The 143,752-nt window shown below is 34.1% G+C and overlaps 15 protein-coding genes and 1 long non-coding RNA gene across 24 annotated transcripts; 6 read left to right on the forward strand and 10 right to left on the reverse strand.

The window, feature by feature from the left end:
• Nucleotides 1-13,975: 13,975 nt before the first annotated feature.
• LOC109190444 (pentatricopeptide repeat-containing protein At3g16010) lies at nt 13,976-22,705 on the reverse strand. 3 transcript variants are annotated; one of them, XM_019340923.1, is made up of 5 exons: nt 18,902-19,016; nt 18,666-18,776; nt 17,165-17,260; nt 14,803-16,983; nt 13,976-14,355 (listed from the first exon to the last, which is right to left on the reverse strand). In XM_019340923.1, exons 3-4 carry the CDS (start codon nt 17,238-17,240, stop codon nt 15,143-15,145), a joined length of 1,917 nt encoding a protein of 638 aa, XP_019196468.1. In that variant the 5' UTR covers nt 17,241-17,260; nt 18,666-18,776; nt 18,902-19,016; the 3' UTR covers nt 13,976-14,355; nt 14,803-15,142. The 3 variants fall into 3 exon arrangements, with proteins under 3 accessions (XP_019196468.1, XP_019196469.1, XP_019196470.1); XM_019340924.1 differs by lacking the exons at nt 18,666-18,776; nt 18,902-19,016 and adding an exon at nt 22,254-22,705; XM_019340925.1 differs by lacking the exons at nt 18,666-18,776; nt 18,902-19,016 and adding an exon at nt 18,505-18,532.
• LOC109190447 (glucan endo-1,3-beta-glucosidase 13-like) lies at nt 20,907-32,265 on the reverse strand. Of its 3 annotated transcripts, none has more exons than XM_019340931.1 (2): nt 30,853-32,264; nt 20,907-21,013 (listed from the first exon to the last, which is right to left on the reverse strand). In XM_019340931.1, the coding sequence occupies exons 1-2, from the start codon at nt 32,237-32,239 to the stop codon at nt 20,979-20,981; spliced, it is 1,422 nt and encodes a 473-aa protein (XP_019196476.1). In that variant the 5' UTR covers nt 32,240-32,264; the 3' UTR covers nt 20,907-20,978. The 3 variants fall into 3 exon arrangements, with proteins under 3 accessions (XP_019196476.1, XP_019196474.1, XP_019196475.1); XM_019340929.1 differs by lacking the exon at nt 20,907-21,013 and adding an exon at nt 21,213-21,248 and having other exon boundaries at nt 30,797-32,265; XM_019340930.1 differs by lacking the exon at nt 20,907-21,013 and adding an exon at nt 30,294-30,525 and having other exon boundaries at nt 30,853-32,263.
• Nucleotides 22,760-26,317, reverse strand: LOC109190443 (pentatricopeptide repeat-containing protein At4g20770-like). Of its 2 annotated transcripts, XM_019340921.1 has the most exons (3): nt 26,232-26,317; nt 25,513-25,608; nt 22,760-25,367 (listed from the first exon to the last, which is right to left on the reverse strand). In XM_019340921.1, exon 3 carries the CDS (start codon nt 25,328-25,330, stop codon nt 22,979-22,981), a length of 2,352 nt encoding a protein of 783 aa, XP_019196466.1. In that variant the 5' UTR covers nt 25,331-25,367; nt 25,513-25,608; nt 26,232-26,317; the 3' UTR covers nt 22,760-22,978. The 2 variants fall into 2 exon arrangements, with proteins under 2 accessions (XP_019196466.1, XP_019196467.1); XM_019340922.1 differs by lacking the exon at nt 25,513-25,608 and having other exon boundaries at nt 26,232-26,316.
• Nucleotides 32,266-38,514: 6,249 nt separating the features above from the next.
• On the forward strand, nt 38,515-52,354 carry LOC109190453. The gene is made up of 3 exons (XR_002055701.1): nt 38,515-38,607; nt 41,511-41,515; nt 52,343-52,354. It is a non-coding gene; the product is annotated as an uncharacterized LOC109190453 (long non-coding RNA).
• Nucleotides 42,502-68,979, reverse strand: LOC109190448 (putative ubiquitin-like-specific protease 1B). 4 transcript variants are annotated; one of them, XM_019340933.1, is made up of 9 exons: nt 68,090-68,978; nt 67,901-67,994; nt 67,675-67,773; nt 67,189-67,275; nt 66,985-67,104; nt 65,824-65,927; nt 64,929-65,001; nt 64,665-64,774; nt 64,400-64,565 (listed from the first exon to the last, which is right to left on the reverse strand). In XM_019340933.1, exons 1-8 carry the CDS (start codon nt 68,896-68,898, stop codon nt 64,712-64,714), a joined length of 1,449 nt encoding a protein of 482 aa, XP_019196478.1. In that variant the 5' UTR covers nt 68,899-68,978; the 3' UTR covers nt 64,400-64,565; nt 64,665-64,711. The 4 variants fall into 4 exon arrangements, with proteins under 4 accessions (XP_019196479.1, XP_019196478.1, XP_019196477.1 ...); XM_019340934.1 differs by lacking the exons at nt 64,400-64,565; nt 64,665-64,774; nt 64,929-65,001 and adding exons at nt 42,502-42,695; nt 42,844-42,916 and having other exon boundaries at nt 68,090-68,979; XM_019340932.1 differs by lacking the exon at nt 64,400-64,565 and having other exon boundaries at nt 64,581-64,774.
• On the reverse strand, nt 55,895-57,782 carry LOC109190450 (glucan endo-1,3-beta-glucosidase 13-like). Its single transcript, XM_019340936.1, has 2 exons — nt 56,373-57,782; nt 55,895-56,183 (listed from the first exon to the last, which is right to left on the reverse strand). The coding sequence occupies exons 1-2, from the start codon at nt 57,751-57,753 to the stop codon at nt 56,149-56,151; spliced, it is 1,416 nt and encodes a 471-aa protein (XP_019196481.1). The 5' UTR covers nt 57,754-57,782; the 3' UTR covers nt 55,895-56,148.
• A 2,093-nt stretch (nt 68,980-71,072) lies between the features above and the next one.
• Nucleotides 71,073-73,035, forward strand: LOC109190378 (small ubiquitin-related modifier 1-like). The gene is made up of 3 exons (XM_019340842.1): nt 71,073-71,292; nt 72,513-72,662; nt 72,753-73,035. The coding sequence occupies exons 1-3, from the start codon at nt 71,197-71,199 to the stop codon at nt 72,816-72,818; spliced, it is 312 nt and encodes a 103-aa protein (XP_019196387.1). The 5' UTR covers nt 71,073-71,196; the 3' UTR covers nt 72,819-73,035.
• Nucleotides 73,036-90,698: 17,663 nt separating this feature from the next.
• Nucleotides 90,699-94,001, forward strand: LOC109190259 (endoglucanase 11-like). Its single transcript, XM_019340734.1, has 5 exons — nt 90,699-90,970; nt 91,059-91,271; nt 91,589-91,789; nt 92,141-92,395; nt 93,135-94,001. The coding sequence occupies exons 1-5, from the start codon at nt 90,755-90,757 to the stop codon at nt 93,795-93,797; spliced, it is 1,548 nt and encodes a 515-aa protein (XP_019196279.1). The 5' UTR covers nt 90,699-90,754; the 3' UTR covers nt 93,798-94,001.
• Nucleotides 94,002-95,181: 1,180 nt separating this feature from the next.
• On the forward strand, nt 95,182-98,588 carry LOC109190219. The gene is made up of 9 exons (XM_019340672.1): nt 95,182-95,318; nt 95,972-96,225; nt 96,481-96,548; nt 96,655-96,828; nt 96,917-97,135; nt 97,210-97,299; nt 97,598-97,684; nt 97,763-98,223; nt 98,364-98,588. Coding segments are annotated over exons 2-9 (1,350 nt in total). The 5' UTR covers nt 95,182-95,318; nt 95,972-95,975; the 3' UTR covers nt 98,365-98,588.
• A 964-nt stretch (nt 98,589-99,552) lies between these two features.
• Nucleotides 99,553-103,577, forward strand: LOC109190706 (adenylyltransferase and sulfurtransferase MOCS3). Its single transcript, XM_019341269.1, has 11 exons — nt 99,553-99,955; nt 100,038-100,130; nt 100,230-100,285; nt 100,501-100,565; nt 100,682-100,756; nt 100,897-100,975; nt 101,160-101,198; nt 101,319-101,427; nt 102,054-102,172; nt 102,304-102,420; nt 102,987-103,577. The coding sequence occupies exons 1-11, from the start codon at nt 99,679-99,681 to the stop codon at nt 103,374-103,376; spliced, it is 1,419 nt and encodes a 472-aa protein (XP_019196814.1). The 5' UTR covers nt 99,553-99,678; the 3' UTR covers nt 103,377-103,577.
• Nucleotides 103,578-104,337: 760 nt separating this feature from the next.
• LOC109190708 (uncharacterized membrane protein YuiD) lies at nt 104,338-107,166 on the forward strand. The gene is made up of 5 exons (XM_019341271.1): nt 104,338-104,815; nt 105,125-105,281; nt 105,778-105,828; nt 106,347-106,439; nt 106,821-107,166. Exons 1-5 carry the CDS (start codon nt 104,670-104,672, stop codon nt 106,878-106,880), a joined length of 507 nt encoding a protein of 168 aa, XP_019196816.1. The 5' UTR covers nt 104,338-104,669; the 3' UTR covers nt 106,881-107,166.
• An 11,767-nt stretch (nt 107,167-118,933) lies between these two features.
• On the reverse strand, nt 118,934-122,337 carry LOC109190314. Its single transcript, XM_019340784.1, has 5 exons — nt 122,271-122,337; nt 121,394-121,767; nt 119,708-120,079; nt 119,457-119,536; nt 118,934-119,248 (listed from the first exon to the last, which is right to left on the reverse strand). The coding sequence occupies exons 1-5, from the start codon at nt 122,335-122,337 to the stop codon at nt 119,209-119,211; spliced, it is 933 nt and encodes a 310-aa protein (XP_019196329.1). The 3' UTR covers nt 118,934-119,208.
• Nucleotides 122,338-123,772: 1,435 nt separating this feature from the next.
• LOC109190707 (cell differentiation protein RCD1 homolog) lies at nt 123,773-126,606 on the reverse strand. The gene is made up of 9 exons (XM_019341270.1): nt 126,383-126,606; nt 125,994-126,071; nt 125,680-125,769; nt 125,239-125,281; nt 125,025-125,131; nt 124,708-124,803; nt 124,242-124,432; nt 124,096-124,165; nt 123,773-124,014 (listed from the first exon to the last, which is right to left on the reverse strand). Exons 1-9 carry the CDS (start codon nt 126,527-126,529, stop codon nt 123,955-123,957), a joined length of 882 nt encoding a protein of 293 aa, XP_019196815.1. The 5' UTR covers nt 126,530-126,606; the 3' UTR covers nt 123,773-123,954.
• Nucleotides 126,607-127,378: 772 nt separating this feature from the next.
• Nucleotides 127,379-130,370, reverse strand: LOC109190243 (proline synthase co-transcribed bacterial homolog protein-like). Its single transcript, XM_019340706.1, has 7 exons — nt 130,093-130,370; nt 129,895-129,961; nt 129,521-129,567; nt 129,117-129,204; nt 128,534-128,667; nt 128,182-128,280; nt 127,379-127,672 (listed from the first exon to the last, which is right to left on the reverse strand). The coding sequence occupies exons 1-7, from the start codon at nt 130,312-130,314 to the stop codon at nt 127,598-127,600; spliced, it is 732 nt and encodes a 243-aa protein (XP_019196251.1). The 5' UTR covers nt 130,315-130,370; the 3' UTR covers nt 127,379-127,597.
• A 3,299-nt stretch (nt 130,371-133,669) lies between these two features.
• LOC109190398 (stigma-specific STIG1-like protein 2) lies at nt 133,670-134,824 on the reverse strand. Its single transcript, XM_019340866.1, has one exon. It carries the CDS (start codon nt 134,172-134,174, stop codon nt 133,728-133,730), a length of 447 nt encoding a protein of 148 aa, XP_019196411.1. The 5' UTR covers nt 134,175-134,824; the 3' UTR covers nt 133,670-133,727.
• A 367-nt stretch (nt 134,825-135,191) lies between these two features.
• Nucleotides 135,192-137,001, reverse strand: LOC109190827 (trihelix transcription factor ASIL2-like). The gene has a single exon (XM_019341454.1). It carries the CDS (start codon nt 136,544-136,546, stop codon nt 135,446-135,448), a length of 1,101 nt encoding a protein of 366 aa, XP_019196999.1. The 5' UTR covers nt 136,547-137,001; the 3' UTR covers nt 135,192-135,445.
• Between the last annotated feature and the right edge of the window lie 6,751 nt (nt 137,002-143,752).

Below are 143,752 nucleotides of genomic sequence, written 5' to 3' on the forward strand. Positions count from 1 at the left end.
TTTTTTGAATGATTCATTTCTAAATCCATCTATAATTGCATTTTCAAATTACGAATTTCATTTGCCTGTGAATACCTTAATCTAAACTAATAAAAAATAAGATAACAAACTTCACGGGTTGGGACGGGTCAAAATTTTAATTAATGATTCAAATCTTTGATTAATGTATCAGATTTTTAATCTCATTAATCAAGGATTTGACCCATCTCACGTATTGAGACCCGTGAGACGATTTCACACAAATTTTTATCAAAAAAATATTTATATTTCACGTGAGATAATATCTGACAACACTTACTCAAACTAAATATATACATAAGAGATTATACAGATTATACCTTATATATATTTTTTTCAGTTGAAAGATTATACCTTTTTTTTTTCAGTTGAAAAAATATACCATTAGTTTTTATTTCATTTCATTTTATTTAACTTGTTAAATATATCCTATTTCATTTTTTTATGATTAACTAGCTTGATGAAAATTTTATTAAGAGAAAATGACACTTTTCTCCCTAAATTATATGCTTATAGCATTTTTCTTTCTTGAGTTATTCATATATATTCACATTTGTCCCCTCAGTTATGTAAAAGTAATAGTTTTTCGACTTTTGTGTTAGATGGGCATTTTTACCATTAAAAATAAGTATTTCTTTTATTTTTTTTCTCCAACAAATTATTCTTCCAAAATGCTAAATTGTTTATCTGTATGGATGATCACGGTTCAATTCGAATCTAACTGAACACGGTACTAACCGAATCGAAACAACATGGGCGGTTCTGGTTACGATTCAAAACTAGGAAAATAAAATAAAATAATTGTTGAATTTAGACTATTTTAATAAGAAATATAATTTACAAAAATAAATAAGTAAATAAATTTTTAACTAGCAATTCAAACCGAAATTGGAAAACTAGAAAATGACTTATGGAAGTCATTTTTTTGGATTTTCCTGTTTTTGAGTATTCAAGGAAAATAAAGTCAACGAAAAATATTCATTCTAGTCAACGGAAAAAATACTCAATTTGGAGAAAAATATCTTCCTAGATTTTTAGTCAAAAAATATTTTCCGAATTCGTTATTTTCCTATGTTTATCTTCTCTCTCATCTCTTTTTTAGTTTCCATATTATTAATTTATTATTATCACCACAGTCACCACCAAACTACCACACCTAGGGGTCGGGTGTGTAAATTTCGGTTAACTGTTCTTTAACTGAAAAACTTCAGTTCAATTAATGGTTAAAGGAATTACAAAATTTTAGTGAATGGTTAATTAAGTTCAAAAGTATCGATTAACCGGCATTATATATATATATATATATATATATATATATATATATATATATATATATATATATTGCTGTTTGGACTTTATAATGTGTGCTTTTATGTCTGTAGTGTTGTTATGGTATTGTGTTTGTATATTTTCTTATGAATTTATTATTATAGGTATTATTTTAATTGAATATATATATATATATATATATATATATATATATATATATATATATATATATATAATTTCAAATATTTGAAACTTTAGCTTTAAAAACTTCGGTTAATCGAGAAAAACCTTCGATTAACCGATTGCATACTCCAACAACCACCATCACTATTACTCTAGTGGTCATCGGGATTATTAGTATATCTTCTAAGTTTACTAACCATAATAGAGCGTTTGGTTAAATGAAATTTAAATTCCCTTCCCACTTAATTCCCACCTAATTTCAAATGTCACAAAATTCCCTTGTTTAGTTGAAAGGAGTTGCAATTCCCCCATTTTCATGAAATTAATTCCTGGGATTTTAGGGAGAAAAAAAGATAGTGATGAGTTAAAATTACCCATTCCTTTTTAAATTTTCACTTTATTACCAGTAATTCATCTCCAATGGAATTGCAATTCATTTCCCACGTAATTCCCCCTCTCCAACCAAACGCCCTGTAAAGGCAATATTTGGCCTTGTACAACTCATTATATACATCAAACTTCCAATAATCCAAGTGTATTCAAACTTTTAAAATTTTGAATTGTATTTATACTAGTGCAAACTCACATGCTTTTTCAATATGTAACAAAAGCTACTTAAAAGTCTTCCCAAACTTTATTTAACCAACTAAATGATACACTTTGAGAATCAGTTATCATTCATCTATTATCCATTTGAACATAAAATATATTAAAATTCACCATCTCAACTATGAGAATCATAATCTATTTTAACCCGATCCAATTAGAAGCGGACCCCACTCAAATTAATAACTCAAAATGTCAATGTTTACTCCTTTTTTTTTTTTTTCAAAATGTTGGTGATTAATGCTAGAATAACACCATTACCTTTACACCAAAATGTTTGAAGGGTTAAGGATGATCATGACAAAGTATGAATACTGACTATTTTTCTTATATCTTGTTGATATGATAAAGTTTTTGTCACATGTATGTAATATGTTGTGCACATTCAATACTTAGAAGTACCTAAACTTGACGCTTATTTAATGTGTTTGAACGACTCCAAGGCAGAACTAACAAAAGTTGCCAAGGATAATCAAACCTAAAACCTTGAAATGCTAGGGTGAATCTTTCAAATTAATTATCAAAAATTATTTGTCAATTTCTACTTAGTTAATTCAAATGTCATTGATGTTTCGAGATATCGACAATATAAAAATTCATCTCTACAATAAAAAGTAAACAAGTATATGAAATTTGATAACACAAAGAGCCCATTCCATATGGAATCCTTTTTCCTTTGAGTAATTTATCCTCTTTAACATCTCAGAGAGCTATGATCTTTTATTACCAAGACCTTGTGGTCTAATGGCATGAAGTGTCTCTCCCAAATGGGAGGTCATGGGTTTGAGCTTCAGTGGGGGCGGTATTGACTCTTTGTACTTCAGTAGGTTGAGGAAAAAAAAAGAGAGAGAGAGGCTCTTTTCCACAAGCATACTTCACCAAGGAAATGGTTATCAATTTGCTAGTACTTGTTAGGAAATTTTGTTGATACCAAATGGTTTGTGACATCTTGGTTCATCAAACATGTACTAATAGGAAAGGTGAATTTAAGCACAAATGGAGCATGAAAAGATTACACATGCAAGTTGCAAATGTAGGGGCTTAAATTGAGGGTGCAAATGAACCTAGATAATGAGGTCCATGGTAAATATTGAAATCATGAATAGTTTTATGTACGACTAAGACACCAAGATAATCAATATCTTTGTAGAGCATGACATTTCGATTTATAGTTGAGTTTTATGCAATAATACAATGAAAATATTGACAACAAATCATTTATTAAAGGAACTTGCACACCCTTTGAAGCCGAAGCTTGGGCCATCCTTAAAGGAATTCAAATCGCCCACTCCATAGGTATCAGAAGGATTCACATAGAAAGCGATTCGGATGAAGCAATGGACTTTCTCTGTGCGTCTAGAGTCTCTACCACTGCCGCACACAACATTCTTATAGCATGTAGACAGGAGCTTCTAGATGAAATTAGAGGAAGCCTGGAAGATGACATGCTTGGCTTGCCCTCGTGGCGCAATGTGAATATGTTTGTATAAAGTGTAAATCCATCTTGGGTATCCCCTTCCTACTATATAAAAAAAAAAACAAATCATTTATTAGTAAGAATTGCAAGAATTTCCTTTGCCAAGAGTGAGGTTTTGTTTATTAAATATGTGTTCCGTAAAGAATATTCAATATGTAGATCATTTAATCGATTTTGCAGTTAATATTACTATTATGAAGATCATCCCAACTTCTCTATGATTTTTGCTTCACCATGATGCTTTTGGTGTACAAATGTATAATTTATTGGATTTTTTCTTTTCTTTTCATTGTACCAGAAAATAGAAAGAAAGTCACCACAAGTTCTAAGTAGACACAATTACACCAATTCGCTTCTTTTTTTTTTTTTTTTTTTTTTAAAGCATAAATTGTTGTTTTTTGTTTTTACTTGTTATTGCTGCTGATGATGCTATAGATGTGTAATTAAATACCATTTTATTTGATTTATGAAATGTTGTGCAGCATGTTATAACATACACTTCTCCCCAAAGGTTGCATCCTCAACCTCAAGAGCCCTCACATTCCGGTCAAACAAAGTATTTAGGTGAATGCAAGTTTGGGTGACTCAATAGACAGAGACAAATATCGGTGCGCATAAGGGAACTGTCCACTTTGGACATAATCCCTACGCTATTGATGCCGAAATTCGAATCTTAGTTTCTTCTCCCAAATACCAACCACTGTGCAGGCATGTTATGACATAACCTCCTTCCCAAGAAAGGTTGAATCCCCAACCCCAAGGCCCCCCACACCGCGTGCAGGCACGTTATAACATATTCTTCTTTCTAATAAAGATTGAATCCCCAAGAACCCTTAGAGCATCCTTATCAGTTGAGGTTATTTCTCAGTTATTTGTGGGTCCCAGCATCCACCTCATCCTCTATCATCTCATTCAATTACAAAAAACCCTTCTCCACATCAATTTTGAGTTATTTCTCAATTTTTTATGCACCCACTATTTAACTCACTATATTTTAATTATTTCTCTTATTTATTGGGACCACAAATATACCATACTTTGCATAAGAAATATTTTTGAAATAACTCCTCCCCACATCAGCTATTAACTTTGAGTGGAGAGAATTCATGTAGAAATAACTCCTAAATAACTACTAGTGTGGATGCTCTTAGTGAGTAAAACTCGTGCAGGCATGTTATAACATATTCTTCTTTCCAAGAAAGATTGAATCCCCAAGGACCCGTAGTGAGTAAAGCCCGTGCAAGCATGTTATAACATATCCTTCTTCCCAAGAAAGTTTGAATCTCCAACTCTAAAGGCCTTCACACCCCGGTCCGACAGAGTATCGACCGAACACAGAGGTTAGACCGGGTTGCTTATTGCGCACAAGGTCCCGTCACTTTGAGAGGTTGTTTCTACATTGTCGCTGATGAAACTTAATTCCTGATTATTTTTTTCAAACTTTACTTATATGATCAACTGAGTTGTCGATGCGGGTTGTTATAAATATCCTTGCATGGGGAGTTGGAAGACAATTAGGTATAGGCAATTTAGTATTTATTTTGTTTTAGACTTGTGGGAACTAACCAACAGAAAAGTCCATAAATTGTGGCCTAAAAAGATGAATGGCCTAGGGAATATGAACCCTCCGACGATTTCAATTTTATTTATTTTTAAGTCTTTGGTCAGACACCTTTATTAATACCATTACATTATATAGATAATGCTGTATTTTTATTCATTTAACATTTTTATATTCTTCTCCAATTTTCCCACCATATCAAGACCTCACCTTTAGGTTCCTTTGTGCTTGCAGCTTGCCTGCCTTCCATCATAGTTGTTAGCACTTAGCAGTATGCTCCAGGAATATTCCACTTACCTGCTCAATTTTCTTATATATTTCCCCTAAATAAAATAAACTTTATTTATAGAGAAAAAAACAAATAATCTCTTTATCGCAAATCAATTGGTTACATGCTTACAGAGTTACAGATGTGGTGTTTATCCGTTGTCATTTTACTACAACTATTAAAAAGATGGTAAAGATATACAATATCTATTATTCATAAAGCTCCATATATTGTATATAAGTATTCCAGTGGTGGGGTATTGATTCTTTGGATTGCAGCAGATTGAGAAAGTATAAAATATATACTACCTTGTAATAAAGTCAATAGTACTAAAAGTATTATAAATTTATATTTCTATTTTTTAAAATAAATGTGAGAATTTAAAAGCCATAAAGCTATTATTATTATTATTATTATTATTATTATTATTATTATTATTATTATTATTATTATTATTATTATTACTAGTAATTCACCTGTGTGATGCACGGAAAAAATTATGTTATTATAAATATAAATAAAAAATAGAAAAATTAAAATATTTTAAATTATTTAATATAATAATATTTTGAGCTTCCATTGGTCAAGTATTTATTATTTTTATAGAATACAAAATTACAATTAAAATTAAAATTATTATTTTTTATGATTAATATAATCTCTAATTATGTGCATATTCAAATAAATTTATAGAGAGAATTTACATAATTACATCGATTTATTCTTAATTGTATTTCATCTATATTATAATTTTCACAATACGAATAATAACTAAGATAATTACCTTTGGAAAGCAAATTTCAAATTTTGTAGGTGTAAATTTAAACTCTAATTGAACACATTTTTTATATAATTATATAATATATTGCTATTTTATTTTTCAAAAGTATATTTTTATATGATTATATAATATATAGCTATTTTATTTTTTAAATGTTATGCTTTTATTTTTTTTATTTTTTTAATAATAAAATATGTTGTTGCATTAATTGTAACATTAAATATTTTCCAAACCATATAGTTTTATTATATAAAGGATTATTATTATTATTATTATTATTATTATTATTATTATTATTATTATTATTATTAGCCTAGTTTATTACTTTCCTGCAATAATGGGTGAAAACATTAAAGAAAATCAGTGCTCGACCTACCGGCACCTACCCATTAAGTAAAATAAAAAATACAAAAGTTTTGGAATTTATTACCAAATTATATCAAAGGAAAAAGGTTAAATATGTCTTTGAAATATTTTTAAAAAAGTATATTAGGTCATTGAACTAAAATTTTTAGATATCTAAGTAGTAAAATATAATGATGTGGCATTTAAATTTATCTTTAATATGAAGTTTAACTGTAAATTATCTATAAAATGTTAAAATAAGCTAATTGTATTTTTCTAAATTCAAGTGTCTAATTGAGAGTTTTATTAGTTCTATGTTAATTACACTTTTTTCTGAATAGTTCAATAATTTATTTGATTATAATCCCAATTCTCAATATTTTTCCGTCAACATTTTTATAAAATTAAAAATTTAAAAACAGTGGAAGGGCATAATAGTGATTACAAGGAGGTGGGATTGCCCCTAAGAGATGCTTTGCGCCATGTTGGCGGGGCCCACTAGGCTGACCAGCCGGCCATCAAATTCGGGCCTGGCCCGCGTCGCAGCTCACGTGCTTAGACCGAATACCGAAACCCGAATTTTAAGACTCGAACCGACCCTTTAACCCTTTTGAAATTATCCAAATTTGTCTCGGAACTCGGAAGTCGGTTCGCGTTGTGGGTTGGGGGCCCACATCACCTTCCTTTCAGACACCTGTCAGCTATGGATAGCCCCACGCTCCAGATCTTCCCGCCTAAATATTGGACCGGAGACCAATGCAGACAGATGAACCGGATTAAACGGTTCGACCTTTTGACTTTGCCAACCGCCTAACCACACTCTTAATAATTAATACTCCATAATTAATAAGTATACTTTTTTTTTTTTGAAGGAATTAATAAGTATACTTAAAGTTACATGTTTTATTTATTTTTTTAAGAATAATTTTTATTTATTATTAAATTAATTAAGCTCGTTAACTCAATAAAGAATAAAATTTAAAGTAAAAAAGAAGAAATTTAGTAACAATCCTGGTGAATATATTACGATCAGAGCCAGACCCGGAGCCCCGACCCACGGGGCCTCAGCTTTATGGGCCTCGATCATTGGGCCTCGGCTCTTGGAGATTTCGGCCGGCAGTCCGTCAACCCGGCTTGGAGAGGTCGTCCACGAGGGGTCAACCACGGAGAGGTCGTTCGCCGACCTAGACCCGGTCAAGGAGGCCCGGTCAACACGGATCCAACCACCCGGGCCTTAGGGGGTGGCAGTTAGGGGTGGAGGTTGTATAAAAATCCCCCACCTTGTCTCATCAAGACACGATATATTCTACTTGCATACTTTGTCCTAAAATACTATTGTAATAGCTAATCCTACGGCATTTAATATAATATACGGTCTCACGGCCTTTACGACATCGTGTTATCTATTTATTTATTATTCATATTCTTATCCGGATTTAGTGATTCGGGTCCACCCCGAGTAATTAAATCCATCAAATCCCTTATAAATTATTTTGATTAAGAATTGTCTAGTGAATATTACTATTAGGCTTATTGTCAACAAACTTTGATAATTAATATTATTTTTTAAATTTTTTTGACAATAACATCTAATTATACTATCTTACCCTAATCGAGTATTCAAATTTTACTACTTTGATGATCAAACATAAGTCAAAGGTAAAAAGATTGTCATTTGATAATTTCAAACTTTATTTTTATTCTTTTATTTGAATAATTAAACAAAACCTTCTCCTTTTTTTTCAAAAAAAAAAAAAAATATTTTATTAGCATAATGTATAAAACAGTTAAAAACTAAACCCTCTAAAAAACATTATACATTTATTAAATCATGTTGGGAAATAATTGTTAAGTAATAGCCAACTATCATGTCAAATAGTTTTTAAGACCATATAGAATAAATGGATATTATCATAACAAGCTACAAAATTTATAATAAATTCTCAAAATTTAAAATTTTAGTTTCCACCTACTTATAATTAATCGAGATGAGATTGAAACCAACACCTTTAAATAATAATTGAGAATTATATATGTGCACAAAATAATTGATAGGATAATTATATGGTCTAATCTAAATAAATTATCACAACTTAATTTAGATGCTTTAGTACAATACAAAGACATTACAATCTAGTCACAACTCTTGAACGAGATACTCTATTACTCTAGATCAGTTCTTAAGTAGTGACCGATAAAACTTGATTTGAGAGAAGGCTTAAGTCCAACTCTAGAAAGACAACTCAGCAAGAAAAATTAAGATACGGTTAACAAAAAAATAAAACGAAAATAAATATAATGGTATTATTATTATTATTTTTTAAAGCATAAGAAAAAAGTATATGAAACCGACTGGTAAAGGAAGTTGGACTACTATAATAATGATGTTGCCTAATCGGATTGGTCAAATTGAAGAGACCACAAACCTAACGTACGAGTATACGACGCAGTCCAGTAAACCATCGCCGAAGACCAAGCTGAGATCATTTTTTATTTCCATCTAAAAAAAATTAAATTTTCATTCTTCATACTAATAGTTATCCTTTTTTTTTTTTTTTACTAAATATTTATATTATCAATTACTTATAAATTAATTAATTTTATAACAGAGTAAAAAGCAATTTACGCTATAAACAAATGAAAAAAAATTCAGTTCAATATATTATTATCATTTTTTTTAATTATTTGTTGGGTACTTGGGTGTTTTGATAATCACGCCACGTTGCCACGCATTGGCGCTGTGGTGAGACGTAACAAATAATAATAATAATAATAATAATAATAATAATAATAACAATAGTAATAATAATAAAAATAAAAAAGAAAGGTGGGGACAAAAGAAAAAGCTGTATGTATAGAGAGAGAGAGGGGGGTGGGCCCACAGACGTCTCGTAATGTGGAAGGGAAGCAGTGGCTTATCATGTCACGCCAACCACCTGTCCCCTCTGCCTCTCATTACATTTTTAGACGGCGTCAATCCACCATCATTCATTATTTCATTTATTTTTAAAAAAAATATATAATCAAATAAAATTAATTGTAACAATTTTTTATGGAAAATTATAACTATATTTTTGAAAATAAAATTCATTAAAATTTTAATTTTATTCTAGACAAAAAAAAATAGATTTGATTCACTATTTGAATTAATTAAATGTGTCAAGTAAAAAAGAAAAACATAAAGCAAAAGTAGGTTTAATATTTTTTTTTTTTTTTAAAAACTTATATATCATTAAAAGCTTATAGGAATGATATTGTCTCATCCGTCATCACGAAACACTGCGTGTAAAATTAAATGAAAAAGTGAGTACACAATACATGAATATAACCGGCATAACATGCGTTAGTTAATGCATAAGTTCCAACCCCAAATGCCACTCACCGCTCTTTGGGAGAACAAGTAAATTGGTAAATAGTCCACAAGAACTTAGCTCAATGATTCAGTAGGTAATATTTGAAAAAAATGTCAAATTTTGAACTTTGACGATGATAGTGTGAAGATTATGTTTGAAGTTGACAGATGTCTTGTGGACACTAACATTTGACATTGTCTCTTGAGCCATTGAAGTACCTGATTTACATCCTCCTACAGGTCAGGGCGTAAGAGCCCTTAGGGTAGAAATTCTAAATTGGTAAATAAGGTAAAATGAAAGATGTATCTAAACTGGTTTATAGGATTCTGAAATGTTTTGTATTCACAATTCATTTATTTATTTATTTTATTGATATGATTTAAAATTTGCAACTGCTAGTAAAATAAATTCTCTTAATTTATTTTGAATTAACTGAGGAATTGAGTTCGAGATAAATAAATGATTACAGTGCATTATTTTGGTTAGTTAATGGATTATTATATAATTGGAGAATTTGGAGGGGAAGTTTACGTTGCTCATGACATACTCTAAAAATTAAATTATATATTAACATTCAGTCATTCACACATATACACTTAAAAAATAAAGGTGTATTTACTAACAGGAAAAAAAAATCATTTTATTTTTGAAGAAGTGAAATAAATATTGCATTTAGGGGTCGTTTGGTTCACGAAATGTCAGATTACCTTAGGGAATGTTAGATTGCTGGGAATGTTAGATTACTAGAAATGTTAGATTCCTGTGTTTGGTTAAAATTGGGGTATGTAATATAATCATGTTTGGTTTAGGGTTATCTTTTATTCACACACTATAATATCCTTAACATATTTTCATATATTTTAATAAATTTAAAAATTAAAATAAATAAATAAGATAACAGTATCATATATAATTACATGATTTTAAAATATTAACTAAAATATTGAACTTGAGAAACAAAATTATTTTATATGCTAACCTAACATAATAAAAATAAAAAATATATAATTACAAAAATAATTATATGTGTGTGTGTGTGTAATAAACTAACATAACCAATGTTATCTTACATAACCTTAGAAATTGAAGGGAATCACATTCCCTTCAAAATCCTATGTGGAAGGAATGTGACATTCCTGGGGAATGTTAGATTCCCTGAGATAATGTGAACCAAACATAGGTATGTGAGCTTTGGAATGTCACATTCCCTTGGTTATGTTATATAACCTGAACCAAACGCTCCCTTAATGTGTGTGTGTGTGTGTGTGTGTGTGTGTGTGTGTGTGTGTATATATATATATATATATATATATATATATATATATATATATATATATCTGTGTGTGTGTGTTGACAGGATCAAATGTGAACAACGTCCTACAAAAATTGAGGACTAATCTTAATTGTATATCATGGTTCATTAATGGTTGTGGTTTTATTAACAAAAATACGAGTCAATTTTATAATTATTAAAAATGTGTAAGAACGGGGTTTATTTTTAAATTATTGCAAACTTGAAAATCTAGTAATTATAAGATCTCAGCCTTTGATTTTGTAAGATGGAGGGTGCAATGTGTTCACACTTTTTACAGGGAGGTGTCCTCACATAGACCCTCGCATATATAATCCAATCTATCCAGATCAGTGATTTATGTTTCTAATAATAAGGAGAAAAAGTGTATGATCAGTTTTATAAATATATTGTAAACTTGAAAATTTGGAAGAATTATAAAATTGATCATGTATTTTTTTTTTTTTAAACACTCAACCATTGATAAATTTTGATGGATGACTATGATCAATAATCACTTTTTCGAGGAAAAACATGTTGGTATTTGAATTCCTATATATGTCCTGCCTCCTATGAAAATTGCCCTTCCCATTAGAATTGTGAACAAATCTAAACTATTCATCTAATATATCTAATAGTTGAAAAATAAATGAAAAAAAAATAGATTATAATTTTATAAATATCATAAACTTCAAAGTTTGTAATATTTATGAAGCTGACTTCGCCACGTCTTTTATAGACTTACTAGATAAACCATCCAAATTTGTTAACACTTTTTCCATATGAACATACACACACCTATCATATCTAGAATTAAATGAGATTATATAATATAAACCATATTCATAATTTCATATTATATAACTTGAACCAAAGGATAGTTATGCTGTGCATCCGTATGCACCATGCATGGTGCATACGGATGCCAAAACGACGTCGTTTTATTAAAAAACGCGCGTCTCCCGTTTAAAAAAAATTCAGGTTCGATTCCCAGCAACAACATTATATTGTTCATTCATTCTGTAATTATAGTTCATTGATTATGGAATTATAGTTCATTGATTATGGAATTGTAGTTCATCGATTATGGAATTGTAGTTCATCGATTTTGAAATTTTAATTTATAGATTATGGAATTTTAGTTCATTCATTCTGGAATTTTTAGTTCATAGATTAGATTATGGAATTATAGTTCATCGATTATGGAATTTTAATTCATATGTTGTTGCTGGGAATCGAACCTGATTTTTTTTTTTTTTAAGGGGAGACGCGCGTTTTATTAAAACAACGTCGTTTTTGCATCCGTATGCACCATGCATGGTGCATACGGATGCACAACATAATTTGCCCAGTCGTTATATTATAGACCGCGGTGCATGTGCACCGCGGTAAAAAACGGCGCCGTTTCTTTAAGTAAAGAAACGGCCCGCCGTTAGAGTTAACGGAGTCCGCTTGTTTGGTGTATTAAACACCAACTGACACTATAGTATATCTAAACCGACACTGCAGTTATATCAAAATGATACTGTAGTTATAGTGAAATGAAACTGCAGTGTATATAAAATGAAACTGAATAACATTTCACATATTTGAGTGTATATTGTACAATGAAGCTGTAATTATATCAAAATGATCATGTAGTTGTGTTTTAATGAAACTATAATGTATATAAAATAAAATTAAATAACATTTTCACATATTTGAGTCTATAAATATCGAATGAAACTATAGTTATATCGAAATGAAACTATAGTTGTGTTGAACTGAAACTGCAGTGTATACAAAATGACACTGAATAACAGAGTTACTTTTTGCAAAAGGGTGCGAAACGGCGAAAACTAACACTATTTATTTTCATTTAAAAAAAAGCTGCGTGGTGCATAATCGATTATGCACCGCGGTGCATAATATAATTTGCCTAATTTGCCTGAACCAAATACATATAAAAACCTTAATTGGGCATCGCTTGGAACTATGGGCGTAGCACAACCCATGGGCTATATGTGATTAGAAGCAATCGCATTTTTAATGGGTTTGGTTATTTGAATAGAAATTTGTACTATGAGACTTATTTAAAAAAAATAATAAAAAATCCAATGTAATCAGTTTATTTCATTGTTTTCTCTTATTTTTTTCAAAAATTAGTTAATCCATTTCTCCATTTCAATCGTTCACTTAAATATCAAATCACAAAATCTTACATTTTTAAAGATTAATATTATAATATAGTTTGAAAATTATGTTTAAACAATTATACGTTGGATATGACCCCTAATATTTGCTGGCATGGTTGCAAAAATCCCACCTAGACGCCGATTAATTGGTGCCTAGGCGCTAGGCGGTCGCTGCGAGGAAGGCCGGAATCGGCCTCCTCCGCGACCGACCGCCTAACCGGTCAGTTCGGCCGTATATTTTAATTTTTATTTATTTTTACGTTTTAAAGTGTTAAAAGTTCAGAAAAACATAACTTTTGACTCGGTTGTCCGTTTTGGACAATTTTTTTTTTCAAATCGCGTATTTTTTCGAGATCTATACACCGCAAATTGCCGAAGGCAGTTTGGCCCTCTAATTTCTCCAAAAAATGCTTCTTTTGCTTTTAATTTTAATTTTTTATGTTTTAAATGGTTTCAACAATATTCAAAACGATTTTACAACCCCTTGTGTAAATAATTTGTAAGAAAAAATTAGGGGAACCTTATGTTTTATTAGTGAATTTCACAATTTTTTTTAAAAAAATAAATAAATAAATAAATCGGCGCCTCGCTTAACGTGTTTTTCAACCTTAGTTGCTAGTACTACAAATCCAGCTTATGCACTTGAAAGTATTCAGCAATAAAGTGATTAAAATTCATTGATTAGACGTGATAGGATTCACATGCATCTGATAAGCACAATCAAGTTCTTATGTAAATATTTGCAATGATTCCTAAGGTTCAGCATAAAGTTTGTAAACCCCCCTTTCAAGTTCATGGTTCTAGAATGAAACTTTTATTAAAGTATGCTAAACCTTAGAACATGAAATGAGAACTAAATTTAAAAAAAAAACAAAAAACAAAAAACCCAAGCGTACACAGAGAGCTTACATGTACCAATGTTGTTTTCTGCTCCTGTGTCAATGTATAGAGTGCAACGAGCAGCAATCCAAAGCACTCTCTAGGAGAGTAAAACCTCAACTTGGTGTTTCTGGTCCATTTCAGAGACATCTGAAATATAATGCTTATAATGTTTGTCATTTCGCAGAAAAATATTAAGAAGCTGTAATAGACAATTAGTAACGAAAAGCTCAACACATGCTCATGTTACTTATAAATAGTGCTACACCATTCAGAGTATATATATATATAGTCACAATTCTAATTAAAAATCTAAGCGATACAAGGTAATGGTAATGAACAAATGATACTAAACTGGAAAACAATTTACTACCACATCCATTGTCTTGTCATAATTATAGTTTTAAAGAAAACAGAAAGAAGGGGAAAAACAAAACTAAACTGGCTATAAAGTATACCGTGGATGGCACTGTATTTATATGTTAATGCACTCTCTTGAGACACAAGATGGTACCAAATAACCTAGCTACTTAAAATATTGATCATGATGGAAGATCTTATCAACACAGAGTAACAAAGAAGACAGTGAAAGCTTACTTTGCTATGCACTTCTGCTTGTAGGAGAGTGCCAGGTTAGCCTGTAATGTCAGAAGATTCATAGATGTATGCGGTGGATAGAGAGGGATGCCATGACTTCAGGATTAATCTGTGGTTCACATAGGTGAATATTTAGACCCTTTTACAAAAGGAAAAATATTTTGCACCTATACACCAGCAGTGTATCAAATATTTTTCCTTTACAAAAAATGGTACAAGTTGCAGCAGTACAAAAGCCACCAGAACAAAACATTTGAGTCATATGAACTTGGACACACATCCTGTGCTTTCTACCTTTGCTATTTAGGCATTTAGTAGCAAGTCCTCAAAAACATAGCTTTCACAAAGCTCTACTTGTATGATCTTCATTAAACTGACCAACAGCTTCAAGTATTGATGTGTATGTAATAAGATCATATTCAAAACCATTTGTATGCATCTCTTTCATCAACCTTGCAGCCTCCTCAAACATACCAGCACGACTGAGACAACCAAGAATGGTGTTGTATGAGATAGCATCTGGTTTAACGTCAGATTGTTTCATTTTCATAAACATGTCAATTGCACGTTGTGGACCACCTTTCTTAGCTAAACCATTTAGGATTATATTGTATGAGTTAATATCAGGAACACAATCACTTTCTACCATATTTTGAAGCCAGGAATGAGCTTCATCTACCAAGCCAGCCCTTACAAGCCCTGACATAAGAGCATTGTATGCATAGACATCAGGACGGCATCCCAACGTTTTCATTTCGTTGAAAAGATCAACAGCCTCAGACAAACGTCCACATTTACCAAAATGTTTTATCATCACTGCATATACCCTAGCACTTGAAGACCCACAATTCTCCTTTAGCTCCTGAAATAACTCATTTGCAGCTTCATAGCGTTTTGCTTTTCCAAGAGTGTTAATCAAGCTGCAATAGGCAGCTGGACAGGGAGGAAAACCCTTCTCATCCATCTCCTCAAGCAGCATCAAAGCCTTTTCAACCCTATTTGTCTTGCAATACCCATCAATAAATATTGAATAAGTGAAAGAGCTTGGCGCAACACCATTTGCCTTCATCCTTTCAAACCATGATGAAGCTTCAGGTACTGGACCTTTGGATTGAAACAAAGACTTTATAACAGTATTATAGGTCACCACATTTGGAGTACAATTTAAGGACTCCATTTCCTCAAACAGTTTATGAGCATCATCTACGCGTCCTGCCCTTGCTAGAATATTCATGACATTATTTAGTAGTACAACATCAGGTTTACAACCATCTTTTAGAATATTAAGGAATATAGAATAAGCTTCTTCAGTTCTACCAGCTCTGCCAAGGCCCTTTATCAATTCAGTGTAAGTATAAACAGTTGGAGGACAACCTTTTTCCTTCATCTCATGGACTAACCCTAGAGCCTTTTCAATGCTATGCTTCTTGAAGTAAACTCCTAACAAAGTAGTGTATATCCTTGCAGTGGGATGTAAACCATTCTCCTTCATTTCATCAAACAACCTCAGAGCAGAATCATCTTGGCCTAGTTTTGTGAATGCTGATATAAGTGCAGTATACGTTACTGTGTCTGGATAACAGTTACCTTCAGTACACATTTCATTGTAAAGCTCATAAACTTTCTCATGCTGACCTTCTTGCATCAGCATTAAAATTACAGAGTTGTAAGTGGTTGCAGTTGGCTTGCACTTGCGACCTTTGATCTGGAAAAATACAATAAGAGCTTTGCTTACCATTTTTGCTCTCCCTAAAACCCTCACAATCTCAGAAAGATCACTAGGGGAAATTAGGCATTTACTCCTCACCATTTCTTGGATTTTTCTCCATAGTTGACCTGTCAACCCTGCTTCTTCAAGACAATGGATCAAAGCCAAGTATGTAGTGGAGTCATGCTCAAAGTTCCTTCTTTTCCCAGCCCACTTGAAAAACTCAATTTTCGTAGTGACCTCTACATCTACTTTCAATACCTCACGAACCAATAGATGATCCACTTTCATCTGTAGGACCTCTAAAGACTTTTCAGCATCAGGACCCCACTTAAATATTTTTAAAATCCTAATGAACCTCTCATCCAATGTCCTTACAGCACTATTTCTTTGCGAAGATGTCCGATTCAAGGCATAATTTACTGTGTTCACTTTAGGATTTGAAAGTTGAAACATTTTAACAATTTCGCTGTCTGTAATATCAAAGAAAACAAAACCAATTAAATGGACATTCCAAAATCCCCCACCCAAAAAAAAAAAAAAAAAAGTCAACAAAGAATTTTAAATGGGACAATTTAATTTGAATGGAGTCAAATAAATTGGCATTTTCATGGAGATGGAGAGAGGGGAAGAAGAAAAGAAAATGAAGCCTACCTGTCTGCTTACTTCTGTCACATAGATAACAAAAAGTAGAGATTCTTCTTCTTGAACCAGATAATGTTGCAATCATCCTTGCTTCAACTCAATCAGCTATAGAAACAATTGATCTCATGTGAGATAAACACACTATATAGCATCACAAACTCACAATTGACTCCATACACACACACACACACATACATACATTATTCACATGAATTTTTCCAGGTAATACAGAAAACACGAAGATTAACCATAAAAGATTAAGCCAGTGCATTTTTTTTTTAAAGTATAAAAAATATATCATTCAAGAAAAAAAAAATCAGAAAGTTGCAAAAATATTTTACAATTTTATCTTATTCAAAACAAAAATTGTGACAGAAATTTCTGAATAGAAAAAATATTTCATCAAAATAATATATAAATATATAAAATACACGAATGGCATTTCTAAGTGCTTGCTTTATATTATTTCATTATATATTTATATATTTGATAAATAAACTTCCAAATGCAAATGTGCAAATAAAAGATTCTAAATTGAGAAAGACTTTGCCAATGCAATTCTAGTAACCAAAGGAAATATTACAAACCAACAGAACCAGTGGAGGAGCTGTCCCAAATAGAAGAAGAATTGGGATTGCTAGAACTTGGATTTAAGCAATTGACACTCTTTTAATTATGAATATGCACAATATGTCAACATTTCGTGGAATACTTTGGCAACATCTTTACGAAGCAAAAGAGAGGTTGTCTTGGCAGTGCATCAAGTGGAATTGCATCTCTATTACTTCCAAGAGGTCAGACATCACACTCTATATTCTCTATTCTGTTAACCATTGCTAAGAATGCTGCGGAACATACCAAGGAAGTCCAAAAGAAAACATTTTGAAAACTAAAAGCCTGGTAATTTGGGATGAAACTCCAATGGTACACAGGGATCATTTAGAAGTTTTAGATAGAACTTTTAAAGATATAATGAGTTTGACAAAACTGGATAATGAACATCTACATTCAGGAGGAAAATTATGGTTCTAGGCAGACTCTAGGAAAATTTTACCAGTAATACACTAACTGTTGCGGAAGAAATAAATAATTAATAATTACATGCTTTCATTGATCCCATGTGAAGAAATGGCATATCTCAGTTCAGGCACAATAACACCGTCAAGAATTCAGAAGCTTAGTACGGAGTAATATTTAAACAATTCGAATTTTATGGTTGGAATAAGATTCAGGTTTCCAGTAATATAACACTCAGTGAAAATCGAAATGAATGCCCAAAAATATAAGAAACCAACAACCAGACAAGCAACTACTCATACATGATACATCAGAGTTCAAAACGAATTAACCTCCTCAAAGGCCAGAGCTAACTACAATTTATCCACACAAATTTACAGTTCAAAATTGACCCACAAGGATAAATTACCTTTTAGACATTTATTCAAACAGATTGCATACACCAAAATGAAACATAAAAAGCATTTAGAAAGAAATTAAAGGAATTACTTACCTGCTGGTTCAAATGCCACTGAGTTGAAAATTTTAATATTCCTTAGATACGATTTTCCCCATGGATTTATAGCTCCAACTTATCAAATGGCAACCGAAATGGGGAGAATTCCTATAGGACATGACGGGTCTAATAAGTAATAACTATGGAGTAGCTATTAATTCGTGATATGTACAAATATGTTTTTTTTTTTTTTTTTTTTTTTTTTTTTAAGAAGCAAAGATTAGCAAACAAACCTGGTACTCTTGCAATCTGGCTGCCGGCAAGTCGGAGACGGAGGGCGTGAGTGCGGCGACTAGCGATGCCTGCGACGTCCGACTAGCACAAATATGTATTTAATAAATTATTTTGGAGTGTTTTGGTAAATAGCTACTTATTTTTAAGTGTTTAGTAACCCAATCACACTCGCAAATAATGGTCAAACAAATCAAAATTGGTTGATAAACTTATTATATTATCAATAACTTTAGTAATTTTGTTTTTGAAGGTAGTAACTTTAGTAAATACCTTGTGGTCAAGCGGCACGGAGTGACTCTTCTAAATAGGAGGTTATGAACCAGCTTGGTTGGCGTGAATGGCCGTGCACTCTTATCCCTTAAGAGCAGTTGTTATATCGTGCATCGGGACGCACTATGTATTGTGCGTTCTAAAAATCTCCTATTTCGTATGTACATAATTACATAGTAAAATACACATAAATCTCTAACATAATACACATAATCTTAACATAAATTCTTAATATAATACACAAACTTTTAACATAGTACACATGAACTCTTGACATAATACACATCAATTCTTAACGTAATACATATAAACTCTCAGGACTCGCAATACATCGTGCACCCTGATGTATGATATAATTTGTCCCTTAAGAGAGGTCGGGAGTTCGAACCACCTCTTATATGGAAAAACTAATATTGTCAGTACTTTGCACTTAATTAGATTGGGCCGGTGCAGATGAAAATTAATCTAAATATGATACGGGCTTAAAGGTGACCTACAATTAAATACGGTCAAAGAACCATCGAGTACGCTACACATATCCCCTCAATAATTATAGCCAAAATTGCAGTTATTTGGTTATACCTTATAAATAGAATTTAAAGTCCATTTGGAAACCTAAAAAATAATTTATGAAAAATATTTTTTGAATTTTCAATATTTGAATATTCAAGAAAAATGAAGTTAAAGAGTTAATTCCATCATATGTCCATTGTCTTTTGTGACAATTTCAAGTTTAGTTGCAAACTATCATTTTTGTCATTTAATACTCCATACTATAATATTTTTTGACACTTTTGGTTCTTCCAGTAAGTCTTTTGTGACAATTCTAAGTTTAGTCCTAGACTATCATTTTTGTCATTTAACACCTCAGACTATAATACTTTGAACACTTTTGATCCTTTTCCAGTAAGTTTTTCGGCAAAAGTCTATTTTAAGCAATGGTATTTTTGTCCCAATACTTTTTTTATTTTATTTTTCTAATTTTCCTTCGTATGTGCGCTGGTTTTCTTCATACGATTGACTCAGCGGGCAAATGACAGTTGCAAAATCGCCGTTTTGGTTCATGGAAAATGTTTTCTAAAGGAAAATATTTTCCTTAAAGTGGAGGAAAATATTGTTTTATGGTGTTTGGTTCATGGAATTTATTTTTCATTGGAAAATGAATTTCTCAAATTTGAGAAAAACAAAATCCTTTATTAGACCAATGATTTTATTTTTCATGAAAGAAGGAAAGAAAAAATGATTCGAATTATCTATTTTACCCTTGTTTTCTTTCTTTCTTTTTTTTTTTTTTTTTTTTTTTGTTTTTTGTTTTTTGTTTTTGAAAACCCCTTATTTTCTTTTTTAATTATATTACTCTATTTTTGGTTTTGCTTGATATGTCTTTATACTTCGGAAAACATTTGCTTCATGTAGGCAATTTTTTGATCGGGTGACTCAACTGAGAGTTGTTATACAGTAAACCATAGTCTACACAATATTATATCAATTATGGTTTAATATAACAATCAAATAAAATTATAATAGAATTAAAATGATATTTTAATGTTGTTTAAATAATAATAGCGTAGGAAAAGCTGCAGAACTTTAAACAAACATACTGGAAAGAGTGTGACAATATAAGCTATTTTAGTTACTTATTACTTGAAGTAAAGTTCCATTTTTATCACATACTGGAAAGAGTGTGACAATATAAGCTATTTTAGTTACTTATTACTTGAAGTAAAGTTCCATTTTTATATAACATTATCAATATATCATCTTCTCCCCAAAAGCTCCCTCCTTTCCTGTTCTCAATTCACCATATCAATACCCTGTTGGGAACTCGCAACTACCAAATTCTGCAAACAAAAACAAATTGTAGTTTTGTTAAATAATACGGAGTAAGAATTAATTAATTCCATATTTGAGCCAAAAATGTGATTTTTTTTTTTTTTGTTTTGTTTTTTTGGTAAGAACACACCCAAATATTAGAATATTAAATCGCGTGGTAATGGATAATAACATACCACCTAACTACCTTTGTTAAACTAAGTATCGCTACGTGAAATGAGACTAATCAAATTTTATTGGTAATGTCACTCGTTAAGTTGGGTTAAAAAATTCCTTTTTTAAAAAAATATTAAAGAAAAATATTAACAGGGCATTTGGTTGGAGGAAAAGAATTACATGAGAAAACAATTGTAATTCCATGAAAAATGAATTACAAGAAATAACATAGCGTTTGGTTGAAGGAAATTTAAATTTAATTTCCACATAATTAGGAGCTGTCCCAAATAGAAGAGGAATTGGGATTGCTAGAACTAGGATTTAAGCAATTGAAACTCTTTCAATTATGAATATGCACAATATGTTAACATTTCCTGGAATACTTTGGCAACATCTTTACGAAGCAAAAGAGAGATTGGCCCTGTTTGGTAAAAAATTTGCCTATAGGTCAATTTTAGCTTATTTGACCACTATTAATTATTTAATTTAATTAAAATATCAATATAAATGTTTGGTTAATTAGCTTTTTGCAACTCCAAACTCCAAAAGGGTAAAATTCAAAAAGCTACTCCAAGCAATTTTTTCAATTAGCTTTTTAAGAAAAAAATTATATCAAACAACTATCAAACAACTATCAGCTAACAGTTAATTTACTAAACACTTTTCTACAATCAGCTAATGTTATCAACTATTTATATACTCTAATTAACACAATCAACTAACAGCTATTAACTAACAGCCATTTTACCAAACAGGGCCATTGTCTTGGCAGCACATCAAGTGGAATTACATCTCTATTACTTCAAAGAGGTCAGACATCACACTCTATATTCTCTATTCTGTTAACCTTTGCTACGAATCCTGCGGAACATACCAAGTTAGTCCAAAAGAAAACATTTTGAGAACTACAAGCTTTGATAATTTGGGATGAAACTCCAATGGTACACAGCCATCGTTTAGAAGTTTTAGATAGAACTTTTAAAGATATAATGAGTTTGACAAAACTGGATAATGAACTACATTCAGGAGGAAAATAATGGTTCTAGGCAGACTTTAGGAATATTTTACCAGTACCAAGAATTAAATAATTACATGCTTTCGTTGATCCCAGGTGAAGAAATGGCATCTCTCAGTTCAGGCACAATAACACCGTCAAGAATTCAGAAGCTTAACACAGTAATATTTAAACAATTCGAATTTTTTTTGTCAGAATAAGATTTAGGTTTCCAGTAATATTACACTCAGTGAAAATCGAAATGAATGCCCAAAAATATAAGAAACCAACAACCAGACAAGCAACTACTCATACATCAGAGTTCAAAACGAATTAACCTCCTCAAAGGCCAGATCTAACTACAATTTATCCATACAAATATACAGTTCAAAGTTGACCCACAAGGAGAAATTGCCTTTTAGACATTTCTTCAAACAGATTGCATACACCAAAAAGAAACATAAAAAAGCATTTAGAAATAAATTAAAGGAATTACTTACCTGTAGGGATGACAACAGGGCGGGGCGGGGGCAAGGAATGGAGTCCCCGTCCCCGCGGGGAATTTTTCAGGGGCGGGGATTCCCGAAAAAAAAAATTCTAAAAGTTGGAAAGAATTGACTTAAAATTTTATAAATTAACTCATGTCTGCAGGCTCAACCAAAACAAGAGAAAAGTCTGCACAACACAAATATTAATTCACTAGCATTTCAACCTAAATACTAATTCAATTTGATAAACTTGAATCTTAAATGACTCACACTAAAATTTTGATTATAACTAAAATTTTGAATGCAACAACTAGTTTTACCATTCTCCTGTTTCATTAATGGGAAGCCACAGTATAAGCCCCCCAATTTTCTTCAATTCCATTCTGATTTTCAACCCAGCTATAACCGGAATCCTTGACTACCTTCCCTTCAACCATCATTTCTCTAATACCCTTTGATTCATCCCATCTTCCTAGAGACGAATACATATTTGCTAGAAGCACGTAAGGGACAGAATTCTCTGGATCCAACCGGAAAAGCTCAGCCGCAGCTCTTCTTGCTAAACTTACATTCATATGAACCCTACATGTACTAAGCAATACCGCCCATATAATTGGGTCATCTTTGTATGGCATCTTATTTAGAAGTACTTCCACTTCATCAAACCGACCTGCACGACCCAAACAATCGATAATACAAGTGTAATGATCAACCAGTGGCTCCACTCCATATTCTAGCTGCATTGAGTGGAAAATTCTTATCCCCCGATCTACCAATCCTGAATGGGTACAAGCAGTTAATACAGCAATAATTGTTACACCATCAGGCTTATTTCCTGTTTCAATCATCTGCTCATATAAGAAAATAGCTTTATCTCCATATCCATTCTGTGCATACCCATGTATCATCTCATTCCAGGTAATAGTGTTTTTACAGGGCATCATGTCAAAGCAAAGACGGGCCCCATCTATATCACCACATTTAGAATACATATTGATCAGAGCACTTCCCACAACAACATCATTCGTATATCCACCTCTAGCTATCATGCCATGAACCTGAGCCCCCAATGCAAGAGAAGATAATCTTGCACAACTACTCAATACAGTTGCATAAGAGAATTCACTAGGCGGCATCCCCATTTGTAGCATTTCCTTAAAGAAGGAAAATGCTTCTTTGTCCAATGAATTAAGGTTCAAACCCGAGATCATAGAATTCCAACATACTATATCTAACTGAGGCAATCTCTTAAATATACATTTTGCCACTTTTACCCAACCACATTTTGAGTACATGCCAATAAGACTGCTAGCTACATATATGTCACCTGAAACATCATTTTTAAATGAGGCAGCATGAAGCTGCTTCCCATATTCCAAAAGTGCTTTTTCTGCACAGGATGTGAGTACGATAGCCAAAGTGGTTCGATCAGGTCGCTCATTTTGAAACTGCATTTTCCTAAAAAGGTTTATGGCTTCACAGTGATCCCCATTCTGTGAGTAGCCTGAAAGCATAGCATTCCATGAGCTCAAGCTTGGGCATGCCATTTTCTCAAATAGCCTACACCCAGCTTCAACATCCCCAGATTTGACACAAGCTGCCAGCATATTAATATAAGTAACCTCATCAGGTTCATAACCACAACTCTGCATCTTTTCCATGTATTCCATTGCTCTTTTCTTTTCATAGTTCTGGCCAAATCCGCCTATCATAATATTCCAAGAAACAGTACTAACTTCAGGCAGGTCCCCAAAAAGTACTTCAGCACTGTCCATATCCTTGTTTTTCACATACATGTCAAGTAACGAGTTACACAAGCGAAGATCACTTTCAAATCCAAGTTTAACAACAAGACTGTGGACTTGTTTCCCAGGCACATTACACATATACCAATCATTAATGTCATCAATAACAAAGTCCCTGCCATCACCTTTAGCACAAACTCTGAGAACACTGGACAATGAAACAGAATCAATCCTAAACCCATTCCGCTGCATCAACCTAAACATGTTAAAAGCCTCTTCGACTTGATCAATCTCAACCAACCCCGACATCATTGCTGTGAAGGAAACCTCGTTACGCTCTGGCAAATCTCTAAACACATTGATTGCATCCCCACCACATCCACATTTTACATACATACTTAACAATGCATTTCCAACGTAGACATTTCTGTCAAGACCATATTTTACAGCCAAACCATGACTCACTCTCCCAAACACCTTACCCCTCAACCCACCACAAGCACTCAAAACGCTCGCCAAGGTGATATGACTTGGCTCAAAACCACCTGAAGTCATCATACAGTAAACCTCCAAGGCTTTGCTTTCATACCCATTTCGAGCTAAAGCGCTAATCATAGTGTTCCACGAGACACTATTCCTCTCAGGCATTTTAACAAACAGTTCGGTAGCATGCTCTAACTGGCCAGCTTTACAGTGGGCAGTCAGCATCGCATGCCAAGAGTATATGTTAGTTTGAGGCATTTGATTGAACACGTGGCGTGCAGTCCGAGTGAGACCACATTTCGAGTAAAACTCAGTAAGGCGGTTGCCGAGAAAAGTATCGGAAGAGAGGCCAAGTCGGACGATATGGCCATGGAGAAGTTTGCCGGCGTTGCGGGCTTTATTATCTATGCAGGTTTGCAAAAGGTCCGCTATATACGAAGCGTTCGCCTTGGCTTGCATTATTCAGAATTTCAGATTTTGAGATGCATAGCCATCTCTGTACACCATTATTCAAAATCCCCCACAAAAAAAAAAAGTCAACAAAGAATTTTAAATGGACCAATTTAATTTGAATGGAGTCAAATTAATTAGCACTTCATGGAGATGGAGAGAGGGGAAGAAGAAAAGAAAATGCAGCCAACCTGTCTGCTTACTTCTGTCACATCGATAACAAAAAGTAGAGATTCTTCTTCTTGAACCAGATAATGTTGCAATCATCCTTGCTTCAACTCAATCAGCTATAGAAACAATTGATCTAATGTGAGATAAACACACTATATAGCATCACAATTGACTCCATACATACACACATACTACATTATTCACATGAATTTTTCCAGGTAATGCAAAACTGGATAATGAACAACTACATTCAGGAGTAAAATTATGGTTCTAGGCAGGCTCTAGGAATATTTTACCAGTAATACACTAACTGTTGCGGAAGAATTAAATAATTACATGCATTTGTTGATCCCAGGTGAAGAAATGGCATATCTTAGTTCAGGCACAATAACACCGTCAAGAATTCAGAAGCTTAATACGGAGTAATATTTAAACAATTCGAATATTTTTGTCGGAATAAGATTTAGGTTTCCAGTAATATTACACTCAGTGAACATCGAAATGAATGCCCAAAAATATAAGAAACCAACAACCAGACAAGCAACTACTCATACATCAGAGTTCAAAACGAATTAACTTCCTCAAAGGCCAGAGCTAACTACAATTTATCCATACAAATTTACAGTTCAAAGTTGACCCACAAGGAGAAATTGCCTTTTAAGACATTTCTTCAAACAGATTGCATACCCCGAAAAGAAACATAAAAAGCATTTAGAAAGAAATTAAAGGAATTACTTACCTGCTGGTTTCAAATGCCACTGAGTTGAAAATTTAATATTCCTTAGATACGATTTTCTCCATTGATTTGTAGCTCCAAATTAGGGGTGTAAACGAGCTCGATCCTGGCTTGGCTTGAGCTCGAGCTCGGCAATTTTCGAGCTCGGCTCGACCACCTCAATTGTTCGATTATTATTACCTGACCGGAGGTGGCGTGCACTTAGAATTAGTTAGAAATTAAGCTAAGCAAAGCAAAGCATAGTAGCATACACTTAGAATTAGTTAGAAATTACCTGACCGGAGGTGGTGTGCTACGAACTTACGAAGGGGAAGGCGTTACTGCAGGTTGGACTAGTGCTCATCGGCAGGGGTCTGGAGTTGGCGATGGCGGTTTGGAGGTGTCGACTCGTGACGGCGGCAGTTCGCGAAGTCTCTCAGAATTCGCGACTCGCGAAGACTACCTGCCGTCTGCGTCTGCCTTTGGCAGATTAGATATGTTTTTTACTGTTTTAAGGATTTAGATTTTGTGTTTAAATTTTATATATTGTAATATTATATAGCAAGGGAGCGACTCTCCTCTTTTACATCTCTACTCAAAATTATCAAATGGCAAACGAAATAGGGAGAATTCCTATAGGACATGACGGTAATTGTTGGTTTTTGGGTTTTCGGGCCCAGGGAGGTCCAACACAATCTTGGTCGGTAGATTCACCTTTCACATGCGGCTTATAGAAAAATAAATAGAACGAATATAACTCAATGCTTTTTGTACGTGGAAACCGAAAGGAAAACCACGGGCCTTTTTGGGCGGTGCCAAGCCTAACTCCACTATGTATTTTGTAGGTGTTTTTGTACATATTGTAGGGCTATTTTGTACATGTAATATGGATATATTGTGTGAGGAGGGAGCTATACTTGGTACATTGAGATAGAGTAGGCTTCTTGACGCGTGGAAGAGTGGTGGAGTCTTCCCATATGGAGTCTTCTTCATGTGGTCTTCTTTCTTGGATGAATGGAGAGTGGTTGTGGAAGAGTGCATCTTCTTTGGGAGAGTGATGAAGCCTTTTTGGTGATGAAAGAATAGTGAGTGGTAGTATTTGGGAGGACTGAGTGGTAGTATTTGGGAGAGTCCTCCCACATGTAGATGAATGAGTGAATGGATCCCCCTTTCTTCTTGTCTTCCCCTCCTTTTTATAGCTAACCCATCCCAAAAGTGTCCGTTGGACATTTAGTAGGGTAGTGATGGGTGTTAATTAGGGGGTTATGGATAATAATAATAATAATAATAATAATAATAATAATAAGATGGGGTAATAAGTGGGAGGTTAGGAATGGTGGGGTAGTAAATAGGACTTTAAGGGTAGATAATTAGGAATTTAATAGGGGCTAACGGCTAGTTTTTGGCCGACCCTCTACCCATGCCGATCCCTCACTCGCGCCCACTCCCGGGTCGAGCCGACTCCTCGGCTTGGCTCGTATCTCTTTTGGGCTTGCTCCATTTTCTTCTTGGGCTTCCCTTCTTTGTCTGGGCTTTATCTCTTTTCTTCTTGGGCCCCGAGCCCACGGGGTTCACACCCCATCAGTAATAAGTAGCTATTAATTCGTGATATGCACAAATATGTGTTTAATAACTTATTTTGGAGTGTTTGGTAAATACATGTTAGCTAGCTGTTAGGTTTGTGAGTTCAACTGATTGATAGTATAAGCTTATCGTATAAAGATGTTTAGTAAATTAGCTATTAGTTAATAACTGATTACATGCAAAATGATTTTTTAAAAAAACTAATCCAAAAAGTTATTTTAAACATCTTTTTGAGTTTTAACATTTTGAAATAATAAATTGTCGTAAAAAGCTAATTAGTCAAATACTCATATTAGCTATTTATCCAAATCAAATTATTAATAATGATCAAACAATTCAAAATTAGCTAATAAACTATGTTACCAATAACTTTAGTGTGTGTATAGTATATAATTGAAGGTAAAACTTTATTAAATTTCGTATATAATTTTAGTAAATTTATAAACTGTCAATAACTTTTTGTATTTAGTATAATTCAAGTAACTTATAGCAAATTTTATTTTTAGTCTTTGATTATTGTGACATTGTCATATTTAATTTTATTTTATTATGGTCTTGTTTGATAAATGGTTGTTAGCTATTAGCTGATTGGGTTAATTAGAATGTATAACTAATTGATAACGTGTAAAAAAGTGTTAGGTAAATTAACTGTTAGTGTCTTGACAAAACGTGGAGGCAAAAGGTTTTAGTCCCCTCTTGGTGGTCTGAGAAAGAGAATGCAATGATTATGATTAAGAGTACATACATCCATTCTTTGTGTAACTCTGCTGTTTAACAACCACCCATTTCAATCATGAATGTAATCTATTGAGTAATCAAGGGGGTAGCACTTGCACTTATAGTGTGATGGTCCTCTTCTTCTTGTCCTATTTTTAGGTTGAACAGTACATCCACTCATTTTAGTGTTGTTATAATGAAATTAGTATATGTGAAAAAATGAAACTAAAAAATAGAACTTAAACAATAACATATATTGTCAAATGAATATGAAGTGTAATTAAAATTATATTTCAATATTACTATAATTAAATCAATGTGTGTCTACATTGTAATAAAATCAGTAACATTCAAAAAAAAATTAATTTGTGTGAAAAATGAAACTAAAAAAAATATAGTTCATACAATAACGTATATTGTCAAATTAAAATGATATTTTAGTATTTAGTATAATGAAACTAGTGTGCATAAAAAATAAAATTAAAAAACAAAACAATATAATCAAATAAAACTAAAAATGTAATTAAAAGGATATGTCGTCATTTGACTTTATAGTCGATGATACTACATGAACCACGATCTACACTAAAATACTTTACACTCCTAAATTTATCATGTAATATCAATTTCAAACTAACGCCAATCTTAATCCCCTTAATTAATAGTATTTATCTCAACAATTTTTTTTAATAATATCAACCCTATTACTATTTTCCAACTATAGATGTCTAACAAATCTTTGCCTCTTAGACAAAGATATTATTTTATATGCTAGGACCACATTGTCCTCCGAGTAGTACAAAAAGCTGCACAACTTTATGCAAACATGCTATAAGGGGCCGTTTGGTTCACGGAATGTCAGATTACCTTAGGGAATGTTGGATTGCTGGGAATGTTAGATTCCTGTGTTTGGTAAAAACTGAGATATATAATATAAACATGTTTGGTTGAAGTATTGTTATTTATGTTATAATGATTATTTTACTTTAATACCCTCAATATATTTTAATGCATTTCAATATTCCAATGCATGTAACCATGCAAAATTTGATATATATATATATATATATATATATATATATATATATATAATTAATTTTCATTCTTTCATCCGAAAAGTTGACTCGTGACTTCATACATACAGATTCTTTAATTTCTACAAATTCAAATGTGGCTTCCACAAAGTTGATTTTTCATGTTAAGCAAAGTGAACTTAGCTTGCTTGCTTTAACCGAAAGGTTAATTTTGATTTTTTTATTTTTTCGGTAAAAAAACAAAGCAATGTGATGGAAAATGAAGGGCAAAGTTAGTAAAATGTCAAGGGAATCTTTTAATACCTAAGAATTCTAAGGGAATCACATTCCCTTCAAAAGAGGGAAAAAGATGATGTGGAGGGTAAATTTTATTCCATGGGAATGTTGCATAACTCCAACCAAACATAGGAATCTTATATAACCAACCAAATATAACCTTGGTTATCTTAGATAACCCGAACCAAACGCCCCCTAATAGTGACAATAATAAATGTCAACTTATCTTTCAAGCTACTTCAAGTGAAAGAGTAGCAGACAAGAAAACTGCGCCTTTCGTTCACACTTCAACTCCCACACAACCTTGCTGTTTGGAACTAATAACTTGGAGTTAAAGTTGCAACTTGCATCTACTACATTTATTTCAAATTTTCCATTTTTATTTCAACGTCAAATTTATTTAAACAGGGTAAAAATCTTATATCAAGATCGTCTTAGGAAAATAATTATGAATCAAGAGACCATTTTCATAACACACAAGTTATAAAAACAAAAACTCGTATTAAGTATAAAATCCAGATACAAAGGCCAAAATAGTCAATAACCACCCTAACCTAATCAACATATGCAATATAGACTAAAAATGTACTAATAAAGAATTCAACCACCCCAATATAACATTATCAATATATCTATCATCTTCTCCCCCAAAAGCTCCCTCCTTTCCTGTACTCAATACCCTGTGGGGAACTCGCAACTACCAAATTCTGCAAATAAAAACAAATTGTATTTTTGTTAAATAATAATGCATTCCGTCATTTTAGTACCAATAGGAATTAATTAATTCCATATTTGAGCCAAAAAATTGTGATGGATTTAGCCATGTCAAATTTTGCGATAAGAACGTAACACACCAAAAATATTATAATATTAATTCGCATGGTAATGGATAATAACACACCACCTAACTACTTTTGTTATGAAATGAGAATAATTAAATTGTATTGGTAAGTTGGGTTTTAAAAAAAAAAAAAAATTTAATAAATTTTTTATATTAAAGAAAATATTAATTGTTGGGAATAAGAGATGCTTACTGGGAGGCTGGGTGACAACGTAGGCAGCGCCACCGAAGTAGCACGAGCCAGAGGCACGTGCGTTCTTCTGGTAGTAGCTGTTGAAGGCGTAGGAAGCGTGTGCCACAAGGGTGTTAGGATTGTAACACGTGGACTCGGGTTGAATCGGACGGCAATCGGCTCCTCCCTGGCCGCAAGCGTAGTCCAGTGCAAGCTGGAGCTTCTCCGTCCCGACGTCGCCGTTGGCCACGCACCACGTCTGCCCCGCCGTGGTGGTCGACACGTCGCCGCCGCCGCCGGACGGCGCCGGAGTCGGGGGGACGACCTGAGCTTTACTCCCGTTATTCATGGGGCCGTTCGCCAGGGCTGCTAGCGTCAGCGGGACGTCATAAACCTTTTGCTCGTTGGGATAGAAAAGGCCGTAGTTTTTCTCGGAGGTGGGCCCGGGCTTCTGGTTCTCATTGAAGAGAGCGAATAAATAGACGTTAAGAGGTTCGTTGGGCCTCAAGGGGGTCCCACCTCCAGTGAGAACTCTCCGGACCAAATTCCCGTTGTACGCCGCTGCATTCACGGCGCTCGCGCCGGCCTCCTTCTCGTCGCCCTTCGACGGCCAGCCGGTCTCGGAAACCACCACCTTAACGTCGCCGGCGCTGACGGCGTTCATGGCGGCGAAGACGGCGTCGAGTTGCGCCTCGAACAGGCTTTTGTAAACGAGGCCATTGTTGGGGTCCACCACGCCTTTGTTATCTCTGAACAGAGTGTAATCGAGGGAAATCGTGTCCGTATTAGCTTCATAGGCGAAGAAGGGGTACGCGTTCACCATTAGAAACGAACCGGTTTGCTTGAGGAAACTCAGCATCGGCTTAATCACCGGTTCGACCAGCTCCGGCTTGAACGAACCGGAGGAAGGAGGGTACGAAGATTGCAGAGCGCTGAGGGCGATGGGGGAGGAGACTTTGACGGAGGAAGCGACGCCGTATTTGGCCAGAGAAGCGTAAACGTTCTTCATCGCCGGCACGAGGTACGCGGTGGTGTTAGCCGGGTCGACGAACACTTCATTGCCGACGGCGACGGCGTCAATGATGGACTTGTACGGTACGACGTTGGACTGGACCCACCCGTCGGTGAAACTCTGGCTAGCCGCGGCGGACGAGAGCTTTTCGTTGGGGAGCGCGACTGTAGTGGCTATACCCGACCCGGAAAGCGCGTCGAGAACCGTGGAATCGGCATCATAGAGCTTCACTCGGGTGATTCCCTGACTCTTGAGCAACTGAACAACCTTCGCCGGAGAAGGGAGATCGTCGGCGATACGGCCGTAGTTGATTCCGATGACGCCGGAATCGGAGACAGAGTGCCGTAACAAAGAGAGAAAGAGAATGCAGAGGACAAAATATCTTGGAAACGCCATGTTTGAAGGAGAGATTGATGAACGTGAAGACTGATGATCGGCTTTAAGGCAATTATATAGAAATTATGGAAGAGAGAGGTGAAAAAAGGTAAGAAATTAAGAAGGGTGGGGTGGGGGGTGAGGGTGGTTGAGGAAATTTGGTGATTAGTGGGGTGGCGTGATGGTAGTGGAGGCCACTTATGCATTAAACATGGGTAATTGCCTAATTGCAATGCAATTTGCAAAGATAAAAAGGAAGATAATTAATACCCACTTATGTAACTTCCATATGTAATTATTTTTAATTATCTATCTCTATTAATTACTAAACATTAGTAGGATATTTATAAGATGATAGTAATTCAATTCGATGTTTTGTTTAGATTATATAAAATAATCATTAATGTTAAAACTTTATATGTATTTGTTTGATTCACAAGTAGTTGAAATTTCTTAAGTTGATGTGAGATTTCCAAAATTAATTACTATTTTATATTTGTATATTCTTTAAATTATTATGTTTTGTGAGATTTTTAAAATTATAATATTACCTAAAAATAATTTGTAAATCAAATTCTAGTCAGACAAAATTTCAATAAACTTCTTATAATTTAAGGGTTATATTGACGAAGAGAATGAAGAATAAGAACTAAAATACTTGGGGAGTGAGGGTAAAAGTGAAATTAAATATTGTTTTGTTTTTATTGTGATTTATAGATATACTTATTGTCAGTAATTCTATAATTATTATTCAAAAATACGTTTTGAGTGAAGCGTGTCTTATAATTCTATAGATAGAGCTGTCTGATGGATACCGAGTATGGGAACCGGATCAAACCACCTAAATGTCAAATCATCTAATTATTACCCCATTATCACACATTTATTTCCCTATTAATTACCCAACAAACACCCTTAAAATACATTTATTTCCCTATTAATTACCCAACAAACACCCTTAAAATCCCTTCATTATTTTGATTTACCATAACCCCTTATCTCTCTTACGTTCTCTCAAACAAAACACCAACCCCATCTCAAATAATTAACACTAATCACCTTATTAAATTAAACCACCCTTTATTACCCATAATTCCCCACTAATTACCCACCAACGAAAGGTTGAATCCCCAACCCTAATGCCTCCCACACTCCGACCTGGGTTCAGCAGACAGGGCACAAAGAAGCCCACTTTAGACATAATTCCCACACTGCAGCTGTCAAAATTTGAACATTGGTCTCATCTCACAAATACTGCCCACTAAACCATTGAACTAAGCTCGCACGAGTTACTATAATCTTGAACCACCACTCACTTGGCTATTATAAAAGGAGATTCAAGAGCACAAATGGGGGGATGACATATTCACCATTCTTCATATTAGAGAACTCTTCCCCACACTACTCTTCATCTTCATGCAAGAGGAAGATCACTCTTCTTACATCACTAGAAGGTTTCATTTATCCATTTTTCTTTCCATAAGAAGGCTTCATCCCTGTATACAAAATAGCTACACAACAACAAACACAAATATGTATACAATATCCTACAAAATAGTAAATTTACGCTTGGCACCGCCCAAAAAAGCCCGTGATTTTCCTTTCGATTTCAACATAAAAATCACCGTGTCATATTCTTTTCCTATCTATTTTCTATATCCTATTTTCCGGCAAACCAGACTCTCTATTACTTTATATTTTTCGATGATTCAACAACTAAACCCGGTTGTGTTGGACCCCCGGTGAACTTTTCAAAAGTTCTAAAACCAACACCGTCAAAATGGGATTTTCCCGCTGAGTCTAACCGCCCTGTCCCACCGTAGGTAGGGGCGGGTCCATTGAATGTTGAACCCACCAAGAGGCGGGTTTTTTTTAGCAAGCTACGCATGGATCATGGGCCTAGGCATGGTGGGTCAAGCGGGCAACAGGTTTAGCCTGCGGCTCGCTACTATTAACAAATTTAAAAAACTTAACTCATTAATTTGAGCGCGTCAAACTTCGGGCTAAGTTTTATTAGTGGACACTCTCTTAGATTTTTCCATAGCCACTTAAATTACCCCGACTAGACTTCATATGAGGGAGATATGATCAAAACACTATCAACATGTTATTGGACAAATTCCTCATGACGTGTCCGAATGTTCTGATTTTTCTGTATCAATGCATTCTAAATCTGTAAAAGCATTGAACATAAAAGTTGTAGAGGACTTCATTATCTTTCCTTTGACACTTAAATCATTTCATTTCGACTTCGTATGAGTGAGATGTGACTACAATCCTCCAGCATGTCGCAAAAAAAAAAAAAAAAAAAAAAAAAAAAAAAAAACAAGAAAAAAACAAAACAAAAACAAACAAACAAAGAAAAAAACTGGCGGGCCAACCCGCCTCACCTGCGAGTTTTGGCCTGGCGGGACAGGCTGACCAACTTCCAAGCCCGCCCTACCGAGGAGACGGGCTTTGGCTCATCCTGTCTCGGGAAACTGTTTTAACAGTTCTAAAAATATAGAGCTTCCTCAGAATTCGAATTTGGAATGATTACCCTTTTATGTTTTTACTAGGACAATTTAACTTTAATGGTTCTAAAAATCAATGCTCAATGAAAGCCCCTAGATTACAGTTCTGCACAGAATTTCATTTCTTCCTTTCGTTTTACATTTCTGCTACCTCATAGTGCGCTACTTTGACTGCAATAAATAAAACTTACGAGCATTTGTTTGCAAGAAGAAAATTAGAGGAAAAAAACTTAATTAGAGATTTTATGAGCGAGGAAAAGTGTGGAATAATTAGAAATTTAAATTTGATTGTTTGATTTGTATGAATAGAATTAGTGAGAATAGTATTTGGTATCTTTGGGAAGTGAAAATGAATAATAATAATAATAATAATAATAATAATAATAATAAAATTTATTATTATTGATCTTAAACGACAAGTAAATTTGTGTAAAAATTATAATAGAATGCAGTTGTTATTTGTATTTTGAAATATGTCCACATTTTAAGATTGATTGTTCACTTTAGATATAAATTTGTATTAATTACTAGAGCTTATTTAATAGCTCCCAAATTCTATTAACAATGCAATTTGAGATTATACTGAGGGAGACATGGGATTCTAATTTTGTGAAAATAAAACATAATTTAGATTATAAAATAGAATGGTAATTTTGTATCAAGGGTATTTATTTTTATTCTCATGACCATGGAATTTAAAATATCATGGGGAAACATGAGATTCCACTTCAATTAAGATGATGAAATTGCAATTCCCTCTAATCAAATAAAGAAATTTACTTGCTTTTTAAATTAAATACGAGTAGAATTATAATTCCCTCCCACCAAACGGGTTGTTATTGTTTACACTTTTTCCCATTTTCAGAAGTCGATTAACAAAATGGAAATAATCAAAAGTTAATAATATAAAGTTTGATTATTTCTATTGAAACTATGAGGTGCAAATATTTTTTAGGATCTTTTTTTTTTTTTTTTTTAGGGAAGGAGATACTCACATATACAAACTATTACATCAAATGTGACAGGATCTCTTATATTTTAAGAAAATAAAATAGATGTGCATTTTTTTTTAATGTGGTATTTTTTGTCAACCTGAGATAAATAAATGCTAGGGGAATAACCGTCTTAGATCATGCTATGATGATTTTATTGGGGACCCGATTTACCATAAGACGGTATGGATGTACAAAATATGGGTAAAAAATAGTAATTTTATTGTTTGAGGCGTTCGGTCCAAAAAAAAAATATACACAATGGCCGAGACAACATCTTATAGATTAAATAAATAATAAATACTATGTTCAAGTAGAGGACTATGAATAATATTGTACTGATGAATTAAACCCTAGTATTGCCGTAGGAATTAATAATCACAAGTCACTGGACCAAGAGGGATGTAAGGATGAGGTGTGAGAGGGCCTTTAGGGTTAGGGATTCAATCTTTTGGGTGAAGAAGATATATGAAATGTTAAGACCATAATGTCTTAATAAGAGGCAAGACATCCTATTTATAGTGTAGGAGCCTCTTTCATACATTGAAGTGTGTGGACTAAGTTGCCTTCCATAAGTTGCCTTCCATGAGTAATTGAGAAATATTCAATTCCTTAATAATAATAATAATATATTATACGTTTTGGTTTTCAAAATATCATTACTGGAAATTATAGAATTTCCGACTACGTGAAAGTGATTTTAAATCAAGTCAAAAGTCTTGTTTCGATCACTTTTGGTATTCGGAAAAAGCTTTGTTGCTATTTCCAACCACTTTTTGCTTTCGACTTGATTTAAAATCACTTTCAAGTGGTCGGAAATTTCATAATTTCCAATAATGTATGTACCAAAAATCAATGAATTTCTTTCGTTATAATTAATTATACATAGAGTGTTGGGTTTATTTTGTTATAAATGGTTTTCCATTTTCTGCTACTCCACAATATAATACGTAGTATATGTTTTTTAGTTTGTGTCGACATGGGAAACATATTAGATGTTGGTGACCCACCTTTAAGGATTTCCTTAGATAACCAAGACTCAGACACGTACTAGTGCTGTTGTTGTTAAAAGTATACACATGAATTATACTTGTTATGAAAAGATCACAGTTAATTTCATTTTTTATTTTAGATTTACAGGTGATTGTTCATTTGTAGTCTTCTTTTTTTCTTTTTCAAAACATTCTTATTTGATTCTAGTATTATTGTGGCATGATCATTTTTTATCCTCTGTCAAGAAAATCACTAAAATGCCATTAAATACAATAACATTTTGATTTTTTTTTATATAAAGTAGGTTGACCCACTACATTTTTTATGTTTATTTTTTTTTTGAAAAAAAAAATCAAAATTGAAAACTGAAATGCTTTTGTATTTGATGGAATTTAAACTGTTTTGTTGATGGAAGACTAAAAATAATCGTGCCACAATAATAATTGGAACAAAATTGAATGTTAAAAAAAAAGGACTAAGGGGGTGTTTGGTGAATGACTGTTGATTAGTTGATAGATATTAGCTGATTACATACAATTGACTTTCTCAAAAAGCTAATAAAAAAGAGCTTTTTGAGTTTTAGCATTTTGAAGTAAAAAATTGTTACAAAATGCTAATTAATCAAACACTCATATTGATTGTTTAACCGAATTGAATAGCTAATAGTGATAAAATAAGTTAAAATTGACCGATAAACTAACTATTTTACCAAACAGGACTTAAAAGTGGATTGTCACTTATAAATCTAAGACTAAGATAAAAAATGGAATTAACTAAAATTTAGGTCCTAAGACGAGATTTACCAAATATATATATTCGAAACTGTAGGTTCCGTTATCACCTAAAAACATGTCTCTTGTATGTGATATACTTTACAACCAACATAGTTTATGTTGGCTTATTGGATACGGGATATGTATAAACACTAGCAAATAAAATATAACAAAAACAATATTTTTTTGAATGCTAGTGATTTTATTACAATGTAGTATTGGTTCATAATTACTTTCTCAACCTACTGAAATACAAAGAGCCAATAATGTCTCTATTGATGCTCGAACTCACAACCTCTCATATGGGAGTCCAACCCGAGTTTCATCTATGTACAAGGTGCTTAGCACAAAAATAATACTTTAGTTTAAAAAACTTTTCGCTTTTACTCTCACTTGTATTTAAATTTTACTTAAAAAGAAAAGAATGAATAAAAATCATGACATCTTTATATTAATAAGCAATTAAAACATGTCATATTATAGGAAATAGAAAATAATGGTTTAGAATAGGAATATATATAGAATTACTCAAAATATAATGAGTGTTCAATCCGTATTATTTTTTAGGACAAAATATAATGATTGATTAATAATTAAGTTGCAAGATATAATGGGGGAAAAAAATCCGATTACAAAATGTTAATTATTAGAATAGTTGTAACATTATCGTTTAATTGGCGGGTAGTGCTTGACATTTGGTACCTAAATGTCTCATATCCGAGGGATTGGTACGGGATGAGAAAAGTCGTCGAAAAAATGGAAAACGTAATCATGAAATAATTGAAGGATGAAGAGTGGATATGTTAATAAGGGCGGTTTTATAATTTAGACGTTATTTTCAGCAATATGAACGTTAGACTTAGCAGCTGCAGTTGTTGTTTCAAACAGTGATCACATGCGCTGTGGACGTCGGCTGTCATATCCTCGTACAGACATACCACTGTTTCACGCAACGGCTCGTAAACATATATATATATGCATCACTCCGCCAGCATGTGCAGCTCAGTTGATCATAAAAGTGAAATTTGAAAAGAATAATCAGAGATCGAGTCTCACTAGCGACAGTGTGGAAGCAACTTCTCAAAGTGAGTGGAATTTCTTGTGCACAGTAAGCAAAAGTCTAGCCTATGTGGTTCAGCTGAGCTACCATAATATTACATCCTCTCATATTTGGTCGGACGGAGGTGTGGGGACCCTACTCCATTGTTTCACACACCCCAATGGCCATTCTCATTTTTAGATAATCATTAACCAATATGTCAATATAGATGATGTGTAGAAGTGAAAAGGAATATAACCCACAAAATGAGAAGGATTAAAGAAAACATATGATAAGAGATTATAATGTGAAGCGGAAGAGTTAAACTCATAAAATGAGAATATAAGGAGAGAGCCCTTGTGAATTTCCTTAGAAATAATTAGGAGTAAATGGGGACATTAATGGGTCGTATAGGCTGAATAAATGCCCTTCTCGGGCCATCATGTAAGGAGTTCAAATATTTTTTCAGCATTAAATGCTTCCTTGTTCTTGATTCCTCTATTTCTTAAAGTTTTTTTTTTTTTTTTTTTGAAAAAATAAAAAATAAAATTCTACGATTGTGTTGACTAGCTGGTTGATTACTTATTAGTCACGAAATTAGCATTGTCTATTAATATTCTTAGTTTGTGTCAGCAAAGATCACAATACTACTTTTACTAAAAACACACATTCGAGTAACAATAACAATCTTTCCAATAAATCAAAAATAAAAACTTGTGTGCGACCGTCTCACGGATCTTTGTTCGTGAGACGGGTCGGGTGGTAGACAATTGGGTGAGATGCTCAATGAATATATACTTTGTAAGTATCACAATTTCAATTATAAGTATCACAATATTATATTTATCATTAGTAACAATCAATTTTATCCTAAATAGTATCACAATTTCACATATAAATATTACAATATCTATTATAGGTAACAATTTATTTATTTCAAAATTCATAAGTAACAAACAATTATTATAGATTCGACCCGTCTCACAAATTAAGATATGTGAGACAGTTTCACACAAAAGACTCTAAAGTCAAAATGGAAATTTTGAATAATTATGGAAAGAAGAATGGGTTGGGATGGTACTAGTTATGGAGGTGGAACTAACACTAGTAAGGTAGATGTGAATTCTTTCATTTTCTGTATCTGTTGAACTAACACATTATGTACTGTTTGCTTGAGTGATTGGATCAAACTCCAACAAATTCATATAGATTAAACTAATTAAAACTTCAAAACAATCCTTGTTTATGGCATCTAAAATTAGTTGACACTAGGATCAAATTAAACCTATGATTTCCCATTTGGAAGAGTAATTTTATGCCACTAGACCGCAAGGCTATTGACAAAAATAAAAAATTATTCACTATTTAGAAAATAAATTTAAATTCAATTTATGCTAATAACCATTTTTATTGAATCTATAAAAATCTGCAATAGTTCTTCATTTAAACATTTTAGATTATACAAAATATTAATAAATAAATAAATAATGTTAATTGTATGTAATGAGAGTGTTTAGATACTTATAGATGAAGTTAGGAAATGTGACAAAATAGTCAAATACCATACGCGGAGGTGCAATTGGTACGTTAAGTTTGGACGCATGTAATTGTAATTGTCCATTTGTCCTGGGAATTCAACCATATACCAACTAATCCTTTTCTATTAATTAATTTGGTGGTTTTTGTTATCAGTTAATCTAGCTAAGCTATTTCTCAGGTTCATTTGTCTCTAGAGAGAAAGAGTATCATAGTAGGTGGAGTGTGTGTATTGTCAAATTTAAACTCGACTTTTCAACCATATGTTTAAGATAGTTAAGTCAACAAATCCTATTCAAATCCTCTCTTTGGAATTCAACCTCGTAAGATACTTCTAAGGTGATGCATCGATCCCACAAGGTTTCAGATGATCATCTAAGTTAATATATAAGATTTAAATCAAATTTACACTTATGAGCTAACTTTTATGGTGTAATTAAGGTCTGGGTTCATAACTATCAGGTCAGTTAGTAGGGTGGTGCCGTACTGCGGTGGTGTATTGGTTTTATTTTTAGATTGTTACTACTTACTAACCATTTTCTTTCCTTTCCTTTTTTTTTTTTTTTTTAATTTTATTTTTTTTATAACTATATTTTTTAAAAAATTGCAAAGAATGATTCAAAGTGAATGTTTAGGTTGGGAGATTTGATTGATTACACTACTTACTGCATTATATTGGCTTTAATTAGCTGCAGATTACATTAATATTGTTTCACACTCATTGGTTCTGCATTCAAAAATAAAATCATTTTTTTTCTTGAGACCTCTCATTTGAGGGATCACAACTATGCCGTTTGACCACAAAGTCTTTAGCGTCAATAAAATCATTGAAGTATTTGTGATTGTTAAAGATTTTGACTCATTTTTTTTCTTGAGACCTCTCATTTGAGGGATCACAACTATGCCGCTTGACCACAAAGTCTTTAGCGTCAATAAAATCATTGAAGTATTTGTGATTGTTAAAGATTTTGACTAAGTTGTTGTTGTTGTTCTCAAAAGGTTGAATCGCCAACCCCAAGGGGCCTCTCATGATCTGACCTGACAGAGCATCTAGGAAGAGCCCCCCCTCACTTTGAAAGATTGTTCCCTCATTGCCGCTGGTAAGACTTCATCTCGGATCATTGTTCTCAAACTTCACTCATGTGACCAATTGAGCTGCCCCGATTTTGACTAAGTTATTTTGTATTTCATTGACGTAACAGAGAAATAGAACCAAGATTCCAGGAGCATAATGCCAACATGCATGCTATTACTATAACATGAAAGGTCATCAATTGGAACATATTGTTACAAGTTAAGGTGTCATAAAAGAAGAAGAAGAAGAAGAGCAACTATATATTGTCACCAAAATGTTGGAAACCTACAATAAAGAATGTCTAGATAGATAAGGAAAGAAGATCTTGATGAGTCATGTTAGTGATAGAAGAAAGAGATATGGTCGGGGAGGAGTTGTTAATACCCTATTCATTTCAAGTGATCTACTATAAAGTTTTTTATTTGTTTTTTAATCACTGTATTTAGTTATAAGTTTAATTTTTTTTTTTATATATATAAGTTTAATCCAAGGTTGTGTGCGTAACTATATAGGGATGTGCCATGGATCATGGTCACCTTATAAAGTGGACCAGTGACATAAGGTACATTTTTATTATATTAAAAGTATATTTTTAATATATTAAATGTTCATTTTTTGAATACTAAAAATATTTAAACTATCAAATAATGTACAAATGTTGCGTAAATAAATAATGTACATTCGTGACAAAAAGGAGAGGTAAACTACATTAGGAATCTATGCAAAAAGCTCAACCAAGAGGATGTCGATAAGAATTGAATTTATAACTTTTAAGTACAAGAGTCATGCTCCACCACACAACCACTCCTTTCGAGACAAACATGATTTAGTTATTTGTAAAATTGACAATTTATTTGGCATAACTATTTTTGTGTACTTTGTATTTATTCTATTTCATGGATGATATATTTTGAGAGAACAAAAATAGAGAATTGTTATTGGAATAAAGTCAAACCCCTACAAACATGGGTTGTTCTTCTATTCTATGTGGAATAAGCTACTTCTCATACAAGGATGTAGCAATGACATTACTATTCAAAGGATTATATTGGACATGGAGTTCAATGAAAGAGGTTGTAGAATTATGCTATAATCGAGGGCAATTTCCAACTAAATTGGTCTAGCAATTGACTACACAATAAAATCCCTAACTAGACAATTAGTATGTACTCAACTTAGTCCTCAGTTAAAGCATCATTAAACTTTGATTTTCATCCGAAAAATAAAATCTGATAACTTCTTGAACACCATGCTGTTTAATTCCCAAAATTTACTACGTGGGTTATCTAAGTCATAACCGTTCCAACTAATAGTACTCATTAGGATTGGCGGGTCTGGATCCCAGAGCCTGCGAAAAACAAGTTTTTTGAACACCTATATGGAGTGCAATTAAAATTGTATTCTTGGCTAAATCAATATGGACAAGATTCAGTGGAAGCATCAAACCAAGAATTATGTATGAAGGGCAAAAACCAAGAAAGCCCAATCCATCATCACTCGGCCTTCAACCTCAATATCTCCTTTGCTGTCCTTAACCTAAAATATGGCATGTGCTCCTACAACCAAAATGAAGTAGTAAAGGAAGAATACCAGTATTAGTACATTATTATTATTATACCAAAATCCCACAATCCAAAATGTTTCTTGACTTCCCTTTCATATGCTCTATATATGTTCTCAATCTCATAAAAAGCTTCTTCTCACCTGGCTAAAACAAAGTCCCTTGTCTCTGCTGTAGAAATCAACATACTTGATCATAAACATGCCACAATCAAACCTGGGTACAATACAAATGCCAATTCACATTATCAGATGAAATTAAAGAAAAGACCAAATGTAAGACATAGAGTCTAATCAGAAGGTTGCTATTACAGAAATGGAATACCAAACAGTCAACTTTAAGGGAATTGCAGAAATAAAATAGCTAAGGGGGATTAAGAGGGAAATTTGCAAATCTAGCACCAGCTAAGCAGATGTTACTGCCTTTATCTATCATAAAGCCCAACAAAGTAATCAACTTTTGCAAGAAAACAGGCTATCTATCATTAAAGCAAAGGGTAAAGCCAGCAGGTAGGTAACAGCCAAATAAATATATTCTTTCTATAACAGGATATAAAAAAGAGAGAAAAAAAAAAAAAAAAGGCCAATTAATGTGGCATGCCGAACGGGGCCGGCCCAAACCTGCCCGTTTCGCATGCTGTGCAACCGAATGCACCTTGCAAGGTGCATATGGTTGCAAAACGGCGCCGTTTTGGTTAAAAAAACGCGCGTCTCACTTAAAGAAGAAATCAGGTTCGATTCCCGGCAATAGCATTTTTATATATCCAGAAATTCATAACTATATAACCACAATTTCATAACTATATATCCACAATTTCATAACTATATATCCACAGTGAATGAATGAAGTAAAAATCCACAATGAATGAAGTAAAAATCCACAATGAATGAACTAAATATCCACAATATATGATTGAACTAAATATCCACAATGAATAAACTAAATATCCATAAATTCATAACTATATAACCACAATTTCATAACTATATATCCACAATTTCATAACTATATATCCACAGTGAATGAATGAATGAATGAAGTAAAAATCCACAATGAATGAACTAAATATCTACAATATATGATTGAACTAAATATCCACAACGAATGAACTAAATATCCATAAATTCATAACTATATAACCACAATTTCATAACTATATATCCACAATTTCATAACTATATATCCACAATAATGCTATTGCTGAGAGTCGAACCTGATTTTTTTTTTTTTTTAAAGTGGGACGCGCGTTTTTAATCAAAACGACGTCGTTTTGAACCGTATGCACCATGCGCATGGTACATTCGGTTGCACAGCATAACTATTGTGCCCGTTTGGCACCTCCAGTGAAAGTGAAGAAAATAAAAAGGCAAGAACATGCAATCTTTCTTAAATAAAATTCATTCACATATCTGCAAAACTTACTAGTATTGGCATAACACAAGGGTCTCTTCCCCTCAATGAATCAAGATACTGGAACTTTCCATCCTTCTTGTTGATGACAGCTAAACACCAATGCACTTCTTTGTGGATAGGAACAAAATTAAAATCTGAGCAGTTAATACAATACTCAAAATTTCTGGTTATGTAACAACAAGAAGACTTAACAATTATGTGTCTACTTGAATGTGACAAAGTAAAATTTCTACGTTTTGAGCTCGTATTAATATGGGTTAGGTCGCCATGTGTGCACAGAGTATATGTGTTTGTGATCCCTACTTGCTATCCACTACACCAATTCGCAGGTATTCTGCTAATTATTATAGCAATAATAGGAATATTTGGATTAATATCTTTTAAAGTTGTTATAGTAATGCTCAAATTAAAACAAGACTAAGTGGATAGTTTTATTCCTCGTTTAAACTGAACGTGTGCACGGAGCTGGTGAACCATGAGCACAGTTATTGTAATAAAACTCACATTTTGTAAAACTAGTAACAGTATTGACGCAGACCAACTCTATGGTGCCTAGAAATTATTATATGAATTATGGCAGTAAACACAATACCAATTTTATTAATAAAACTACTAATAGTAATACTAAAAATAATTATGAGTGCATAGTTTCATTCTTATTTTAAACTATATATGTGCACGCCGCTGGTGAACCATGAGCACGCATAGCCATACTAAGGAGTCTGGGGGAGTATTACTCAGAGAATTATATTCTTTTTTGTCAGGACAATTCCTGCTATCGTGCTCTGGTCGGTCACATGTAGCGCACTTCCTCACATTTTTCTTTGCTTTCTCGGATGCTTTTTCTTTGTTGCTCTTCAATCTTTTCACACTACCTTTGTTCCTGACAATACTATTGATTCAATCAATGATTAGGGTTGGGCACTGGGGTTGGGTTGGTGGTTTCCCCTTTGTAACTTCCCTTTTAGCTCTTGCATTGTTTCCAACATTAGCTCCATTTGGTCTGGCCATCCATTAGCTAATCCCATGCAGTTATAGAATTCATTCCATAGTTTGTTGGCAATTGTTCGCCCTTCATTTCCGCCATGCGTATTAGTGCTTACTTTCCACATGATATCATACATTGGTCTTGTGCACGCATTTTTTGTCCACCGGGGAACCATATACCTGCTTGGTATTTCTTCTATGCCTTCGTCTTTGAAAACCGCAAACACATGCTTACACGGGATGCATACTCTGTTGAATTTGTTGTAGTTGCATTCTGTTATTTGAGTAGCCTCTACATGTGTTACATGAAACAGTTTCGCGTCAGTTTCGTGCACAACGTACTTCCGGCTCTCCCATATCTCTTTTTTGGAACACTAGCAAATAAAAATAACAAAAATATTACTTTAGTTTCAAAAACTTAGAACTTTTACTTCCACTTGTTTCTAAATTTTATTGGAAAAAAAAAATGAATAGATAAAAATCATGACATCCTTATATTAAACAATTAAAACATATCACATTATAGGAAATAGAAAATGATAGTATAAAATACGAGTATATGTAAAATCACTCAAAATATAATATAATGAGTGTTCAATTCGTATTCATTTTTTAGGACAAAACATAATGGTTGATTAACAATTAAGTTGCAAGATATATTGGGGGAAAAATCCGATTACAAAATTTTAATTATTAGAATAGTTGTAATATTATCGTTTAGTCTCATATCCGATCGATGTGGTACGGGATGAGAAAAGTGGTCGAAATAATGGAAAACGTAATCATGGAGTAATTGAAGAATGAAGAGTGGATATATCTTAATAAGGGCGGTTTTATAATTAGAGGTTACTAGTATTTGCGCCCGTGCGATACACGGAATGAATTTGTTGTAATATATTAAGAATATATGAATTGATATATAATTATTTAAATTAGAACATCAAATATTATATAATGCAATTAAAGATATCATTTGGATCGTTTATATATTTTGATGTTATTATTGCTTGATTTTGTGCAAATAATTGCTCAAATTAATAGCTAATGTGTAGTCAATTATTCTTTTTTATTTTCAGTCAATTATTAGTCAATTAAAATATAGATACAGTGATATTTTTACATAATTTCCGTTCCATTTTAATTTGATGATGTAGAATATTATTATTGAAATATTTTCGTTTCATTTTTAATTTACCTTTACTATTTTTTAAAATATGCATTTACTATTTGATGATGTAAAATATTATTATTGAAACATTCCCTTTACTTCTCAAAAAAAAAAAAAAAAACACTTTGGACTTCTTTGTAAGAGGAGCATTGCTCCTCAGAGGAGCTGAGCTTACATTTCCAAACATTTTCAATGTGAGATCAAAATGATTCCACATCATTTACAAAGGGAGCCCGTGGCTCCATTTTGACTTCTTCTTCCTATTATTATTTTTTAATTTTATTTTATATATCGTTTTGTTTGGATTATTATTATTATTATTATTATTATTATTATTATTATTATTATTATTATTATTATTATTATTATTATTATTGACAAATTCGTCATTTTAATAATTTATCTTTAATCAAAACACCAAAAATATTATTTAATAACTCAGTAAGTTGTTCCAAACTGCAAAGAAAAAACTAAAACAACGCATACATTTTGGATTAATCTTTCCCAACCCCCACTAATAATAAATAATAAATAAATAAATAACTAAAATAAGAAGACAAAACTAATGTTTCTTAAATAAGAACCTTTTGACTTCATAATACTTGCTATATTGATGGGCAAAAAATTATTTATGTACCTCTTATATAGAGGAGCTCAAAAGCGCATCTTTTCAAACATTTCCAATGTGGGATCAAAATGATCCCAAATCATTTACAAAGGGAGCCCGTGACTCCCCTTTGTCTTTTTTTTTTTTTTTTTTTTTTGTTAATTTTAATTTTATTTTGTATATAGTTTTGTTTGGATTAATATTAATATTAATATTATTATTATTATTATTATTATTATTATTATTATTATTATTATTATTATTATTATTATTATTATTATTATTATTATTATTATTACTACTACTACTACTGTTGTTGTTGTTGTAATTTGATTATTTGGCAAATTTGTCAAAATTTTAAGAAATTCAGCTGTTTAACCTTTTATATTTAATCAAAACACTAAAAATAGTATTTAATAACTTAGCAATTTGCTCCAAACTGCTAAAAACTAAAACAACTCATATGCATTTTGGGTTAATCTTTCTCAAACCCCCTAATAAATTAATTTTTTTTTTTTAAAAAAAAATAAAATAAAATAAGAAGCCATTAAAATAAGGTTTCTTAAATAAGAGCCTTTTGACACGTTGGGCTTCAATAGGTTGAGAAAGTTTACATGTAATAGGGTCAATCGAATAGTCAATAGTTATGCTGTGCAACTGAATGTACCATGCGCATGGTGCATACGATGCAAAACGACGTCGTTTTGACTAAAAATGCGCGTCCCACTTTAATAAAAAAAAAAAATCAGGTTCGATTCTCGGCAATAGCATTATTGTGGATATATAGTTATGAATTTCTGGATATATAGTTATAAATTTGTGGATATATAGTTATGAATTTATGGATATTTAGTTCATTCATTGTGGATATATAGTTATGAATTTATGGATATATAGTTATGAATTTCTGGATATATAAAAATGCTATTGCCAGGAATCGAACCTGATTTCTTCTTTAAGTGGGACACGCGTTTTTTTTAACCAAAACGGCGACGTTTTGCAACCGTATGCACCTTGCAAGGTGCATTCGGTTGCACAGCATAATTTGCATCGAATAGTTATGCGGTGTAACTGTGTCCACCTTGCATGTTCATAATTACTGAACTATATGTTCATTATTATAAAGCTATAAATTCATAATTTTTGAACTTCTTATTTATAATTATTGAAGTCTATATTCATAATTGCAGAACTATATGCTCATAGTTACTAAATTATATGTTCATAATTATAAAGATATATATTCATAATAATTTTTTAACTTCATATTCGCAATTATTTAATCTCTATATTCATAATTACATAACTATACGTTTATAATTATGTTGACAACACTAAGTTCTTAATTATAGAACTATATGTTCATAATTTTTGAACTATATATTCATAATTATGAACTATTTTTGAACCGTGTCTACCTTGCAAGCTGGACACAGTTCCACAACATAATTTGTCGGGTCAATAGGACTAAAAAAAAAAAAAAAGTCTTTGGACTTTTCAATATTTGTCCATATTGATGGGCAAGAAATTATATGTTTGTAAGAGGAGGAACTATATGCATTGCTCCTCTTATATTGAGAAGCTCAAGAGGTCCTCTTTCCAAACATTTTTAATGTGGGATCAATATTATCCCACATCATTTACAAAGGGGAGCCACCTTTGTCTTCTTATTTTTTCTTAATTTTAATTTTATTTTGTATATAGTTTTATTATTATTATTATTATTATTATTATTATTATTATTATTATTATTATTATTATTATTATTGTTATTGTTGTTGTTGTTGTTGTTGTTGTTATTATTATTGTTATTGTTATTATTTTAATTTTTGTCTTCTTCTTATTTTTTTAATTTTATTTTATATATAGTTTTATTTGGATTATTATTATTGTTATTATTATTATTATTGTTGTTGTTGTTGTTGTTATTGTTATTGTTATTATTTTAATTTTACTTTTATTTTATTATTATTAGATTATTACATAGAATTTTTATTATATTTGAACAACGATATTATCAATTAATAGATTTTATTTAATTTCCATTTGACATTTACTTACCAAATAAGCTTTACCACAAATAATAATATTCTTCTTCCTATATATATATATATATATATATATATATATATATATATATATATATATATATATATATATATATATATATATATATAGAGAGAGAGAGAGAGAGAGAGAGAGAGAGAGAGAAAGAGAGAGAGAGAGAGAGAAATTAGTAATTTTGTGTAGGATTTATTTTTCTGTTAATTAGTGAATTCTGTATCCTTTTTCTAATCAGTGAATGAGGAATTTTTTTTTTTTTTTTGGTACTGCTAACTTTTTTACTGATTATTATTAGCATTAATCATATTATTATTATTATTATTATTGTTATTATTATTAATTATTAATTTATTATTATTATTATTATTATTATTAAATTAATTTCTTATCCTTATTATTATTAATTAGTTATTTTTGGTAGGATTTTTCTTTTCATTAATCATTGAATTCTGTTTCTTTTTCCATTAATCAGTGAATTAGGCATACTTTTTTACTGATTATTATTAGTATTAATTAGTGTAATCCGTTTTCTTTTATATTTTGAGTTAATTATGAATCCTTTTTTATTTTTATTTTTTACACATTGGTATTTAGTATTGATCAATTTTCTTTTTCAATGTGAATTAGGGATTTTTTTCCATTTTTACTGCTAACTTTTTTACTGATTATTATTAGTATTAATTAGTGAATTTTGTTTTCTTTTCCATTTTCAGTGAATTAGATATTTTATTTTTTTTTATTTTTCTATTTTTACTGCTAACTTTTATACTGATTATTATATAAAATATTATTAATTATATATAATATCTATATATAAATAATGGATGATATTACAGAAATGTCCCTATATTTTTGGGGAGAAATTTGGCTAGGGGGATTTTACTTTTAATTATATATATATATAATATAGATATAGATTAGTAATTTTTTGTAGGATTTATTTTTCCGTTTTTCTAATCAGTGAATTAGGAATTCTTTTTTTTTTTTTTTTTTAGTACTGCTAAATTTTTTACTAATTATTATTAGCATTAATCATAATAATAATAATTATTATTGTTATTAATTCTTAATTTTATTATTATTATTATTATTATTATTATTAGTTAATTTCATATCCTTATTATTATTAATTAGTTATTTTTTGTAGGATTTTTCTTTTCATTAATCATTGAATTCTGTTTCCTTTTTCATTAATCAGTGAATTAGGCATACTTTTTTACTGATTATTATTAGTATTAATTAGTGTAATCTGTTTCCTTTTACATTTTGAGTTAATTATGGATCTTTTTTTATTTTCATTTTTTACACATTATTATTTAGTATTGATCAATTTTCTTTTTCAATGTGAATTAGGGATTTTTTTTTTCATTTTTACTGGTTATTATTAGTATTAATTAGTGAATTTTGTTTCCTTATCCATTTTCAGTGAATTAGAGATCTTTTTTATTTTTATATAACAAATTTTCTATCTCTAATATTGCCAAATAGGTAATAAGTTATTAGTACTCAAATTACATTTGATATACTATTTTTATCATGCATTTTGAATAAGTTATTTTTTTCTTTGTTTTAGTTGTGATTTGATCTTGTAATTTACTGTGTACTTTTCTGTGTGGATTAAGCTTCGATATCATTTGGACTTTTGGTTAATCAATAAGTTCACGTACCACAAAATGGTATGTAAGTCAAACTCATACTTAGAGTAAATTGCATTCATATTTTATTTGATTTCCAGATTGCAATTACTCCAATCTGGTACAATCTACATGTTAAACACTTCCATTGTAATTTGAACTATGGACTTAGAGGACTCAGTTTGTCCAGACTGAGGTACATCTTGTGGTCTTCATTGTTGTGGTCTTGGAAAAAAATAGTTTGTCCAACGTGAGATGCATCTTGTGGCCAACCAAGTTGTGGTCCTGTAGAAGGAACTTAATAACTTTTTGCAGGTTTCATTCCTTATAGTCTGCTTTCCTTTATTTCACTTGGATAACCTTCAACCTTCTTTCATTGTTCAGAAACTGCATGCACATAGCTTGATTCCTGCAAAGAAAATATAATAAAACTAAGATATAATTAAATTACTATATGACATACTTTCAAAAAAAAAATTACTATATGACATACTTTATACTAAATTATAAATACATCCCAAGTTTATGCATTCACATGTTCTGCAAAACAAAATCATATGGAATGTAATACAGTTCATATGTGAGAAACCTGATGTTAAGTCAACTCACAGGACAATGAAAAACCTTTTTTTCCCTAGAAAAATGGAGGAGGGGATTCAACTCCTTTTCCCCTTTACCTAACACTGGAGTTGAGTATGGATTTGTACTTGCACAATCTTTTGACCACATTTCATTTTAGCTCCATTTCCCCTATGTTTTTTCTTTCCTTTCCTTTCCCTGCGTTTTCCCCTCTCATTGGGGGTACTGAAATTTTAAATGTTTTAACCTTGTAATGAAACTTCAAAATAGAAAATGGCACCACATCACACAAAATTACATTCTCAGAAAAATATAACATACCTTTGATATTGCCTCTATCTTAGTTTCTCAAGTTCAAGTTGAACATCTTTTAGGGCTATTGATGATTTAACCATTGGAACTCCTTTAGCAAACTTCAGATTTGTACTGAGAATCTCCATTAGTGAACAATAAGGAGAAATAGCAGAGAAGAATAGAAAATAATGGATGGTAGAATTGTTTAGGATTATAAGAGTATTTATAGTGCAGATTATGTGGCTGGTTATGGAGCATTATTATTTGCAGAAATAAAGATTATTTTGCAGATTATGTGGATGGTTATAGAGAAATCTCGATGTACAATTGCAATTGTAGATTATGACTGATTATGAATTTATTTATGGAGCAATTATAACGTAAAATAAGGTAAATTTATTAATAACTGATTCTATTGATTGATTATTGAGTATATATAAATCTGGACATAATACTTACAGTACTATAAATTAATTAGGTAAGATTGTGTAGTAATTCATTTGGTAAGTTATGATTCACATGTAAATTAATTTCTATAATTAATCGGATATGAATAATATATAATTACTATACTTATTAATTATTAATTAAATAAATTTAGATATTACATAAATGACCCTAAGTTTTGGGGGGGAAATTTGGGAAGGAGGATTTTAGTTATATATATATATAGATTTTCAGCAATATGAACTTTAAACTTTTTTTTTTTTTTCTAAAAGATAATAATTAACCAATATGCCAATATCTTTAAATAATGCTATTACAGTATGGCTTGCAAAATTGGGTTGATCGAGTATATGACATGGGATTCCCAAATTTATATTACTAGAGCTTATTTAATAGCTCTCAAATTTTACTTAACAATGCAATTTGAGATTATACTAAGGGAGATATAGAATTCTAATTTTGTGAAAATAAAATATCAATTTAGATTATAAAATAGAATGATAATTTTGAATTAAGGGTATTTATTTTTATTCTCATGGACCCTAGAATTTAAAATATCATGGGGAAACATAAAATTTCACACATTAGGCCAAAAAAAAAAATATACACAATGGCTGGAATTAATAACCACAAGCCACTGGACAAGAGGGATGTAAGGTTGAGGTGTGGGGAACCTTTGGGGTTAGGGATTCAATTTTTTGGGTGAAGAAAATGGATGAAATGTTAAGACCATGATATCTTAATGAGAAGCAAGGCATCCTATTTATAGTGTAGGAGCCTCGTTCATACATTGAAGTGTGTGGACTAAGTTGCCTTCCATCTACACTATTCACCCCACTACTTTGAGTGAAGTGCAGTTCACATAAATAAGTAGAGTTTTGTGTCTTTTAGTATACAAAGACTGAGTAGCTTGGTGAGTTGATATTTGTATTGTTGTGCTCCAGATTGTGAGTTTAGTCACACAAATGTAACAAGATTAAATTAAATATTCAATTACTTAATAATAATATACTATACTTTTTGGTTTTCAAAATAGGTAACAAACATCAATGAAATTCTTTCGTTCTAATTAAACATAGAGTGTTGGGTTTATTTTGTTATAAATGGTTTTCCATTTTCTTCTACTCCACAACAATTGTTATATCGTGCACCAGGGTGCACAATGCATTGTGCATCCTAAAAATCCTCTGTTTCGCATGTACATAACTGTATAGTAGAATACACCCTAACATAATACACATAATCTTAACATAATATATAATACACATAAACTCTTAACATAATTCACATAAACTTTTAACATCATACACATAAACTCTTAATATAGTACATATAAACTCTTAACGTAATACACATAAACTTTTAACATAATACACGTACAGTTTTAAAGCGCACAATGCAATGTGCATTTTGATGCACAGTATAATTTGCCACTCCACAATATAATACGTAGTATATGTTATTTAGTTTGTGTCGACATGGGAAATATCTGGAAAATATCTTAGATATGATCTGTCACCAGTCGGTCGCCTGCCCCACGGTAAACGGCAGGTGTACCCAGCAACCGTCGAGCATGAAGAAAATCGACCTCGCGAAGCGAGGACGGCGACCTACCGTCCAGTCGAGGGTGTCCAGAAACCCCGACTCCCAGTCCTCGCCGTCGCCGGAACCACGGCTGGAGGGCTCGCAGCCCGACCCTGGTGGTCATCCGCGGCAGGGGAAGCGGAAGAAGAGGAGACCGAAGACGAAGACGAAGATGAAGATGAGGATGACAAAAAAAGAACGAGGGGAGAGGGAAGAAGGACACGATAATAAGTGATATATCGGAGGAGAAACTGACCTGAGAAGGGAGCGACGACCGGAGATGAGCAGAGTTGTCTAGAGGAAGGAAGAGTGCCGGAAGTGCGGAAGTTCGAAAATTGTAAAGGGGGAAAAGAGAAGGAAGGTCGAGGTATTTATAGGTTGGGATGACCGGCGAGATCGTGACACGTGTCCTCGATCTAACGGAGGGGAAGAGTGACGTAACGATTGACAAGACAGTTATGAGAAGACGTGTCTCAGAACCCTAACCGGCGGAACTCGATGAATCATCATAATGGCACTAGCGACCGTACCGCTTCACAGAACCAGTCGGTAAGGCGCGGGATCAGTCAGAATGGCGATGAGATATCGACCGGGTTCCCGGTTAACCGGGCTAGTGTTGGGAAACAAGGCGGCTGGGATGCTTGTGTTTCTTTGTATTTTCTTTTTACTTTTTCAGGCCATCGCTCGGCTAAACCTAAAAAAGTCAGGCGTTCAGGTGTGAACATGGTACAACACTTAGTAAAAGGGCAACACCGGTAATATCCGAAAGAGTACTGGGAGATCGTGGCCAGCCGGCTCTCAACAATCGACCACCAGGAAGTACGACTGCCTGCCTAGATGAAGGTCAGTTGGCTCGAGCAAACGGGCATATGCGACAGCTGGTGTGTCCCCGACCGAACGTCTTACAAGATTCAGGCGGGCGACCCAGATCCGTAGGCAGCGCGACTTAGGCGGGGAACCATTCAGGAAGTTTATCGAGCCATCAAGCTTCGCAGTCGAGACATCTTCGCCCAGGCATGACGACCCCTCGAGAGTTTTACAAAATTTTTTTTTACAAATTTCAGTAGGGTCAATTTAGTACATTAAATTATTTTTTATATTTAGAAAGTTTCTCGAGAGTTTATTAAATTAATTTTTAAAAATGTCCAGAGGGGTCAATTTAGTACATAAAATTATTTTCTATATTTAGAAAGGTTCTCAAGAGTTTATAAAATTATTTTTTAACAAATTTCAGTAGGGTCAATTTAGTAGGGTCAATTTGATTTGATTTAAGATCACTTTCAGGTGGTCGGAAATTCCATAATTTCTAGTAGTGACACTTTTTGATCAACTACATACGAAGATAGACGACCGAGATCGAAATTTGATCAACGGGCAAATAACTTTTATCAGGTATAAATACCCAAAAAGACTTAAAGACCAAGGCAAGAAGTTTGGCGAACAAATACGATTACACAAGAGAAAAACATACAATACGTTAATCAGCCACAAAGGGGGAAAGTGTGTTTCATAGAAATATATTCAAGTCTGCGAGAAAAATATTTTATTTCTTTGTAAACATCTCTACTGAGTGTAGAAAGAGGGCGGAGTAACAACATGAGTGTGAAAAACCCTGGTTGATCGAGTGTATCTTTGTGCGTAGCACTCGTTGTAAATGGCAGAGTAACAAGAGGAGCTTGTACGTGAAAACCCTATAGAGCGGTACTTTGTGCGTAGTTCTCGTGGTGTAGGAATACAGCTTGGTGCAAAGTACTCGGGGGGGGGGGGGGGGGGGGAGGGAGGGGAGTAACAAGAGGAGCTTGTGAAAAACCTTGGTGGAGTGTGGCTTTGTGCGAAGCACTCGTGAAGTGTCAATGGACACTAATTCACTATTGTATATGAGTGAACAAAGATAGTGAATCTCTCCTTTGGAGTTAAAGGAGAAAGTGGAGTAGGAGAATTACACCATCTCCGAACCACTCTAAATATCTATCTCTACTTTACTTACTGCTCATTTATTTGTGCATGCTTATTATAACTGCCAACTAACGCGATTACTATTCATCGCATATCGTTAAGTGTTTGGGATTGATTGTTCCCACATTTGCATGCGAGCCAAACTTTGCATACATCTCATTTGAGTTATATCAGGTGTTTTGAACATATTGCATGTTTAGAATCCATCCTTGAGCACTGCATAATCAAGCATAACACTTTACCATTTATCTTTTTCGATGTGCACTCTAATGATTAGTTGTTTATACTTGTTACTTGGAGTTGAAATTACCAAAGTGATATTTGTCTTATAAAAGTTTAAAAAGTTAGAAACGTCTATTCACCCTCCTCTAGACTTTTCACCACTCATTCGGGACCAACAATATATATATATATATATAATTGAGAATATTGTAGTAAATTGATCCATATACCCTAAAATATAATAGTTAACCAAACAAGATAATATTATATTACACAATTCAAACCAAACACATAAAGGTAATTTTACATTCTCAAAATCTCATATTACCTTTCGGGAGATAATCATATTACCTAGGTAATTTAAGATTCCGTGAACCAAACACCCCCTTAGAGTAGGGGGCAACAAAACTGCGACTTGGAGTTAAAGTTGCATCTCCTACATTTATTTCATATTTTCCATTTTTATTTCAACATCAAATTTATACTTACTTTATCAATACCCTGTTGGGAACTCGCAACTACCAAATCCTGCAAACAAAAACATATTGTATTTTAGTTAAATAATAGTGCATTCCATCATTTTAGTACCAACAAGAATTAATTAATTCCATATTTGAGCCAAACTTTGGGATAAGATTATAAGAACACGCCTAAATAAAAATAAAATTTTTATATTAAAGAAAATATTAATTGTTGGGAGTAATAAGAGATGCTTACTGGGAGGCTGGGTGACAACGTAGCCAGCACCACCGAAGTAGCACGTGCCAGGGCCACGTGCGTTCTTCTGGTAGTAGCTGTTGAAGGCGTAGGAAGCGTGGGCCACAAGGGTGTTAGGATTGTAACACGTGGACCCGGGCTGAATCGGACCGCAATCCGCTGCTCCCTGGCCGCAAGCGTAGTCCAGCGCCACCTGGAGCCTCTCCGGCCCGACGTCGCCGTTGGCCACGCACCACGTCGGAGGGACCTGAGCTTTACTCCCTCTATTCCCGAGGGCCGCTAGCGTCAGCGGGACGTCATAAACCTTTTGCTCGTTGGGATAGAAAAGCCCGTAGTTTCTCTCGGAGATGGGACCGGACTTCTGGTTCTCATTGAACAGAGAGAACAAGTAGACGCTAAGAGGCTCGTCGGGCCTCAAGGGGGTCCCACCCCCCGTGAGCACTCTTCGGACCAAATTCCCGTTGTACGCCGCTGCGTTCACGGCGCTCGCGGGGCCCGTCTCCCCGTCGTACGCCGCTGCGTTCACGGCGGCCTTCTTCCCGTTGTACGCCGCTGCATTCCTGTTGCCCTTCGACGGCCATCCGCTCTCGGAAATCACCACCCTAAAATGGCCGGGTTTGACGGCGTTAATGGCGGCGTAGACGGCGTCGACTTGCGCGTCGAACAGGCTTTTGTAAACAAGGCCATTGTTAGGATCCACCACGCCTTGGTTATCTCCGAACACCGCGTAGTCGAGGGAAATCTTGTCGGTATTAGCTTCATAGGCGTAGAAGGGGTAGGCGTTCAACATTAGAAACGAACCGGTTTGCTCGAGGAAACTCAGCATGGGCTTAATCACCGGAATCAGCTCCGGCTTGAACGAACCGGAGGAAGGAGGGTACGAAGTTTGCATGGCGCTGAAGCCGATGGGCGAGGAGACTTTGACGGAGGGAGCGACGCCGTATTTGGCCAGAGAAGCGTAAACGTTTTTCATAGCCGGCACGAGGTACGGGGTGGTGTTCGCCGGGTCGACGAACACTTCGTTGCCGACGGCGACGGTTTCGATGATGGACTTGTACGGTACGATGTTGGACTGGACCCACCGGTCGGTGAACGACTGGCTAGCCGCGGCGGCGGAGAGCTGTTCGTTGGGAAGCGCGACTGTAGTGGATATTCCCGATCCGGAAAGCGCGTCGAGAACCGTGGAGTCGGTGTCGTAGAGCTTGACTTTGGTGATTCCCTGACTCTTGAGCAACTGAACAACCTTCGCCGGAGAAGGAAGGTCGTCGGCGATTCGGCCGTAGTTGATTCCGATTGAGCCGGAGCCGGAGACCGAATGCCGTAACAAAGAGAGAAAAAGAGAAGCGAAAATGCAGAGGCTATACAATCTTGGAAACGCCATGCTAGAAGGAGAGAGAGATGAACGTGAAGACGATATTCCATGCAATTATATAGAAATTAAGGAAGAGAGGGTGCCAAGAGCTTGTGCTCAGGCACCAAGTTGATTCTCATAGGTTAGTTCGGTATTAATTATTTATATTTTAGTAGGTTAAGAAAATAGTTATGAAAAGATATTACATTGTAACAGAGTTGGTAGCACGGGAAAATTTAGCTCAGTGGGGTGGCTAAGGTGATGGCAGTGGAGGCCACTTATGCATTAAACATGGGTATTTTAATTGCCTAATTGCAATGCAAAGAAAATAAATACCCACTTATGAAACTTCCATATCTAATTATTTTTAATTATTTATCTCTATTAATTACTAAACATTGGTAGTATTTATATAGGGGGTTTAGTAAATGGTTGTTAGTTGATTGAGTTAGTGAGTTTGATTAGTTGATCGATAAGATTAGTTGATTGTATAAAAGTGATGTATGGGAAAGAGGTGGTGAGTAAACGGGTGTAAATTTGTCGTTCCGCTAAGGATTGGGACTATAGCACGTACTTGAGTGATAACTAAGGTCCTAGGCACCAAAGTATTGGAACTCACAAGAATCCAAGCAAGTTCAAATTCATGGTTGAGTACGTCAAACAATTAAATGCTAAAAATCTAGTTAAGACAATGCAAATTAAACACAAGTAAACACAATAATAAAAGATGGTCTCAAATTAGGGGATGTTGCCTTCTAGATGCTTTAACAACTTAGGGATTAGGGGAAAACATCAACCAAAGAATCATAAAGGCAATGCACATAAAAATCCTAGCTTAAAGTCATTTTTCATAAGCTAAAGAACAATGATTAGAGAAAGGATCGCCCCACTTTCGTGGTGTATCAATTTCTAGCTCTTAAAGCACAAAAGCATTTAGGCCCTCAATTCTTCCCTATTTTCATAGAAAGAAAATGGGTTTGAGAAAGGAGAGGCTTGAGTTCTTCACCCAACTTTCATTGTGGAGAATAACTATCCAAAAGCAAGCTAATAAGAGTTACGTACCAAATATTAACAAGATTCAACATAAATCCATTTCAAACAAATGAACCCTAGCTAGGTTAGATATCTTCCCCCTTATGCAATAATCACCTATTTAGCATCTAGGTTGGCAATATCACCCTAATCCAATCCCAAAAACGAACTACTCACACTTCATAAGCATAAATAACAACAAAGCACAAGAAAGTATCACAAACATTGCACAAAAGCTTAAACAGAAGAGTGAGAAAGCTTCTCTATTGAAGATGAAAAATTTGTGGTTGATTGAATCCCACTCCAATCCATTCTTCCAAAAGGCTGAACCCCAACCTTAAGGGCCCCCCACACCCCGGATCCCACTCCAATCCATGATTACAAGCTTTGTAGATGAGTTAGAGATGAAATACTAGACTAATCTAAGCTAAGGAAATGAAAGGAAGTGAAAGATGGGTTTTTGGGGTCAAAAATCCACTTTTAAATGAGCAAAAACGAGCTAATATGAGTTGCAGAGGGCTGGCCACGGGCGTGGCTTCACCCGTGGCAAGAAATGCAGTGTGTACTGCCCAGTGGCCACGGGCGTGGCCACAAGGCAGTATGCACTGCCTGTGCACTGAGTCTGTCTTCTAGGTCATTTTTTACCCTCGAAACGTTTGAATTAGCTTTTGGTGCTTGAATCAAAATTGCAGCCCTTGAAGATAGATTTCCAATGACACAAGAATCACTTCAATCGGACATTTGTAGCCCGAGATATGATCCAAAGACTATGACATCGACGTGCAGGTCGGGAATTGCAATGCATTGATCTTTTGCTTCTCTTTTGTTTTGGTTTGTTCAAATGACTAAGACCATTGAAAGCACCATCCTAGACTCCTTTGGAAGTGTTGCATCCATCTCCATAGCTTCATATTTAGCTCTCATTGACTCCAAATTCATCCAAAATGCCTCAAAAGCACACAATTGCCTGCAACTCTACAATTTATGCATCAAAAGATATAAACAAAGGAATTAAGGCACTTCTTTGCATAAAATCAAAGTGTTTGTCACTCAAAATATGTCTATACAAGGGGTAAAAATATGGACATAAATGCACTTATCAAAAAGTATTTGGTAAATTAGTTGTTAGCTGATTACATATAAAATGACTTTCTCAAGAAGTTGATCGAAAAAAGCTACTTTGAGCAGCTTTTTGAATTTTAGCATTGTGAAGCAATAAGTTGTTACAAAAAGTTAATTAATCAAACACTCATATTGATTATTTAACTAAGTCAAACAGCTAATAGTGGTCAAATAAGCCAAATTTTGGTGATAGGCTAACTATTTATTTACCAAACAAGGCCATAATCAAGGAAGCTCTTATATCTTCTCAAATATTCTATCGGGTTGGAGTGTGGGGTCCTTAAGGGTTGGAATTCAATCTTTAGGGGCCGTTTGGTTCACGGAATATATGTTAGATTACCTTTTGGAATGTTAGATTGCTAGGAATGTTAGATTCATATGTTTGGTTAAAATTGAGGTATATAATATATACATGTTTGGTTTAGGGGATATCTTTTATGTTATAATTATTATTTTTACTTTGAGTTAATGTTGGACTTCAAAATGACGTCGTTTTTGTAACCATGGCGCACACGGTTGCACAGCATAACGCTCTGTACATAGACATGGCGTCTTTGTGAGAAAAAGTGGAGTACTTACAGTCCCGCATAGGCTTAGCTCAATGATTTAGTGAGTAGTAGAAAAATTGGAGTCTCCACTCTTCTTGTTCTTCACCCTTATTTTATAGCAGGAGAGTGAGTGGTGTAGGCTCTCTACCATAATGGGGTTTAAATGGGTAGTTAGTGGGGGGTTATGGATAACTAATGGGCAATTTAAGTGAGTAGTGGGTTTTAATGGGTGATAATGGGAATAATGGCTATGATGGGTAATTAAGGGGTATTTATTTGGGGTTTATGGAGGGGTTTTGGGTAATTTAGTTTAGGGAGCCGAAAATCGATCGGTTGGTTACGTCCCGATTTGTTGCTAGGTGGTCCAATCGGATTCCCATGTTGGGTATCCATCACATACATTTAAGATAGTTATGTCAATAAATCCTATTTAAATCCTCCATTTAAGTTGTCTCTTCGGGATTCGACCACGTAAGATATTTCTAAGGTGATGTATCGATCTCACAAGGTTACATATGATAGTCTACGTTAATATATAAGATTTAGATCAAATCTACACTTACATATGAACTAACTTTTGTGGTGTAATTAAGATCTGGGTACATAACTGTCGGGTCAGTTAGCGGGGTGGTGCCATGTTGTATTGGTTTTATTTTTAGATTGTTACTACTTACTAAACATTTTCTTTACTTTTTTTTTTAACTATATTATTTTAAAAAATTGCAAAGAATGATTCAAAGTGGATGTTTAGGTTGTGAGATTTGATTGATTACATTACTTACTGCATTATATTGGCTTTAATTAGCTGCTGATCACATTAATATTGATTATTGTTTCACACTCATTGGTTCTGCATTCGTCAATAAAATCATTTAAGTATTTGTGAATGTTAAAGATTTTTAAGTTGTTGTTCCCAAACTCCAGTTCTAGTTTTTGCTATAAGTTATAAGTTTAATCTTCAGTTCTAGTTTTTGCTAATAAGTATATGAAAAGTATAGGTTTAAGTAGAAGAAATTTATTGAAAAAATAAAAATCAATATGAACAAGCAATAATGAAGTAAAAATAATATTATTTCAAATTTTTAGAGGAAGATTGTAAAGTTTAGGAGAGAGAAAAAAATTGGTAGAGTTTTAGGTATGAGGAAAATATGGGATAATGAAGAAAAAATTAATTTTATTAAATTTAGATAGGTTTATAAAGTTTAAATAGGGAGAAAATAGAGTTTAAATAGAGAGGGAAAACATTCAAAGTTCTTAGAAAGAAAATTTTGAAATCTTGAGGTTGATGGTTGGATTTCAACTATTTATATTTGAGAAGGAAAAGTCTACAAAAGTCTTAAAATTAAAAAGTCTACAAAAGTTCGTAACTTTTTGAATACCACATGACTTTTAAAGACTCTCTAAAAGTCTTAATCGAATACCACACGACTTTTAAAGACTCTTTAAAAATCATGATTGAATACCGCCTGACTTTTAAAGACTCTCTAAAAGTTTGAATTGAATACCTCCAAACTTTTAAAGTTCATAAAAGTCTTTAAAACTCTATGAAAGTCATGATTGAATACACCCCCCTTAGTAGATTGATAATGTGAGGGGAGTGTTATTATGAAATTATTTTTGTATTAAAAATATATACAGTTATGCAAGATATTTAATTAGTTATTCAAATCAAACTCAAAACAAAATTAATATATATATATATATATATATATATATATATATATATATATATTAATTGAGATGAATTATAACACTCAATTCCGAAGGAAGCTAAGCACAAAAATGTGGACTGATATGAAGTGTAACTGTGTAAGATGCACTCAACTGAAAAATATAACGAAAATATATGAATTGAGATGGAGGGTAAAACACATTATACTTTTAATATGCTACTGAGATGGCATATAAAATACACTGAATATGCAATCATCAACTCATCAAGGTTGTGTGCATAATGTTATTCTCACCCAAGAAGTGATCCATTCTATGAATAAGAAGGGGGGAAAAACAGGTATCTTAGTAGCCAAACTTGATCTCCGGAAGACCTACGACAGCCTGAATTGGAATTTTTTGGGTAACACGTTGAAAGAATTTGGATTCTCAGAAATGTTCGTTCAATTACTCCTCTTTACAGTGTCGCACACCAACATATCTATTATTTGGAATGGGGAGAAGCTGCCTTACATTCAGCCCAAAAGGGGTCTGCGTCAAGGCGATCCCCTCGCGCCCTACCTCTTTATCCTTGCCATGGAAAGACTCTCTTGGGATATTCAAGAGAGGGTAACAAACAGGACCTGAAAACCAATCAAGCTCACGGGAGGACGGCTGAGCGTCTCATCTTTTTTTCGCGGATGATCTTATGTTATTCGGCACGGCGACCGAAAAACAGATGGAAATCATGATGGATTGCATGAAAGACTTCTCATATCGGTCATGTTTGAATATTAATCTTTCCAAATCTTCGGTTTACTGCTCCGCTAATACTTCTAACAGAACTAAAAGAATAATTGGGGAGACTTCGAATCGGACTCCTCCAGATTTTCAACCAATGTACATGGCTCCTTCCACGTTTGGGTTCGAAGGAATTGCGATAAACAAGGCTGGCTTCACGATCACGCCTCCAGGGGATCCCACTTCTGCCACATGTTATGGGAGATGTGGAAGGCACCTTCAGCAACGCCTGGAGTGAACCGAACGATGTGGTGAGGCGAACGTCAGTTTTCATAAAAGAATACACGCTCCACCGTAATGTCGACAATGGTTTCAAAAAACCTTGCGGTAAATGGGTGGGGTGGGCTCCTCCTATGACTAGTTGGGTAAAACTTAACAAAGATGGTGCAAGGAAAGGTAACACAGGCCATGCAAGTGCGGGATGGTGCAAGGAAAGGTAACACAGGCCATGCAAGTGCGGGCGGGCTGGTACCTGGCTTGCCGGTTTTAATTTCTAACCAATATCGGCATCACATCCAGTTCTATGGCCGAGTTGTGGGGCCTTCGCGAAGGCCTAAAGATGGTAAAACAAATAGGCTGGGTAGGGTTATCGTAGAAATGGACAACGACGCGTTCGTTAAAATCTTGAATAGAGACACCCCACCTGAGCAAGCAGACACTCCTATGGTGACGGAATGCCTTCACTTAATGGCCAACTTGAGGTTGTTTAGTGTCTTACACATCTTCAGGGAAGGAAACAGATGCGCGGATAAACTTGCCAACCGGGCAAGACGCAACTCGAGGAACGTCCATTCTAGAAGAACCTCTAGACAGCATCATTGGTCTTCTTCAGGCAGATGCAGGAGGTGCTCACACCCGTAGAATAAGCTAATGGGGGCATAGCCCCCTCCAATGTACCCAAAAAAATCAAGGTTGTGTGCTTATAACAATCATTATACCATGGACTATGTTCACCTTATAAGGTGGACCAGTGACATAAAGTACATTTTTATTATATTAACATTTTTAATATATTAAATATTCATTTTTTGAGTACTGAAAATGCATTATTTAGTATATTAAAAATGTACATTTATTCATAATAAAAAGGAAAAAAGTAAACAACACTAGGAACTTGTGCAAAGGGCTCAACCAGGAGGATGTTAGCAAAAATTAAACTATTGACAAGCTCAATGGTGAAATAATGTGTCAGAATTTGGTTGACAACCAAAGTCAACAAACTTATTAAACACCTCATAAGCTGCCTTGCCCTTACCAAACCTTGAAAAGAAAGATTATTGCATATAATGAACAAAACATGATTGGAAAATCACTAAAAACTTTCATAGTCATGCTTAGACATTTGAGTTAATACCTCAATTTTACACGATAAAATCCCTAACTTTACAATTTTTACTCAACTTAATCCTCAGTTAGTTGGTTGCCAAAAGTGGCAATAAAATCAAAATTTCCGATTTTGATTTTTGAAGTAATTCGACCATCGATGGTAGCGTAGCTAAGCATTTTCCCGACAACAAGGAGAATTAATTGGAAGCATCATTAAACTTCGGTTCCATCCAAAAGATAAAATTGGGTAACTTCTTAGACACCATTTCTGTTAATTCCCAAACTATACTACATGGTCTACCTAAGTCACAACCGTTCCAACTAATAGTACTCATTGAGATTGGCGGGCCTGGATCCCAGAGCCTGCGAAAAAACAAATTTTTTGAACACCTATATGGAGTGCAATTAAAATTGTATTCTTGGCTAAATCAATATGGACAAGATTCAGTGGAAGCATCAAACCACGAATTACGTATGAAGGGCAAAAACCAAGAAAGCCCAATCCATCATCACTCGGCCTTCAACCTCAATATCTCCTTTGCTGTCCTTAACCTAAAATATGGCATGTGCTCCTACAACCAAAATGAAGTAGCATAGGAAGAATACCAGTATTAGTACATTATTATTATTATTATTATACCAAAATCCCACAATCCAAAATGTTTCTTGACTTCCCTTTCATATGCTCTATATATGTTTTCAATCTCATAAAAAGCTTCTTCTCACCTGGCTAAAACAAAGTCCCTTGTCTCTGCTGTAAAAATCAACATACTTGATCATAAACATGCCACAGTCAAACCTGGGTACAATACAAATGCCAATTCACATTATCAGATGAAAGAAACTCAAACATAAGGCAACAAAATCAGTAACGTTGGACTTAACTTCACTATTCTGGAATGCCCAACATAATTTGGAGTTCAAAACATCAAAATGCCTCTCAACTCTTTAATCACTCAACAACATCAAACAAAAATTGAAATAGTCATAATGCAGATTGGATATTTTGGTATCACACCGCTCAAAATGGAGGAGCAATTACAAAACATATTTGCAATGGACCAAACACCCCGGGGGGAGGGAGCAGGAGGAGGATGTCACAATGAGGTGAGGGAAGGGAAATACATGGGGGGATCATCTAAGGCACCAAGGCTGTAGGCAGCTAGCCAAGTATAATTCTTCACATTATTAACCTGTACAAGTCTATACTTCCCTCAAATGTCTCTAGTGTTCAATACCAATTGCCTCATTTTCAAGGAAGACCAAATGTAAGACATAGAGTCTAATCAGAAGGTTGCTATTACAGAAATGGAATACCAAACAGTAAACTTTTAGGGAATAGCAGAAATAAAATAGCGCGTGGTCACAAATCTAACTATCCAAGGGGGATTAAGAGGGAAATTTGCAATTCTTGCACCAGCTAAGCAGATGCTACTACCTTTATCTATCATAAAACCCAACAAAGTAATCAACTTTTGCAAGAAAAACAGGCTATCTATCATTAAAGCAAAGGGTAAAGCCAGCAGGTAACAGCCAAATAAATATTTTCTTTCTATAACAGGATATAGAAAAGAAAGAGAGAGAAAAAATCTTTAAGCTGTTTGACCACTTGGCCACCCACCCATTTTGTTGCTCAGGAAGGTCTTCAACAAATTCTTGCTCCCATGAACTAACATCAATCAGCTTCCCACTCTTGTCCTTCACTTCATCTACAAAGTATTTAGCCTGTAGATGAATACATAGGTAATATAATATGTATTTTGTAATAATTAAAGGGGGAAAAAAATAAAAATAAAAATAAAAAAGAAATCCAAAGCCCTAAATATACAAGAGAAATAGTCCTTTTCTCATTCCCTTTATTGGTCATGGTTAACGAAGTATGATCAAAGATCAGTAGATCACCTCTCAGGAGAGGGAGGACAGAGAGACGAGGAATGGTGACAAGTGAAAGTAAGAGGCGTCAAATGGACAGGTTAGCCCGAAGTCCAATCCAGACCCTCACTTGGGCTGGGCCGAGTGATCCATTTATTACAATGAGCAGACTAGGGCTAGCCCACTTTATATTACAGACAAGGCTGAACTTTAACTTTTGGCCCATGGACCGGGCCGGGCCGGTCTAGCATGTTGACCCATACATTTTTTTAAAAGATATAAATAATATAAAATACATATACATATACTTTAAAGGACTAATGGCCCATGGGATTATCACATTATAAACTGTGAAATTGATTTTATGTCTATTAAATTGCTATGTATTAACTATTTAGCTAGCTAATTGCCTAACTAAGCATACTAATTAGTAATTACTACTACCTTAAAATATTTTAAAGTTGTAAAATCTTATTTGTTTCAAATTGAAAAAAATATTCTTACTACTACTTAGTAGTTAGTAGTTGCAATTTGTAAACTTAATCTTATTAATGTTACTACATTATTGATTCCTTCATTTTTCTTGTAATAATTCTTAAGTTAAATAGTTGAAAATAAATATGTAAACTTGTGAAGCTAATTTAGTAGAAAGAAAACACAACTTAAATGAGTTATATACTTATATATAATTTTTAATTTTTAGGGTTAAAAACCGGGCGGGACTTAAATTTTTATGTTTCCAACCAGGCCAACCCAGTCCAAAAAAAAAAAAAAAAGGGCCAATGACATGCCGAATGGGGCCAGCGCAAACCTGCCCGTTTGGCACCTCTAGTGAAAGTGAAGAAAATAAAAAGGTAAGAACATGCAATCTTTCTTAAATAAAATTCATTCACATATCTGCAAAACTTACTAGTATTGGCATAACACAAGGATCTCTTCCCCTCAATGAATCAAGATACTGGAACTTTCCATCCTTCTTGTTGATGACAGCTAAACACCAATGCACTTCTTTGTGGATAGGAACAAAAATCTGAGCAGTTAATACAATACCAATTCACACTCAAAATTTCTGGTTATGTAACAACAAGAAGGCTTAACAATTATGAAATTTTACTTTGTCACATTCAAGTAGACAGTACCCCAATTTCCGTTGAGAAGTCCATCTTCGCACAGATTGGTAATTGTAGCCACCTCTTGTTAACTAAGCACAATAAATTACCAAAATATGTTGGTGGGCACAATCAGATAAAATTTTATTTATATAAATGCATAGACACAAAAGTCATGTATGAATTATAATCACATGAATGATACCACATAAGCAAAAAAGTTAAACTCACACTACATAGGATCTCATCCAGGGAGCAAAGCAAAATGAAATTAACAACCACAGGGTATTTTGGAGTTGTTAGTATTGAACACAATCAACTACAGAAGAATGTGTATTTTTAGAAAATTCTTAGAAATTACTCAAATTAGTCACCAGTTACCATTATAAACAGAAACAGACAGAATGTTCAGGCATATTATGTTTTTCTCTGTTTTTTTCTTAATAATGTTTCTGAATGAAAAATAAAGCCCTTGAAAATGGATAACATACACGCTTGTAAAAGAATGTGTTGAAGAAATGGCATCTCAGGAACTTTTGGGGCTCCTGTTTTTCTCTCTCTTTTAACAGCTCAAGATAGACATTAATAACCTGCAAATGAAGAAATAATATACTTAATGGGGCAATGGTTTTAGGTACCTTATTCAATTTTTATTTTTGTTTTAGAAATTACTAATCCAACCACCATCCATAAAGCAAACAAAATCAGACACATCACCTCATCATTCAACCATGCCCCTGGTTTCAAACACTGCAATAACTTCCCAGTAATATCAATGTTGGAATTCTCATGAGTTACCAACACATTGTGCCTGCAGAAAGTAAAACCAATAAATACAACATGCTCATATTTCAGGAAATAATAGTAATAAAATGACAGTCCATTCTAGAAAACCTGCAACCCCACCTATTGGAATTAGATAAAGCACAAGCAACTTCAGCATCTTCTTCCTCAGTGAGAGAGACAAAAGGTTCCTGAATTAGACACAGTACCTCCTTCACCTCCCCTGCTTTCTTCTGAGTCTGCAAATGCAATCGGCGTTTCTCAAGCAATTCGATATCAAACTTGAGCCTTTTGAACATATCATCTTTCTTATTCACGGCATCAAGCAACTTCTTGTACGATGGGAGGTCCAGATTATCCAATTCGGTAACGCCCGAAGAACTAGAGGGTTTAAGTGTCCTCTCCTTCTCCTCATCCTCGTTTCGTACGGAAGCACCCAAGATTTCCACTTCCTCATCACCATCCTTTGGAGGATATTCTACTCTCACCTTCTCTACAACCTCAACTTCTTCATTATCGACCTCAATCACATCCTCCTCTTTCCTTACATACCTCAAACAGCGAAATGCACTCTCTTTCGCCCTCTCGTACCGCTTACTCAAAAGACTCCCACTTCTACTACCCGGATTCTCCTCTCCAAAATCAACCTTGCCAGAAAAATTCCTCGAATTCGCAGAGAATCGGAACCTGGTTTGTCTACAAGGAGCGTGGACTTGTCTCTTTAGCTGGGCGGTAACTTCCGGGTACCGGAAAAACCTCGAGATTGTGGACTTTGCAGAAATGTGTGGTGCCGCGGAATCGGGAGGCTGGTGAGCCGGGGAAGGTGAAAGCTTGGGCTTTTTGGAGACGTGATCAAAGTTGGGAGAGAGAGTGTCGAAATTTGAAGTGAAGAAATCCTCGACCCGTATCCGATTCGGAGCTAACGCCTCCATTGCAGAAGCTCGAAAAACCGGCACAATCTTCTGGAGAAGCGCGGATGCATCCAGATCCAGGTCATAACATAAATTTTGAATGAAGAAGGATTTTGTCACACTTTATGAGCGTTGTGAGAGTTTCATTAATTAAAAGAAAAATAACACTTTTTTTTTTCCCAAGTTATATGCTTATAATATTTTTTTTAATTATTTATGTATTTATATTTGTTTTCTCAATTATATTAAAAGTGACAATATCTCCACTTGTATGTTAGATAGATATTTTTATCCTTAAAATTAAGTATTTCATTTATTTTTCGTTTCAAACAAATTATTGTGTATATATACAGATGACCATACTCAAAAAAATGTATTAATAATCACGGTTCAGTTTGAACATAACCGGACTCGGTAGCAACCGAATCGAAATAGTCAAAACGATTCTGGTTACGATTCATAACTAAAAAAAAAAGTAAAATAAAATAAAATAAAATAATTATTGAACCAACTTGGTTTGAACCGTCAATTCAAAATTTATTTTTTTATTTATTTTGTAAATTTTATTTCTTATTTTTAAAATAATATGAATTGAACAATCAACGTTGAAACATAGTTATGGCATATTAGCCACTGTAGCTCCGCCCCTGCATGCTAGCCATCTGAAGTGACACGTTTTTCCAACCACAGCTAACGTTGGAACATAGTTATTGCATAACTTTGTAGTATAATAATAATAATTATTATTATTATTATTATTATAATAATAATTATTATTATTATATATATATATATATATATATATATATTATAATTATTATTATAATAATAATAATAATAATAATAATAATAATAATTATACTACAAAGTTATGCAATAACTATGTTCCAACGTTAGCTGTGGTCGGAAAAACGTGTCACTACTTTTATATATATATATATATATATATATATATATATATATATATATATATAAATAAAAGTAGTCAAATATTTTTTTGAGTTAATTACCAAAATGGTCCCTCGACTATAGCGAAAGTACCGACTTGATTTTCGACTTATTTTCTTAACCGATTCAGTCATCAACTATTCAATTTTTGATCTATATAGTCCTCCGTCTGTTTGGGGGTTAAGTCGTCGTCTACAGTGAGGGCAAAATGGGACTTTCATTCCTGACATTTTCTTCTCCACTTTCTTTCTCCAGACATTTTTTTTTTTTCTTTTTTCACATTCTTGTTTCGGATTCATATGTCTGTGCCAGCCACACCGTCGACAATTCTTGCATTTCGTTGGCGTTGACTCCCTTAGTGTAGAACACGGTGGTCTACATTTACAGAGCCTTTCTGTCGAGCTGGAAGAATATTACGAATAGGGTTTCTTAATGACAACCCGGCAACCGCCGCCACCTTCAACCTGAACAAAAATGCTCGCTTATTTCGGAAGAAAAAGGACATTAAATTGTTCAATTTCGAAAATTCCAAGGTTGAAGGCTTCTGGGATTTGTCTGCCGCCCACAATTTCGTCACCCCGAGCCAATCCATATTAGCTAAATCCGCAACAATTCATCACACCCACCCACGATCCCCAAAATCCGCAACAAGAGCAGTGTCGGTGTTGCTCTATGACTCCCGACGGTGGCCTGATGTGTTCGGAGGTTTTGATTCCATGGTGAGAGTGTCACGAATAGGGGAAGCTCGGACTCCGATACCAAGGTGACTGAAATCAAAGGGAAGACAATTCTGTATAGTCGGCATTCAGCAGCCATAACTTCTGTGTCGTCGAATGAGGTGTCTTATGGAGATTTACAATTGTGATCGATGAGCGAGGAGTAGCAGTTTGTAGGTGGAGTTGAAAATGTCAGGAATGAAAGTCCTATTATGCCCTCACAGTGAACGGAGAGTTAACCTCCAAACAGACAGAGGACTATATGAGTCAAAATTTAAATAGTTGATGACTGAATCGATCAAGAAAATAAGTCAAGGACCAAGTCGGTACTTTCACTATAGTCGAGAGACTATTTTGGTACTTTACTCTTCTTTTTTTTTTTTTTCCTTTTCATATAGGCAATAAATAAATTTACAAAATTAGATAGATTTTGTTAATTAAAAAATTAAGAGTTCCATAATAAAAATATACGGAGTAATAATTTAGAAATAGGTACCCCTGATGTAGTATGTACAATGTACCCTACCGAGCGGGACTTTTAAAAAGGGGCGTAGACTCGTACAGAGAGTCATACAAAAAATCCCTCAATTTTGCTGCGACGGCGAAAACCATCCAACATTAGAACAAGAAGAAGAAGAAGAAGAAGAAAGGAAAGATGTCGTCTGGAATCACCCAGCAGCAGCAGCAGGAGGACAAGAAACCCCCCACCGATCAGCCCGGCGTTCATATCAACCTCAAAGTCAAGGGCCAGGTCTACCCTCTTTTCCACTCTCTGCGCTCGCTTATTCATACTCTAAATTTCGAATTCTTTGTTTTGATTTCTTGTTTTTGGTTTTCGGAGCCTTTTTTCTGATTTGCGTTGGGTGATCATCTAGAATTCCTTGTCTAGTTGTCTTCAACTGCGTTTTCCTATTCCAATATTCATTAATCTATGTTCTAGTTGGAGGTAAATGCCCATTCTCTCAAGTAGCAAGGTATTGATTATTCATTATCGTTCATGGATGTAAAAAATTGTTCTGTACCCACAAAGTGCCAAGTACTGGAACTGCTGTTTGTGTTTATTAGTGTTTATTATTCATTATTAGTGTTTTGTGGGCAAGATGTTATTATTAATGATGGTTATCTTTTCAATTGTTTTCTTGATTCTTGTCATGCAGCTAAACTTTTGTGTCTTGCCATCTTATATTGGCTAATATGTTCTAGCCTTTTCTTTGTATTTCCATGGAATACATTTAACTTCTCTTGTAAACCAATGAAGTAGGAAAATTGGTAACTTTTTGGAGGGCATCAGACTTTGAATTGGACAGAGCAGGACTCTTTAGTATGATTATTTTGGTGCTCATTTTGTATTCTATTACTCTGGTTTCTGGTGGCATTGTTGTCCTCATTCAATGTTTATTTTCACTTTTTCAGTTCCTTTTGGTTCACAGGAAACAATGTTGAATACTAAAAATAGTAAGAGACATGGTACATTTTGTAATTTGACAAAATTTTGAGCCATCTCAAGTACAAAATCTGATATATTCCCTTGTACTTGAAGCTGCTAGGAAGCTCTATTTACCTTTTATTATACTTTTATCTTTCTTTAGGTGTCTTTGTGCAAAGACCATGATTTGTATTTATCTTCCTTAATTTGTCTTTGTGCAAATACCATGATTATTTTTTGGGGTGACAAGAGAAACCTATAATCACTATCCGAGAGTGTGCACCTGGTAAACTCTGCATTGTGACCCTAGTCGGCAAAGGACCACAAGAAGGTAAACCAGCCTAGGTTGTCCATAGCTAGCCAGTTCAAACTAAGATGACTAATAGGCCGCTTTCTTGTGAGTCGAACATGTAATCTCGTTGACCAACTTGATTAGGGTTGTCCCTACGTAGACCATGATTTGTGCATAGATGTGCAGTGGCAACTGAAGTTCCATTCTTATGAATTCTTTGCTGCTAAAGTGTGAAATGTTTCGACTTTTGCAGGATGGAAACGAAGTGTTTTTCAGGATTAAGCGAAGCACTCCACTAAGGAAGCTCATGAATGCATACTGCGACAGGCAATCTGTGGATTCCAACTCTATTGCATTCTTGTTTGATGGTCGCCGCCTAAGAGGCGAGCAGACTCCTGATGAGGTCTTCTTTCTTCTCCCTGTTTTTTCAATCATTTTTCTTTAAACTTCCCCACAGACCATAATGTGTAGCCATTTGAATTCTGTTTTGCAGTTGGAGATGGAGGATGGGGATGAAATAGATGCTATGCTTCACCAAACTGGAGGTGCTACCATTTAGCTTGTCTTGAATAGAAATTCAGAATTTTATCCTACAATGTTTCTTCTGACATTAGTTAACAAGGATTTATATGATTTGTTCTTTATGATACTACTAGTAGGAAGGAATGCTTATTGGCTTGTGTAAGTAATGCTAGTTGGTTGCCCTATATTTCTATATTTTAGATATTGATATTGAATTACCAAATTTTAAAAATTTACCATTATTATTACTATTATGGGAATGTTATGCTGTGCAACCGTGTACACCATGCAAGGTGCACACGGTTCCAATTCATAATTTCTATATTATAGATTTATAATTTTTATATTGTAGATTCATAATTTCTAAACCGTAGATTCATAATTTAGATACAGTAGATTCATAATTTCTATATTGCAGATACATAATATTTGTATTGTAGATTCATAATTTCTGTATTGTAAATTCATAATTTCTAAACTGTATAGTTATCAAATTATGAACATATAGTTCCGCGATTTGTGAATACAGAGTTCAACAATTAGGAATATGAACATCGAAAATTATGAACATAGAGTTCTGTAATTATGAATGTAGAGTTCAATAATTATGAATATAAAGTTCTAAAATTATGAATATATACCTTTATAATTATCAACATATAATTCAGTAATTATGAACAAAAACGGTGTGCACCATGCACTATGCATGGTGCACACAGTTGCACAACATAATTTGTCACTATTTTTACCTCAAATGTTTGAACTTTTCCACAACTCACAAGCCTAAGGACAGGTTAAAAAAACCTTCACCATCTGGGATTAATGATTAAAAAGAGTTTTATTACCACAGTGAAAATCTTTTAGCTATGTAGCTTTATCCAGTTTCTTATTACAGTAGATCATAGTTCTATATAAGGGTGCATTTACTAATTTGGATAAATTAGGGAATTGAAATAAATAAATAAATAAATAAATATATATATATATATAAATAAATATATATATATATATATATATATATATATATATATATATATATATATAGGATTATATTCAAATACAAACAGGTCTTAAAATACAAACGTTTCATTAGGATCGTTGGATTTTGGGATTGAATGCCCAGGATTTATTTAATTATTTATGGTGGGTTTTAATAAAACAGTGTCTTATTTTACGTTAAGGGGGGTATTTTGGAGTTTTAGATTTTTTTTTAATCGCTTCAAATCCTAGAGATATTCAATCACCATCCATTTACACTTCTTTCACGGACTCTCTTTCTCTCTCCGTCGTGACCTTGCGTCTGCCTAGGATTTTCTCGCCGTCGATTCGTTTCTTCATCAGCAGCCCGGACGATGGTCGCAGTGGGGGAGACCGCGGGGGAGCCAAGCGTGGGGAGCCACCATCTCGGATTGTAGGACCAGGTATGTTTTGCCCCTTTACTCCTTTGCGAATTTGGTCTCGTTTTGTGGCTTCAGATTTTGTGGGTTGTTTGTCAACGTTGGTTGATAGATGGTCATTATGCATGTGTGTTTCCATCATCACTTGAGTTGTGTGTGAGGGGGGGGGGGGTGGCGTACGGTGCTTCACGGCGGTTTAGGACGACAAAATTACAGTAGGATTTTATTATTATTATTATTATTATTATTATTATTATTATTATTATTATTATTATTATTATTTTGCTTGTACTGATGGGATCAATTTTTTTTTTCTAAATATAAGTTTTCATAATTTTATTCCTATTTTTTCTATTTTCATTCCGTAAATCAGATGTAATGTTAATGTTTTACAGTAGCTTTGTGTATGCGTGTGAATATATGGATGCATTTGTTCGAATTTTTGTGTGCACGGTTTTATTAAGTGTCATTTGTTATTTGAAGTAGAATTGGTCAGTTGCAAGGTTGTCTTATAAAGTAATGAGTTTGCTGTGGGCATGCTTGTGAGTAAATTGATGCATTTGCTTGGATTTATGTGTGCACAGATTTATTAAGTGGGATTTGTAATTTGAATTAAAGAATTGGATAGTTGCAAGGTTGTGTTATAAAGTAATGAGTTTGATGTGGGCATGCTGGGGAATAAATGGATGCATTTGCTAGGATTTATGTGTGGGCAATTTTATTGAGTGGCATTTGTTAGTTCAATTATAGAAAAGGTTAGTTGCCATTTTGTGTTATAAAGGAATAGATTTGATTTGTGCATTTTATTCCTATTTTTATTGTTGTGAATAAATGGATACATTTGCTGGGATTTATGTGTGCACAGTTTTATTAAGTGGCATTTGAAGTTTGAATCCAAGAATTTGTTAGTTGCAAGGTTGTGGTATAAAGTAATGAGTTTTCTGTGTGCATGCTTGTGAATAAATGGGTGCATGTGCTGGGATTTATGTGTGCACAATTTTATTGAGTGGCAATTGTATGATCAATTTTAGAATTGGTTAGTTGCAAGGTTGTGTTACTGTTTCGAGTTTGGTTGGTTTATAACTCATTATTGTTTTCACTCTTTTCCTGTTTGCTAGGGTGGTCCCACTCAAGAGCATGGTGATGATGGCATGGGTGGTGTTTTAGTTGGTCCGGATACTGATGGGGTTGTTCCTAATGGGGGTCGAGCTTGTGCTGGTTCGGAGGGTGGTGGCCCGCGGGTTGTGGAGGAACATACGCATGTTGATGGTGTTTCCATGGTGTCTGATCTTGTGTTTGAGGGTGCTTGCCCGAGGGGTTTTATTCCTAGTTTTTTTATTTTTATTCTGTAGATGTATTTTTAATTTTTTATAGTAGCTTTGGGCATGCTTTTGAATAAATGGATGCATTTGCTGGGATTTATGTGTGCACAGTTTTATTAAGTGACATTTGTATTTTGAATCCAATAATTGGTTAGTTTCAAGGTTGTGGTATAAAGTAATGAGTTTTCTGTGTGCATGCTTGTGAATAAATGGGTGCATGTGCTGGGATTTATGTGTGCACAGTTTTATTAAGTGGCAATTGCATGTTCAATTTAGAATTGATTAGTTGCAAAGTTGTGTTATAAAGTAATGAATTTGATGTGCGCGTGATTGTGAATAAATGGATGCACTTGCTGAAATTTATGTGTGCACAATTTTAGTAAGTGACATTTGTAATTTGAATTCAAGAATTGGTTATTGATGCTCACAGAGTTACGCCAATGTGCACACGAATCCACCAACAAACATTAGAAACTACTGTTACCTAAACAAAGGGAATTAGTTTAGAAGTGTAGGGCTGTGCACCTTGAATTATAACACTATGCATTCCGACAAACACAAACGCAACCCAAACCAAAGTAAACACCAAAATTACACTAAACGAGAAGCAATTAATACCATAAATTTGTCAGTAATAAACACGCAACCAAATGTGAAGAAACAAATGTCAAAGGGACCACATGAGGGTACACGGGTGCAGCCCATACTTAGCCATAAGAATGAGAACTCAGCAAACTAAATAGTGGCTTAATCACCCATAAACAGTAACAATGGTAGCTGAATAAAAAACCCAAAAGGTAGCCATACGACGGCAAAAACTGCGAATTAATATCCATTAAACCAAGGACATGAAACCCACTCCGGACCTTCGGGATCGATGACACGAATTGATACACCCGAGAGGTATCCCTAGACTTAAGTAAATTGAATTCTGATGTTGCAATTTCCTTCATGTAGCGTAACCTCAACTTCTTGAGCTGAGCAATGTTACATTTGGTAAGGCCTCCATCTAGCCACTCCCTGCCCCATATAAGACTACATATGACGCGTGACATAAACCCCGCAGTCAACCTTATTCTTGCCATCACGCCCCAGTAGAATGCTAGTTCGTCTTCTAGTGTTGCAAATTGTTACCCGTCAATGGGGTGCATTCGCTTTTGCGAGTGGGTAACCACTGTTTCATTCCATCTGGTAATATGACCATTTCTTAATTTGTTACTCCTTCTCCGATATGCTCTTTGACTATAAATCAAAAGTGTTTTGCGTAAATATTAGTAGCATTGTTCGGCACTGGCAACACTGTTAGAATTGCATATAATATAAACGAGCGAATCTGTGAATGCGCATGTTCAACCCACGGTCCAGGGTGTGCAAACGAGAGTAATAATGTGTGCACTCTGTGACCAAATCAATACAACCTCTACCCCCACCGTGTAGTCAGTCCATAATTTCTAGTTTTGCAGATTTGTATTCACGGAATTCCATCACATCTACGACGAGTACGTACTGAGTAGGAGATTCACTACTTGTGACCCCAAAAAAATTATACCAATAATAGCGGTCAACTATATGGTGTAATTATCTGAATTGGCATCGTCCATAGAGTCTAAGTTGGCATCGTAATTTCTTAGGTCTGCGTCATCCATTGGGTCTGCTCTCGCGTCCATGGAGTATGTTTCTCAAGTCAATGGGTGGACGTCGGAGCAGTTTTCCTATGGCATGAAAGGGGTGTCGTTGCCAATTGTTTATTCAATCCTATCAGTAATTTACTTCCTTAATTATAGGATATTATACAAATTAGAATTCATTCCTTATTTTACGTGTGAGTGCTTTGTCAATATTGCCCTTATTTATACTAATTAACAATCCGCGTCTCCCAACAAAGACTACATCTAATCCATTCATCTTATCACATTCTATGACTAGATTTTGTCCACACGTTTGTATTTTAAGGGTGTTTGCATTAGAATGCAACCATATATATATATTATAAACACTTCAAACAGCAATAGGGCCTTCTTGTTCATTGAATTTGGGTCATTGAAATGCCCAACAGTAAGAATAGTAAAAATACCCATTTGTTTGTTTGGGCAAATTATACCGTGCACCAGGGCGCACAGTGCATTGTGTGCACTGACCTAAAACGACGTCGTTTTGACCCTTTTTCGCGTGATTGATGTTAAAAAAAAATTATGTTTTGAATGTACAGAATTGTATAATAGAAAACATAGAATTTTATACCTGAAAACACATAATTTTATACCTAAACACACATAATTTTTATAACTGAAAATCTCCATGTTTTAAATGTGCAAAATTATATAATAGAAAACACATAATTTTATACCTGAAAACATATAATCTTTTTAAAAAGGACAAAAATTCCTTGTTTCGAATGTACAGAATTTTATACCTGAAAACACATAATTTTATAACATAATACAAAACGACGTTGTTTTGGGAGGCGAGGGGCGCACATTGTTATGTGCGCCCTGGTACACAGTATAACGATTGTTTGTTTGGCACATTAGCATGTCAGAAGTTATACCATGGACCATTTTATAACATAATACAAAACGACGTTGTTTTGGGATGCGAGGGGCGCACATTGTTATGTGCGCCCTGGTACACGGTATAACGATTGTTTGTTTGGCACATTAGCATGTCAGAAGTTATACCATGGACCATTTTATAACATAATACAAAAAGACGTTGTTTTGGGAGGCAAGGGGCGCACATTGCTATGTGCGCCCTGGTACACGGTATAACGATTGTTTGTTTGGCACATTAGCATGTCAGAAGTTATACCATGGACCCAGATCTAAAATACACAATTTTCAGAAGTTATACCATGGACCCAGATCTAAAATACACAATTTTCAGAAGTTATACCATGGACCCAGATCTAAAATACACAATTTATATACTGAATATTCACAATTTTTGCCTAAGCACGTTAATGGCTATATGCTCACACGCACGTGAACCGGTGGCGTTGAGATTCGAACACTTGACCTTTGGTTTGGCTCACACGCACGTGGACCGGTGGCGTTGAGATTCGAACACATAACCTTTGGTTTGGCTCTGATACCAAATTGAAGCATGTGCTCCATCTCAACTAAAAACCTAAGCTGATAGTTGGATTGCACGTTAATGGTTATATGCTCACAACATTTATAAACAAAAATTTAGAAATAAAAATTTATAAATTCTGTATGAGTTAATATATCCCCTTATTTTTGAATGTTACTGGCCCTATTACATTGTAGTATCTGTTCATATACTTTCTCAACCTACTGAAACACAAAGAACCAATAACGCCTCCACTGAGGCTCGAACTCGTAACATTCAAAAAAAAAAAATATCCCCTTATTATGCATGTGTTTGTATTTAGGCAGGCTTGTAAACGAAATTTTCTTAATTAAGTAGTGTATTCAATCATGACTTTTGTAGGGTTTTAAAGACTTTTAAAATGATAGATTTGAATAAACTTTAATTGACTTCAAAAACTTTTTAGAACTTTATAAGACTCAATAAAAGTCTATATAAAAATCATTCATAGACTTTTATCAACTTTTTATTTTAAAAAGTCTACAAAAGTTATTTAAATTCTAAATTGAATATATCCTTACAAACTTACAATGATTTTAATTCTTATCATTTATAATTTTCTTACATAACATTTATATTATATCATAAAATTTTTCTTATTATATAGTTCTTCACCCACATCAACATTCTCAACTTATTATTTTTATCCATAGTATGCTGAGACTTATATGCTAATTACTTTTATATATATATATATATATATATATATATATATATATATATATATATATATATATATATAAATAAAAATCAACCTTGGCTACCTTGCACTACTGACCCATTTATACACACACCTGCTACTATTGACCATCCAGCTATGAAGGTGAGTGATCTGATTGATCCAAACTTAAATGACTGGAATCCGGACCTTCTGTCTACAATATTTGAGCCAAGGGATGTTGATTTTATCATAAAAATACCAGTTGCAATTACCTTTGAAGATCAATGGTGCTGGCGTGGGGACATACGAGGTATGTACTCAGTGAAACAAGGCTATCGTTTACTGATGGAGGAGAACGTTACGCGGACAACGTCGACAGCATGGAAGGTAATATGGGAACTGAAAATCCCGCCTAATGTGAAGAATTTTTTATGGAGGTGTTTGCATGGAGTTCTACCCACTTTGACTGTGTTGGCGAGTCGTCATGTTGAGGTGGACACCATTTGCCCGCTTTGTCACCTTTATGATGAATCTTTGAGGCATCTAATGTGTGATTGTACCCAGGTTGCTGCTCTTTGGCAATCACTTCCAAATTGTTTGATGCCTATAGGTGATGAGAATTTTGGAGATTGGCTAGCAGGAAGATTAATGGGAGATGAAACTGTTATGATCCAATGTGCTGCTAGGCTTTGGTGTGAACGAAACTGTGTGGTTTGGTCTCAAAAGAATTGGAATGCAGCAGCTGCTAGTATGGAAGCTCTTAGAATACTGGAAAGTTGGCAGCCCCTTGCTGGGAACCACCTATCTGCTTCAGCTCTAAATTCGACCGCACGAACTCATGCAGTAGTCCTAGATGATGCTTTCACTTTGTTGGTTGACGCGGCTGTATTCCCGAACGACGGCCTAGCAAGCTATGGAGTTGTCCTAAAGGACAGTGATGGCAATTATGTTGCGGCGAAGAATGGTCCAATACGGTGTGTACAGGATGCCCACCTGGCAGAGGCTATCGCGATTAAGGAGGCTCTTTCGTGGGCTTATGAACGACGGCTTTCGAATGTGGTGGTTCTATCTGATTGCCAAACCGTCTGCAAGTTCTTTAATGGTTCTCTTTTGGATTTTTCCAGTGCGGGTTGCGTTATCCAGCAATGCCGCGACATTAAACGACACTTTACATTTGTGTCTATTCAGTTTGTTCATAGATCAGAGAATCAGTTAGCTCATGCTATGGCTAGAGCTGCTCATTCTGCTACTGGTCCTTCTATATGGTCTCATTCTGTTCCTGCTTGTATTGAACCTTTGCTTTAATTAAAATTTTACTTATTCCTTTCAAAAAATAAAAAATAAAAAAATAAAAATCAGCAAAAAAAATTATTTCATTAGAAATTTATAACAATATTGAACAATAAAATTTATAATAAAAGTATTAATCAAATAAAATATTTTAAAAAATAATTACAAGTTGCATAAAATAAAACAATAAAAATCTAATATTAATAATATATATTAAAAAATTATATTTAATATATTGTTAGGCATCACGCGAAGAACTATTATTTGCAATAGCAATTTGAGATTGTGAACAACAACAATGTGCTACTGTTTGCTACCCCAAATTGTTGCGAACAGTAGTTTGCTATTCGTAGTAACCTGTTGTTAAAAAAAAAAAAAAAGAGAAAAAATATATATTAGGAATATAAACATAAAAAGAATAAAAATCAAAATTATATAAGTATTTATATGAATATTATGAAACATATACTAAAATTTGACGATGAAAAATTTGCTTTGTTCATGAATTTAGGGAGAATTAGAGAAAGTTATGGATAAAAAATTCATAGAAAAAATAAAAATCAATATAAAAAAGCAATAATGAAGTAAAAATAATATTATTTTGAAATTTTAAATATAGATGGTAAGGTTTAGGAGAGAGAGAAATATTGGTAGAGTTTAGATATGAGGCAAATATAGGATAATGAAGAAAACAATAATTTTATTAAGGGAAAATGACACTTTTTCCCCCTGAGTTATATACTTATAGCACTTTTTCCTCCTCAATTATTTAGGTAAGCACATTAGCCCCCTCAATTATTCTAAAAGTGGTGCTTTTTCCCCTGATATATTAAATTGACATTTCTATCCTTAAAGTAAACATTTTATTTATTTTACTTCTCCAACAAATTATTGCGTATACGTAGGGATGACCACGGTTCGGTTTGAACTGAACCCGGCACTAAAGCAATCGAATTAAAAGTTTCCGGTTATGATTCAGATCTAAAACCCAATATTTAGATGTCAATTTATTAAAATTATGTATAAATATTTTGAATCTTGAACCGTAAACCGGCGGTTCCGGATCCGGTTCGCGATTTTGAACTGTCTTTATTTTAAAATTTTAGTTTTTATTTTAAAATAGTCTAAATTCAACAATAAATGTATTTTTTTCAGTTCGGAACATGAACCGTCCGTTCCGGTTCACGATTTTAATAAACTCTAAATATCGGGTTTCGATTCTAAATTGTAATTGGAATATTTCGGTTTGGTTGCTTTAGTGTTTGTTTGGTTTGAACCAAATTATGATCATAATTTGTTGGAGAAAAAAAATAAATGAAATATTTATTTTAAGGGTAAATATGTCCATTTAACATTTCAGGGGAGAAAATAGCCACTTCAATAATTCAGGGGGAAAAAAATGCTATAGGTATATAACTCAGGGGGAAAAAGTGTCATTTTCCCTTTTATTAAATTTAGATAGGTTTATAAAGTTTAAATAGGGAGAAAAATAAAGTTTAAATAGAGAGAGAAAACTTTCAAAGTTGTTAGAATGAAAATTTTGAAATCTTGGGGTTGGATTTCAAGTATTTATATTTGAGAAGGAAAAGTCAAAAGTCCTAAAATTAAAAAGTCTACAAAATTTCATAACTTTTTGAATACCACATGACTTTTAAAGACTCAAACTCTTAATCGAATACCACACGACTTTTAAAGACTCTTTAAAAATCTTGATGAGTTAATTACTGATTTGGTCCCTCGACTATAAGGATTTCACCAATTTGGTCCTCGACTACAAAAATTCCTCAATTTGGTCCCCAACTATGGCATTTTTACCCGATTTGGTCCTAAAGTCAAACCAGCTTGTTTAAGGCAATAAACTTGAGGACATTTTTGTAATTGCACATTGTTTCCTTTATCGGCTGTCTAAGTTAATTCCACACTATGCCTTATTTCAGAAAAATAAAACCTTATAATTGTTGAATTCCCAAATACGAAACCTTAATTGCACAACTCCAGTCAAAAATTTGAGCAATGAGTTGAGAAATCATTTGTCTTTCAAGCAACAACTATAACCCTACATCAGTGGGCGAGCAGAGCACCGCGCGTGCGGATCTGCGATGACTTCTGGTTTCAGCTAGATCCTTTCCAGCGACCTCTCACCCTCGTTCCTCACTCGTCGGCGACACAGACTGTAGATCGGCGAAGTGTTGACCAGTGGTAGCAGAAAGGCACAGCGGTGGACCTTAGTTTATCTATCCCTCGCATATCCCTCTCATCTCAAAAGCAACTCTGGCGATGTCCTTTTTCGACGAAGCAGAGCAAGTCAGTGGCAAGCAACGTTCTCCCTTTCTCTCTTTCTGTCGCGGCGGCAGTCTTGGAGGAGCTCTGGCAGTAGCAGCTCCCACCTTCTACCTTCATTCCCCTCTCTCGGTTAACCTAGCAGTAGCAGCTGGAGGTAGCGTTGATTGGCGTGCAGCGATGGCGGAACGTTCCGGCAGCATCCGCGAAGTTGTGGATGGTGGTGATGTCCGGCGATGTAGTTGAGAGCTGATCGGCTATGGTGTTGAGTTGATGTTGAGAATGAAGGGTGAAGTCTAGTGAAGAAATAGCATGTTGGTGTTGATGATGATGATGTTGGCTGGAAATTGGAGATGATAATAATAATTTTTTTTAATAATCCCCGAATTGCCGTTTAGGTTTGACTGGCAAATAACACTTAGGAGCAAATCGGGTAAAAATGTCATAGTCGGGGATCAAATTGACAAATTTTGGTAGTCAAGTACCAAATTTGTGAAATTCTCATAGTCGAGGGACCAAATCGGTAATTAACTCAAATCTTGATTGAATACCGCCTGACTTTTAAAGACTCTCTAAAAGTTTGAATTGAATACCTCCAAACTTTTAAAGTTCATAAAGTCTATAAAAGTTATGATTGAATACACCCCCATTCCTAATTATATTTATATATATTATAATTCAAGCAATGTGAATTATAATTAAAGGAATTACATATAGAAATTAAACAACAAACATAAATTTTAAATTTATATGTGTTAATATAGTCCATAATTATGTCTACGTATTTTGATAGATTTCTGAATATGTATGAATAAATATAGTTTCCTTAATTATAATTCATACTACTAGAATTATAATTTCTTTTTGAAAACACTAGAATTATAATTTTTTTGAAAGGACTAGAATTATAATTAATAGAACAAGATTTAGAAATAAAGAATGTAAATTTTAAAATTTGTATGGGTAAAATGTAAATATATTCCCTAATTATGTATGCATACTAATTTTTTACGCGCATTGCGCGATTGGGATAATGCTTCAATGTTTTTTTTTTTTTTTTTTAAATAAGTACTTTAAAGTATATTAAGGCAAGATTATATTGGAATTGTTCATGCATAGATAATTGAATGTTGAATTTGCGTATTTAAATACGTAATTATAAGTTAGGAAATCTCAAGGAAAATCTGAATCATTCATTTGATTTAATAATTTGACGTTCATTTTTTCGACCCAATATTTATAATTAAATAAATATTTGAAAGTATATCAATGCAATATTATATATGAGAAGTTCATACATAAGTAATTTAATGTCGAATTTGTTTATTTAAATATGTAACTCATAGTATATGAATTCAATGTAATATAGGAGATTCATTATAATTGTTACTAAAAAATTTTTAAATAGTAATCAAGTATTTTGTTGCAAAGGGTTCTAATATATTTAATGAATGCATATATATATATAAGATCAATGAATGAATCAATGGTACCAGTCCTTTAGGTGTTTTGCTCAATAGTTCAACCACTATTGTTGAATAAATTATTATGGATAAAGAAATTCATAATTTAAGGAATTTAGTTGTTTGTAAAAACTTAAAAATTTTAATTATAATGTAACCCAAAGATATTGGACGACTGGTAAATATGATGTAACCCAAAGATCAAAATGCTAAAGAAAGTGTTTGGTTAGTTTGAAGCAACAATTTGTTCCAAATCATTAAAAAGACAAACATTACGATTTACAATATTTTCACTTAGATTTTTTTAGAATTATATCCCCAAAACACCTCTATATTTAAAATAAAATAAAATAAAAAATTTACTGTAGAGTCATTTCGACTCCTTGAATAACAAGAGCCAGTTTCGCAGGCTCACTGCTTTCCCACCAACGGATGAGTGGGCTTAATTTTTAAATTGGAACCTTAAGGCTCCATGCCACTTTCTCCACTAATGTGGGAAAACTGGCAAAACTATATTCGGCTCCCCATATATTTTATTTGTTTTATTTTATTATTTTATTTCTTTTATTATTATTATTATTATTATTTTAAAACAATTATTATTATTATTATTATTATTATTATTATTATTATTATTATTATTATTATTATTATTATTATGTATACCATTAGGTCATTTTACATGTTAATCTAAACAGTTAAATTTTTTAAATATCTTTTTATCAACCGTTGATATAATTCGCTGGTCAAATCCGCTAATGCTAACCGCTAACTGCTGATTGTCAAACAATGACATTGCGAGGTAGCTTCTTACTTCAATTTGTTGTGCGATTTGAATACTTTCTTTGTCAACAAATTTATCAAGTAGTTAATATGATTGACATTATTAATTATACATTTTAAAAAAAAAATTCATGGTATTAATAAAATACTTGGTAAATAAATATATATCATTATTTTGTATTATAACTTTGATATTTAATTTAAAAATAGAGCACAAAAAAGATAATAGACAATGTAGTGAATATAATCAATTGATGAATTTTAATGTAAAGAATTTTTACGTTGGAGAAAAATAAAAACAATATAACTAATGAAATTATTTCTCTTAATTAATTTATTGATAATGAATAATTATTTTTTTAATAAAGACATTGTAGGGACAATGTAGCGAATATAATCAATTGATGAATTTGAATGTAAAGAATTTTTATATTGGAGAAAAATAAAAGAATATAACTAATGAAATTATTTATCTTATTTTTTTTGAATGTTACTGGCCCTATTACATTGTAGTATCTACTCATATACTTTCTCAACCTACTAAAACACAAAGAACCAATAATGCCTCCACTAAGGCTCGAACTCGTAACCTTCCAAATGGAAGTCCAACCCGGGTACCATTAGACCACATAGTCTTGGTAAATTATTTCTCTTATTTAATTTATTGATAATGAATAATATTTTTTTTTGAATAAAGGCAATAGACACATAATTCTAAATTAAAGAAATGCATATGTATTATTTTTTTTGTTGTAGCTACTAAATTATTATTTAATTTAATAAGAGTAAAATAGAGTACTAATTATGCCAACTTTGATTGGGCTGGGGTTCGAACCTAAGACCTTTCTTATTGAAAGCAATGAGTAAGTTAACGGTGAACTAACAGAAATTAACGAAAAAGATAATATTTAACAGAAAAGTTAACGGATAATCATATTCATTAGGAATGAATTAGGAAATCTCAAGGAAAAAATTAAAATCTGATAAATCTGATTCATTCATTTGATTAAAAAAATTTGACCGTTATTTTTTCTACTCATTATAGGCCTAACTCTCTTTAGCTCTTATTAGTATAGTAGATTTAGACAAATTTTTTAAAAAACTTTATTTATTGTATCAAAATAACTAATTAAAAAAAAAAAGAGTTTTATTGTTACATTAGATATTGAAATATTTTGGTGAGCTTTTTTCAACCATGTAGCTTTTATTTTTTTTAAAAAAATTCCATGTAGCTTTATTCTCATCTTTATCTTTATATCTTTATCTTTATCTTTATATTATTATATTAGATATTGAAAGATTTATTGGTAAAATTTTATATTTAATATAATTTGTGTATATATTCATTTAAATCTCAATTATAATTAATTTGACTCGACATATATAAAGAGGAGAAATTAGATATAAAATAAATATAATTCTTACCTAAATAATCTTTTTCAAATGAATAAGTTTTTAGTGGAGATTTTTGACAAATATCGCCTGCTATTTTATTTACAAGTTTTATTTAAATACGTTAGTTATATAAATAAAGTAGTTATTTCAAATTCAAATTCTTTTCAAAAAAAATTCAAATTCAAATAATAATACAAGTAACAATAAATTTTAAAATCAACATAATAGTATAATTAAATTTTTAAAAATATTAAATATTACATTGTATAGTTATACTTACATTTTTAATCAAACTATTCTGAACTCAAGAATTCAAGTACGTTTTTTTGTTTCCACAATCATTACTTTCTTTGCTAATTCAGAAGATGTCAAAAATTTAATTGATAAATTTATTAAATTAATAATAATTTGTGCATCGCACGGGACAATTACTAGTTTAACTAAATAGATTAATCTGTAATTGTATTTCATATAATATTATTTGAGGAGAATGATTGATTAAAGGAAATTTTTTATTTTTGGGGCGAGGGAATATGGAAAGATGCATGTGGTACCCAAATAAAACTTTGTATTTATTTGAGTAAAATTAATATTTTACTTGCCCACAATTTTATATTTTACTAACTGCACAATAACATGCACTGTATATCATGAACCACAAACCCCAGCTTTCCTCACATGCATTGCGTGATTTTTTTTTTCTTTTTTTACTCGAAATGATAAAATTCAGATTATTTGAAGAAATTTTATATTTTACGTACCATATATTTATGTACCTAAAGATATAAACAATGGAACTAAGACACATTTTGCATGAAATAATCAACACATTTATCAATTAAAATGCGTCTAAATAAGAGGTGAAACATAGACAATTATACACTTATCAAGTATAAAAGATAAAATTGAAATATTTGAAAGTAATAGCACAACAATATATCTAGGAAAAGGAAGGTGATTTTATTACTTACATCCACTTACCTCGTTTTCTTACGAAACAATAATGTTACATCACCAAATGTTATATAAAACAAAAATACATTCATATTGCCTTAATAATGTAATATATCTTGAACAAAAGTTTCATCAACAAAACATCCCTTACGACACTGCTGGAAATTATGGAATTTCCGACCACCTGAAAGTGATCTTTAATCAAGTTGAAAGCAAAAAGTGGTCGGAAATAGCAACAAAGATTTTTCCAGATACCAAAAGTGGTCGGAACAAGGCTTTCGACTTGATTTAAGATCACTTTCAGGTGGTTAGAAATTCCATAATTTCCAGCAGTGCGATTAAAAGAACCACTCCGGTATTATATATAAAGTAAAATGAATATGTAAATTATGCGTGACTGACTCTCCATGATCTGTGAGACAGGTCGGGTCTATACTAAAATGCAATACTTATAAGGGAAATCATAATACTAATAAGGATAAATTGATTGTTACTTATAAGGGGAAATATTATACTTTTGAAGAAAAAAGTAATATTTTAAAATCAAAATATAATATTTAAGGGTTAATGAGTTATGAGGAAAAATGAAATACTAATAAGAGATAAATTGATTGAAGGCTACATATGCATAATAATGTGATATTTTTGTTGATAAATGTAATACTTTTTTTATTAAAATTTAATATTAAGGATTGAAGAGTTACTAATTAGAAAAAAAAAAAAAGTGTAATACTTATAAGGAACCCGCCCTCATCCTTAAAACGGTCTCATAGGATATTCTGCTGTTAATTATACACTAACCACTCTCTATATCCATTAATAAGTAGATCATACCTCATTTCATCATATCCTTACTCTATTTTAACAATTAACATTTTTTTTTTGGGGGGGGGGGGGGGGGGGGGGGTGTCATATTATTTTTGCCACGGGAGAGTTCTTTTGACACTCCATTCCATTCTCATGTACTTTTAGCTTACCAAATACACCACTACATTCATTCTTTAATATTGATTTTTTATGAATAATTAATTTTTTTAATGAATAATTAATTTTGTTTTGGTACATGGAGGAGGTGGGTGGGAATTTAAACTTAATACTTTATTAGGAAGAGTCAAAGGGATACAACTTATAATTAAATTACACCTATGATCTTTTTATTTCTTTGATGAAAGTGAGTATATTCAATAAATAGTTTAGAAATATGTTGCTTTGTTCTTTTTCTTTTTTTTAGATATGAGAAAGTAATTTTAGTATGAATCATTGAGTTACCGTGATTTACGTCATCTCATATAATTATGTCGGGTCCCAGGTGTGGGATTTTTTGGGGTTGAAAAGTTAATTTTTGGGAAGAAAGTAATTTTAGTATTGTACAAATTTATATATAGATATAATTAATTTAATTTATGGGATGGAAATAAATAGAGAAATTGTTGGTGAGGAATGTAATGGTAGTTGTAACATCAAAACGGGTTAGCTAAACGTCCGCAGTCGACGCGTTTCTTAAGTATTTTTCCCTTTTACTTATTCCATTTGTTTTATTTAACACAATTCTGAAAACATTATTTTATAATATAATTTTCAGTATGGAGCAGTGGATCGGAATTTGATGGTATGTCGCTATGCCCATATACACCCTTGCGTCTTTCCACTGCTACACCACATATGAACGTCCACATACAACGTCGATTATTTTTATTCTTTATTATTATTATTATTATTATTAACGTTAAATACATCGAATTCATGATTAGGTTATGTTCCAATCATATGTTGCAAATGGACATTTGGGTGATTTTTGTGTGAGTTAAATCTTAAATAAATAAGAAATACTCCGCAATTGGTTAATTGATTCAATTTAATATAAGTTACTAGTTACCACACGTGCATTGCGCGAATAGTCTGATGTACAATGTGTATTTTTAAATTAGTAGTGTTTTAGGATTATCAAAGTATCGATCATTCGGTATCATGGTGTATATAAATGCAAGATTATCAATTTTTTTTCATAAAAGTAAATATTTTAAGAATGCATAACTATGACATGGGGCATAAATAATGTTGGATTAACTAGTGCAATAGCAATTTTAGAAAGAAACACTCTCACCGTAGAGTACCCTAAGCATAATTTTTGCAACACAAAACCCTATTAATTGGTGTGATTGATCCGTGCTTCCTTTGGTTGTCATTCCGCTATAAATGAATTATTGATTTGATATAGTCCCCGGTATGCTTCACTACAGTTTTAGTATCTTGGCGTAATACACCTTTAAAAACATAATCAATTCCTCCTTCTCCGAAAAGACAATGATAATATACATAGATTCTTATCTGTGTTGAATATATACTGTAAATTAGGTGTACCATTTAATCAGTACGCAATGTGTGATTCTAATTAATTTACCAAAGCTTATGTTTAATTTTATATTGTAATTTTTAATACACTCTAACATATTCATAGTATATGTTTAACAATTATGTAGTAAGTTAAGAATAATAAATACTTAGCAGAATATTCAGTTACTAATAAAGTTTACATTGACGGACTACACGAGCATTTAGGAAAAGTAAATGTTATAATAAATGGGAAAATAGCAAAAAATAATTAAAAGAATACTAAAATAAAACAATATGAATCATTCATTTCAATAAACAATTACACCAACATTTTTTTAATTTTTGTTTGGTGCATAACTTTATTGGCTCTTATTAAGTTTGTAGATGTAGATATTGAAAAACTAACAATATAATTGGGTTAAAATATGCATTTTTTTGGATCTGCATTGTAATTTTAATAGTTTATTTTAAAAAATTATAAAAAACTAAGATCCACATATTTCTAAAATAAGTATAGTGAACTAGTGATGTATAATATTTAAAATAAAAAATGTTGAATGAATTAAAATTTAATATATCCAAATTGCATCATAATATGTGAAGTGAATAATTTGGACTTTGGACAAGTCTAGTAATGATTAGCGGATAAATGCATTGACAAATGAATTGTTTAGATTACCACCTACAATGTCTTCAATAGTTGGTTTTCAATAGTGGCGGAATATGTGAAGTATAAATCTCGTATTAAAAGGTAAAATTTTGATTCTTACTAATGCTTTTCAAATTTTACCAACACTATCTATATTAAATTCGTCGCATATGATATTTCTAATGCGATTTATCTGGCCGAAATATGGTAAACAAGTACAGGAGACAAGCATATAAGTGATTGTGCAAATTTAAGAGCCCATAGGCACGTGATGGGCATGCCTATATAAGAAGTGAGAGAGAGAGAGAGAGAGAGGAATAGGAAACTAACAGGCATGGAGGGGAGAACAAAATGCACCATTTTCACTCTCCAATGGCTTTCCGCAGTTTCTATTTTTGCCCTTCTACCCTTTTCCCACTCTCTAGACTACAAAGACGCTCTCTCCAAAAGCTTCCTCTACTTCGAGGCGCAGCGCTCCGGCCGGTTGCCGTACAACCAGAGAGCCACCTGGCGCCACCATTCCGGCCTCACCGACGGCCTTGAACAAGGGGTTAGTTTCTCATATTCATATTCAAAATATCTTTTTCCGTTTTCCGTTTTCGGTTCGGTTTAGTTTGATGATGAGGATTTAATGATAGGTGGACTTGGTCGGAGGTTACTACGACGCCGGCGACAACGTGAAGTTTGGGCTTCCAATGGCGTTTACTATTACCTTGTTGTCGTGGGCCATGCTCGAATACGGCGAAGAAATTGCCAGCGCCGGCGAGTACCGCCACGCTCTGGAGGCGATCAAGTGGGGGACTGATTTCTTCATCAAAGCTCATACTCATCCTCATGTCCTCTGGATTCAGGTAATTTTTTACATTAAATCTTACATAAAATTTGTTAAATTAAAGAATAGTTTCACTCTCGTAAACGTAGACAAAACATGTCAGTAAGAAGCTGATTTGATGTTTTGAATGAATTACGGTTAGCCGCCTTAGCCACCCTACCGCGTCAATTACGCAAAACACAAGTTTCACGCACCTCTTTGATCTTTCGTTGGATTGTCAATTTTCGTCTCGATCGGTTAACGTTTTACTAGGTCAAAAGCTCAAACAAACTGACAAGACTTGTTGGAACTAATATTGGCAAGTCAACTGATGATTAATGTTGATGGTCAATTTAGGTAGGTGACGGCGACACGGATCACTACTGTTGGCAGCGGCCGGAAGACATGGCGACGTCGCGGCGAGCCTACAAAATCGACGAGAGCCACCCCGGCTCCGACGTGGCGGCCGAGACCGCCGCGGCAATGGCGGCAGCGTCGATCGTGTTCCGAGAAACAAACCCGCATTACGCGCACCTTCTCCTCGACCATGCACAGCAGGTTTGGTACTACATGTGTATGTTTATAGTTAATGAAGCTGTCGCGTTTTGGTTGTTTGAATAGGAACATCATATGCCTAATTTCCTACCCAAAAATACAATAACTCAATATCCCTTTCAATAGCTGATTTGAGCTGATTAACTATGAACATACATCATTGTGGTCATTTGTCAGCTACAATTATAAGACCGGATTTATCTGGTGCACACTTTATGTATAGTAATTGCGAGAATCCATTGTTACTAAAAAAACAATAATAATTGAGCAAAAGCTAGGGATTATATGATTTTTGATTATTGTTTTGATGATTGAATTTTGGATGTTAAATTTGTGGGGTTGGTTGGTTTGCAGTTGTTCGAGTTTGGGGACAAGTTTAGAGGGAAATATGATGAGAGCGTAGGAGCGGCGAAAGGGTACTACCCTTCGTTGAGTGGTTACAAAGATGAGTTGTTGTGGGGAGCTTTGTGGCTATACAAAGCCACCGACAATGAATATTATTTGAATTATGCCATGGAAAATGCACAATCTTTTGGAGGGATCACTTGGGCCATGACCGAGTTCAGCTGGGACGTTAAGCACGCTGGCCTTCAATTACTCGCCGCCACCGTAATTCACCCTAACATTTACCCTCATTTTCATTTTTAGTATCATCACTGTTTGATCATTTTCACATTTAATTTTTGTACAAATTAATGACTGTTTTGGTCCCTCGTCTATGCTGTAATTACTAAATTAGTTCTTAATAATCAATTTTGACCAAATAAGTCCTCAACTATTGATTTCATAATCAATTTGGTCCTTCATAATTACCAAATTGGTCTTCGACCAGTTTGACGGAGGACCAAATCGGTTACAAAATCATATATAGTTGAGGATTTAATTGGTCAAAATTAATAATTGATGATCAATTTAGTAATTATGACATAATTGATGAACCAAAACAGTCATTAATTCTTTTTTTTTTTTTTTTTTTTTTAACATTTAGTTCATGACCCTTAAATTCTTGCCACGCTTAATCCTTCTAACATAATTTTCAGTAACAAGAAATCAAATTTTAGGCAAGTAACATATGTTAAAGGGTAAAATTGTCATTTTCATTACTTTTTTTTTCTTAAACTTATTAGAGAATGTAGCTATAAATGACAATTTTACCCTTTAATATAAGTCAATTGCTTGAAAATTCTGATGATCGGAATTTAGGTTGGAGGGACCAAACGTTACAAGAATTTAAAAGTTGTGAGATTAAATGTGAAAATGATCTCATAGTTGTTCGACCAGGAGTGGGAAAAACTCTATCACCTTATATTTCTAGACCTAAACTATATGATTTTGTTTGTTTTAACAGTTGCCTATAAAGGGGAAGATGTATGAAAAACACAGTGAAATCCTAAAGGAATACCGGGCCAAAGCGGAGCACTACCTATGCGCCAATCTGAACCAGAACAACGCCACCAACGTCCGCCGCACGCCGGGCGGGCTGCTCTTCATCCGCCGCTGGAACAACCTCCAGTACGTGTCCTCCGCCGCCTTCCTTATGACCATCTACTCCGACCACCTCAGGTCCGCCGGCGACGTGCTCCGCTGCGAGCGGAGGCCGGTGGGGCCCGACGAGCTCTTCGCCTTCGCCAAATCCCAGGTCGATTACATTCTCGGGCTGAACCCGACTGGCCGGAGCTACCTGGTCGGGTTCGGGCCCAAGTACCCGCTCCGGGTGCACCATAGGGCCGCATCCATTGTATCGTACAGACGCGAAAAGAGCTTCATCGGGTGCATGCAAGGATACTATACGTATTTCGGGCGTAGAGACCCGGACCCGAATGTGATTATCGGGGCGGTGGTGGGCGGCCCGGATGCGAACGACCAGTTCGAGGATAGAAGGGGAAATTACATGCAGTCGGAGGCATGTACTTATAATACAGCGAGTCTTGTCGGAGTTTTTGCCAGGTTGTATTATATACAAGAAAATGGTATTTCTAGAAGGGATTTTTCGTTAGTTTCTTCTGGCTAGAGAAATAGTTTTAAAAAAAAAAAAAAATTATTTTGGAGTATTTTTTCCACGGTTATTGTCACACTCACACGTAAAGGGGTATTCACCCATTATTTGTAACTCCATCCATGATATAAGGGAGGAAGAAACTAATACACAAGTAAATTGTGAAGGGAAATTTTAATATCCAAATTTTGTATGTGATTGACGTAATAATTATATATAGTTCATCTCTCTTCTTTTCTCAGTTGATGTTTATTCACTTTTTGTTTGCGTCTTGTTTAATTTTTTATTTTTTTTATTTATATATGAGTTTAAGAAATGGGTTTTGAGTTTGGATCATCTAGATAAATTAGATTTGACATAAATAAATAAACAAGCTAAGCATGAACTGAATATGAATTAAGAAGGAAGGATAAAGAAAGAATATCAATGAATGCTAGACATTTTCTCCTTGACTAAATTAAACAATAAGCTTAGCTTTTTGTACATAAAATGACTGAAAATTGAATAACCTTCTCGATCTCCACTGTTTTAGTGTTTTATGCTCTTGCTAAGAGGAGATCAATGAACAAGAAGCTAAACAAAGGAAAGGAAAAGAAACAAGCAAACCTCTTGGCGCCAAGCAGACAATCACTATTCGCTCTGTATCTTCCACTCCTCCATTTGGAGAAGTCCAAATAGAAGTTCTCCAAAAATATATACATAAAGTTGGAAAATGGAGAAAAGTTAGGTAATCGGAGATCAGAGATAATTTTAGTAAACAAGTTTCTATTTTCCATTCTACTTCTCCAATTTTATGTTTTTCTAAAAAATTATCCATTTTGGTAAACAACCCCTTTATTTCTAATTAACAAAATATATCTAATTTCTTAAACATATTTAGTACTTCAACATATTAGAAATTAGATAATAATTAAGTAATAAATATGTTTAAGAAATTAGATTTATTTTGTTAATTAGAATTTATAAATAAAGAGTTTCTTAATAAAATACAAGTTTTAAATATTTTGCAAAAAAAAATCTAGTCAATATTAATTTTTTTAATGTTGTGTGGCATTTTCTCCATAGCATCTATACATACGCATCAAATATTAGTCCATTTTTAATTTGGTGGTTAAGTTACACAACAAATGATTCATGAACAATACTATATAGTCCTACCAAAGTTATTCAACTTTAGTCACTCGACAATGTTTAATAAATTGAGATCTCAAGTAAAAATAAAATAAAATAAAATAACAAAATTTGTGTGATTTTTGCAGGGTGCAAAGTATTTTTCTCATGAATTATATGACAACTTTTCCCTTAAAAAATGATAAACAAATAAACATGCACAGCTAGGAATTGACACTTGTATCCCTCCTAAATTACCCCCTCAGTGCCCCTCGGAGAAACGACGTCGCTCCTCATTCTATTGCTACTCCACCTTCACTCCTTCAGTCCTCCACAATACCTAGTTCGAATTCCTCCATCTTCTCCTAGTCCAAACCCGTCTTCTTGAGCATTACTGAAATTCGATAAAAGTCCTGCGAACTTGAGGTGCGCTATTATCGATTATCATTTTTTTTTTCTTAAATTTCCCAAGAATTAGAGACTATTTTCATGGAATTCACTTGATATATTGAAAATCGCATTCTCGAGAATGAAAGGTTATTGTAAAATATTAAATTGTCACTGGAATTACCCTAGAATTGAAAGATCCATGTAAAACAGTAAATTATTAGTCGTGAAATTATCTTCGGAATGAAAAGATTATAGCTTTCTTCACTCCTAAACTAGACTTATGGAATGCAGAGCATATAAGTATCAAAACGTTGATTACTGGCTTTGAGCAAAGCTCAGGCTTCATACTCAAAGAAAGGATAAGAAAAGGACAACCTTAAACTGGTCAAACTACAAGTTTGACTCCCAACGAAAGCGGGCCTATGACCTTCTTGATTTGAGCTGGTCTATGGGCAATTTAGGTTGGGTTATCTCTTTGTGATTCTTTACCAATTAGAGTCACAAGGTGGAGTTTATCTCGTGCACAACCTCGGGTAGCGGCTACAGTTTGCTCGTCACTCACCCTCGGGTAGTGGCTGTAGTTTCCTCGTCACTCGAATAGAGAAGAGAAATGAAGAAGGCAGCTGTATGGAGGCTGCTTGATAACCATGTAAATGGGTTGAAAGTATGTGTTATTTTTTGTTTTCCAGATCAATGGCTAGAGGGAGACCTAGAGGGAGACCAAGAGGGAGACCAAGAGGAAAGGGACAACCTTCTGGGAGGAGGGAACTACAGATTGATGCATTAGATTCTTGCACTATGGAAGAAGTTGAGTACACTTCATCATCTGATTCCATATCTTTTCAAAACGGACCACAGCACAGAAGGCATGGTGAACCTAGGGATGTGCTGCAGGATGAGATTGGAAGCGGTTCTAATCCCCTAACTCCAAGGAGTGATGCCCGTGAGTATTTAAAGAATCATTGCACTTCTAAGTTTATCTTTTGATCTTTGATTGAAAATTAATGCCAGAGTTGCCTTGAAATCATTCTTTCTGTCTCTGGCTTGTTTTGTTTACATGGCAAAGTGTAATTTACTCCATGTTCTTCATTTGACATTTGGAAACATGAAACTTGATTTGTTCAATTTTGATGGTTTGTTGCTGGTAATTATGTGAATGTGAATGAAATACTAATATTATAATAATGGTGTTTCTAAGCTTCTGGTGAACGAAAACGGGGTCGTGGTCCATCCAGATGTATGACATTGGAGAATAAAGTGAAACAGGTTATTAATTATTTACACTTTTGCAATCAAGCTTCTTTTTTATTTTTTTTCTTCTGCGTAAATTTTGTAAAATATTGTTTCCTTAATTTTAAAGCATGTTTTGTAGTGGGGGAAGATAAGGATTGTATTTTCCCCTGGTGAAAAAATTCCAATGGAAAACGATGGTGACTTTAGTAGAGGAGTTGGTTTTCTGGTGAAGACAGGAGCTCGTCTTACTGGTGTACGCAAATGGAAAGACATTCCTGATGTAGAGAAAGAACTCCTCTTTTCTAGACTAGATGTGAGTAGAAAAGCTATCTTACAAAAGCGATTTCCTTTGACAAGAAAATACTCACGTTGCCTTTCTTTATTCTTGTTGTTTCTTTAAGGAATATTTCTTTATTGAGGATCAAGGTGACCCACATGTCAAAGCTTGTATTAATGACACTTTCCAGACACAATATAGGCGTTGGAGAAGCAGACTGCACACCATCTACAAAGACATGGTGGCGTCTGGTCAAAATCCGAGGGAGAGAAGTCCTCGGATAGAAGTTCCTTTAAATGAGTGGCTTGGGGTGTGCGATTTAATTGAAGACGAGGAGTTTCAGGTAAAGCTTCTTTTCAATAGGAGATATAGAATTTACTTTAATTTCTTTTACTTATCCCCTCAAGATGAATGCAGAAACTCTCCAAGATAAACTCTGCAAATCGGTCATGTGTACCTTTCAGCAGCAATGCAGGATCAAGACCCCTTTCTCGTCAAAGGAAGACGGTAATGGCCTAGTAAATCAAAAGTTAGAGTCAATTAGGGAAGAATGACCTATTGTAGTGACCGGAGCTAAGCAATGCAGCAAAATTTTCTCCCATGCTTGTTCACCCTTTTCAAACTTCAATGTTTCACTTAATGCTAGCAGTTGTAATAGAAAGAACTAAAAATTATTTTGTTTTTGATAAACTTCAAAGTTCAGATCTACGGTTCTCTCTTTTCCTGTACAAAATCTCTGCATGTTGACTGCAGTTGTCTTGGAAATAAATATCTATAAACTAACATGCATTTTTTATGGTATTAGCCAATTCCGAAGAAGATTGAGATGCAGGCAGGTAAACATAAGGATAAGGGAGGAGAATTTGTGAATGAAGAAGCTCAATTAACACATGTATTTATCTACACCTTTTTTCGGTCATTCTCTCTCAATATTGGTATACATATTGTACTAATATTGTTTTACTGGTAGGATCGAATGGTCCAAATGGAGGAACAATACGAGGAAGGATGCATAAACCCCAACTCCCAAGATAAAATTATAGAAAATGTACTTGGGCAGATCGGTGGTTATGCGACTGAAATGGGACATGGAGTAATGCCACCCCAAGAAGATGCCACTTCAGAGTCAAACTCGCAACTCAGGAGCATGAAGGACCTGTTGGCCAAAACTGAGTTTGAGCTTCGATCTACCAAGAATGAGCTCCGAAGTGTCAAGGAAGAGATCCAAACTACCAAGGATGAACTCCAAACAACCAAGGGAGAGCTCCAAACGACCAAGGATGAACTCCAAAGAACAAAAGATGAGGTTGTGAGCGTAAAAGATGAGTTGCATTTTAGTAAGGAACAAATCGGTAACCTTACCGTGAATGTTCAAGAAATTCGACACTGGTTCATGAATATGCAATCTATTTGGCCTCGACTACGTCATTGGTAAGGCTGCATAGAGTATAAAGATATCTTTTTTATTTATTTTCATTTTTGTTATACGATGCAATGTTGGAATTTGAAGGCTTCCTTAATGTTCTCTTTTGCACCCACTCTTCCCATTTTATTTCTGTTTTTCCTCGCAGATTGTGAGGGGTTTGAGCTTGAATGTTGAGTGCAGAATCAAAGATTCTAAGAGAGCTGGATAATGAAGGGATGATGGATTCGTTTCTATTTCATGTAACATGATTTTTCATCTCATTTCTTTCTTTTATTATTTTGAACAATGAGCTCATTACCCGTTTAGTTTGGAGGAAAAAAGATATTTTCTTGACAATTCTTTGAATGGTTATACTCTCCCATTGAATGTTGTTGTGTGAGTATATGTTTATGGTTATAGGAATTTCAATTCATTTGTACACCAGTCCAATTTGAGCAAAATATGTGCACTATTCGAGGGTATACCACTCAGGTGTAATAGTCACAAATTTTATAAGTAGAGGTAAATCGATCCAAAGAGCATGTGTAATAGATTAATAGGTCAATATTAAAGTTTAAATGAGATTATATTTGGAATAAATAAGAGTATATATAGTAAAACTCTCACCGCTGGCTAATTAGTTGAAAATAAAGTTGACTAGTTGAAAATAATACTGTAAAATATTAGTTGAAAATAGTGAAAAGACATTTTCTACCAAATTAAACATTATCAGAATGCATATTTTTATTTAACACTATTTTCTTTAAATACCCAATTACAAGAAAATCTGAAAAATGATTTTTATTTTCCAGATTTTCAGACAAACCCTTAATTTTCTACCCTTAAGTCAAAGCTTGCAACTCATGTGGGAATAATTTTCCCACCTATACTTTCCCATTGAATGGCGTTGTGTGAGTATATGTTGAGTAGAATGTGCACTATCCGTGCAATTTCCCTATAATAGTCTGTAAATTAAATAGGAAAAATAAATGGACTCTAAGAACATGTATAATAACTCGTAAGTCATATAGAAGAGATAAATCAACATTAACTGACCTTACACAACAAACTAGATCGAAAGAGTATTAACAAGAATCAAACTCTTAATTTTCATGTATGAGAATCATGTTTTAACCATTTGGCTACCATTTTAGAAAAGATCAAAAAATAACTTTCTCTATGTATTTTTTAAATGATGAAGAAAACCCGCTGCTGGTACTTGAGAGTGCACATTTACACTATGTTTTGAATTGATGAAAAGTGTAAATATGTTTGAATTATGATGCCTTTGCAAGTTTGCAGTTGTCATTAGTTTAACAATTTTTTTGAGCTAATTGAAATTTTAAGAAAAACAGAGGCCATTGTGAAATATCTGAAAAGATCATAAACCAAAAGGGTTCATCTGAGTTTCCTCTGTAGCTCTTTCCTAATTCCTATCAGCCAAAATCTACGAGCATTGAATCTTTACTCCGCCGTTAGCCATGGAGTCGAACGGAATTGAAGCCTCGCAAATTCACCAAGAAATTGAGTCACTAAAGGCGGACAAGCTTAGAATCGAGCAACGAATTTCAGCACTTGAAGCTCAACTTCGTCGACTCGACACAAGTGATGAAACTAACCAAAGCGATGTTGTTCGCGATGCGCCGATATTCTCTCCGCCTATATCTAACGGAAAGTTAAGCTCCGGTCATGGCCTATCTCCTGACAATATTTACAGATACAGTCGCCACTTGTTGCTTCCTTCATTCGGCGTCCGAGGTTTGCTCTTCATTCCATTTTGACACAAATGTCATGGATTGAATGGTATCTGTAATACAAATGCTGTTACTTTCCATTTTAGGTCAGGCAAATCTGTTGAAATCTTCAATTTTGGTTATTGGAGCTGGAGGCTTAGGATCACCTGCTCTTCTCTATCTTGCTGCTTGTGGTGTTGGTAAGATGTAGTGGCATATATGTCATTCTGTATGTGTGTATGTATTTATTTCTTGGTCAGTGTTTTTGAAGATTTTCATTGCATTTCATAATGTTACAGGCCGGATAGGCATTGTTGATCATGATGTTGTTGAGCTTAATAATTTACAAAGACAGGTACTTTCTTCAACTGTTCTTTTGAGTAAGAATAACTAGTACTGTGTTTGTTGGTCGTAGTTCTTAACTAATACGAAATACTCTGTAACAAGTTCAACTTCTAGTGTACTTGGTGTGAGCTCCTAATGAATTGGATTTTTATGGTAAAATGCTATTATTTTTATTCATGCTTTTTGTTAAAATATCTCCGAAATGGTGCTCATGTTGTGTCATAGATAATCCATACTGAAGCAAATGTTGGCCGCTCAAAGGTGGAGTCAGCTGCTGCTGCTTGTCGTGCGTAAGTTCCTTGCTCTTTGGAAATTTTATCATTGCTGCTAAACAAGCTTACACTCAATGTTTTAAGAACAACAACCGCATTAGTCACCATCTCAATATTTATGTTTGATTTTGTAGGGTTAACTCATCCATTCAGATTGCTGAGCACAAAGAAGCGTTCCGCACATCCAATGCTTTGAAGATTACAAGCCAGTATCCTTTTTTGAATATATTGTGCTTAATGGCTTCCATGCTGTGGTTGTCAGTAGTGTCCTATATGCTATAATATTATTGTTTTATATTTGTCTGTTGAGCTGAAAGTTATCTGTTTCCATGACTCAAATCCATCCTAGATATGATATTGTCATAGATGCAACGGACAATGTTCCCAGTCGCTATATGATCAATGATTGCTGTGTTGTGTTGGGAAAGGTTAAATGTTTTTCTGTGGCCTTGTTTTGGAGTTAAATATTTCATGTTGATATGTCTTGGTTTGAATTTTATGCAGAATAGATGCAAAAGGTTCTGTTATAAACTTATACTCTGCTTTGTTTATTAAAAAAATGGATAGCTGGTGTAGTTTTGTACTGATCATTTGCTTTTCTTATTGCTCTAGCCTCTTATATCTGGAGCTGCAGTCGGACTAGAAGGGCAGGTACCATTTACAGTAGTTTAGCTCTGTTTTTACCCTTTTATCAACTTTCTGGTAGTATGACATGTGAGCTCTTTTCCATCTTTCACATATTCTCTAATTATATCCTTCCCATGTTTGTAGTTGACAGTCTACAATTACAAAGGAGGTCCATGTTATAGGTGCCTGTTTCCAACCCCACCCCCCTCAACTGCATGCCAGAGATGTGCAGACAGTGGTGTATTAGGTGTAGGTATGTTGCTGTGGAATTTCTCTGATTTATTGGATTACATGATTATTCAAGAGGATAACCTTCCTGAAATTCATCATAACTTATTTATTTATTTAGCCTTGTCCAACATTTTGCTACAAACCAAATATGTAGCATCTAAATGTATTGTGGGTATACTATAGTTACAGGTGAAGCAATGAAAGTTTTTTCAAATGATTTTGGCTCATCTTGTTTTCTTATTTTTATATAAGGCCAGTATGTGGAATTAGGCAAGTTATATTGTGGACCATGGCCCACATTGGAAGGTGGACCATTGATAAATGTTCATTTTTTGTATACCAAATATTCCTTCTTTAATATATTGAATATTCATTTTTAGGTAATATACAAAAAATGAACCTTTAAAAAAATAAACTTTCAATATATTAAAAAATGAATCTATATGTCAAGGTCCACCTTGCAGTATGGACCATGCTTTACGGTATAATGATTGGTGGAATTAGCATGGTGTTGGCAAAGTAAAAATGTATTTTTAAGACTATGAACTCTTGTTGATAAAAAATTGTATAGTTTATGAAGTTGAAAATTCAATTCACTTTTTAAATTAGGCTCTCATTTCTCAGTTCACTTTCACATTTAATTCACAGTTCCTGGAGTCATTGGATGCCTTCAAGCCCTAGAGGCTATAAAAGTTGCAAGTGACATTGGCGAACCACTCTCTGAACGCATGCTTCTCTTTGATGCCTTGTCAGGACGGATTCGTATGGTATGTTTGTGATTTGCAGTTCATCACATTATTGAGTTATATATTGGAAGAAATATGTACGGCCGTACGGGGTATTATCAAGCTGGGGCCTTTCTACATTGTCTAATTCTTATGCTCTCCTTGTTACTTAGGTCAAGATTCGAGGAAGGTCATTGCAATGTAAAGTTTGTGGTGAAAGTGACGCACTGACAAAACAACAATTTGAAGATTTTGACTATGAAAATTTTACTCAATCGGCACTTTCTACGGTGTGTTACATTTCCACTCTTCCATTTTATTTTCCAATTGAACCACATACTTCTTGAAAAATAACTTTTTAAAGAATATACCTGTGGAACAAATTTTAAATTGGATAACATAGATGTTCAAAAGTTCATGCAGAAAGGGGATATGACTGTTGTACTCTTAAAATTCCAGTTATTTGTCTGCAAATAAGGTTGTCTAGATAACCAGCTTGGTTGGCGTGAGTGGCTGTGCACTCTTGTCCCTTAAGAGAGGTCGGGAGTTCGAACCCCCTCTCGTATGAAAAACCAATATGGCCAGCACTTTGCCCCTTAATTGGGCCGGCCCGGTGCGAACGGGGATTAGTCTGAGTATGATACGGGCTTAAAGGTGTCTTCTACTGTTAGGGGCCTGTTTAGGACACCTCGTGGTCTGACAAAAAAAAAAGGTTGTCTAGATATTTATCCGGAGGGTCAGGTCTCACATTCTAGTTTAGTTTGTGGGTATGTTAGCGCCTTGTTTGATTGTCCCCACATTTCATCTACGCATTAACCGGATATTGCCTTTATTTCTGGGCTGAATTATCACACAGGGTCCGTTGAAGTTAAATCTGCTTCCACCGGATGCTAGGATCAGCAGCAAGGAGTACAAGGAGAGAGTTTTGAAAGGTGAAGCTCATGTATTAGTAGATGTACGGCCAGCTCATCATTACAAGATTGTTGCACTTCCAAACTCCATAAACATCCCACTCCCGACTTTGGAGGACCGATTGGCTGACCTATCTGAAACCTTACGAAATGATGATAAGGGAGAGAGCAGTAGAAGCTCAGGCGCTTCTCTGTATGTCATTTGCAGAAGGGGCAATGACTCACAAAGGGCTGTTGATTACCTCCGTAAAGCAGGTTTCTCTTCGGCTAAGGATATAATAGGGGGCCTCCAGTCATGGGCCAGTGAGGTGGATCCCGAGTTCCCTACATACTGATACAATCAAACATATACTCATTGTATTGCTGTCGATTTAGTTTCAGTTATAGTGTATTACAATCTACATTTTACTGAATTCAGATATGTGGAAAAGGTGCTGATTGGCAGCTGAGTTTGTTTTGTACAATGAATGTGTGAACATCAAGATTGTTGTTGTAATCTTGATTCATATCTATATTCATTCCAGTTGATGTGACAAGAATATACATTTTTGAGTACAAGTGTGTAACTACTATGATCCAATTTCTATTGATGAAAATCATTAGTGAAATTATCTGTTTCATAGTTGTAATAACAAACTCATAGGATTTACCCTGGAACAAACTCATTGGATCACTTCACTTACCACAAAATAAAAAATTATAATACAATAATTAAATTAAATTTATCAAAGATAAAAAAAGTTAAATATATTCCAGAACTTTATTTAAAAAGTTAATTAGTTTATTAAAATTTTAAATGTTAGAATTAAACCCTTAAACATGTTATTCTTGAACATTGACCATTGTCGGTCTTCAAAAATTTGTAAGACCTATAATCACAGATTACTCAACTAATATATTTAAACGTTTAATTACAATTTTTAAAAGTTAATGATCTAATTAACTTTTTGAATAGAATTCAAGACATATTTCACCTTTTTTCATTTATCAAATACTCAAATACGGAGTATCAAATAGCTATTTCAATTTCATAACTAGCTTTATCAAATTATAAAATCAATTAATTCAGTTTGAAACCAATTGAATTAATCAAAATCAACATCCCAATTCTTAAATAAAAATGTGGTTACTGTTTTCGGTAATGAAATGAATACTGTGAAGTGATATATACTTTCCTGTGTATCAAAAAATCTTACTTAAAAAATGTTTATTATCTAATCCAAATGGGGGTTAAAAGTTAAAACCATCAATATATTCCTCAGATTTTTAAGTTTTAATTGCAATTCGTAGTTCTATAGGAAAGAAATCAAGGAACAGAGAAATCCTGTGTCATTATTCTATCTGGTTGAGCAAATAGTTGTCTTCCGAACAACCACTCCGGGTGGGGCCCGCAGCCGACGCCTCCAAAATCTCACCTAATAAGCCAGCAATCCATCTTCCCCGTAAACCCTCCGGTGGACGACAGCGGCGGCGAGGCGGCCGTTTCCGATTCTCAAAGTTCGCCCCCAAAACAACCCCCAATTGAAGCAAAGAACATAACTTTAACATTTTCATTTTCTTCCTAATTCAAGGAATTCGTAGTTATAATCCCTCCTACCCTAATTCTGTCCTCTTTTAATCGACAAGCGATGGACGAGGTGATGACGGTGGGGGATGCATCGGCCAGCGCTCGATCCTACTCCTTGGAGCCATCCGTCGTGCCTTCCAACCTCCCTCTTCTCACCGCTTTCCTCGCCTGCGCTATCGCTCAATTTCTCAAGCTTTTCACCACTTGGTAAACCCTTGGACCTCTTTTTGTTCTTCGGAAAATTTCGTTCTTTGCTTTGTTGTATTCAATTTTACATCCCGCTGGGTTATGTTTTCTGTTAATAGCCAGCCGATTCAATTTTGAGTCTTCTGCTGTGAGTTACTGTGCATTATCTCGCATTGTCAATTACTGCTTAGTAGTTACAAATAAGCCCGATCCTTAAACGAGGGAACTTGCTTAATGTTGCTGATCAAAATTGGAATGCTTGAGGTTGAAAATGGGATTTTATTTTAATTTTTTGCCTGATCTTTGAATATGCCCTGTTTGATTTTGCAGGTTTAAGGAGAAGAGATGGGATTCAAGAAGGATGCTAAGCTCCGGTGGAATGCCGTCCTCGCATGCCGCCACAGTTACTGCCCTTGCCATGGCAATTGGACTGCAAGATGGAGCTGGGGGATCATCTTTTGCTATTGCACTGGTTTTGGCTTGTGTTGTATGTACTTTCTAAACCAGGTTTTCTCTGTTCTTTCCATAGTTCTGTCTGTCTTGCCATTTTTGTCTGGAGACTTTGAACAAGAAATGTACAACCCTGGATCACTTGATATGTGGTATGGAGCAGGGTGAAATCTCTGAGATGTCCTTTTCATCTCTTATAGTTTTTATATCGTTAGCTTTTACGTCCCAAGTGGCCAAGCCTGCTTTCAGCTTTAGCTCCAGTTAATTTCATGTGCAGAATGTTTTAAAGAAGGGCATGATGTAGGTAATATAATGTCCATTAAAACCAAGCATGTTGGTTTCTCGGATGTAAAGTTGCTAAACACTCACCAGTTAATATTTTATGCATTGTTTTCTGCTTTATTATAGTGTTTAACGCTGGTCTGTATCAGTTGTGGTTATGATCTGTATCGCTTTTCACTGTTACTTCATGTATGCTGCATACGACAAATTTTGACTCAAGACATTTGGCTAATAATTTTCTCTTGTTATAGGTAATGTATGATGCTACTGGGGTTAGGCAACATGCTGGTCGACAAGCTGAAGTAATTTCTCAAGCTTTTTTTCTTTTTTTTTTTTTTTGGATGACGAGCAAAACCCCACAACCCTTTCGGGTGTAGGTAAACCCTGCCTTATGACCCTAGCCGGCAAAGGACCACAAGGAGTAAACCAACCTAGGTTATCCATAACTGACCGGCTCAAACCAAGGGGGCAAGGATTCGAACTCGTGACCTTGTGGTTACAAGTGTGGATGTCTTGCCATCTTGGTTGGGGTTACCCCCGCTTTTTTCTCTTTTGATTTGTACATTACTTGATAGTTGATACTATTTTGTTCTTTTGATGATTAGTATTTATTGTGTTTATTCATACTACTATTATATTATTTAGTAATTAACTATGTAGACGAGATTTGTTAATGTTGTTTTTACTTAGATGGTCTTGCAATCATAGCACCTCTCTGTTGAGCAGATTCTTTTGAAATCTCTACTCTGCAAAATCTTTTATTTTCCTTCTTTTTTTGGGTCTAAATTCTGAGCAGAATGAGCTTTGATATTTTATGCAGTTGTTAAATCAAATTGTTTGTGAATTGCCTCCTGAACATCCGGTTGCTAGTGTTAGACCTTTACGGGATTCTCTTGGCCACACGCCTCTTCAGGTACAATATAATGCTCTTTATACGATATATACATATCCTTGTATCCTGAAATGAATATAAATTTAATACTATTGGTTAGTGTCTTCCTTCCTCGGTGGAATAAGAAGTGCGTCAAATTTATTTATGCTTGGCGTCAGTATCATCCTACAAGTTTCTGCCTGTCTTCAATTCTTTCAACTTTAAACGTTTAATATGAAAACCCTCTCAATAGTCTCCTTATCGCTTACGTCCCCCCTCTAAAATGATTGAACTAACATTTTCTTAATTGATTCATCTCATCTCGTATTTCTTACAATTGATCCCCTTAAGACACGAGATGAAATGCTATTCAAATTTCATTCGTGCAAACTTGATTATCATCTCCCGTTGACGTTTGTTCAGGTTCTTGCTGGTGCATTTCTTGGATGTCTAGTTGCATACGTAATGAGAAGATCGAGTTAGGGGCAAGCCATCCGGGATGCTCTCCAGCGCGGTATCACATCCTTAGATGTAAGTAGGCCCCCAAGCAATTTAGCCTTCGGACAGAATTTGGGGTGCGGGGGGGGGGGGGGGGGTGTGACTCCTAATATACCAAAATGAATTTAAACTTGAAAATTATATAATTACTAGATGCTTCCTTGTTATGTACTTTATGCAGCAGTGTAATGAACTACCAAGTAATGTTACTTTGCATTTATTCAGAGTTTTGTCACAAAAATTTGATGCAGTATAGCTACGAATACTAGTAACTCACATGGTTGTAGTTGCACTCCAATTATTATAAACTCCATAGTTTTTCAAACAAAGTGGAGGCGGCAAATTATACTGCGGACCATAGATAAATATTCATTTTTAATATATTCAAGATTCATTTTTGTGTATTGAAGTTCATTATTTGGTAGTATATCACTAGGGAAGGAAATAAAAGTGCATTAGAGGATAGTTGAAAGTGTATAATATAATAGTTAAAAATGCACTAGATAATAGTTTAAATTACATTATAGATTAAGTAAAAGTGTATTACGTCAAGCACATTGTGCTCAGATGGCACCCGGGGAGGTCAAGAGTTTGAGTCTTAATGGAGGCGTTATTGGCTCTTTGTAATAGAGTCAGTTTTAGCATTAAAAAAAAAGAGAGATAAAAGTACACTATAGGAATATTAAAAGTGCAATATCCTAAGAATGATAGAAAGTGTATATTCCGAGTGATATAAATGATTGACTAAAATGTGGTTTCGCAATAAACTATAAGAGTAATAATAATTTTTAAATCCAATTTAAATCAGACACTAATATTTTTTTTTATTGAGTATATTTTAAAGATAATACCAACATATTAATTATTATTTTTTTAAAAAATTATTTCCATTAAATATATTAAAACAAAACGCATTCTCAAAGTAGAGCAAATTAATTAGTATTGATTTTTTCACAATTTTTAAAGAGTGATGATAGAAATAGGGAGGTAAAAAAGAAAAAAATGAGAAATAGTGTTGTCATAATTTTTTTTTTAAAAAAACGAAAATGCTATGGTTAACGCACCCAGCAGAGGTAAAACGAAAATGTTGGCGGTTAGTAACAGTGTTAATATGGTAATTTCCGTTCTCTTTATTTTTTTATTTTTAATTTATTTTCCCTTCTTTCTAACAAGCACTAGAAATCTAAAACCATAGAAAACCCATTGACAAATTGGAAGCAAAGGCACTAGAAGCTTGTTAAGCATGGCGGCAACGACGGATTCGAGACGAAGAAACAATTCCCGAATATTGGAGTGTTATTCGGCTCAATGTGGATGGCTTCGCAAGGGACGACACTATTTATGTGTGAGGAACTTCTCGCGTACAAAGATTCAAGCTCTGACATATGAAGTAGTGAATATGTATGATGAACTTCTCGCATACAAAGATTCAAGCTCCGACATATGAAGTAGTGAATATGTGTGAGGAACTTCTCGTGTACAAAGATTCAAGCTACTGTGGTTCTTGAGGTCCTTAAGAACTTTAGTTGATCCTGAGGTCTCCACTTTTACCGTCTATACATTATAAGAAAAATGTACATAGACAACACTAGAAAAACAATAATTTTTAATAAAGTGTTATCTTTTGTATAAAAACAATAGTTTAGTACAAAATCGTTGTCTTTGACGCAACACTTTTGTCAAAAACAATGGTTTTTACTTAACCGTTGTTATAAGTGTATTGTCTTTGTGCATTTTGAAAATAGACAACACCACAACGACAACGAATTTTTTTTATGTACATTTTTTAAAGACAAACGGTTTTATTTAACCGTTATCTTTAATATGTTGTTTTTAAGTGTACTTGAATAAACAATACTACAAAGTTAAAACCGTTGTCTTTGCGCATTATTATTTTTTTTTAAAAAGATAACGATTTTATTTAATCGTTGTCAGGAGTAAGCTTAGTTGCAAAGATAATGCAAGTTGCTAGGGCAAAGGATAAAAATCCTGTTGAGTCAGATATGGTATTTTATGGAGTTATTGATGAAATATGGGAGAGCTTGATTACCATACCTGAGTTCTTGTGTTCAAATGCAATTGGGTTGAGAATAACAATAGTATTAAAGTAGATGATCTTGGTTTCGCATTAGTAAACCTCAATAGGATTGGATTCAAATATGATTCTTTTATCTTGGGGAGTCAAGCCAGGCAAGTATTTTATATTCAGAACCCTCAAGATCTTATATGGTCTGTCGTACTTGCAACTCCTAATCGAGATTACTTTGAATATCAAGATAGGAATGAGATGGATGAAACAATAATCCATCATCAATGCTTTACGAAAGGGATGCTATCTATGAATGTTGACGATAAAGATGAGAGTGAATCGACATGCATTCAAAAAGATTGTGATGGGACTTGGGTTGAGAATAAGAATTTCTAGCTAGTTAGTGTGTAATTACTTTTCAAACTTTATATTTTAAATTTGACTATGTATGTGTTCTATACTTTGTTACTTTTCTATGACTTGTAATAATTTTGTTTTTAATTCTCATAATATTTTTTCTTTGTAGTTGACCTTCATTGTTCCGCCACAATTCAAGAAATCTTGCTTGAGCTCAGCAAATGACAAATGACGGCAATATAAAACACATCTCACAAATAACTTTATTTGGAAGAGACTAAATGATGAAGAAAACTTGCATAAATCACCCGTGAGATTTGGTATTATGGGGATGAATCGAGTCAATTTGTGATTAACCCACATGTCCGAAGACTTCAAAGGTAAACACAAAACTAGAAGTGTTTATGTATTAAATTTGTATTTTATTTATGAAGCCTAATGCTAATTATTATCATTGCCTCAATAATTTCAGATTATAACATTATTTATTAGTCTGGTTATGGTTATGTTAGATACTTAGATTTGTGCTTACTGTTCTATTGAGTTCATCCATATTTTACTTTTTGTTCACTCAGGCATAACTCAACTAGCCTTTTATGTTTTATTTAGTGTAGTCCTGAACTATAACTTGACTAATTTACCATTTTAGTGTAGTCCTGAAGTGTTTTATTTACTTTCTGTTCACTCCGTCGCTTTGCTTTGTTCCAAATAGTCTTTCATTAAATTTTGATCATGCTTGTCTTAGAAACTAAGCGAGCAACAAAACGAAGAAAGCAAAACCTCTATCCACATAGGATTGCTCGTAAAGGATGTGTGCGTCTTGCTAGTGAATTTGTAAGTAATTATTATGACATCAACTCACTTTTACTATTATTATATAAATTCATTTTCACCATAAGTTTGAGATAAAATTGATAAATCTTCTTGCATGTAATCAATAGAATTGTGTGATGATGAAGAAGTAAATAGAGCTATACTTTCGAAGAAGGGATGAACTAGTAAGCAAGGAGAAGTACAAGGAGATTTGTTGAAGACAACATTTTCAAAGATTGTAAGTAAAACTTTTATTTGTTTATCTTCTTTATGTATTTGGAAAGATTGTGGTTATCATGGTCATTTGTGATGCATTACAGAATGAATATATTAAGCACAAGAAAGAGGGTTTGTTGAAACTTAAAAGACCAAAAGAGGACATCCTTACAGAGGCTCTTGAATCTAAGGAGCATGGAGGTCGGGTGAGGGCTATAGGAGGGCATGTCAATCCCTCAACATATTTTAGAATTGGTAGATGGATGATGCCTACTGATGAGAAAAATGTACTTTTAAGGCGACAATCAAAAGTTGAAGATAGAATAGCAAATGAGTTAATACCCAAAATTATCATCGACTATAGTGATTTTTCTCAAATTTGTCCTAAATAGCTTTAGTGTCATAAAATAGTCTCAAACTTTTGTGTTATTGCTCAATATTGTCATCCGTTAGGTAATATGTCAAAGGGGTGTTAAATACAGGGATAAATATATAATTCACATTTTTAACGGATACACTAAAAAATCACCGTTATCTGTCTCTCTGTTCACTGCTTGTATCTCCTTAACAGCTTCACCGCTTGTATCTCAAAAACAACTCTGCTGAGTTTCATATCCTTCACCGATCTAAAGAGTTCTCAAAGTTTTAGTTCATTGAACTGTTTGATTCTCTGTACTATTCTATATAGTTATATATACTGTGTTTATATGCAAAGGATGAAGGATAAAGGTGGAAGGCGGCGTCTGTGTTTTCTCAAGTACTACTTCATTTGCTGTATTAGTTCCCGTTGCCTTATGATCATTGATGAGTTGAAGTTGAATGTATTGTTAATTTACGTTGCCGTTAACTTGAGTTGGCAAATTTTGCAAATATTGTGACGGCGGTTGGGGTCCGGAGCAGTCGCCATGGAGGAAAGTTTTCAAGGAGGGCAGCAAGGTCACATTCAAACAGCTAACTAAGTTACGGGATGAAGATTATGAACTATATATAACTATATAGAAACCATGCATCTATTAGTGTATCCGTTAAAAATGTAAAATTACATATTTATTCCTGAACTTAACACCCGATTACTTAACGGACAATAATATTGGACAATAACACAAAAGTCTGGGACTATTTTATGACACTAAAGTTGTTTAAGACAAAATTAAGAAAAACCACTATAGTCGAGGACAATTTTAGGTATTAACTCAATAGTAAAGTTAGAGAATTTGGTACTTCAAAATGTTGGCGATATAATTGAGATTGAAGAAAAAGGTAGTTGTACGGCAACGGATGCAAGCAAAGCGTGCCAACAAGAACGAAGAAGAAATTGAATAGCTTAAACAAAAATTGGATTTCAATGATGATGATGATGAGCTGAAGTTTACTGAGAAAGAAGATGTCTTGAAGGTAAATATTACAATTATTGTTGACATATAGTATATAGTATTATAAACTTAGTATATTTTCTTATATGAATGTATTTTTTTAGGGGAAAACGGTTACACTGACTATAGAAGAGGAGACTGAGGATATTGTTACATATGGTACCATCATATCAATCAATGTTACCACGTTGCCCATTGATTGTATGTGTGTTGCCATCGGTCAAGCAGTTGAAAAGGATGCCCCTTTGCCATATCCATTGTCAAGTACATGTCAAATGTTGGTGATGCCGTGGGATCTCATTTGAAGTGGCCTACAAAATTTATAAGAGTGTAACTAGAGGTAATTACATATATAATATATAATAAACATACTTTTCTTATCTTATGTATATTTATTTATTTAGCTAATGTGTATATTTTGCAATTATATATTACAAACATAAGAAGAAATCTAGCAAGGAAGACGGAAAGCTTGAGTTGAACTCATCAACTATGTCTAAGTCATTATGACTTCTATATTCTTTTTATAAGCGTGCCCTTGGTAATGGAGAGAGTATAAAAATAATTTTAGATCATAATGTCCTTGGGGAAGCATGTACTCTCTATGTTCACGAAGAAGATGTTACTCCTTTCTGTCAATTAATGCCAATATCATATACATGTATTGGTGTGTACATATAGTCTGATTTAATATATATTTCGTATTTATAGTCAATTATATATATGTATATATATATATATATATATATATATATATATATATATATATCACTTCTATGCTTTGTTATTTTAATTCAGTTTTCATTTCAATGTTAGGTATTTGTATAAAAAGATGATGGAAGAGAACAAGTTTGACAAATTTAAATTTGTGCAATCATATCGTGTAGGGCATGTACCAACGACAAGAACAGATAAAAAGTTTCTAGAAAAAATAGTTGAAAAGCAAGGCACTAGCCTTAGCACACAGACTTTTTGACACACTAAGTAATACAATACTTTTGGTGCCATGTAATGTAGGGTAAGAATGGTTACAATGATACTTTCAATTGCATATTATATTGTCTTGATGAATTATATAATATAATTATGTGTTTGTGCGTAGTTTCCATTGGATTCTGACAGTTATCAGCGTTACTAAGAACATTGTTTATTTGTGGGACCCTTTTAGTCATCGCATTTGCGATGAAGATTGGAAACATGTAGAAATGTAATGATTTTTTTTTAAATTTCTTTCATTTTTATCCGTATGATTATACATTATCTGAATAATCAACAATTATGAATATATGAAGGGCTATTAAAATGATTCATGCGGCCTCTGGGAATGGAAAGAAATAACGAAGTAAAACTGTTTGGAAAATTGTCAAGGTAATTTAATATTTTAAACTAAGTATATATAAGTATTTGTATATGTATTTATATCTAGATAAATTGTTAATGCACATGCAAATATTATTTAACATTTGTAGGCTTCTCGTCAATCAGATAATAACCAATGTCGTTTCTATGCCATGACTTATATGAAAACTTTAATTGAGAATATGCCAGACATTGATGATAAAGATTCTGTTCAAGCACTGATAAGATAATTTTTATCATTATGTCTCCATCAAAATAAATTTTATTCTTTCATTATTTATAGTTAGTTTTTACTTGTCAAGTGATTAACGAGAAAAGTTACTGTTATATAATGTTATGTACATGTGTATCTCACTATCTAGCTATCTCATGTTCACCCATGAACATATTATGTGCACTGTGAACTTTTTTTTTTTTTTTAAATATTATTTCAAATAATTTTATAAAATTCATCATATTGTGGTTATGTTGAGTACATACTAATATATTTACTAACTTTTTACATGTAGTTCCAACAAGTTGATTACAACAAAAAGTTATTGATCTGGTGGGTTCTGAATTGGCAGATATTGTATCAAGTTATATAGAGTAGATATGATTTTGATGATTAGAACTTTGTGAACATTTAGAGTTCTTGGAATTGTTTTTTGAAGTATTATGACTTGGATGGTGATTGGATTTGAAATTTTGAATTGGTCATTGAAGTATTTTGAATTTTGAACTTGGGCTTGTGCAAAATTGTGAAACTACAAATGGTGATTGGATAGATTGTTTTTTTTTTTTTTTAAATATGATTATGCTTAAAAATCTAAGCAAGTTAAAAACAGCGATTTAAAACTGTTGTATTTCATATATTATTGAGAATACAGCAGATTTCGAACCTGGGCTTGTGCAAAATTGTGGAACTACAAATGGTGATTGGATAAATTGTTTTTTTTTTTTTTTTTTAATATGATTATGTTTAAAAATCTAAGCAAGTTAAAAACAACGGTTTAAAACTGTTGTCTTTCATATATTATTGAGAATACAGCAGATTTCGACAACACATAATAGACAACGGTTAAAATTTATTTTTTCTACAAAAGACAATAATTTAAAACTGTTGTCTATGTGCGTAACTTTTAACAACACCGGTTTCAACAACACTCAATAGACAACGGTTTTAAAAAAGACAACGGTTAAAAATAGTTGTTTATGTGCGTGACTTTTAACAACACCGGTTTCAACAGCACTCAATAGACAACGGTTCAAAAACCGTTATCTTTTTAGAAAAGACAACGGTTAAAAACCATTATCTTTGTGCGTGACTTTTAACAACACCGATTTCAACAACACTCAATAGACAACGGTTCAAAAATCATTGTATATGTGCGTGACTTTTAACAACACTAGTTTTAACAATACTTAATAGACAACGGTTCAAAAACTGTTGTCTATGCACGGGACTTACAACAACACTGGCTTTAACAACAAAAATTTTACCTCTACAACCACAGTAGAAAATTGTTGTCTATGTACATTTTTTTTTTTTTTTTTGTAGTGATAACACTGAGAGGAAGAGATGCACTTTTAATATTTCATTTATTAGGTGATTTTTATTCTCGAAATCACCAAAAGCTGTCATAAATTAATTCTGGTACAGTATATAAAAAATTTCTACATATGTGACCAATATAGCTAGGGATCGGTTGTATATTAGCATATTTGTATATGTCATTGTATTGGAAGAGCATTAGTTTGCGTTTTACGATGTTTTTAATTACTGGTGATGATTTTTTAGTTTGGGTTTGCATTGGAAGAGCATTGGAACTGCACGAAAATTATATAATTACTAGATGCTTCCTAGATATGTACTTCGATCATATGTAGCAGTAATGTTACTTTGCATTTGTTCAGAGTTTTGTCACAAAAAATTCATGCAGTATAGCTACGAATACTAGTAATTCACATGGTTGTAGTTGCACTCCTATTATTATAACCTCCCTAGTTTTATACAATGTGTTCCGGTTATGGAAGATTTCTTGGTTTCGTTTGAATTCAAATGTGGTCATCTTTATCATATTTGTGTTTACACACATTGGTCGTATCTGGTAAAATATATAGTCTATTTGTCAATTTTGACTTGTTTGATCATTATTAGCTGTTTAGCTTGGTTAAACAACCAATATAAGCGTTGATTAATTAGCTTTTGGTAATAGCTTATTGTTTCAAAATACTAAAATTTTAAAAGCTGCATAAACATCTTTCTACAATCAGTTAATAATGTTTTTTTTTTGTTTTTCTTTTTTTGAGTATACTAGGACTTTTACCATCGGATACAGTGACTAATTCCTTCGATGGATTGTAGGCACCTCTTTTGGGTAGGACAACTGGCCTGGAGATTTAAGACTGTTCCATTCCCAAAGCCAATGATTGAACATTTGACCTTTGGTACAATCACCTAATGCTATTAACTAATCAAACTCACTAACTCAATCAGCTAATAATTATTTACCAAACACTATTAACTAATCAACCCCAATAACTTAATCAGTTAACAATTATTTACTAAACACCCTCAGTGTATCTTTCGCTAGAGGTATTAGGGAATTCATAATTGTATAAAACTTGTACGCCAAAGACAGTGGTATCTTACTGAAGCACAAAGAGTCAATATTGTCTTTGAGACTCAAACCCATAATTTCCCAAATGGAAGAACAACTTAGTACCATTCGACCACAAGGTCATTGGCAAGGGCAGTGGCAATGTGGTATATAAATTAGGGATGACAATGTGTCCTGTCCCCGTCGGGGATCCTCGCCCCCACAGGGGATGGGGACGAAAAATTTTTAAAATTCCCCAGCGGGGATGGAGACGGGGATACCCCTCCCCGCCCCCAAATAATTATTATAATTAAAATAAATAAATAAGTTATATATATATATATATATATATATATATATATATGTTACTTAGACCAATCTAAATCAATCACATTTAGACACACTTAATCTCAACCATTAAAATTAATTAGATTGATGCACTGATCTCATAATCTTAACTAAACAGAGGATCTCATATGATGATCCTCTATATATATATATATATATATATATATATATATATATATATATATATATATATATAATCGCACTCAGGTGCGAACGCTTCGCCCAGGCGCGAAATAGGAATGAATTCTGTTCGTCCACGTGTCCAGATCTAATGGATGAGAAACACTGATTTTTTTTTAAAAACACGGTGGCATTTTCGTAAATAATTGAACATCGAAGTGCAAGTAAAATGTATTACAAGTGCATGTAAAATGTATTACAGGTGCAAGTAAAAATTTACACTGAGCATCAATACTTAGTTGCACTTATAGTTCTAAGTAGTTGCACACATAGTTATAAGTAGTTGCACCTAGGTGTATGAATGTTTGCGAGTGGTTTTCAGGGGTATTACTACCCGTTGAACTCAGACCAATGAATGTTAACTAGGCAAAATTACATGCACTTATAGGTGAAAGTAGGTGCACCTATAGTTATAAGTAGTTGCACCTATAGTTATAAATAGTTGCACATATAGTTATAAGCACACCCAGGTGCATGAATGTTTGCGGAAAATGAATGCTGACAAGACAAAATTACATGCACTTATATGTGAAAGTAGATGCACTTGTAAATGATTTTACTTGCACCTAGATGTTCAATTATTTACGGAAATGCCACCGCGTTTTTTTTAAAATTTATTAGATCTGGACACGTGTCGCGCACTGATTCGTTCGCATTTCCTTCCTGGGCACTTATTCGCACCTGAGTGCGTCCCTATATATATATATATATATATATATATATATATATATATATATATATATATATATATATATATATACTTGAAATTGGCCCCAACACATACACTTCCACTGCAGTCTACACATTTTGAACCACCTTAAACATGGACAGCATTCACAACTCTCAGATTCTAAAGCTTTTCCTCATATCTACTCTTCTCATCATCACCCCATTCTTATCTTCATCTCTCAGAACTACTTATCTCTACTTTGTTGTCAATCTTCTCATCATTGCTTTGGGTGCAGAAGCTGGTCTCCTCTCCTTCTTCTATAACAAAAGTGAAGCCCAGAAACCACCCACTCTCACTACTGCTACTACTACCTCATCATCAGAGCCTAGTTTTTCAGATCAAAGAAGAGATCAAGAAACAACAGCAAACCCTAAGATCAACAGCAGGAAAGTAGAGAAATGTGGTAATTCTGATGAGAAGATTAAGTTTGCTGTTGTTGGGGATTCTAGTGTAAAGAAATGCCCTTCAACACCAAGCTTGTTTTTCATTGGAGAGGATAGTAGTAGTGATCAGATGGCTGAAGAAGATGAAGATGAGGTGAGTGGGCAAGAGTTATTCAACAAAGCTGAGACATTCATTGGGGACTTTTACAAGCAGCTAAAGATGCAGAGAGAGGAGTCTTGGAACAGCCTTCAAGATATCTACCATAAACCCTTTTCTCCCAACAATTATTGAAGTTAGAACGAATATCATAAATCAATTATGTAATCTCCTCGATCTTTATATTTGTAAAGATCAGATTATTAGACATAATGATGAGTTAGTTGTAGCTTATATTATATTTTCAATATAAATTCAGACCATATAATTCAAGTAAGTATATATGATTCTGTAAAATTGAATCATAAATCTATTTTGTAAGACAACACTTCTCCTGCAAAAAGTGTGAACACATCCACACTCATCTTGATAAATCAAATGTTAGAATTTTATCATTACTAAACGTGTACAATAATTATAAAATGAACCTCACTTTTATACAAAGTAGGTTAATTCGCTATATTTTTTATGTTTATTTTTTTAAAAAAAAATCCATATTTAAAGATCAAAATGTCATTATAATGATATTTAAATTGTTTTGCTGATAAACAAAATTGATCATGTCACAATAATAATAATAATATAAAAATGGACGGATACCTATAAATTTAAGAAAAAATTAAAATTAACTCAAATAAATTGACCCTTTTTTTTTTTACTAAAATCCTCAACTAAAATTAATTTTGTTAAAACTTTTAATCATTAATAATCAAATATCAGTTATTACATTTTACACAGATTCGCCCGCAGCAGTTCAACTGGTTATAGAGGTGAAGTTTGAGAAGAATTTTACATCGACCCATTAAAAGTTAAGGGACGAATCTACCCCTATACTATATAAAGAAACGAAAGGTTAGATCTTTGAGACTAGAGCAATTAATGCAACGCCACGGTGAGGGCACGCTGCAGCGTACGTAGGCTCGGATTCGGCCACAAATGTATCTATCATATTGCCCACCTGCTTTTCAGATCCACCATTATTATTCAATTATATATTATGCAGAAACACAACCAAGCTGAATTTTAGTTTCAACAGATTCATCACTCACCACCGCTCCATATTTATTTACACACAGTACAGTCAGCTTGTTGAGAATATAATATACAAACATAAATATGTAGTTTATTTATTAATGGGAAAAGTGCATTTTTCGTCCCTAAGTTATAGGGTAATTGTAGGATTCGTCCCTAAGTGTTGTAAATACCCACTTTTCATCCCTAAGTTATAAGCTATGATGCAATTTTCGTCCTTTTTCTAACAGAGGTGTTAAGTGACTGTTTAATGTAAGGGTAATTCTGTCCAAACACATTTAGGCTCATTATTAATTTAATATTTCCCTAATTATACTCTTTCCCTAATTATACTCTTGTACTCTTGCGTAGACTGGGTCATTTCTTTTATCATTTTTTCATATTTTAAACATGCAAAATTTATGATGTTAAAAATTGTTTTTGAGATGCTCCGGCTTGTAAGTACACAAAAATTTTAAAACAACACTCAAGACTTTCAATAAATATAATATTGATTTCTTTCAATATATTGAAATGTTGGTAGTTTTCAACACAAAAGACTTTCAAAATTAAAGTGATTCACAAAAATCATTCCAGAACTTACCTATTAACTACTTAGCTTGTATTAAATATTGGTTGCATTACAAAAAATAAAAATAAAAAATTCAAGATCTAAGCAGCATTCAAAAAGCCTTCTAAACCTACATACTAATTGATGCTATAAAGCATCATCTTCATTTATGTTGTTTGGTCTTTCTTGGTGCACAACCTTGACTCAATTTTCTTTTTCTTGGTGACTTTCCAACTGTCTGTGATGGAGTTGTTTCTCTATGTATCTGTGTGCATTGGGGACCAAGGAGTTATGTTCTGCAAACAAGGAATTAGATAATTGTAGTGCATTGAAAATCAAAGTTTTTGCAAATTTACATATTATCTTTAAAGAAAAAGAAAAATTTAAGAGTATTGACCAACCAATTCATCCTGCAAAGCATTAGAGATTATCATTTCAATGACATTATCATTTGGAACAAACCATGCAACAGCACCAGGGGGCTGGACTTAAACATTAGCAACTTCAACAGCAAGTGGTTCAACTTCAGCAGCTATATTAGCCACAGGGTGTTCAACTTCAACTTCAGTAGCAACAGGGTGTTCAACTTCAACTTCGGCAGGGGGTTCAACATCATTTTGCCTCTATTGAGAAAGTGTAATAAATGATAATGAAATTGTCAATATAGAAAACATAATGTAAAGACAAATACAAGTGTAATTACCTGGTTTTTGCAGCTACGCTTGTTATGGCCATATTGTCCACAAATTGAACACTTCTTTTTCTCACCCTTTCTTGATAACTTGCTAATTAGCTTATCACCCACAACAGATTCATTCTCAATAGGATCTCTCTTCCTTAGTTTTTTTGGTCTGCCTGGTTGCACTTTATACTTGGGTGGTAGTGGTGGTTTTTGGCCAGTTTTTGTCCATAAATCTGAGGGATGAATTGGCATTATTGCTGGTTTATAACTCCTCATATATGCTTCCACAGTATAGCAATGATGGACATAATCTTCAGGTACTTCCCTTTTTGTTCTAATTGCTGCAATGGCATGACTACAAGGGATTCCATTAAGATCCCACCTCCTACAACTGCAACATCTTTGATTCAAATTTACCTTGTAAGTCTTAAAAAAGCCAGAAATGTCTTCAACTTGGTAGTTGTCATCATTTGCTTTGTATGCTATCAAATCACCAGTGTGTGCCTTGTTTTGTTCAAGAATTTTTATGATTTTAGGGCATATTTTCATTACACTTCCCTTCATTTTGTCTCTGTTCTTCTGCATCCTAGACATTAGGTAAATTCTCAAGCTCTCACACATTGTTAGTATGTACTTATCCCTTGCATGACGAATGGAGCTGTTAAATGACTCACACAAATTATTCAGCAGCATGTCAGACTTTAGATAATCAGAAAAATATGCCCTACAAAAGTGTCTTGGTTCCCTATCTAATATCCATTGGGCAGCTTTTGGATTTAATAATCTCAAACCTTCCAAGTGCTTTTGAAATTCACTTTCTGTAGTTGATCTACAAGCAGCCCAAAAATTCTGCTTCATGACTTGACCACCATATCCATCCTTGCTGAAATTAGCATGGAGATGCCTCACACAATGCCTATGTTCTATATATGGAAATAACTCTTCAAAAGCAGGTACTAATCCCTTTTGTTTATCAGAAATAAAGGTCCATCCAATGGGGTTTTGAGAAATATGAAGATCACCATCTAATAACTCAAGAAACCACTTCCAAGTTTCGTTTAACTCACCTTCAACCACATCAAATGCAATTGGGTACATGTTGTTATTAGCATCTACTCCAACTGCACTTAATAATTGTCCTCCCTTTTGATTTCCCTTCAAATGGCATCCATCTACACCAATTAAGGGCCTACATCCATTTAAAAACCCTTCTTTACATGCACCATAACATATATACAGCCTCTTGAATCTACTCCTACCCTCCATTGAATAAGTGTTGTCCAAAATTAACTTCACAGTAGTGCCAGGGTTAGTTTTCTTAAGTTCTTCACAATAATCCGACAACAAATTATACTGATGATTTTGAGAACCAGTTACTAGCAACTTTGCCTTTTGCTTGGCCCTAAATGACTGAAATTTTGAAATATTGCATCTAAACTTTTTCTTCACATGCCTTTGGAATTGAACTCTGCCCCATTCCTCATTTAATTTGAATTCATCCTTATAATATTTGGCAAGAAATCCAGATTTAATCAGTTGATTGTCATGTTGTTCACCACAACTATGATTGAGCCTATATGTTTTAATGGTAAAAGGACAATTTTCATTGCTCCTAGAACCAAATATAACCCAGTCACAATTTACATCCCTACACTTTGCTCTAACTCTCCTAGGCTCATTCTTCACAAAGTAGACATCCTTTTTTCTCAATGCTTCATACCTTTCAACTGCCCACTTAAACTCCTTGTTATCTTTAAAAATCATTCCTTCTTGAAATTGAAAATCCTCCAAGTTGAATTTTGATTCACTAAAAACTAAACTAGAATTACTCCCTTCCTCCACATCAGAATTTGAACTAATACTCCTTAATTCATCTTCAGAATCAACACAATCTACTTCATTTATTTGGGCAATTGAACTACCAAATTCCTCTACAACATTTGTAGCTGCACTATCAGCAACATTACCATGTTCATCTTCACTTGAAAACTGAGAATCATCAAATTCACCATCTAATGATGTTGATTTTTCATTCTCAGAATTACAGTTACCCCCTTCACCACTATGTCCTTCATGTGAATCTAACAAACCAAAAGTCTCGGTTAAAAAAAAAAACAAACAAACAAACCAAAATATATTTTACAATTAAACAAGTACAACACTAATCAACATTAAATAATGAAGACAAACAAAGAATAACAAATATACTATTCTGGTTTTATTCATACGTGGATCCAATATTTTTTTGATTACATAAACTAATTCATAAAAATTTCAAAACCCTAAACATGAAACTATTAAACAAATAACAAGAACTAATATTTTACCCAACAATCAATTAAACAAATACACAAATTTTTCAATTATATAAACTAATTTGTAAAATATTTAGAATCTAAATGCAAAACAATTAAACAAATATGGAGTAACATGAACTAACATTTAACCCAACAAGCAAACAAACAAAAACTAAGCCCTAAACATTAAAACAAAATAACGAAATTAAAGAAAAATATGCCTTGCAAAATTAACGAGAAATTGAATTGCTTAAACCTTCGAAAATTAACAAAGGGGAAGAACTTACACGGTAGAGTTCCCTTCCAGCCAAGTAATCGCCGATTAATCATCGAGAAATTTTTAGAATGCTTCATCTCTTGACCATCAATTTTGTGTGTTTGAAATATGAAAAAATAGTAGCGTGAACTGTGAAGTGGAAGAGTCAGTGTTGAAAACCTACGCAAGAGTATAATTAGGGAAATATTAAATTAATAATGAGCCTAAATGTGTTTGGACAGAATTACCCTTACATTAAACAGTCACTTAACACCTTTGTTAGAAAAAGGACGAAAATTGCATCATAGCTTATAACTTAGGGATGAAAAGTGGGTATTTACAACACTTAGGGACGAATCCTACAATTACCCTATAACTTAGGGACGAAAAATGCACTTTTCCCTTTATTAATTTATTTTTTTAATATGTCATGATTCGTTCACCTGCAAATACATTAAATTTTTGGCAAATATTACTCTATATCGTAACATATTAAATAGTTCGTGTCAAAACTTAACAAATTTGTACTATATTGACCTGCATCAAACACTTACAGTAGTGTAACAATAAATACAGCTTAGGATAACATTATCCCTACAAATCTCTCTCACTCTTTAAAATAGGTTCCACTTCCACATTGCTCAATTTGTAAATCATTTACTATTCACACTACATCCCTTCAATATTCTCTCACTTTTCTAAAGTGATACCACTTTCATATTATATTATAAATATAATAATAATATAATATTATAAATAACTAATAAATTAAAACAATTTTTTTTTTTAAAAAAAAAAAAGGTACACAAAGGCTGCGCTCAGTATTAGAAAGCTTGCTGGAGTTGCAAGCTTTCTATCCAACATAGAAAAAAAAAATTAAAATAAAATAGCTTTTAAAAAGCCACATCATTTAGAAAGTGGGTGTTTGCTGGGATGGGATTAGCCTTAGTGTTTACTTACTGTTTTGTTTATTACTCTTGGCGTACTCCAAATAAACTAAACTAGAAAATTAATGTATGTCTATCTATTTATACAAAAAATAAATTTTTTTAAAGATCATGACCGATAAAGTAATCTTGAACTTTTTTTAATAGTGCATGCCAACTATGCTCTATTGTTGAGGGTGGGATGGGAGTATATCATTCCATATCATGTAATTGAGGAGAGATAACTTCCCTAGTTAAATTATAAGTTAAATCGTGTATTTCAGAATCCTAGAATCTAGATTCATCTTTTTTAAATGACAAAGTCCAAAACCTTTTTATCCCATTTAAACGGAGACTAGCTTTAATTTCAATTCACTTTAGCCTTTTGATTTGATACTTGAGAATAAAATCCATTTGCATGTTGTGTGGCCTAGCCTGTGAGGCTGTGACAATGGTCCCTGATTAGATACCATCCATCCCCTTATCTCACTTTTCAACATTAATTTCCTATATACAAATCAACAAAACCAATAACTCTTCTTATTTTCATGGCAATGAATCATTCGATTATCATACAACTTTATTCAGTTCCAAATACAGCTGTACATGATGTTCATCATATCATCATCAATGAGAGCAACAAAATTTTTTTAGCATTGGTATTGAGTTTACAGCTTTTCCGATACACTTTTATGAATTTGCATTTGGAGCAAGGATCTATCCGTAACTGCAAACAAATTAGAGAGTGAAGTAGCACATCCAATGAGATTATCATCCTCGTTGAGCAAATCAAGCATTGTTTACTATGCAAAGCAAACACTGTAGCGACATCTTAGTATCTGGATCCTCCTGACAGAATAGAATCAATGTTATAATTTTAATTTTAATCCAATAAAAAGGGGATAAAAAGCTATGGATGACAATGCTTACTTCAAAGCAATTAGAGAAGGTGGCATCTTTTAGCCTATCTGGGAGATAGTACCTGATTTTATCACGAGCCCTGCAGTAAAGGAAGTTTGAGGCAGAATTTTGGTGAGAAAAGCGGAAAGGAACTTAAAGAGAGGCAGCAAAGAAACCTGGAATCATCACACAACCGAATGTAGCACTGAATTATGTGTTTCAGCAATTCAGATGAAGGCTTCTCGGAAAGGAAAACCACCATATTTTTCAACGTCTGGACTACTGCTAAAAAACGTGCAACTGTGGTGCAAATGTATTCCAGACCCATATCATGTGAAAGCATTTTTTGCAGGATGAATGTTGCAGCCTATCACCAAAAAGCTCTTTATTTAGATGCATCGTACAAGTGTAGGTCATTATCGCAGAAACATTGTCCAAAAAGTGTAAAAAACATGAAATTAGGATGTCTTAGAAGGGCTAAATGCTACATCACTCATTAAAGGTGCTGAAATAAAGAAACCAAGACTCAGATGTAAGTCCAAATGTGGATGGCTTTTGTAGGTTCTGCTTCTTTTCTTTTTTTTTGTGCACACCTGTTCATGTCACACAACACACAAATACAGAAGGCCTGGATCACTCAACTTGTTTTGACAGTGTATCACCAATATCCATTGAGCTCAAACACAGGGGCATTACTTCTGTAACTAGAAGAAACTTGATAGCTTTAGTTTCACCCTCCTGGAAAGATTCAACCAAAAGAAACGAAGGAGGATTTATATCTATTGATTTGTTAAGAAGTTGTGAAATAAAAAAACCAGAGGTCTTACAATGTGCATTTCAATAGCATCAGTCTCAATCCAGTAATTGAAATAAATTAATCAATATCTATTTAATAACAAGCGGGAATAGCTAGCAGTACAAGAAAGAAGACAACATGCATTGGATGCATAGCTAATTACCTTCACAATGCCACAAATGATGCCTAAGCTTGAAATCCTGAGCTTTTCCAAAGGTGTTGAGTGGCTTGTTAGCTTAAGAAAAGGATAGACATAATAAGGAATACAAGCTGCAATTCAGAAGAGACCAGTCAGAAGCACTTTTTTTATAAGCTCTTCCATGTCCTACCGCATGGAACATTTCTTATTAACTAATTACATACTGAAAGAAACTTACCATCAAGAAATGGTATTCGGGTTTCTGGGTTAACAGCTAAAGACTGCAAAATATAGTGCAAAGCTGAATAACTTTGGAAATACGAGGGCCAAAATGGTTATCTTTAGAAAATGAAGACATACAGACTGCATCAATTCTTAAAATTGCTATCCCCCCACCCCCAACAAGATGTTCCTTTACTCTCTTCTCCTTCTTTTGCTCTTTAATCTTTATACAGAACCAAACCCTAGCAATGACTACTAAAGTGGAGTTATATTGCAACAACCAGCACAACATTCTTTCCTGGTTTATGAAATTCATTTTTGATGGAAATGCCTTCAGATAATTATTACAATCCAATTGTTCACTACTAGTATATTATCATTGATAAAGATAAAATAATAAGTTATTGGCAGATAGCATAAGATTTTGGCATCCAGAGAAACAGAGAAGGCCATGTACCTGGAGAACAATGAGCGCATTGCAAACTGTATTTGATCGTTCAAGAGTCAACTCTGGTGATGGCAATAAACGGTAGATGGAAACAATTTCCTACAATCAAGTTTTCACAGAAGCTTAAAGCACAAGAACTTACATCCACAAGCAGCCACCAATTTCAAATATTTTTTATCCTTAAAGGCAAGATACTACTGTGAGATCAATTGACTGACTCCTGATCCTTCATTCATTTGTATAAGAAAATCATTATTGAAAGAAGTAAAATAAAATAAGCTGACAAAGAGATTCTGAATTATGGGGAAATAGTGGGAGAATACCATAATGAGTGCAGCAACAGTACCAAATGATTTCCAGATTGAAGGGGCCAAAACTTGAAATAATTCTTCCCGATGTTTCTGTATATCAGTAAACCAAAAAAATATATATAACAATATCATTGTTCATGACTAACTATATCTACCTTTTGATAAATTAAAATTGACTGACAAAGTTCTTTAAGCTTAAATATACTACATATAAGTAGTTTGTTGTCTCCTATTTCAGGAGAATGTTAAGCCCATATGCTTTCCATATTACAATTTCATCACTTAAACAATGTAAATTTAAATCACATTCAGAATTTTAGAAAATCAACTCTTAGATTCACTAAACATTGTTCAACACAGGGAAGAAGAACAGTTATTTGACAGAGCTTGAGTGTACGGACCGTGCAGAGTTCGCGAAGAGCGTTTTCTCGAAGTTGAGGGTTACAGATGTCGATTAAGAGCTCCTCGGCCGATTGCACTTTCCCGCCATTGTAAGGCTGAACTCCGGCGGCGCAACTCATGGAGGCATCCTGAAGGAGATTAGCCATCCTATGTCAGCTCGCGATACCGATTCACGTTTTTCTTCTTCTACCTTTTCGTTTCAGTTTTCTTGAGATTTCTCGTCTTAAAAGGAAACGACGGAGACTGTATAGTTTCCACTGTGTCAATGAGCGAAGCGGGAAAGAAATGAAAACGGAAAAGGAAAAAACGGTTGGGAAGATGACGCAATAGTAGGATTAAGTAGTCGGAGTGCTACTCGCACGGGCTTAACTTATTTCAATACACCGGCTTTGAAAGAAAAAGGTTTGACTCAACATTAATAGTGTAGGAATTAGGTCCAAAGTGAACAGATATTTGTATGCACCAACATTTACTCTGACTTAACTTATCGAACTCACTAGTTCAATACACCGTCTTTGAAAGAAAAGGTTCGAAACTCAACAGTAATAGTGTAGGGATTAGGTCTAAAGTGGGCATCATATGCACCCGCATCTGGTCTTGTTTATCGTAATTTACAAAGACATGAGATATCAGCGGAGTAGGCAAAATATGATTCTTATCATATATGACCGTTTTACATAAGACCAGTGTTGCAAAAATCCCGCCTAAGCACCGATTAATTGATATCTAACCGATTACCTAGCGTATCACCATAATCGGTGGTCTAGGCAACTGGCCGGCTAAGCGGTCGACTAAACCACCTAAGCATCACCTAGGCCTCCTAGACATCGACTAGGTCGCCGAGGCACCGACAATGCTAAAACTTGAAGAATTTTGAACGATGTTGAAAGCCGCATCTACCTTGCAAAAGGGATTAATAGTATGGGTTACAAATTGTTGTCTATCAATATTTGAATATTGAAATATGAATTTTCGTGTGCAGTACAAAATGCTAGTTAATAGGAAAAGGGAAAATGGTGTCCTCAGAATGTATACAAGTACACCCCCAACATATACAAAATATTATTATTTATTTTATACTTTAATATCATGGGACCATGCTGTATGATTTTGAATAACCTAAAAGCCAAAGGTTCAACAATAATTGACAAAAGAACTACATACACTACAAAACAACAATATAATACTTCAGAAGACACAAAACCAGCAATACTTCACTGTCTCTTTGGATACTCCCTTGGTCCAAATATGGTTGATCCAATTCTGACATTGGTGCTGCCCATTTCTATCTGCAGGCATGAAACAAGCAATCATTGAGCTACCCAGAGAAAACCTGCTCCAATTTCCATATATTTCAAGCATGCTTGAAAGGAATAGAATAACAAAAAGGCATCTCACCAGATCTATAAGAATCTTTCACTCTCCCCTCTTGACAGATTAAAGTGGGGTGCCACAAGAAAAACGAGGATAGATTCCAGAAGTATACCATTTGAAACAATTTCCATCCCAGTTTTAAAAACAGTTGGGGGAAATGAAACTATGCAAGATGGCAAAGATTTTGGTTTAGCAAACAAGTGAGGTCTTGGAAATTGTCAATATCTAAGGGAAGGGTGCTCTTGACCAACAAGTATAGCCAATTCAATTGATATCATTCCAGGATTTAGACGTTGTATGCCCATTAATTGCATAGGAGCAAAATGTTAGCACTTCGGCTTTTGCATTGCAACACAAAATTACTGCATGTACGGAGTTATGTTGAATAAGGTTTTCCAGAAATGTAGAGAAAATTTCTTCTCACCGCTTGCTCAAAGTCCCCAGACATGCCCATTGACAGCTCACATTGGGCCTCTGTCATCCCAAGCACTTTGCAAACCTCAGTTCTACAATTCCATAGCATCTATCGCAAAGCACGCAAGACCATTAGAATTATTTAATAATTTATTTCAAGAAACAAAGCAATGTTGCAGAACAGATGATTGATTACAAAAAGGGTTTATATATTTTATTCCAAGTTATTCCCAGCAAATAAATCAGAGTACAAAATAAATGGTTTGTGAATTGAATAAGTAGAAACCAGCTGAAACTTTTAACTATAATTTCTCCCAAAATTATGGATAAGAACATTTTTTTCCCCAAAACTATAGCCCCACCTTGAAGTTTTCTGGAGTTGATGTATAGTCTGGTCTTCCAATTGTCATTAAGCCAGAGAACTCAAGATTTGGGCAATTCAGCTTGACATGCTTAGCAAGTTCTATAGAATATGATGGATCTACCCCAGATTTTGCTGCAAGAAGTCAATTGAACACATTAATTAGTACCTTCAAAGGGTAGCAAGCCAAATTTTCTTTACACGGATCATCACCCAGGAATAAAACCACTATCAAAATAAAACAGGTGTTTTAACTAGCTGTCCACGCATACTAGAAGTTTTACAGTTCCAGTTTTAGGAAAGGTTATGCTCCAAATGTCAATTTGTATGATATCATATCTAAAGAGAAAATGTTGTAAATCAAAACCAGAAGAAATAAGTTAGAAACATTACAATCTAACTATCTAAGTCATGATACGGGAGAGTAGTTCTTTTTCTTTTTATTTACTTATTTTTTCTTTGATAGTTGATTCACTGCTTGAGATTAAAATGATGGGACTTAAACATTGCTAACTTCCTTGTCAAGGTCCAATTAACTAATCAAGGGGCTTGGAGTTATAATACGGGTAAGTGTATATACTCACACTCTTCTCCACTGGTATTCACTTGGACCAAAACCTTTAAGGGCTGTCGGCCAATGCTTGAAATTGCACGATCAAGATGATTTGCAACCTTGCATTAGAAAAGATGTAGTGTGGTTCATTAATTTAAGGTCAATACCAGGATAACTTATCTTCAAATTGTGCATGAAATATGAATCCATAAGAAGAAAAATATTAGTCTTCCCAAATAATGTTACGAGTATTAAAACTTTCCATAGTGAGACTGTGATGAAAGTTCTGCACTCATTTCTAATCTCCTTGATCCACTCAGTTTTCAAAAGTTTTAGTAGAAAAGCAGTGTGGCTACTTGAAAAACAACAATAATATATAAATGGATACTAGAACAGCTTACGAAACAGAAAGAATGATAAAGGTATAGTAGTTACCTTTTCATTATCTACACCCTGTACCATGGCTAAATTGGGAACAGCAGCTGCAAATAATAAAGTAAAACATAATATCGTGATTAGTAAAACATATAATTAGATGTATGATCATCTTAACTCTTGGTGGAGCTTTCTTAAATAGATTATTGGGGCTATGCCATTAACTAATTTTCTTTTTTACATCTTTGACAAATATGATATATTATATGATTATGAATTGCACAATACTTTTTGGCTTAACTAAGTCAATAATTCAGAAGCAATTCAAAGCAGATTATATATTATTCACAATCCATAATCATATCATTAACCAAATGATTTAGTGAAAGGAGTTTATGAATTGTAACTATGTGAAGTAGATCATAGTATCATACTTAGCAGTGATTTTACTTTATTGCTCTGCAAATGCCCAATAAAATGCCACTCGATATCCCCAGGAAGCTGTAAATCCAAAATAAACACTGAGATTATACCTTTTAACCCTGGAAGCCAAGCATTCTTAGCTTTTTAGTTTTTCTTCATGTGATTTCTTTATAAATGAAGATTATTACGAAGGGGAAGGGGACGAGCACCTCAGGAGCCTTTTGGATAATCTCTTGAACATAGTTCTCACCGAAACAGGTATGCCCAGCATCGTATACCTGGCGGATGAGAGAGGCGGGCTTCGTCTTGCCCACCGCCACTACTCTCACGTCATCGGCACGGCGGCCTGACCTCTCCGCGGCAAGGCGGACACGATGGAGCACCGCCCGTAGCGCGGTGGCAGCTGCATTCTCCACAGCCGGAGCAGCCATTAACTACCGTTCTCTGTGTTGTCTGTGCCCTGAATCCTGATTCACTTTAGCATTTTCGTGGCTTTTATTTTTCTGTTTTCGAAAATAATAAAAATATCTTCGAAATAATTGAGGCCGAAAAATAAAAGGTTATTAGTGAAAAAATAAAATAAAATAAAATATTCTCACTTTTGTGTGATTTTTATTTTTTTCATGAACAAGCCAAAATTAAATATTTTATGCCATGTAATTGTCTAAGACTCATTGAATCCTGGCTCCAATATAAGAAGAGGATATGATGTCAGCCCAATTATTTAGTAATAACATCACTATTGTCAATTTATCAAACATTATTGCGAGGTCGGAACAACGTGATATAAAGGTTCTGTTTGGCAATACTAAGCTAAGAGCTTATAGCTTATTTTAAGCTACTAATAAGCTATAAGCTCTGTTTGGTAATGTTCCTAAAATAAGCTCCTAGCTTAAAATAAGAACTTATTTTGGAACGCTACTTTAGGTAGCGTTTCAAAATAAGCTACTAGCTTCCTAACTTTTTTTCCATCTTTATCCTTATTATTTTAAAGTAATGACATATTTTAACCTTATGAATTAAAATCCTTTCTCTTCCCCTATCCCAACTTTCACGTCAATCCCTTCCTTAGTTTTGTTTCCTGCTAAACAATTATGTTGAAACTTTAGCTTATTATTATTATTATTATTATTATTAATGTTATTTTAAAATTAGCAATATGGCTTCAATCTCAAATTGAACAAGAGCCGCCAACTAATGCTCAAGAAGCATTCAATCGTGCACATTCTTCTCTTCGAAGTTGTATTGAGAGGTCGTTTGGAGTATTGAATAAGAGATGGAAGATACTTGTTAAAATGCCGCAGTTTAGTGAGGAGACCCAAATTGATGTTATTATGGCCACATTTGCACTACATAATTATATTCGGAAGAATTCACAAGATGACATGATGTTTAATGTGCTTGAGCAGCATCCAGATTACATACCGCCCGATGAACTTCAAGATTCAAGTAGTAATATCTCCATCAACGAAAATTTAAGTCACACCTCTATGGAGATGAAGGAGATTCGCAACAATATTGCTACTTCATTATAGGATGCTAGATCATGATCATGCTAATAGTTTTATTTTAAAAGTGTTTACTTTTTTTGGAAGACGAAATGTTAAATTTTAGTATGTAAACAAACTAATTTAAATTTTATAAAGATGTCCTTTTTAGTCTTTTTACACTTATCAGTTTATCAAAAAGCTAATTTTACCAAACACTTTCAATCATAACAGCTAGCTTAACAGCTCTTCAATTTTCAACTCCGAGCTTATAGCTTTTCAGCTTTCAGCTCCTTTTCAGCTATCAGCTCCTAGCTTATAGCTTTTCAGCTAGGTTTGCCAAACAGAGCCAAATTCATATTCGTAAGGTACATAATTTTATAACACAAGACACAAAAAATCACAACACAAGACACATACATATGTTATATATTTACTTTAATTTTAAATATGATTTAGGTACATAATTTGTGTTCATAGACACAAAAAATTTCACAAAACGATACACAAAAATTCATAATATAAAGCACAATTACTAATTTATTTTTGAATTGGTACAGAACTCATACTTATAAGGTACAAAATTTCATAACACAAAATACAAATAAAAACTCACAACATATATAAAACACATACACATGTACCAAAGTTCGCAGTGCACTATGAACCACGATACATGGTATACGGATTAATCAATACTTTTTGCCATTTTCATGTTTACTTTTAGAGTTAATTCCATTACGGCCCTAGATTTAGACAATCCACTTTTTGTCTTTTTTTTTTTTTTTTTTTTCTACAACATCCCGACTCCTTTGGTCATAGTATTACTGTGGTATGATCATTTTTTGTCATTCATTAACAAAATTGTTTAAATTCTGTAAAATACAAACAATGACATTTAGGTGTTCAATTATAAAATTGATAGCATAAATTCGCGGTGATGTTCCCAAATATGTAAATTGAGGGGTCGGATCGTATTCGGGTATTTTTATAGTCTATTTGTTGGTTTAAGTCTTAAACTTAGTAAAAGACGTGGGATCAGAGAGTTCCGAGCTAAGGCGTGGTAGGTGAAGATGCCAACAAAAAGTCCCCCCCCCCCCCCCTCGCATAAAATGTGGTATTTATAGGAGAGGAAGGGAACACATGACGGGATCTCGACATGCTTGACAATTGGCTAACTCGGGAGCAGTGTTATGATGCCCACATGTTACAATATTCATAAGCAACCACTAAGTGATGTGACCGGCACAAAATCGAGAATCTGAGTATCAATTTTTAATAAGTAGCCTAACTCGGGGAAAACTTCCCGACCTAAGAAGGTCGAGGTCAACCCTAAGGCGGAACGAAGTCTAATATTGAAAAAGTGTTTACTCAGGCTTCACACTTAGGTCTGGCTAGTCAGTCAAGGTCGGGAGCGATTCCTCTCGATAACCTTACATGATACATGCATGATACTGAGCAAGTATACGGTATGTGTAAGTAGGTATATCCGTGAATATTCCCCATTAAAAGGTTTGACACACACACACACACACACACACACACACACACACACACACATATATATATATATAGCGGGACAACTTACTTTGTATATAAAAATTAAAATGCATGACATTGTATTTAACGACATTTCAATGATTTTGTTGACAGATGACAAAAATGATCATGTCACAATAATACTAGGACCAAAGAAAAATATTCTTAAAAAAAAAAAGAATGACTAAAAGTACACTATCACCTAGAAATTTAGGACAAAAATGAGTGATTTACATCCTCCACATACTCTGTCCGAATTGTTGGGGACCTTAGATTTGGGGATTCAACCTTTTGGGAGAAGGACAAAAAATGAAATCAACTCTTACTTTAATTTAATTAAATGATAAATTACTTCAACAAGAATGGGTAATTAATGCACCTTTCCTTCTATTGGTTTTTAATTAACTTTGCATGTTTCATGCACCTTTCCTTCCTCTTTACTCCCCATCTATAACCCTCCTAGTAGATTATAGATTATATATTTATATTACTCCTCAAAATCATATGGTTTTTAACAATCAACTTATTTTATATATATATATATATATATATATATATATATATATATATATATATATATATATACACTCAAACATTTACATTAATTACCATGAACTAGAAAAAATATGATGTAACTTCTTTTTTTTTTGATATAATATAACATAGTTACATATATAAATTATGAATCTCATCATCTATCTTTATTACATTAATTCAGTCACCACAAAGTTTAGAAAAATAACCAATCAAAACCAGGACATGCAATTGTAAGTGTATATATATATGTGTGTGTGCGCGACCAGAAGAAACATAAATTCTTAGGCATAATCGCACAGGCCATATATACAGTAACCTCCAGGCATGCAGCGATTGTTGCATTCCCCGCAGTGGCGCTTATCAAACGCCACGTTCACGCACTCCCCTCTGCAACACGTGTCCGTGAACTTGCATTTCTTCTTGCATGCCCCGCAGTTGTGTTTGTCGTAGCCCAAATCCATGCACTTGTTGTTGCAGCACGTGGAGTTCTTCCCTTCCACCAGATAACAGATCTCGTTGTCGTCCTTGCAGTGGTCCGCCGCTCTGGGGTTCTTCTGCTCCGCCAGAAAACGGCTGCTGGGTCTTCTTGACGGCGCCGCCGTTGCCGCCGGTGGTTTCTGTTCGGATATGTCCCTGTCCACGTTGTCGTCCTTGAGGCTGTTCATTGTCAGCGCGGTGCTTATCACCACTGTAATGGCAATGGCGATAACTAGTTTGATTGGCTTCATTTTTTTTTCGATCTTTTTGTTACTTAATGGGGATGATAGATGGAATTGAATTGAAGGTATATATAGGCGAAAGGGGTTGAGAAGTTAGTTGTCGGGGTTTTGCTACTTAATTGCTTTGATGATGATGAGATATGGCTTAGGGTTTATATAAAGGGATGCATGGTAGTGAAGCTAGAAAGGGTTGACGCGGAAAAGGTGGTGGAAAGGTGAGGCTTTTTGGAGTGTGATTGCAAAGAGTATGGCTGAATCCTCTAATAAACCCAATGCTGTTTGGGAAAGCAAAGGAGAAAGATTCAGGAGAAGAGAAGCAAAATTTTAGTCATTATTCAATGAAACACCATCCTTTAAGTTAATCATCCTCCAAGTCAAGTAGTATGTACATGTATGCCACTATTCAAAAGTGTGTAATAGATAAACTTCCCTTTCCAACTCTAGCTTACTTGATAAAGAACCACTTACACTGAGCGAGGTAAACCAACCTTGATAGGTCAATAGATAGCTTCCAGAGTCGAACTAGCAAGTCAACAACTAATTTCGATGGATGGGTTGCCTCAATAACAAGATTTTTTGACATGACAACCTGTGTGATACATTTTTTATTGCAACACAAGTAAGTTAAGTTCATCATCCTCCTAGTTAATGTACATGTAGGTGTTCTGTGTGTTCACGGGGTAAATTAAGCCTCCACTAAGAAGTAACCTAACCTAAGTAGGCCAATGGGCCGCTTTGGTAAGTGTGTGGTTATCAAGTAAAAAATCTGACTAATTTACTTAAAGTTGACTGACGAGCTGCTAAACCGCTCAAGTTAGAGTTTTTGTCTCACCCAAAAAATGAGACACCTTTTCACGAGGAGGCATTAGGTTATGGGTGGCTTTAAGCTAGGTTAATTGACAGCATAATGTATGCTTGAATTTGAATGAAACATAACATGTTAGTTTAATATATACTATTAGTTTCCATATTCATACAATGGTACGTTAACCGCGGAGGCCGTGATTTTGTATAATAAATTGGCAGTAAAAGTCAACGCAAATACATATACACTACTTTCCACCCTCCGTGATGTTTGGGCAAAGCAATCAAGCAATTACGCCATTGAAGGCACAGATCGAATGGAATTGAAGCGATGCTGAAAGGACTTTGCATTGAAGATGTTAATGCCAAGTTTACAACATGAATGAGCATTAATTAATTCAACATTACCAAATTAGATGCTCTTCTACACAATTTCTGAATTAATTAACATTAGTCTGATGCTTGGTTTTGGATTCCTAGTTAATGTTACCACTGGAGATGTTGTTGCTGTTCTTGATGGTGGCGGCGGCGGCGGTGTTTTTGTTATTGTTAGCCTTCTTTATTGGGCGGCTCCGGTTGTGAAGCTGCGAGAGATCCATCTGGGTTTTCATGAAGAACTGCATTCTCTGCAACTCCATTTCTTTGGCGAACTTCATCCTCTGTTTCTCGATCTCCACCATCTGCTGTATCCTCGCGCTCTCCGTTCGCTCGTATGCTTCCCCGAATTTCAAGATGGCTTCACTCAGCTCCCCAATTGATTTCCCCCAGTTTTGATGTTTCTCCCCAATTCCAGTTCCCGTTGCTCTCTGCATTTCAGGCTTGACGAAACTGGAATTCATGAATCCCCTCGGCCTCTTTCTGTCGTTGGTGGCTGGGGGTAAGCTATCGGCGGAGACCTCGGTTTCTGAGTCGGAGGAGTCGGAATACGCCGGCGGAGGCTTTTGAAAAGCCTGTTTTTGCTTCTGCGGCGGCGGCGGTGACGGTTGGTGTTGCCGGAGAGGGGGAGCTGACCTAGCTCCCATGGGGATCCCCATGGGCACCTTGTGGTTCCCGGTGTTCGCCGGAGGTTCATAGCCGCCGCCACTTCCGGCGGCGTTGTTGATCTTAGCGGCGGGGCCGATCAACCAGTCCATCTTGTCAAAGAAAGCCCACCTGCTCGGCCCATGGCCAGCCGAAATCTTTGCCTTCTCCAGCTTGAATTTCTTCTTCACGGTGTCGATCCGATTCTTACACTGAATATCAGATTTTGGGGTTTTTGTAAAATCTCCCCCCTGGCCGTTAACAATTTCCGCAATGTCTTTCCAGTGCGTCTGCTTCAAATTCCCCCTGCTCAGCTCCAGGTACCGCTCCCCCCACGCCTCAATTAGCACCGCCGTCGCACTCTCGCTCCAGCAATCCTCTCTGCCGCCGCCCGCCGGTTTACTCTGCTGCTGCACGGGTAAAGCCACGGCCACCGCCTTGGTGGAGGGCGGCGCCGACACAGCCACCGTCACCGCTATCCTCCCGTCAGATCTCGGCGACGCCGGAGACGCCGTATCCTTCGACGATTGCGACCGCATCTCCTCGTTGTCCTCCATCAATCCACGCCGGATCGGAAAATCAACGCCGATCTGAAATCCGATTCTCTCTCTCTCTCTCTCTCTCTCTCAAGTTAAATCAGGCAGAGCGAGAAAGGCGAAGCAAAGAGGGATTGGTAGAGAGGGTGGAGAAAACTAGGGTTTGGGTTGACCGGCGGAAATGAATGACCCGACTTTGTTGTGGTGAGGAGCGGACTTTTAAATTTTTTTTATTTTTTTTGAATTGAAATTTATCGGCTGACGGAAAAAACAGAGGCGTTGGGCATTCAAGTTTGACGGCGTCGTTAAAGACACGTGGAAGGTGAGTGGTCCGGGTTTACGGTACTTGTTTCCGAGAATTCCGTCTCCTTGCCGGAGCAATGACGCCATGATTTCTGGCTGGCCTGCCGCCTTTGATTCGATCGCCATGATCTGACAATTCTGTCGTTAACGTCGCGTCGTTCTTTGTAACAGTTAACGTTATTCTTTGTTAACGTTAAAAAAAAAAAAAAAAAAAAATATTGTGACGTCGGCGACGGACGGTCGGACTGAGCCCGTCCGTTACGGTGGGGTGGCGGCGTAAACGGAGAAAATTAAAGGCGGTAGAATGTAGCCAATGAGAGAGCTGGAATTGGAATCTTTCTTCTCCCAATTATTTCAATGACGTGCCGATACCGGCAACTTTCACCGTTCACTGATTGATTGAGAGATTTGCGTCTGCTATGGATCGGGTCATGGGGTGTTTGGGCCGGATTCACATTACTTGGGTTACTTAGACTGACTAATAGACATGTATGGAATTTTAAGGCCCAAGCTAACTTGGCCCTTATCGTGTGTGGACTGGCCCGTATTGACACCGATCAGTTATTATATCATGAACTGGGGTCCACCTTGTAAGGTGGATCTGGATTCAAAATACACAATTTGCATATTTAATGTTCACAATTTACATATACTGTTTACAAAATTGTGAACATTTAGTATGTAAATTTTATATTTTGAACCTTGATCCACCTTGTAAGGTGGACTCGAGTCCACGGAATAATTTGTGTTTAGACAAACTTATAACAAAGAGATAAACGTGGGGATGACAATTTTCTTCTTTGATGAGAGATAAGTACAAAGACAAAATTTAGAGAATGGAGATTGAGGTAGACTAAAAAAGGAAAGAAATCACCATTCATGACGGGTAGGCCTGTGCAATATCCGAACCACCCGAATTACCCGTCCGATCCGAACTAGTGTTTACCGAACGGTGATGAAATCTGAGAAGTTCGGATAATATCCGAACCGGCCCTAAGCGTGAACCTATAAAAGACGGACGGGTAGGGTTAGGGAATATCCCATCCGAACCCGTCCGAGATCCGAAGTATGGCCTAAGTATAAAACCTTGCGTAGATCTAGGGTTTGCCATTTCCATTCTCTGTCCTCTGAGACTCTCCACTCCTCAGAGCTTCTTCTCGAATTCTCCTTAGTCTCATCTAGCCATCCCCATCCGATCTTCAGTCCTTCATTCCTTCAGTCCTTCTCATCTAATCTTCTTCCATAATCGCCTTCTCCGGTGAATCTCTGATTCTCTGAACTCTGAGTCTGAGAGTCTCTGAAGTCTGAGAGTCTGAACTCCCCTTCGACTCCTTCGAGGCTTCGAGTCTTCGACAGTTCGACGGGAATCTTATGGAAGTGTCTGTGGCTCTACGCAAACTGGAAAGATGGCAAGAAGGAAGAAGCCGGACGGCAGTGGAAGTTTGACGCCTTAAAGCCCTAGATCTCAGAGGGAACCTTTGAGAAAACAAGTAAAATGTAACTCTGTCAGTTTTTTCTTATTTTCCCGTTGCATGTTTGTGAGTTTGTCTGTTCTGTTCTAGTTCTATGATGTTGCATGCACCCTAATTTGTAACTGAACCCTAATTTTTAGGGCTTTCCACATACGTGATGAATTTGTGCTTATTCTGATATGTGTTTGTAAGTTTATGGTAAAGGGCCCTTAAATTTGTTGCATGAACCTTAAATTTTTTATTTCAAAATGTATGGTGGTGGTGGAAGTGTGGAACTGTGGAAGCTTACTGAAATTGTAATTGATATTATGAATTTATGACTGTTGGAATTTGGAAATTGGAATGAATGTTGTTGAATACTTGAATTGTTGATAGGTTGATGGTTGACTATGGAAGTGTTAAGCCCTAATTTGTGGGCATTTCCATAAAATGACGAGTTCATGATTCATGACTCCTGATTATGGAATGCATTTGTTAATGTGTTATATGTAATTATGTATGTCAGTACTCAGTACTGAGTGTTTACTGTTAAGCCCTAATTTGTGGGAATTGTGGCCATTTTCATAAAATGATGAGTTCATGAATCATGAATCATGATGGGAATACATATCAGTGTGACAGTGTATGGCCTTATGTCAGTTATGTGTGCTTGTGTGAAATGTGAATCCAATTTGCTCATCCATAAATCTTTTTAGATTGAGAGCAATCAAAATATAAGTGGAACTGGAACTGGACCTCTTCCATCTTCAACAGTGGATGAACAAGGAGTACAAATCCCAGGCATTGAGACAAGTGCTCAACAGCCTATGGCCACTCCTAAAGTTCCTGCTGTTAAGAAGAAGAAGGAATTAAAGTCTAGATCCATAGTGTGGGAGCACTTTGAACAGATCAAAGATCCTGAAACTAAAAAAGTGCTTAAAGGCAAATACCTTTACTGTGCAAAAGAGTATTTTTGTGAAACTAAAAAACATGGCACATCATCATTAAGAAATCATATGGCCAGTTGCCTTAAAAATCCTCATTCAAAGGATACAAGGCAGTCTCTACTCACATTCAACACTCTGTCCACTTCTGAGGGTGGAACAGAGGCTCCTGGGGGTGTTTTGGGGACATGGGTATTTAATCAAGATGCCATTAGGAGGGCCCTTTGTGAGATGATAATCATAGATGAGCTCCCTTTTAGGTTTGTAGATGACCAGGGGTTCAAGAGGTTTATTCTGGTTGCTTGTCCTAGGTTTCTTATCCCTTCTAGGTGGACCATTTCTAGGGACATCTACCAAATTTTTCTTGATGAGAGGCTAAACCTTGAGAAGTTGTTTAGAGTGGGAACTCAAAGGATTAGTCTAACAACTGATACATGGACTTTTGTCCAGAGAATCAATTATATGTGCATTACTGCACATTTTTTAGATGACCAGTAGAAGCTGAATAAAAAAATTATATCATTTGTCCCAGTTTCTTCTCATAAGGGGGAGTACATTGCAAAAGCCCTAGAGAGTTGTTTATTAAAGTGGGGAATTAAGAATGTGTTTACTGTAACAGTGGATAATGTTTCCTCTAATGACACAGCTATGGGGGTTTTTAAGAGTAAACTGTTGTCTTGGGGTTCTTCTTCTGTTAAGGTTCAGTACATGCACATGAGGTGCATAGCCCATATCCTCAATTTAGTGGTCCAAGATGGGTTGAAGTTTGCAGATGAGTCAGTCAAGAGGGTGAGGGATGCAGTGAGATGGGTTAGGAACTCACCATCTAGGCTGACAAAGTTCAGGGAGTTTGCTGAACTGTTTGGTGTGGAAGCTAAATCAGCTTTGCATCTTGATGTCCCTACAAGGTGGAACAACACCTACATTATGCTCAACACTGCAGTTCAATATCAAGTAGTGTTTGATGCATATGAGAGAAATGACCCCTCTTATTCTGCTGACTTGGGGAGTGCTCCTACCTTCTTGGATTGGTGTTCTGTGGAAAGCTTAGTGAAGCTGTTGAAAGCATTTTATGATATGACAGTGAGGATCTCTGGTTCACTTTATGTCACATCCAACACATTCTTCTCTGAGATCTCTGATCTCAGTTGCATGCTTGAAGCTATGGTGAACTCTGAGCATGGGACTGAAAAAGTATTCTCATTTATCTTTAAATTTGTTTGCTTTATTATTTTTTGTAATTGCTGTAATTCTGTAAACTAATAACTCTTTTTTTCTGTTTTAGGCAATGGGGACACAAATGATGAACAAGTTTGACAAATATTGGGGGGATCCAGAAAAAATGAACTCTATCATTTTTTTTGCCAATATTCTGGACCCCAGAGATAAGGAGGAGTACATACCTCATCAGTTTGCCCAGTTGTATGGAGAAGAGAAAGGCAAAGCTTGTTTTACCAAGGTCCAATCTGCAATGGCTGCTTTATATGATGACTATGCAGCTACATACTCTCTCAGTTCTACCCAGACTGCATCCTCTACTCAAGCAGTCCAGTCAGAGGCTAACCAAGCTACTACTTGTACAGTTGGTAGGCCTCAGTCATCTTTGATGAGCCAACCTAAAAAAAAAAAAAAAAGACTGGAAAGTAGTGGAAGCAGTAAGCAAACTGAGCTGCAAGTATACTTAAGTGAAAGTCTTGTGGAGGATGATGAATCTGTTGCTTTTGATGTGTTAAAGTGGTGGAAGAGCCATAGTGAGAGATTTCCTATTCTCTCCAAAATGGCTAGAGATGTGCTTGCAGTTCCTATCTCCACAGTTGCGTCTGAGAGTTGTTTTAGTACATCTGGAAGAGTACTTGATCCATTTAGGAGTTCCTTGACTCCTAAAATAGTGGAAGCACTAATATGTACTCAAGATTGGTTGAGGGCACCTAATCAGCCAATCCAAGTTGAGGAGAACTTGGAGGAGGTTGAAAGATTAGAGAAAGGTAAGACTTATCACTTTCTTAGTTACTTTTTTTTTATTCTTTATTAAGTTTATTTCCTTTTCACTTTCTTTCTTACTTATTCTGTTTTTCACTTTTGCAGAATTGCCCACTGGAGCTTCATCTACTATACCATCAATGTTGCCTACAATCACTGTAATGTTTTTAATATTTGTTTACAATGTGTTCATTTCTTTAATCAGTTTGATATTCTGTTATGTACTTATGTTGTTGTAAGTGGTGTTTAGCCTCTAAGTGGCTTGGCAACTTTTTGTTATTGATTTGTTGCTGCCATTAGATGAGTTGAGCCCAATTTTGCCCATTCTCTGCAGTTTGAAATTCTGGTATAACTCTTCCTTGCTCTGTTTTCAGTTTGAATGTATTTGTTTTATTTGGTGGCTATGATGAAGCTTCCACTTTTGTCTGAATAAATGGAATGGAGTTGGTATGTTGCCAATGTGCTAATATAACACATTCAGAGCAATGTGCCCACATTCTTACTTGATATGAAAAATTGCACTCTGAGCCACTTAGCCTAGTGAATAATTGCTTAGTATTGTTAGTCTAAATGTCTAATTGTCTGTTTTCTAAACTCTAAACACTAATATCGTTTTAAGTTTGAATACTAGCAAGAAGAAGAATAGATTATCTAGTTTAGTGTTGATTTTGCCGACTATTCATAGCCTGATTTTGCTGAATTGCTGAAGAAGAACTGAGGAGTGAATGGCCAAGGAGACAAAGAGTACAGGTGCTAACAGCTGACTGAATGGCTCAAGTCTATGACTTACTGCTTAAGTGCTTAACAACTTAAGTGCTTAATGTATTTTGTTCAAGTTAAACACTTAAGTCTTAAGCATGATTTTTTGTATGATCATTAAAAATATGTAATTATTAACTTACTTTGAAACTTTTATAGTTGTATGCTTGTATGTTTTGCTATGCTATGGTAATGAAACTCAGTATGCCTTTAATTTATTGCTATTATGACTTATTTATTTATTTTAGAATTTTATTTATATTAATTTATTATATCCAATTATCATCTGAAATTCGACCGATCCGATCCTACCCGAACATACAAATAACCGAACGGATAAGTCAACAAAATAAAACGGATAGGGTAGTCAAAATTGATATCCGACATACGAACGGAGGACACCTTCCGCCATCTGATCCGTCCGACTGCACACCCCTACTGACGAGGACAGGGAATGAAATATGTGAAATATGTATTGATTATTGGTAACTTATTTCGTGAATCAAACGCTACATCAATCGTCGTTCATTGTTTCGAACACGAAAAAAAAAAAAAAAAACTTAAAACAAAAGTATATATATATATATATATATATATATATATATATATATATTTAGGGATGAAATTGGTGCAGTGGAATTATGAGTGTGGTGCAAGCAAGGCTCCAAACAAGCCACTTTACAGTCATGATTTTACACTGGATTTGTGGCATATTCTCTGGAGAATTAAGCAGAAGATGGATAAAAGCATGGTTGGTTTTATATTCTTTGTTTTTTATCTAAAGAGCGGTAGACAAATTTCTTTATGGAGCAAGAGTGAGAAAAAAGCAACATAATCAGATCATTCTGATAAAGTGCTTTCAGAAGGGCCCCTTCCATGTCATGCTGATGTTGGAACATATATATATATATATATATATATATATATATATATATATACCACCTACAATAACAAAATTCTACAGAGTGATTGGGAATTGAGAGGAAGTAGAGAATAAATACTAAAATGTCTTAGTTCTTTCCTTCAAAAAAAAAAAAATACTAAAATGTCTTTATATAATATTATTAATAATAATGAAAGTAAAATAATAATTTATTATAAAATTATAAGTTTACAAAGTGTGAAATTGTAATTCCTATGAGGGACTCTAAGAATTGCAATTTCTTACAACCAAACTATGAAATTGCAATACCCTGAAATTTGGTAGGATGGAATTGTACCAAACACTATGGCTAAATGGTTTCTACTTTATAGACAACTAGACAAGAATGTAAAACAAATAATATTAATACCACTATTGACTAAGATGTGGGTACTGCATAGTACATATATACAATATTTATAGTTTATGGTTGTGCAAATGTATATGTATAATGCATCTTTTAATTAGTTTGATAAAAAACATATTGTGCATTTGTACCCCTTTTGTGTTGTTGGTTCTGATGGATGATAAGTGGCTGAGTGTACTGTTTCCCATTCTAGACAGATTTTGGTGGTGGACAAGTAGCTAGTTTATTTTGGGTGCACTTATTGGGACCTCAATTAAAATGGTCATGTTAACTTAGTAATTACAAAGTTAAAAGTTTTACATTCACTAAAATCACCATATTTGTCTCCTTAATTTTTTTCATAGTCAAATTTAGAACAATCGTCGAACCTACCTTTACTTAGTCATACATTATGCAATGATACACATTCAATTGCCCTTGCTTCTCTACCCTTTTAAATGAAATTGAAATCAATTTAGTCTCTATATTATTGTGTGGTCAATTTTAAACTTTTTTTGTCAA

Source organism: Ipomoea nil, unplaced genomic scaffold, assembly GCF_001879475.1.
Source record: "Ipomoea nil cultivar Tokyo-kokei standard unplaced genomic scaffold, Asagao_1.1 scaffold1576, whole genome shotgun sequence".
Classification (NCBI taxonomy): domain Eukaryota; kingdom Viridiplantae; phylum Streptophyta; class Magnoliopsida; order Solanales; family Convolvulaceae; genus Ipomoea; species Ipomoea nil.

Coding starts and splice junctions, on each gene's coding strand:
- LOC109190444 (XM_019340924.1), bottom strand. CDS start 17,240: ATGATTGCAACATTATCTGGTTCAAGAAGAAGAATCTCTACTTTTTGT. Junction 16,984..17,164: donor TGACAGAAGTAAGCAGACAG/GTAGGCTTCATT, acceptor TTGATATTACAG/ACAGCGAAATTGTTAAAATG.
- LOC109190443 (XM_019340921.1), bottom strand. CDS start 25,330: ATGCAAGCCAAGGCGAACGCTTCGTATATAGCGGACCTTTTGCAAACC.
- LOC109190447 (XM_019340929.1), bottom strand. CDS start 32,239: ATGGCGTTTCCAAGATATTTTGTCCTCTGCATTCTCTTTCTCTCTTTG. Junction 21,249..30,796: donor TTAATATAAAAAATTTATTA/AATTTTTTTTTT, acceptor TAACGAGTGACA/TTACCAATAAAATTTGATTA.
- LOC109190450 (XM_019340936.1), bottom strand. CDS start 57,753: ATGGCGTTTCCAAGATTGTATAGCCTCTGCATTTTCGCTTCTCTTTTT. Junction 56,184..56,372: donor CGTTGTCACCCAGCCTCCCA/GTAAGCATCTCT, acceptor TTTTGTTTGCAG/GATTTGGTAGTTGCGAGTTC.
- LOC109190448 (XM_019340934.1), bottom strand. CDS start 68,898: ATGGAGGCGTTAGCTCCGAATCGGATACGGGTCGAGGATTTCTTCACT. Junction 67,105..67,188: donor GTCTACTTGAATGTGACAAA/GTAAAATTTCAT, acceptor TTAACTGCTCAG/ATTTTTGTTCCTATCCACAA. Junction 65,928..66,984: donor CTTGTGTTATGCCAATACTA/GTAAGTTTTGCA, acceptor ATTCATCTACAG/GCTAAATACTTTGTAGATGA.
- LOC109190378 (XM_019340842.1), top strand. CDS start 71,197: ATGTCGTCTGGAATCACCCAGCAGCAGCAGCAGGAGGACAAGAAACCC. Junction 71,293..72,512: donor ACCTCAAAGTCAAGGGCCAG/GTCTACCCTCTT, acceptor CGACTTTTGCAG/GATGGAAACGAAGTGTTTTT. Junction 72,663..72,752: donor GCGAGCAGACTCCTGATGAG/GTCTTCTTTCTT, acceptor TCTGTTTTGCAG/TTGGAGATGGAGGATGGGGA.
- LOC109190259 (XM_019340734.1), top strand. CDS start 90,755: ATGGAGGGGAGAACAAAATGCACCATTTTCACTCTCCAATGGCTTTCC. Junction 90,971..91,058: donor CCGACGGCCTTGAACAAGGG/GTTAGTTTCTCA, acceptor ATTTAATGATAG/GTGGACTTGGTCGGAGGTTA. Junction 92,396..93,134: donor TTCAATTACTCGCCGCCACC/GTAATTCACCCT, acceptor TTGTTTTAACAG/TTGCCTATAAAGGGGAAGAT.
- LOC109190219 (XM_019340672.1), top strand. CDS start 95,976: ATGGCTAGAGGGAGACCTAGAGGGAGACCAAGAGGGAGACCAAGAGGA. Junction 96,226..96,480: donor AACTCCAAGGAGTGATGCCC/GTGAGTATTTAA, acceptor GGTGTTTCTAAG/CTTCTGGTGAACGAAAACGG. Junction 96,549..96,654: donor TGGAGAATAAAGTGAAACAG/GTTATTAATTAT, acceptor CATGTTTTGTAG/TGGGGGAAGATAAGGATTGT.
- LOC109190706 (XM_019341269.1), top strand. CDS start 99,679: ATGGAGTCGAACGGAATTGAAGCCTCGCAAATTCACCAAGAAATTGAG. Junction 100,566..100,681: donor GCTGCTGCTGCTTGTCGTGC/GTAAGTTCCTTG, acceptor TTGATTTTGTAG/GGTTAACTCATCCATTCAGA. Junction 102,173..102,303: donor TGTCAGGACGGATTCGTATG/GTATGTTTGTGA, acceptor CTTGTTACTTAG/GTCAAGATTCGAGGAAGGTC.
- LOC109190708 (XM_019341271.1), top strand. CDS start 104,670: ATGGACGAGGTGATGACGGTGGGGGATGCATCGGCCAGCGCTCGATCC. Junction 104,816..105,124: donor CTCAAGCTTTTCACCACTTG/GTAAACCCTTGG, acceptor TTGATTTTGCAG/GTTTAAGGAGAAGAGATGGG. Junction 105,829..106,346: donor ATGCTGGTCGACAAGCTGAA/GTAATTTCTCAA, acceptor TATTTTATGCAG/TTGTTAAATCAAATTGTTTG.
- LOC109190314 (XM_019340784.1), bottom strand. CDS start 122,337: ATGAAGCATTCTAAAAATTTCTCGATGATTAATCGGCGATTACTTGGC. Junction 121,768..122,270: donor CTGGAAGGGAACTCTACCGT/GTAAGTTCTTCC, acceptor TTGGTTTGTTAG/ATTCACATGAAGGACATAGT. Junction 119,537..119,707: donor AGCGTAGCTGCAAAAACCAG/GTAATTACACTT, acceptor TGGCTAATATAG/CTGCTGAAGTTGAACCACTT.
- LOC109190707 (XM_019341270.1), bottom strand. CDS start 126,529: ATGGCTAATCTCCTTCAGGATGCCTCCATGAGTTGCGCCGCCGGAGTT. Junction 125,770..125,993: donor CTGTTGCTGCACTCATTATG/GTATTCTCCCAC, acceptor ACTTGATTGTAG/GAAATTGTTTCCATCTACCG. Junction 125,132..125,238: donor CCGAATACCATTTCTTGATG/GTAAGTTTCTTT, acceptor TCTGAATTGCAG/CTTGTATTCCTTATTATGTC.
- LOC109190243 (XM_019340706.1), bottom strand. CDS start 130,314: ATGGCTGCTCCGGCTGTGGAGAATGCAGCTGCCACCGCGCTACGGGCG. Junction 128,668..129,116: donor GAATACCAGTGGAGAAGAGT/GTGAGTATATAC, acceptor GACTTCTTGCAG/CAAAATCTGGGGTAGATCCA. Junction 128,281..128,533: donor CAACTCCAGAAAACTTCAAG/GTGGGGCTATAG, acceptor GCTTTGCGATAG/ATGCTATGGAATTGTAGAAC.
- LOC109190398 (XM_019340866.1), bottom strand. CDS start 134,174: ATGAAGCCAATCAAACTAGTTATCGCCATTGCCATTACAGTGGTGATA.
- LOC109190827 (XM_019341454.1), bottom strand. CDS start 136,546: ATGGAGGACAACGAGGAGATGCGGTCGCAATCGTCGAAGGATACGGCG.